General features: G+C 41.1%; 5 protein-coding genes and 1 long non-coding RNA gene across 8 annotated transcripts; 1 reads left to right on the top strand and 5 right to left on the bottom strand.

Moving 5' to 3' along the window:
* Positions 1 to 38,926: 38,926 nt before the first annotated feature.
* On the bottom strand, positions 38,927 to 39,878 carry LOC148844076 (uncharacterized). The gene has a single exon (XM_088959492.1). It carries the CDS (start codon positions 39,848 to 39,850, stop codon positions 38,927 to 38,929), a length of 924 nt encoding a protein of 307 aa, XP_088815618.1. The 5' UTR covers positions 39,851 to 39,878.
* A 2,116-nt stretch (positions 39,879 to 41,994) lies between these two features.
* Positions 41,995 to 42,597, bottom strand: LOC148844075 (uncharacterized). The gene has a single exon (XM_088959491.1). It carries the CDS (start codon positions 42,595 to 42,597, stop codon positions 41,995 to 41,997), a length of 603 nt encoding a protein of 200 aa, XP_088815617.1.
* Positions 42,598 to 60,776: 18,179 nt separating this feature from the next.
* LOC148844074 (uncharacterized) lies at positions 60,777 to 66,252 on the top strand. 3 transcript variants are annotated; one of them, XR_016103499.1, is made up of 10 exons: positions 60,777 to 61,084; positions 62,921 to 62,948; positions 63,177 to 63,259; positions 63,409 to 63,619; positions 63,726 to 63,862; positions 64,007 to 64,180; positions 64,405 to 64,485; positions 64,683 to 64,856; positions 64,987 to 65,082; positions 66,020 to 66,252. It is a non-coding gene; the product is annotated as an uncharacterized LOC148844074 (long non-coding RNA). The 3 variants fall into 3 exon arrangements; XR_016103501.1 differs by lacking the exon at positions 66,020 to 66,252 and adding an exon at positions 65,375 to 65,502; XR_016103500.1 differs by having other exon boundaries at positions 60,881 to 61,084; positions 62,773 to 62,948.
* A 22,343-nt stretch (positions 66,253 to 88,595) lies between these two features.
* Positions 88,596 to 89,519, bottom strand: LOC148844073 (uncharacterized). Its single transcript, XM_088959489.1, has one exon. The coding sequence runs from the start codon at positions 89,517 to 89,519 to the stop codon at positions 88,596 to 88,598; it is 924 nt and encodes a 307-aa protein (XP_088815615.1).
* A 33,070-nt stretch (positions 89,520 to 122,589) lies between these two features.
* Positions 122,590 to 123,841, bottom strand: LOC148844072 (uncharacterized). Its single transcript, XM_088956708.1, has one exon. The coding sequence runs from the start codon at positions 123,538 to 123,540 to the stop codon at positions 122,614 to 122,616; it is 927 nt and encodes a 308-aa protein (XP_088812834.1). The 5' UTR covers positions 123,541 to 123,841; the 3' UTR covers positions 122,590 to 122,613.
* A 12,864-nt stretch (positions 123,842 to 136,705) lies between these two features.
* SKIP4 (SKP1 interacting partner 4) lies at positions 136,706 to 139,609 on the bottom strand. Its single transcript, XM_088956862.1, has 3 exons — positions 139,547 to 139,609; positions 137,927 to 138,431; positions 136,706 to 137,378 (listed from the first exon to the last, which is right to left on the bottom strand). Exons 2-3 carry the CDS (start codon positions 138,406 to 138,408, stop codon positions 136,781 to 136,783), a joined length of 1,080 nt encoding a protein of 359 aa, XP_088812988.1. The 5' UTR covers positions 138,409 to 138,431; positions 139,547 to 139,609; the 3' UTR covers positions 136,706 to 136,780.
* Between the last annotated feature and the right edge of the window lie 4,570 nt (positions 139,610 to 144,179).

Genomic DNA, 144,179 nt, shown 5'->3' with positions numbered 1-144,179 from the left:
CTCTCCACTTATATGGATCCCGGGATCTAAAACCTTTTTGCAAACATTTTAGAAACCATATATATATACTTTTATATCTCATATAAAATATACTTTGCAAAACAAATCTCAACAGTTGAAATCGGCTGCCGGAAGTCTTGGTTTCCAACAGTGAGAGTGCATCCCCGATTATTACCTTTGTCCGACAAAGGGGCTGATCCTGTCACTATGATCACCCACTCAGATGAATTCTCGGATTGTCCCAACATACACAGGTTTTGACCCCCGCTAAGGATCTCACTGATTGGTACATCAAAGACAGTCCGATCTGACACCTAGTGCAGTATCATAATCGAGTCTAGGGGTCGGGTGTAACTTTTCAGTTTTGCCCATCAATCTCCAAGGTCTAGGGCAATACTGGAAATCTGGTCCAGTTCAATGATTCAATTAATCCCACACTGTATGTGCCTAGGGTCTCACCCCGGTAGGTGAGACAAGCCACCCCAACCGACTTGGTGGCACCACAGTGTCAGCCTTGTCCGGATAGGTCTCCCTAGACCGACCCACTGGCTGTGAACATTCTAAACTGACACGAGTCTCAATAAGTATCCAGTTTAAGGGTATTACACAGAAACATACTAAGGGAACATGAATCAAATATGCACTTTTATTCATTTACAATAAACTCATAATGTACATCAATTTTGATTGAAGCTAAGGGCATACAAAACTGTCTAACAGCTCCCATTTGCACTTAGGTCTAATCAGGTACTAGCCGGTGTCCCATGCTTTCCACGTGTTTCTCAAACACTTTCTGTGATAGTGGCTTTGTCAATGGATCTGCTACATTTTCCGCTAACACTACCTTTTGAATCAGGACGTCCCCTCTACCAACAATCTCCCGCAGTACGTGGTACTTCCTCTCGATGTGCTTCGACTTCGAGTGGGCTCGTGGCTCCTTAGCCTGAGCAATGACTCCATTATTGTCACACAACAATGGGATGGGTGATGTGTCGGACGGAACTACTCCCAACTCATGAAGGAATTTCTTCATCCACACAGCTTCTTTGGCAGCCTCACTTGCGGCAATGTACTTGGCCTCAGTCGTGGAGTCTGCAGTGGACCCCTGTTTGCTGCTTTTCCAGCAAACAACACACGATCCTATCCTGAAAACATATCCAGATGTAGACTTTCTATCATCTGGGTCTGACTGAAAATCAGCATCTGTATACCCTTGGATCTGTAGTGAGCTACTGTCGAATACTAGACAAAACTCTTTTGTCCTTCGAAGGTACTTAAGTATGTTTTTCACAGCAGTCCAATGCTCCTGCCCTGGGTTGGCCTGAAATCTGTTTACTACACTCACTGCCTGAGCTATGTCAGGACGAGTGCACAGCATGGCATACATGATGCTCCCTACGGCAGAGGCATAGGGAACGCCTTTCATGCCATCAATCTCCTCAAAAGTCTTAGGAGACATCTTCTTGGAGAGAGTGACTCCGTACCTAAAAGAAACATTTCCTTTCTTGGAGTTTTCCATGTTGTATCTTTTGACTATTTTGTCAATGTAGGCAGATTGGGATAATCCTATTATCCGCTTCGATCTATCTCTATAGAGTCGAAGACCTAGTATATAGAAGGCTTCTCCAAGATCTTTCATGGAAAATTGCTGTGATAGCCATATTTTCACCGTATTTAACATACCTACATCATTCCCAATGAGTAGAATGTCATCTACATACAGAACCAAGAAGGTAACCTTATCTCCACTGTACTTCCTATAGACACAGGGTTCATCCGGATTCTGCTCGAAGTCAAACGATTTGACGGCAGAGTCAAAATAGATGTTCCAACTTCTAGAAGCTTGCTTAAGTCCATAAATGGATCTATTAAGTTTACATACCATGTTTTCTTGACCTGCAGCAATGAAGCCTTGCGGCTATTGCATATAGATATCTTCAGTAAGATCTCCATTCAGGAATGCAGTTTTGACATCATTTACCAAATCTCATAATCATGGTATGCTGTTACAGTTAGCAGGATCCTAATGGATTTAAGCATGGCCACAGGCGAAAAGGTTTCCTTATAATCGATGCCCTCTTTCTGAGTGTACCCTTTCGCCACCAGACAAGCCTTGAAGGTCTCAACCTTACCATTGGGGCCCTTCTTCCTCTTGTAAATCCATTTGCAACCGATTGCTTTTACCCCGGAGGGCGGATCTACTAGAGTCCAGACTCCATTGGTTTCCATTGAGTCCATCTTTGCTCTCATGGCCTCCACCCACTTCTGAGAATCTATGTCCAACATAGCTTCCGTGTAAGTCACGGGATCCTCCTCACTAGTCAAGGTTTCCACCAGGTAACTATCCTGGTCATAACCATAATGGACTGGTGGCTTGGATACCCGAGTGGTTCTTCTAGGTTGGTCACTACCTGGAACTTGTGGGACATCTCCCACTGCTCCTGAGCTCTCCTCATCAAGAACAACTTCCTGACGATGGGTGTCCAGGATATAGTTGGTTTCCAAGAATTGCGCATTACGACTTCAGAACACTTTCTACTCACTTGGGTAATAGAATAGGTAACCTACAGAGCCTTTTGGGTAGCCTACAAATAGGCAATGGCTGGTCTTGGATTCCAACTTGTCTGCACTCATTCTTTTAACGTGTGCTGGACAACCCCAAATCTTCAAGTGTCTGACACTTGGTTTCTTTCCGGTCCAAAATTCATATGGAGTATTCGGAACCGATTTGGTTGGAACCCGATTCAGCACATAAATCGCAGTCTCTAATGAGTAACCCCAAAAGGATGTGGGTAACTCTGAGTGTATGAGAAGCGACCGGACCATATCTAATAAGGTCCTATTCCTCCTCTCCGAAACACCGTTAAGTTGTGGTGTAGCAGGAGGAGCTAATTGTGATACTATCCCATTGTCCTTTAAGTAGTCTCTGAATTTGTCAAAGAGATACTTGCCACCTCGATCTGATCGAAGGGCCTTAATTTCTCTCCCTAACTGTTTCTCGACCTCTTGTCTAAACTCTTTGAACTTTTCAAAGGATTCAGACTTGTGTCTCATTAGGTACACGTAACCGTATCGTGAAATATCATCTGTGAAGGTGATGAAATACACGTGTTGATTTCGTGTCCTAACACTCCGGGGACCACATACATCAGTATGTATTAGGTCAAGTGTGCTTGTACATCTTTCAGGCTTACCGTTAAATGGTCATTTCGTCATCTTGCCTTGTAGGCAAGGCTCACAAGTGGGAAGATCTTCTACAGTTAGAAAATCCAAAGGACCATCCTTTACCAACCTTGTGATTCGGTCAACACCGATGTGGCCAAGTCGATAATGCCATAGACACGTGGGATTAATTGTATCACGGGCTCTCTTCTTGGGGATTTCAGCCGACGTAGTTTCGGTTATGTTAGTTTCTAGAGAAGGATGTAGAACATAGAGACCGTTCTCCAGTTCCCCGTATGCGATGAATCTGTTGTTTCTTTTAATAGTAATCGTATTACTAAAGTAGACAGAATAACCATCTGCACACAGTTTTGAGACAGAAATCAAATTTCTCCTTAAAATTTGCATATAAAGACAGTCTTTCAGTACAATTGTTCATTCTCTAAAAATTAACTCCACGGTTCCTATGGTCGTGGCTACAACAGTTGCAGTAGTCCCCAAGTAGAGTGTGACTTCTCCTTCACTCAGCCTTCTGCTTACCTTGAACCCCTACAGTGAGTTACAAGCATGAGTTGAAGCCCTAGAGTCAATACACCAGGACGCAGAAGCTACCAACAAATTGGTTTCTATAACACAAGTTTCGAAGTTACATTTCTTGGATTCCAGGTAGGCAGGACAGTTCCTTTTCCAGTGGCCGGTCTTCTTACAGAAGTGACAGGCATCCGATGCTTTGTCTTTCTTCTGCTTCTTGCTCTCAGTGGCTTTCTTCTAAGGCTTCTTTGCCTTCCTCTTTCTCTTGCTTGTCTTGCCAGCTTCAACAAGCATGGCTACAGGTTCATCCTTTCTAATAAGTTCTTTAGCTCTTTGCAACATATTGCTGAGCTTTTGTAAGCTGACATTCAGCTTGTTCATGTTATAGTTCATGATGAACGGATTAAAGGAAGGAGGCAAAGAGTTAAGGATAGCATCTATCTGGGTTGCAAGGTCCAGCCCGGATCCAAGAGCCTCCAGTTCGTTGATGTATCCCATCATCCGAAGACAATGGTCGTGAACTTGTTGAACCTTGGACATTTGTGCGATCATGAACTGTTTCAAGACCTTTTGTCGAGTAGAACGATTCTGCTCTTCATACATTGTCCTGAGACTGTCCAATATGTCTTTGGCAAGTTCGATCTGATCGAACTGCCTCTGTATCAGGTTGTCCAAGGAGGCAATGAAGTAACACCGGGCAAGGGAGTTTTTCTCCTCCCATTCTTGATAGTCTCTCCTTCGGGCCTCAGAAGCCCTATCACCCGGACGCTCCGGGGCAGGATTCTTTGCCACTTTGTCCAGCTTTTTAGAAGCTAGGACCAGCATAAGGTTCCTGTACCAGTCAGCATAGTTTGGGCCCTTCAACTTGTTGTCATCAAGCAGTTTTGCAAAAGATCCGTTTGCCATTTTCTGATAAAAGAGGAAACATTAGTCCACAACCTAATTTGATTCATGTTCATTTCATAGATATGGATTTTAATCTATGATCCATTTCCATTTATTCATCTCTGAGATTTTCCTTCTTTCTCAGTGACGGAGACTACGGGTTGTCTCTGGAAATGTGGGAAATCACATAGGGTGCATGGAGCCAACTGTTTCAGCTGCATAACCCCACCACCTTTCTATGAAGGATCATATCCACTCATCATATGCGTTTTCCCTTTGGCCTCTGTCAGACAAGGTTCAGAGCTGTTTTCAGGTAAACCTTTCTGTCTAGTGAGTGTTTACCCATCATATTCGTGAACGCCAAGGTACCGTGAGAGAGTTTCCATTTTCTGGTGAAGCCCCTCCCACATCGGTCTATGACGCCCATATCATCTTATGAAACACTCAGACAAGCCCAACAGCAAATGGATAGCCCATTTTCTGGTGCGTTTCCTCATTACTGAAGGACCCATCCTCATGCTAATGATGGAAGGCCTTTAGAGAGTTCATCATATGAATCTCCCTATCACATGCACTCATATTAGCTGGAGGGAACAAAATTACGCCCTAGTTTGATTTAGGTCAAACCAAAGTGGCTCCCACTGACTTTCATAAAGCCAGATTTCGGTGGGCCTTGAATCGACTAGGGTTCCGCACGTAATCTCTTGATGAGGTGTGGGGCCCACCACTGAGGGAAATCATCCAATGACCAAAAGGGACACCATGGCAATGATGTGCATTCAGCCATGGTGTGTGCAAGAGCCACTGTCGAATGAGCATGGGCCAAGTACTTATGGCCCATGTACGTAGCACATCACACATCCATACATCACATGCAGGGATAAATTGGTCCAATCAATTAATTATCTGTAAGGCCCATTGGAAGCCCGTTAAAATTCCATAATATTAACCATTAATATTATATAGGTATATGGGCTGAATTAGGGTTACCTAGTTCGGCCCATATAGCTTTATCCTTTAAAATGGGCTTTTGCAGTTTTAACTATTTAAAACTGGGCCTTTACAGGCTGGGCCGAATTAACCATTTAATTAAATATCAATCCTTAGGCCCATTAGGGGGAAATTAGGGCTGACTTTCAACCTTGATTAAACCCTAGAATTGGTCAAAACAGTTTGAACCAATCTCGGTTCGAATGGGTCTAGGGTTTGATTTTTAATTAAATCCTTAATTCAAGAAAATAATATGAAATTAAATACTGATAAAAGGAAAAACAAGAATCAGTCAATCAGGGCTGTTCACACAATCCATCCTGCAAAACAGAGGTTAGATCACAGAATGCAGTTTTACAAACTGTAAATCGCAGATAGCGTTTCTCCCATCTGCGAAATCTCCTTTTTTGTGCCGCCATCTTCGATCCAAAATAAAAATAAATAGAAATCCTATTTCTATTAATAATTACATCAGATCGAATACCCATACATTGAGTCTTGAAAATAAAAAAAAAATATTTACAGACCCAAAAATAATTCAAGAACTGCAAAATCGCAGGTTCCCTGTGCAAACCAAGAATTTGATCTCCTCTTGTACGAACAGTCCATAAATCAAGAAAATTATAAAGAACAATTCCAAATAATAATCAGATTTATTTAAAATTAATTTCAGATTATTTGCTCATCTGTTTTGGGAACAAATTTCCCAAAAACCATATCTGCGCAAATTGGGTAGAACGCCTTCTCCCTAATTGCGCAGGTTCAGATCTGAAACAAAATGGTTCAAGATTTGAACCATGGCTCTGATTCCACTAAAGGGATGAGAGATCCATCCCATGGACGCCCAAAGATTGCGGAATAAGGGGGCAAATTTCAAAAATTTTTCTCTCCCTTCAATTGGGAATCACATTCCCTATTTAGAAAATCATATTTTCAATGATCATTCTTGAACCTTAAACTGAACTAGATCTGAACCAAAAGGAATAGGAGAGAATTATACCTGATACGGAGAAGTAATATCTCCCAATGAAGGTGTTCACACCCAAGGAAGGATCCAAAGACTGCTCCCACTGAAGATGGCGTAGTGCAGGATGGAGCAGAATCAGCAGTGTTCTTCCCCAAGAACTTTGTCCTTCGCAAGAATTAGTAGAATGGTATGTGAGCTCAGCTTCCTTTTCAATCCTTTCTCAAAGAACTGATGTCAAGATCCAATCTTGACTTCTCCCACAAATGGAGATCGAACTGGCAAACAGGGCGGTAAGAACAGGGAGGCGGCAAGAGAGTATTCGCAGGGTGCAGAATTCTCTCTTCTTGATTTCAGCACTAAAGAGGATCTGATGTATGTATGTTAAAGGCTGTCGCCCCCTCCTTCCTTCTGTTAACATAAAAGATCAGCTCCTCATCTCATTAGGAGCTGCTTATCCAAATCATATTTGGATCAGCCTTCTCTTCTAGTGATAAGGATAAACCCTTATCTTATCTGCAGATTATATTAGCTTTCTCCTAATCCTATTAGGAGGTTTCTAGATCTGAATCACATTTAGATCTGGACTCTCTAAGTGGATAGGATTAAGACCCTATCCTATCTGCTAATCCATCTCAGAATTCGCCCCTTTAATTAACTAAATAAATAGCCCTGTTCGAAATGGGCTTTAGGCCCATTAAGCTTATGTGCTCACTTAACCTTCCTAACTGCTGCCCAGTTGGGCTTCCTTGTATGGCATGGGACCCAAGCATTGATCTACACATCAGCCACATGGGTTCGGCCTAGCCTTTGTTACAAGGCCTGGTCGAATACACTATTAAAGACAGTGCACCCCCTGAAACCCATTGAATGGGCTCTATGGGCCCAACACTTACCCTAAGTGGTCCCTGGGCCAAGCCACCTTGTAACACCCAGGGACTGTGGGCAGATGCAAGATTAGCCCATCATGTATTATCCTCAATGGTCTTACACTTAACCTCTCAGCCCTTAATTATCATACACTGTCTGACAAGAGAGGACCTCTCCCTCGGCTGCAAGGAACAATGTTGCACTCTCCACTTATATGGATCCCGGGAATTAAAACCTTTTTGCAAACATTTTAGAAACCATAATATATATACTTTTATATCTCATATAAAATATATTTTGCAAAACAAATCTCAACGGTTGAAATCGGTTGCCGGCAGTCTTGGTTTCCAACAGTGAGAGTGCATCCCCGATCATTACTTTTGTCCGACAAAGGGGCTGATCCTGTCACTATGATCACCCACTCAAATGAATTCTCGGATTGTCCCAACATACCCAGGTTTTGACCCCCGCTAAGGATCTCATTGATTGGTACATCAAAGACAGCCCGATCCGACACCTAGTGCAGTATCATAATCGAGTCTAGGGGTCAGGTGTAACTTTCCAGTTTTTCCCATCAATCTCCATGGTCCAGGGCAATACTAGAAATCTGGTCCAGTTCAAAGATTCAATTAATCCCACACTGTATGTGCCTAGGGTCTCACCCCGGTAGCTGAGACAAGCCACCCCAACCGACTTGGTGGCACCACAGTGTCAGCCTTGTCAGGATAGGTTTCCCCAGACCGACCCACTGGCTGTGAACATTCTAAACTAACACGAGTCTCAATAAGTGTCCAGTTTAAGGGTATAACACAGAAATATACCAAGGGAACATGAATCAAATATGCATTTTTATTCATTTACAATAAACTCATAAAGTACATCAATTTTGATTGAAGTTAAGGGCATACAAAACTGTCTAACAAACTCGCCACTAGGTAGCTCGCCACTAGGCAGCTCGCCATCATGTAGCCTGGCACCTTACAGACAGCTCAACACTTCTCAAGCAGTTTGCCACTAGGCAGCTCGCCATCATGTAGCCTGGGACCTTACACATAGCTCGCCACTTTACAGGCATCTCGCCACTAGGCAGCTTGCCATCGAGTAGCCTGGCACCTTACAGACAGCTCGACACTTCACAGGCAGCTTGCCACTAGGCATCTCGCGATCATGTAGCCTGGTGTCTTACAGACAGCTCGACACTTTACAGGCAGCTCACCACTAGGCAGCTCGCCACCAAGCAGCTTGGCACTTACAAACAGCTCGACACCTCACAGGCAGCTCGCCACCAAGCAGCCTGGCACTTACAGATAGCTCGGCACCTCACAGACAGCTCGCCACCAGGCAGCTCACTTCCTAGTCAGACCGGCCACTGCATGACAACCCCGAGGAGCTCACCACCATACCCTGCATTTTACAGGATTATGACTTGTAACGGTTAGATTAGCTCACCCACTCCTCAATTCTGGCAGAACTGGGCAACCTTACCGGTTGGTGGTGTTATCCCCAACTAACATGGAAACAGATCCCAACACAACGGGAATCCAGGAACTACTCGACCAAACCCACAAGGACTCTAGTATATAAAGGCCTCATCCCCCAGGGGCGAGGGAGGATGTGTAATCTTTGCCCTCTAGCTCTCTAATTCTCTAATATCATTTTTAGCTCACTACTAAGTGCTAACTTAGTCATCGGAGTGACCTTGCCCGGCAAACACCCCCGGGTTCTCTGGTTCAGTTCTTGTAGATCAACCAGGTCTGCCGTTTACAAGGATGAGCAGATCATCTCCTGTAGGGAGCAGCCGGGTTACGTTACACTAGCGAGCTCCGCTTCAACCTCTGAGTCATCGGCCACTTGGGAGCAGACCAAGTGACGAGGTACTTAGCCAAGAAAACTGATACGTGACCAGGAATCGTTACATCATTTGGCGCCATCTGTGGGAAAAATCGTTACATCATTTGGCGCCGTCTATAAGAAAAATTGTTACATCAATTCTTCTTTAAAGTTTTAGGAACAACCAGTATTGTTGTAGCCATGGTAATCATCTATCTAAACCCACTTTGATTCTCTTGTAACATAGAGATCATACAAATGAGAATACATTTAATTCTTTACCTATTGTAGTAATTGTTACAAACAAAAAGCAGTCATTTTATTTTCAACTGTTAAGGCCATCACATGGTACAGTTCTCCTTGATATTATCTTCAGGAAGCAATTTCATTATGGAAAAAAGGAGGGCTCCAGGACAGGATTCCAATGTTCTAACTGAGTGGCTCTTTTTATGAACAGTCAGTTGCACGGTTAACTTATCTTGGTTGTCTGCAGCTGTAGTAGTTATCTCGGAAGTGGCCTATGAACTCCTTAAGTAAGTTTAGATTTAAATAAATGAAATCCTTTTTCCAACTCTTTCTAGGCTGAACTCCTCTCCATATCAGCATAATGAATCCTTCTAATGGCTTCTATGTGAAAACTGCTATAAAAATCGGTGAAATTGTATATATTTTAGTTGTAAAGATGTAGCCCAAATTTTCTAGTATATTGTTTATTAATGACATAGGAAAGGTAAAGATCCCACCCTGGTTGATAATAGAGTTCATGCATACTTTCAATATATTGTTGGAGTGTTTGTTAATTCTTCTTCCTTTCCTATCTGGCTTGGCAAGAGCTTGGCTAGATTAAAAGTTGGTGGAACAAAGGGCGGGGCTGCTCAATTGGATCAGGGGATAGATTCTAGTATAGTTAACACGAACTCTTACAAATGAATGAAATGTATATGTTGGACTTGAGCACTTGGTGGATTCTTGAATGACACTTTCTATGAGACATTTTTCTTTTTCTCCTTAGGCTGTGTTTGGTTAAATTTGCACTGATATGAAGAGATAATGTACACAATGAGTGCCATTTTTCTTATAAAATGCCAAAGCAACCATCAGGTGGTGTTTCAGATGATTTATGTGATCAGCGAATTATGTGGCAATGAGTGATTCATTTTCCATTAGACATCCCAGGCCACTGCTGCTTTCCGCATGTGAATCATAGTACATTTCCAAGCCCAAGCTCTGGAAGATCATTTTCCTGATTAGTAGCCCCAGTTCCTGCATCTTTGAGCTTTTCACTGCCCAAAAGAGAATAATTCCAATCAATCTTCAGTTGCATTCTTGGAAAAGAATGTAAAATTCTATGGGAATTCAGCCATGAATGTTTCTTTTTTTTTCTCTCTCTCTCTTTTCAGGTGATGTTCACGAAAGGATTTAAGGATCAAAGTATCCTCAATTAGTTTGAGTACAGAGATATAACTTGTTCAGAGATTGATTTGAATGCGGAGATGACAACCATCCAGCTGCATCTTGTAGAACACAACATATACTGTGGACCTGGCATGTTGACTAGTCACTAATCCATGTTTATAGAATTGATAATTTTCCGAACATGATGATGATGATGATGATGTAATTCTTGTCTACCTATGAGAACTGATATTCGTCACTGTTTCTGTAATTCTTGTACTCTCGCAACACTTAAATCAGGCTGTCAGATATGGACCCTTTACCACAAAAGATTGATTTACCCAAAAAGAAAAAACCAAATCTAGACCTAATTAAAGATTAATAAAACAATAGAATTTGATGTAACCAATAATCAATGAATAAATAGATAAATAAAAGATTCATTAATCCATCTCTATCATTTCTCTGTTGTGAGGGACCACTTCGTACATAAAATGCCAAAAGTTTGGTCCATGTCCAATCTACCCCTCCCAAGCCCATGAATGGCTGGAGCCATCATTAGTTAGAACCTTAGATTTGAGTCGTGGTTGATAGAAGGGAGGAGAGAGAAAGAGTGCTGATGAGAGAGATAAGAGATGACCGGCAAGCATAATGCATTTCCTAGAAAAACTTAGTCTTATATTTCTTTATTTATTTTTTGTGTCATGGAGTGAGGTTTCCTAAATAATTTTGTTTGTCGTCATGTTTTTTATTACTGTTGATAATGACTGAAGTGGTTGAAATAATTTTGTTTATCTTATAGTGGGTAAAATAATTAAGGAGCTCACAATCTCCTTGATCACTTATTCACCAAAAAAAAAAAAAAAACAATTAGTGATTCACCTCAGCCACTCCACAATCTTCCATCAGCATAATTATTACTGTTCTAGCATGTACTACCTAACTTATTCCTTTGTGGGTTTTGTTCTTATGGAAATGTTTAATGCTTGGTTGTTTCTGTTTAAATTAATGTAGAAACTATTTACTGTTGAGTTAGTCAAATAATAACTTATTCCTTTTAGTTGGGCTGTATTTGTTATTTTTTAGGAGTCATATCAGGGGTGTTTGGTACTAGAATCTTTGATAGTTTGTTATGTTTTCTTACTATTTAAATGTTGGTTATAAAGTGAATAAAGATATGCCCTTTCTACTAATTTCGTTGTCTTGTTACTGTTCTTTTCATTGTGTTAACCATCATTTATTTTTTAACATCTGGTATCAGAGCTATTTCAATCTAGATGGCCAATAATCACATTAGAGTGAACCCATCACAACCTTCAATTCCGATTTTCCAAGGGAGTAATTATGATGTGTGGAGTACCAAGATGAAGACCTTGTTTTTATCCCAAGAACTATGGGATTTAGTGGAGAAGGGCTATACTGAAGATGGAGTGGCAGCTGATACTCTTAGAGACCTCCAAAAGAAAGATGCCAAAGCTTTATTCTTCATCCAACAGGCTGTGGATGACATGATTTTCTGATGCATATCTTCTGCAATAAGGTCTAAAGAAGCCTGGGATGGATTGTATACAGCGTATCAAGGCACTGCAAAAGTGGTAACTGTTAAACTTCAAACTCTTCGTAGAAAATTTGAAAGTTTGCTTATTAAAGATGGAGATGTTCTGTCTGATTATATTTCCAACGTGGTTGATGGTGTGAATCAAATTAGAAAGTATGGTGAAGATTTGAGTGAGCAAAAAGTGGTTGAGAAAATTCTTAGGAGTTTGCCTAAGAAATATGATCATGTTGTGGCTGCAATAGACGAATCAAAAGACTAGAGTATTTTAACTCTTGATGAGTTGTAGGGTTCTCTTTTCTCTCAAGAAGATAGGATGAAGAGATATTGATGAAGGAAGATTTGGCCCGACCTCGTAACCACTCAACACATGGAAAGGCAGTAGCTCGGCATAATAGTATGCCCAAGGCACGAGCTCCGAAAAGAGGAACCCATGGTCCAAACCCCCCACAAGGAACCCGAGCTCTCCCTTAGACCCCGAGCCTTACAAGCACAAAAGGCAACAACCCAAACTGGCCTGCCCCATGGCAGTTTGGGCCACATCTCTATCTGAACTCAAGACTTCACCTCGCACACCACTCCAACACTTCACCTCCGGGATGCCGAACTGAATAACCATACCATACCTAACACCGAAGGAGTCCGTATCTAGAGGCGGCGCACCTAATTGATTTGGGATCTGATGCTTGATAGCCGCACTCCAACGGCTACCCACCACCGCCACCTGCCACCGCCATCTCCAGTTATAGAGACGGCTTTGACAAAGAGAGCAGTGGTGGTTCTACCCCAGTAGAGGTGAGGACACCCAAACTAGCAGAAGTGTAGGTAATCATAACCGACCTGACAGAAGCTTAGGAGTGAGTGTGCGAAGTGGTTATAAAAGGCTCTCTACCCCCCAAGAACGAAGTATGTGAATTTTGCACCATCTGGTTTATCATCTTGCCTTTGAGGATATTAACTTGATCTTCAGAGCACTCTCACCAGGTCCCTCCCCGGAGATACTTGTTTTCTTCCCCGTTTCAGGAACCTTCTACTCCAGCCAGAGGCGAGATCATTGATAGTTAGGACTAGCTGGATTGTGCACCATCAATTGGTGCCATTTGTGGGAAAGCTTCTAAAAGCCTCCCTCTAAAACCCTTATAATCTCTTTTTTCCAAGAAACCCCAACACTCATGGCTTCTTCCAGCAATGTCAGACATAGCACGGAGATGAACGCCCCTGGAGAACTACTTCAAGTCCCCGTGGTGTGCATCCGACAATTCACCATCCCCCTCCCGGTGGATGGGATCCCCAGCCTGAATGCGCCACGAACAGTGGCGCCAGTGAACCTAACCACCGTGAATGTCCCCCTTCCTCTCCCTGTCGAAACAACCTCTACGGAACCAACTACTGTCCCCCTGGCTACTAGCCAGAGCCAATTTGACAACCCGATGCAGTGCATGCGGGCAATGCAAGCCCAAATGCAGCAATTCCAGCAGCATCAACTCCAGCAGCACCAAGTACTGCACCACCTCTCTCAGTATCACTATTAGCAGCAGTTCCCCCAACTGCCTCTGAACCAACCCCAGCTTCCACCTCGGCACCCTGCTCCAAAGCCAATCAAGCCCTCCCCTCATGGTGGGCACCTTCACCAAGGAGAAAAATCCCAACTTCAGAACCCCTCCAAGAGCCAGGCCTCATCCCCGCGCCGAAGGGAAAGAAGGATCTCCCCCACCTCGCAGCTCGCCGGAGGGAAAGAAGGCCTCATCCTAGGCCTCATCCAAGCCTGAGCTCCCACCCACAAAGAACCGTTTCAGCATCCTAGCGGCCGACTACCAACATTTTGGGCCTATCGAGCTCGGCAACACAGAGGCCAGCAATGCCAGTACCAGGTCCACTTAGCAAAGAAGACACCGGCGAAGTCGCCGAACTGTGACCTGTGTCCTGCCCGAGCTCAGAGGTAAAGAAGAGACAAGTTCGGACAAGGTAAAAGCTGCCCCTATTCTCTCTGTCCCTCCCCCCCTCTCATCAGAACTCCTTGCAGTCCCCATGCCCAGAGACTTCAAACTCCCCCCTTTAGACAAGTATGATGGGCCCTTCGACCCCAACGACCATGTTGATGCCTTCCAGTCCCAGATGCACCTAGCAAGGGCCAATGAATCGTGCATGTGCATGGCCTTCACCACCACCTTCAAGGGGATGGCCCGCACTTGGTACAGGATCCTGGCCCCTGGGTCAATAACAAACTAGACCCAGTTCGTGTAGGTCTTCACCGCACACTTCGTTACCAGCAAGCGGTGCCCCAGAACCGAGGAAAGCATCTCCGGAGTAGTCTAGAGGGAAGGAGAATCCATCTGGGGCTACATCAAGCGGTTCAATGACGCGTACTTGCAGATACCATGACTGGACCCCGCGGTGCAACTCACGGTGGCCAAGAGAGGAGTTACACACAAGGAGTTCAAATGGCACATGGTATCTAGCCAACCCGCGACCGTAGCCGAATTCCTCAAGCTCACGGATAAGTTCATGAGAACAGAGGAAGAGATCAACCAAAGGACCGAAAGCGGGATCGAGAAAAGGAAGAGGGAAGGCGAGCCCTCCAACCCAGTTGACAGAAGAAAAACCCCGACTCGGGAGACGAAGCCGAGCTAGCAGTTTTGAGCTCCCTTAGCAGCTCGGACGGACTACACACCCTTGAACACGAGGCGGACCAAGGTCTTGATGACGATCAAAGACGCCCCATACGTGAAATGGCCACCTCGCCTAAAAGGGAACCCAAATGAGAGAGATAAAAACTTGTACTACAGTTTCCATAGAGATCACGGTCATAGTACCGAACAGTGTAATAATCTCTGGGACGAGATAGAGGGACTTATCCATTACGGGTACTTGAGAAATTTTGTACAGCATAGCAATAATTATAATAATAATAAGACAGGTTGGCAAGGAGAGCACGGTAAGGATGCTCCCGAGTCCAGCGGTAGGCCGGCTAAACCGTCACCAAAACAACCTCTGGAGGAGATGCCAATTTGGGGAACCATCCACGTAATAGTGAGAGGTTCGATAGTCACGGGTTGCACTTCAGCAACAGCCCGGGCATCAGTTTGCGAAGCTGCCTGAAAAGAGCAGAACCCTCCAAAGAGGCCGAAGACGGAGGAACCAATTTTCTTCACGAAAGACGATGCACAAGGGGTCCACTACCCCCATGATGATGCCCTTGTCATAAAACTAAGGATCAGCGACTTCGAAGTCAGGCATGTGCTTGTTGATTTAGGCAGCTCGGCGGACATTCTCTTCAAGTCAGCGATTGACCAACTTCAGTTATAGAGAAGCGAGCTGAAACCCACAAACACTCCTCTGGTAGGCTTCAGCAGAGAGGAAGTCTGGCCCCTCGGGAAAATAACAGTACCAGTGGAAGTCGGCACATGGCCCTGTGCGGTCAGACTCGACCACGATTTCCTGGTGGTTGCAACCCCCTTCCCATACAATGCCATAATAGGGCGACCAATCACTCATGTCCTATGGGCAGTGGTCTCCACCTATTACTTGGCAATGAAGTTTCCTACAGACTTCGGGGTAGCGCGGGGCGACCAGCTCGAGTCCCGCAAGTGCTATGTTGCCGCCCTGAAGGAAAAACCAAGGTGGTCGATGTCCTCGAACTGGAGTGACCTACGGAGCAAGGCGAGGAATGACCTATGCCCACAAAAGAAATAGTTGCAATCCCAACTTCAGCTATGGACCTAGCTCGGACGCTACAGATCTATGCTTCCGTCTAGGAACCTCTACTAACTGAACTGGTGAGTGTCTTACTTCAAAATTTAGATATTTTTGCATGGTCTATTTCTGATATGGCCGGCATTGACCCCAGCCTTATAACTCACAAACTTAATACTGACCCTGTAGTTAGACCATTAGACAGAAGAAACACAACTTAGCCCTAGAGCGCTGGAGGGCAGTCGACGAAAAGGTTGAAAAGCTCCTTGCAGCAAACTTCATAAAGGAAGTTCAATACCTGAGCTGGGTAGCCAACCCAGTGCTAGTAAAAAAGACAAACAACAAGTGGTGCATGTGCGTCGACTACACTGACCTGAACCGAGCTTGCCCGAAAGATTGCTTCCCCCTCCCCAGAATTGACCGCCTAGTGGACGCGACCTTAGAGGGCATGGGCAAACTTGGACTGAATTGGGAAGGGCCCAACCGAGTAAAGAGAGTGCTCAGGGGGGCATATGAGCTCGAAACCTTAGAGGGCAAACAAGTACCCTAATCTTGGAATGTCGTTAACTTGAGACGATACTACCTATAGATCACCAAGCGAAGTGGACCAAGTCGCTACCAGAGCCTAAGGGCTAGGATGCCAAGCTAACAAGGACCTCGACATGGGCAAGCAAAAGCAAAAAATGCCAACTAAAAGCTCAGGCAAAGTGCCAACACGAACTAACAGGGGCATCGGCATATGGTCAGCTTGGCAATATGGTCAGTTCAGAAGAAAGAGTGACAACAACACTTAACCAAAAGAAGTACATTCCATTGCAAGATACTTTGTTTACATTCCAAAAAAAAAAAAAAAACGAAAAGCGAGCTCACAGGCCCGGAGGTACTTCTTCATCATCAGAAGGCACTTCAACGACACCCGAAGGTCCTACCTCATCCTCAAAATTCAGCTCATCGTCGGCAGCGTTGGCCATCTCCTAAGTAATGTGCAAAGTGGTTATGGAGCTAATATCGAGCTCGGGGTACGTATTCCGGATCATCCACCAACTCAGTTTAAAGCCCCTTCTGTACGAGCCCACCATCAGACCGTCAAAGCGCGACGAGGCGATATATTCATTGACGGCCTTCTTCTTGGCATCCTTGATGCCCTGAGAAAAGATCTTTGTCCTCTCCCTAATATCCTCTTGAAGGTATTCAACTTGATGCTACAAGTCCAGCCTCAGGTCTGCCATGTGCTTCACCACAATTCCCATGGCTTCAGTATCTCTCCGATATCTCACCAGCCTGGCCTGTGCAATGCGGGAAGCCGCCTCAGCAGCTCGGGAAGCCGCCTCTGCAGCGCGGGAAGCCTCTTCGGCAGCTCGCGCCTGCCTCAAGCTCTTTTTCACTTAGGCCGCCAAGGCATGGATAAAAGAATTCACCTACCAAAAGGAAAAATAACAAATGATCAAAAGAACGATAGCAAGAAAGACAAAAGCAAAGAGCTCGACAAGAAATCGTTGACTTACCACCATTGCATGAGTGGCAGCACGAGAAGCTACCTGGTTCAAAGGGAGCTCGGTCCATGCCGCGACCTCCTCAGGATAAATGGCCTCTCTACTCTTCTAAAGAGCGTGGTTCGGTGACAACACACTCCTGAACTTGCCTTGGGCTCCCGAGCCTGAAGGCCCAACTTGCGTATAAGTAGACTCAGAGTAAGCAGGAGCCCCCATGTAAGTAGCCTCGGCATATGGGGCCCCTGCCGCTTCTTGCACTGGAGGGGCCATCTCGAGCTCCCTGGGCGGATCCACTGACGGGTAGTCTGGTACCTCGGGCTCCACATCCCAGGGTAGTTTGGCATGAGTTCATTTGGCGACTCGCTTCCTCCTTTTCATGGCATGAAATAGGTTCCCATCATGAGTCTTCTCTGAGTCCATCACACCTGCATAAAGAGCTCGGCATCAGGAAAACGAAAGAACAGAGCAAAACAAAAGGTAAGCCTCTGAGTAAGGAACCTACCCGAACTCAGACTGGCCTCGATGAGCTTGACCTCCATCAGATAATGGTGGCATTTTAGTCCAAGCCATGCCCATTCCCGAAGGCCCTTCGCCGTCTCCCTATCAAGCGTAACACCGGCATCAGGAGCAGCCATCCCCCACCCGGTTTGGAATGGCCACCACAATCCACTTCACACCTCGAAGTAGTCTCGTTTCCACATCGGGACCTTGTTGGGAAGATCATGTAAAAGCTTAAACCCCAGGCGAGGAGACAGGTAATACGCCCGCCTATGCCCAGGAAGGTGACCCGCTTGCTTCTTAAGCATTAGAATGGAAGAAAAGATCTTTAGGTCTAAAGGCAAGACCTGCTCGCAAAACAGGGAGATTGTCCCCACCAAGTTACGATTAGAATTCGGGTGGAGCTGGCTGACAGTAACGCTGAAGTGGTTCATAACCTCGACAACGAGGGCGCGGAAAGGCAGGCGCAACCCAGCCACGAGTTGCTCCCGAAATATAATGATCTCATCAGGACCATGTTCCCAAGGGAAACAGCCCAAGGGTATGAAGTAGGTGTACTCCCTAGGCAAGTTGAACTGGGTAATAAGGGATTGAAGCCCCTCAGGCGTCATAGTCGAGGGCCCAAACTTGTCTAACGTTCGACCTCGACGGGAGGAGGACGCCAAACTACCAGAGGCGACTTGGCCTACAGGTTCATGCTCCTCCTTGAGCTCTACCTCGGGTTCACTAAGGCTATCAAGGGATGCAGCTCGATTCGTAAAACCTGCATCTAAACCCCTTGAAGAATTGTCTGAGCTGTCCAAGCTAGACATCAGGAGGAAAAGGATACCAGGAAGAAAGAAGACTCACCCAGAAAGGCAAACGAACTACGGAAACTTGGACGCGAGCTGAAAAACTTGGACGCGAGCTCAAGAAGCAAAACGCAGGAGAAAGGCAATGAAAAGCGACTAGGGTCCCCCAATATTTATACCCACAGTAACCAAAAATCAATGGCTCTGATCAAAGCCAATCCAACGGACCGCAGTAGTGCTGACCGCACATCTCCTGAGACCGAGACATGACTGGCCGCACGTCATTCAAAACTAAAAGAGCGTCGACACACGTCTCCTCGCGTTAAAGACAGCAACGACGCGTTTATTAAATTTTGGAATAATGCCCACTGACACGTCTCCCAGTGGCGCATTTTTTAAATTTTGAAATAAGCGTACTCTGTGCGTCTCCTAACTTTTTGACGCTCAAGAAACCTTGAAGAACCCTAACGAATGCATACTCCACACCATCAGTCAAACCCGTTTGAAGTACGGGTCAAATCCACCCGCGACCTCGCGAACTCCCCACACCAGGGCAAGTCCCTTTGCACGAGGAGTGGGGGGCAATTGATGAAGGAAGATTTGGCCCAACCTCGTAACCACTCAACACGTGGAAAGGCAGCAGCTCAGCACAACAGTACGCCCAAGGCGCGAGCTCTGAAAAGAGGAACCCGCGGTCCGAACCCCCCACAAGGAACCCGAGCTCTCCCTTAGACTCTGAGCCTTACAAGCACAAAAGGCAACAACCCGAACTGGCCCGTCCCATGGTAGTTCGGACCACATCTCTATCTGAACTCAAGACTTCACCTCGCACACCACTCCAGCACTTCGCCTCCAGGACACCAAACTGAACAACCACACCGTACCTGACACCGAAGGAGTCCATATCTAGAGGTGGCGCACCTGACTGACTTGGGATCTGACGCTTGACAGCCGCACTCCAACGGCCACCTACCACCGCCACCTGCCACTGCCATCTCTAGTTATAGAGACGGCTCTGACAAAGAGAGCAGTGTCGGTTCTACCCCAGCAGAGGTGAGGACACCCAAACTGGCAGAAGCGCAGGTAATCATACCCGACCTAACAGAAGCTTAGGAGTGAGTGCGCGAAGTGATTATAAAAGGCTCTCTACCCCCCAAGAACGAGGTATGTGAATTTTGCACCATCTGGTTTATCATCTTGCCTTTGAGGATACTAACTTGAGCTTCAGAGCACTCTCACTGTGTCCCTCCCCGGAGATACTTATTTTCTTCTCCGCTTCAGGCACCTTCTGCTCCAGCTAGAGGCGAGATCGTTGATAGTTAGGACCGGCCGGATTGCGCACCATCAGATATGGTGATGTTTCTATTGAGAATGCTTTTTACAGTAAGATGCATCTCTCACAATGTGAACCAAGAAGTCAAAGCAACTCCAAGTCGCATGGTGGTTCTTCGTCATGAGGAAGAAGAGGAGACAGAAGTAGTGGTCGTTCCAATGAGTATGATCAAGGTTCAAGAAACTATGATAAAGGTGAGAATCAAAGCCCTAAACAGTGTTACTACTATAAGAGATATGGCCATATAGAGAAATTTTGCTGGCGTAAGGAGCAGCATGCCAATCTAGCCTAGGAGAAAGGGGAAGATGATACCGAAAGTCTGTTTCTTGCATGTTTCTCTGCCAAAGAATGTTCTCCAAAAGCTTGGTACATCGACAGCGACTACAGCAATCACATGACAAGTGATTTGCATCTTTTCACCGATTTAGATGAATTTGTGACTAGTCAGATCATAATGGGTGATGGAACGGTATGTGAGGCACAAGGAAAAGGTATTGTGATGTTGAACTCTCTTGGATTGAAATATATTCAGAAAGTTCTGTATGTTCCTCATCTGAATTCAAATTTGTTGAGTGTTGGGCAATTTATGTTGGATGGGTATTGTCTTGTCTTTGAAGATTCCATTTGGTTTGTGTATAAAGAAAAATCAAAAACACAGTTGACAGTTGAAGTACCCATGTCAAAAAACAAAATTTTTCCCTACATTCTCATCTCTACCGATCAGCATGCTTTGAAAGCAACTGTGAGTGACAAAACCTGGGTTTGGCATTATAGATATGGGCATCTTAATTTCAGAAGTTTGGCTCTTATGTATGAACAGAATTTTGGTGATGGTTTGCCTGTAATTATAAATGTTGATGATGTCTGTGAGAGTTGTGTAGTTGGAAAGTAGCATCGTGATTCATTCCCGACAGGCAAAGCAAGAAGAGCTTCCAAACCTACAGAACTGATTCATGCGGATGTTTATGGGCCCATGACAACATATTCCCTCAACAACAGCAGGTATTTTCTAGTCTTTGTTGATGATTTTAGCCGAATGACGTGGGTTTATTTTCTGAAAGAAAAATCAGAAGCCTTTTCGGTGTTCAAGAAGTTTAAGGCCTATATCGAAAAGCAAAGTGAGCAACAACTAAAAGTCTTGAGGACAGATCGTGGTCGAGAATTTCTATTAGGAGAATTTGATAGTTTTTGTGAAGAGTTCGGCATCGAGAGACAGTTAATAGCTAGTTACACTCCACAGCAAAATGGAGTAGTTGAGCGGAAGAATTGGAGTCTTATAGCAATGGCAAAAAGCATGCTGAAAGCTAAAAGTCTTCCAAAAAATTTTTGGGCAGAAGCAATCCATACAGTAGCCTACCTTCTCAATAGATCTTTAACAGCAGCTTTGAGTCAAAAGACACCATTTGAAGCATGGCATGGGTGGAAGCCAAAGGTAACTCATCTCAGAATCTTTGGATGTATTGCACATGTGCATGTTCCATTTCAAAAGAGAGGAAAGTTAGATGACAATAGTATTAAATGCATATTTCTTGGCTATAGTACTGAAACTAAAGGGTATCATATAACCCTATCACAAAAAAGTTACTAATAAGTCGTGATGTTGTATTTGATGAAAAGAGTGCATGGAATTGGGAGATTTGCAATCAAGTCCAATATTATAAAATGGCAAGTTCCTTAACTCTCCTACAAGGCAAGAAAATGAGAATGGAGGTTCTGGTTCCTCTACACCAGTAAACAGTCAATCACCGGTCTCAAGCTCACACTCACCAAGCTCGTCTTCATCAGAGACACCTCCAAGAAAATGGAGATCATTGCAAGAAATTTATGACAACACAAAATGATGTCAAATTGCCAAGATTGATGAACCAACTGTCTTTAAAGAAGCCATCAAGTCCAAAGAATGGCGTACAATAATGGATGAGAAAATGGAAGCCTTAGAAAGAAATAAGACATGGGAGCTACTTGACATTCCAGATGGAAAGGAGGTCGTTGGGCTGAAATGGGTCTATAAGATCAAGTACCAGGCTGATGGTTCTGTTCAAAAGTATAAGGCAAGGCTTGTTGCACTTGGGTACATGCAGCGAGAGGGGTTAGACTTCGAAGAAACCTTCTCTCCAGTAGCAAGGTTTGATACTATATGAACTATTTTATCCATTGCTGATCATTTTCATTGCAAAGTTTATCAGTTTGATGTGGAGTCAGCATTCTTAAATGGAATCTTAGAAGAAGAAGTGTATGTACGACAACCAAAAGGCTATGAGATTGCAAGTCATGAAGATAAAGTGTACCGTTTGAGAAAAGCCCTTTATGGCTTAAAACAAGCATGACGTACTTGGTATTGGAGAATTGATGGACATTTCAGTAAGAATGGATTTCAAAGAAGCCTAAGTGAACCAATCTTGTATGTCAAAGCCAGAGGTACATGTAATACTCTCATTATTTGTCTTTATGTTGATGACCTGATTTATACAAGCAATTATGATGCATTATTGAATGAGTTTAAGCAACTGATGATAGATGAGTTTGACATGACTGATTTAGGGGTGATGAATTTCTTTTTGGGGCTGAAAGTTAAGTAGTGTGATAATGGGATTTTTATGACACAAGAAAAATATGTCAATGATCTTCTTACAAGGTTTAGCTTAAAAGATTTCAATCCTGTGAGTACTCCCATGTGCACTAATCAAAAGTTCAGCTTGGATGATGGCGGAGAAAAAGTTGATGTTTAGCTTTATCGAAGCCTTGTTGGCAGTCTATTATATCTCACGAATAGTAGGCCGGATATTTCACAAGCAACAAGTCTCTTGTCCATGTTTATGCAAAGTCCAAGTAAGTATCACTTGGGGGCTGCCAAACGAATTATCAGATACTTGAAAGGGACAAGTTCATTTGGGATATGGTACAAGCACAATAACAACTTCAAGCTGTATGGTTTTTCTGACAGTGATTGGGGAGGCCGCATTGATGATTGGAAGAGTACTACAAGTTATATTTTCACTATGGGCAATGGAGCTATTTCTTGGAGCTCAAAGAAACAACCAACTACAACTTTATCATCCTCAGAAGCTGAATATATGGTAGTAACAGTAGCATCTTGTCAAGGAGTTTGGTTGGGAAGAATCCTAGATGATATAAAGAAAACTCAAGTGGAGGCGACTACTATTTATTGTGACAATCAATCCACAAATTCTATGACCAAGAATCCAGTCTATCATAGTAGAACAAGGCATATTGAGACACGTCATCATTTCATAAGAGAGCTAGTTGCAAAAGGAGACATCAAGATGGAATATTGCAGTACCAATGATCAAGTTGCAGATGTATTCACCAAGCCACTTCCACTAAAGAAATTCATGGATTTGAGAGATCTTTTAGGTGTTGTTAAATTTCTACATTAAGGGAGGGTGTTAAAGATTAATGTAGAAACTATTTACTGTTGAGTTAGTCAAATAATGACTTTGTCTTTTTAGTTGGGCTGTATTTGCTATTTTTTAGGAGTCATATCAGGGGTGTTTGGTACTAGAATCTCTGATAGTTTGTTATGTTTTCTTGCTATTTAAATGCTAGTTATGCAGTGAATAAAGATATACCCTTTCTTCTAATTTTGTTGTCTTGTTACTGTTCTTTTCATTGTGTTAATCATCCTTTATTTTTTAACAGTTTATTTGGAAAAAATTGCAGATCATGTAATGTCAGAGAGCAGCATACCTTTGTCTCCACAATGGTAAGGGAATATGTTGTCATGGGCCCTCATGAGCGAGATACCAGCAACCAAATGAGGACTAAAAGTAATAAGGATTTTTTTTTTGCATAGAATGCACAATACATGCAGAAAATTTTCTCCATATTTGTCTCTCTCAATCCAAACTATTGTTGTCTCATAGAAGATTTCTTGGAGGTTATTAGAGTATATCCTATATACCCAATTGTTTATATCCTTAGGATAACAATTATCCTTAGAGGGTTAGGGTAATTGTTATCCTAATGAGATTAGACCTGTTTGTTAACTTTGTTTATTGTTATCTAGGACTCTATCTAAGATAGAGTTTCCTCTTTGTAGAACTCTTCTATTATAAATATAGTTCAAGGCCAATGGCCATTTCACTATGCCCAAACATTATTTGTGTTCTTTGATTTTAACTTAGTATCAGAGCTCTATCGATTACATGGCTTCCAGAGGCTTCAGTTCTGTGTTACAACAATCAACAGGCGCGTCAGCATCCAGCAACACAGTAGGTTCAAATTCAGTTCCCCATACTGGGATTCATTATCTTCCTATCAAGCTCACCAACGACAAGTACCTGCTCCGGAAGGCGTAGTTGCTACTAGTTCTCTACACCAATAGACTGATGGGGTACATAGATGATTCTATCGTTGCACCTCCTTAGTATATACTAGATCCAATAGATGGAAATCGGATGATTCTCAATCCAATAGATATTGAGTGGTTTGAGAAAGATCAACTGGTTTTATCCTGGATCATTACATCGCTCACGGAGAATGTGTTCACTCAAGTTGTAGGACATTGATCTTTCGGTGACGTTTGGAATGCTCTGGCGAAATCCTTTACAAATTACTCACGGTCCAGGTTGATGCAATACAGAAGACAACTTCAGAGTCTCAAAAAAGGAGGTATGTCTCTATTTCTGAAAATGTTCGAAAAGCTAAATCCATAGCCGATAGCCTTGCAGCTGCAGAACCGGTAAAGATGAGTGATTTGATTCTTTATATATTGGCTGGATTAGGATCCGAATAAGAATTTGTTGTTACTGCCATTACTAATACGTCCGATATAGAGGACCTCGATATTGATGATGTTTTAGACATTCTTCTTGGCCATGAGAGCTGGTTAGAATAGAATGCTACCACAGTTGATTCACCCCCTGTGGCCAATATGGCTAATTTTAAAAATAATAAAAATCAAAATAATAATCAGTACTCCCCTTCTACGAACACCCACAAGAGAGGCAGGGGGCATGGTTCTTCAGAAAACCGCATGATTAATGGTAGTAGAGGACGTGGAAATACAATTATCTATTAGCTGTGTAATAAGCCGTGGCATGGGGTGATTAAATGTCATTGACGATATGATCTCAACTACAAGAATGAGGAGGTAGAACCCGTAGCCTACAACAACAATACTGTTCCCTCTCAATCTGCGTTTGATCCAACCTGGTACCTGGACAGTGTTGCAACACATCACATGATGCCTGATGTCGACAATCTGCAAACTCGATCTGAATATGGTGGGTCAGATCAGGACAAAGTTGGTAACAGTTCAGGTTTGGAAATTAAGAATATTGGTTCTTCAATTCTGTGTACAACTACTCGTCAGTTTTCTTTAAATAATATTTTTCATGTACCGGAGCTCTCCAAAAATCTATTATCTATTCAGAAATTTGCTCGAGATAACAAATTATTTTTTGAGTTTCATGGTGATTATTTTCTTGTGAAGGATTATACGGGGAACATCCTACTATGAGGAACCAATAGAGACGAGTTGTATCAGTTTCTGGGCGAGGTGATCAATACAAATCAGTCTTCTCCATTGATCAACAAAAATGCTTCTGTTGATGATTGGCACAAATGTCATGGGCATCCAGCCATGCGAATTGTGAAGCAAGTTGTCACTCATTTCGGTCTACCTTATGATGGTCAATTTTGTTTCAGCTCTAATTTATTTTGTGAGTCATGTCAAGTCAGTAAGAGTCATAGGTTACCTCTTCCCTTGTCTTCTTCAGTTGTTTCTCGTCCACTAGATTTGATGTTTTCAGATGTATGGGGACTAGCCCCAATTTTATCTAATACAAGGTTTCAATATTATGTATTTTTCATCGATGCTTATAGTAGATTTCCTTGGTTATTTCTATTGCAATGGAAATCAGATGTTTTTGATGTATTTTATTCCTTTAAGCATCATGTTGAAAATTTATTTAATCCCAAAATCAAGGCTCTGCGATGATTGAGGTGGAGAATATCATAATGTTTCTTCTTACCTGGACTCCATTGGCATTGCTCCTCGACTCTCCTGTCCTCACACACATGAACAGAATGGTTGTGCTAAACAGAAACATTGTCATATCATTGCTCCCCTTCTCCTTCTGGGTAGATGCTACCCTTATAGCAGTTTACCTAATTAATCGGCTTTGTACTGCTACTCTCCGAAACAAGTCTGCATATGAAGTTTTGTTCGACTCCCCTCCAAATTACAGGTTCCTCAAAATTTTTGAGTGTGCTTGCTATCCACTACTTTTTTCGTACAATCGGCACAAGTTTGATTGTTGTTCCCCGAAATGCTCTTTCTTGGCTATAGCGACAAACACAAAGGGTATCGTTGTTTGCACCTTGAAACCGGGAAAGAATACATCTCCAAACATGTTATCTTTGATGAGCATCATTTCCTGGAATACTTAGTGACTGCTCCCACTGAATCGGTTCAGCCAACTGGGGTTTATCTACAACCATCGCCTGCACCTCCAGCTACGCCTCCGGCTTCCATTACAGATTTCCTAGCTTCCGCCTCCCTGATACAAGATAATTCAAATCTTCCACCATTGACTGACAACCCTCACCATTCGGCAGCTTCCTCCACAAGTATGTCTTCTCCTAAAGTTGGACCTCGTGGGACATGTCCTATGTAGGACATTCTTGCTATAAGAGTCCTAGTTGCTTTTCAGCATTCTCGCCGGCATCCGATGGTCACTCGTTCCATGGATGGATCTCTTCCTCCCCGTTCTCATCTCACGACCAGGTATCCCTTACCACATTCACTATTAGTTCAGTCTTGAGGTGATACTACAGAACCCTTCAGTTATTCACAAGCAGTAAAATCTGCTCATTGGCATGATGCCATGACTAAGGAGTTTAATGCACTTGTTTCTAATGGTACTTGGAGTCTTGCTCCCTACTTGTCTGACATGAATGTGGTAGGGAGCAAATGGGTCTATAAGGTAAAATGAAAGGCAAATGGTACTATTGACAAATATAAGGATGATTGGTAGCACATGGTTTTACTTAAATCCCTGGGATTGACTTTATAGCTACTTTTAGCCTGGTTGTAAAACCTATAACCATCCGTACCATTCTCTCTCTTTTTGTGATGAACTAGTGGTGTACACATCAAATTGATTTTTATAATGCTTTCTTGAATGGGGTACTTTGTGAGGATATATATATCAAACAACCCAAGGGGTTTAAAGATCCCTCCAGGCCAACCCATGTGTGCAAATTGCACAAAGCTCTTTATGGACTTCGACAAGCACCACGGACTTGGTATGCTCGTCTCACTCACTAGTTAGCACAAATGGGTTTTAGAGCCTCTACAATTGGTACTTCTCTCTTTGTGTTCTGTTTCAAGAACGTTACTCTTTATCTGCTTATTTATGTGGATGATGTCTTACTTATTGGGAACTCCCAAAGTGCTATCCATAGCAGCATTTAGGAGCTCTCTCGCCATTTCTCTCTTAAGGATCTAGGTCCTGCTGCCTTCTTCCTTGGTATTCAGCTTATTCGGCATTCTAATGGGGTTCTTCTCAGTCAACGCCAATACATCACTGATTTGCTGCATTGGCCTCACATGGATGCTGCAAAACCTATTTCCTCTCCTATGGCAGATCATCCCAAGCTCACTGGACATGATGGTTCTCCTCTTGCTGATCCTACTGAGTATCGGAGTATTGTTGGGGCTCTTCAGTATTTGGCGATCACCCATCTAGACATCTCATTTGCAGTAAGCAAAGTTTCTCAGTTCCTGCAGGCTCCTACTGATGATCACTGGGCAGCTGTGAAACACATATTGCGTAACCTTAAACATACCATTATGCATGGTCTCAACCTCTCATGGACATCCTCTACCATTCTTACTCTTCATGCTTTTTCCGATGTGGACTGGGCAGGGTGTCTAGATGATGGCAAATCCACTAGAGGCTTTGTTATCTATTTAGACCCTAATTTAATTTCTTGGAGCTCCCATAAACAAGCAATGGTTGCATGTTCTAGCACTAAGTCTAAATTTTGTGATTGTGCCACATCCACCACTGAGGTGCTTTGGATTTCATCTCTCCTTCGAGATCTTGTAGTTACACTCTCTGAGATACCTACTACTTGGTGTGATCAATACAAATCAGTCTTCTGCATTGATCAACAAAAATGCTTCTGTTGATGATTGGCACAAATGTCATGGGCATCCAGCCATGCGAATTGTGAAGCAAGTTGTCACTCATTTCGGTCTACCTTATGATGGTCAATTTTGTTTCAGCTCTAATTTATTTTGTGAGTCATGTCAAGTCAGTAAGAGTCATAGGTTACCTCTTCCCTTGTCTTCTTCAGTTGTTTCTCGTCCACTAGATTTGATGTTTTCAGATGTATGGGGACTAGCCCCAATTTTATCTAATACAAGGTTTCAATATTATGTATTTTTCATCGATGCTTATAGTAGATTTCCTTGGTTATTTCTATTGCAATGGAAATCAGATGTTTTTGATGTATTTTATTCCTTTAAGCATCATGTTGAAAATTTATTTAATCCCAAAATCAAGGCTCTGCGATGATTGAGGTGGAGAATATCATAATGTTTCTTCTTACCTGGACTCCATTGGCATTGCTCCTCGACTCGCTTGTCCTCATACACATGAACAGAATGGTTGTGCTAAACAGAAACATTGTCATATCATTGCTCCCCTTCTCCTTCTGGGTAGATGCTACCCTTATAGCAGTTTACCTAATTAATCGGCTTTGTACTGCTACTCTCCGAAACAAGTCTGCATATGAAGTTTTGTTCGACTCCCCTCCAAATTACAGGTTCCTCAAAATTTTTGAGTGTGCTTGCTTTCCACTACTTTTTTCGTACAATCGGCACAAGTTCGATTGTTGTTCCCCGAAATGCTCTTTCTTGGCTATAGCGACAAACACAAAGGGTATCGTTGTTTGCACCTTGAAACCGGGAAAGAATACATCTCCAAACATGTTATCTTTGATGAGCATCATTTCCTGGAATACTTAGTGACTGCTCCCACTGAATCGGTTCAGCCAACTGGGGTTTATCTACAACCATCGCCTGCACCTCCAGCTACGCCTCCGGCTTCCATTACAGATTTCCTAGCTTCCGCCTCCCTGAAACAAGATAATTCAAATCTTCCACCATTGACTGACAACCCTCACCATTCGGCAGCTTCCTCCACAAGTATGTCTTCTCCTAAAGTTGGACCTCGTGGGACATGTCCTATGTAGGACATTCTTGCTATAAGAGTCCTAGTTGCTTTTCAGCATTCTCGCCGGCATCCGATGGTCACTCGTTCCATGGATGGATCTCTTCCTCCCCGTTCTCATCTCACGACCAGGTATCCCTTACCACATTCACTATTAGTTCAATCTTGAGGTGATACTACAGAACCCTTCAGTTATTCACAAGCAGTAAAATCTGCTCATTGGCATGATGCCATGACTAAGGAGTTTAATGCACTTGTTTCTAATGGTACTTGGAGTCTTGCTCCCTACTTGGTGTGACAATGTTGGTGCCACCTATCTTGTTGCCAATCATATGTTCCGTGCTCGGACTCGGCATGTTGAGGTTGACTTCCATTTTCTCTGGGATCTGGTTCTTGCATGATGACTTACTGTCTATTTTATCTCTTCCAAAGATCAGGTTGCTGACATTCTCACCAAGCCTCTCACTGGTGATCACTTTCACTTCTTGAGAGACAAACTCCATGTTCATGATGAGCATGGAGCATGGAGCTTGAGAGACAAGCCTCTCACTGACATTCTTCGTCCTTTTCTTAAAGGAAGTGTATGAGGCAACCATGTTACCCAACACCTTCTCTTCAAATTTTCTTCTGCCAAGTGCTGACTGAAGATGTTTTACATTTTCCTTCATCTGCAACAAGATGTCCCTTGCAGTCCCACCTATATCTAACAATGTCATTGACCCCTCTATCAACTCAACAACCCAACCCTCTGGTTGATGGTGGACCTGGTTCTGCTGTGCTTGTGGCATCTAAAGAAAATTCTCTACACATTTGTACAACTCAACAAGACCCAACAAAGCAACACAGATTGATTATGCCTTCAATGAGGATCCTGGTACTATTGACAACTCTAAGGCTCTAAGCCTGCTCAGCTCTTCTTCAATAGTAGTAGTAGTAGGATGAGAATTTGAGGGCATGCTAATGGATCGAACATGATAACGATTCTCATTAATTGCACTTGAATCTGCCATCTTTTCCTCCAGATTAGATGATAACGACTCTTTGGAGAGGAACACTCCAAATTAGAGGAAGGATGGTTCTCTACAAACCCTTAATTTGGTTGATCGATCTTATTTATAGAAACACATAGGAGGTCAATAAGAGAGGGACAAGGCGAATCTTGTTGGCTTTGAATCAACATGTATACATAACAATCATGTGATATCAGTGTCGTTGGCCCTATATTCAATGATATTTTTGGCTTACAAATTAATTCTCAAGTCCAAATTAAACTTATTTTATTTCATTCATTCATGTGCCTATGTGATGAACACTTCTGTATGATCATCATGTATATAGTGGCTTATTCATTATTTACGGGTATTCCATCCCCTTGTCTCCCAACACACCTCCGTTCCAGCTACTTTGCTGTTCTTGGTGTTGGAAACTAATCCAATTTTCCAATCTAATAAAATGTTGATTATTTCCATATTTTGTCTCAATCCAGAGGACCCATTAACCCACCAACCATACAAAATAAACAAATTTTAACCAATTTTGGCCAGATACATGATCAAAGGGAACAAGATCTAGATATTTTGGTATAGATGGGGATCAAGATATCATGTGTGAGATTTCTCTTCGTGTTTTTCTAAAAAATGCAAATATTTGTTGTGATAATAAGTGAAAGAAACTATTGTCTAAGATGAAAAAGAGATCTGGCTGGTTAAAGGTGATGAGATGACATCCCACAATACGCTACTTGCAAATCCCCTAAGAGAACCGAAATCAAATTCATCCACAACTACATAAGGAAGAACAGGCATTTTCAAAAAGGTTTGTCAATGTCCCTTATGAGTTATTCAGATTTTTACAAAAATCTAACAAAATTCTTTGCAGGTTCTCTAAGTTGATCAACTTTTATTACATGTGCTGTCCAATAACTAAGCCAAACTAGATTGGAGATTAGCCCACATTTTCAGAAAGTCAATCGACCGGAGCCATTCTTATCTTCTTTTCCGTATATTGATTATCTATACCGGTTTCATGAGCCTGTGGATATACCAGTTTAAATTGTAACTAGCACTAGAACTTGAGCCTCAAAATGATCTAACTAAAAAGGAGGTTATACAAATTATATAGTAGAGTTTCTTATAACCTAGAGAAAAGAGAATGGTCTGAAATTGTATTCCTTAATTGCTTTGTCAATGCGCATAAGTAATACAATACGGATTGCATAGCTTGCTCCCAAATTGCTTGCCCCACTCAAACCAATGGCTTGCTCATGATGGGGAAAATTACCGATCTAGCCAAGTTTAAGGTAAAGATGCAAAGTTTAAGGTAAAGATGCAGGCAGAGACAAACCATGAGAAGAAATTCTTTTCATGCAGTTGGCCCAATGAGACTAAAAGATGGATAACCAGCTACAACATCAAGTACGTGATCTTGCAGGTTCCCTGATACAGTACAGGAGAAGGCCAATACGTTCCATGCAAGTTGGGACCGTTCCAAGACACATAAGAAGCAGAAATGATGCCACTAGCCAACCTTAATAAAAATTTACCGATATAGCATCATCATGGGAATTCTATCTTAGTACGTTTTTTACCAAGTTGGCGCCATCTTAGAGTTTCCATCTTAGTTCGTTTTTACCAAAATAGCATTACATCGAATTTATATTCAATTAGGACTTTCCTTTTGAAGGGTTTTAGTAGGATTTTATTTTGGAGTGTTTTTATAGATTAGGATTTTATTTTTTAAGGAATTTGAGTAGGATTCTATTATAAATTTTTTCTAGATTAGGATCTAGTAGGATTCTATTATGGAGTGTTTCTAGGTTTGGAGTAGGAGACATAAGGGTGTATGCCTAGATAAAGAGTAGTTAGGGGAACAACTAAGGCAATTCTCTTGTTATCAATTTTCTCTTAATTGTTTAGTGAAGAACTCTTCTTCCTAAAATTCGACTTCTACTCTTTCCTTTGAAGTTTTTCTCACATATTTCTTTTCCATCCTGCGTTAGTTGGTATCAGAGATCAAGTTGATCATTCTTCGGATTATGGCTCCTAAGAAGAAACCAATAGCTCATATCATGGAGCAAGAACTCAACAACAAAATGCAAGAAGAGATGGCTAAGCTGAGAAGACAAGTTGACGCACTTGCTCAGGAGGTGAAATCGTTGCATTCCTAGTTGGAAACAGGGGACAGTGACTCCGACGCAAGTATCTCCACACGTTCCCTTTCACCATTAAGGCAAGCAACCAGATCGACTATAGTTGCGGGTAGTGACCAGAGACGGTGGCAACCAGATCTCAAGGATGAGATCCCAGAATTCCAAGGAGGCATGAGTCTAAAAAAATTAATGGATTGGTTGTTCATAGTAGAAGAAATCCTTGAATTCAAAGAAGTTCCAGAAAACAAGATTGTGTCCTTAATAACCACTCGGTTTAGAGGACGAGCAGCAGCATGATGGCATCAATTGAAGGTTATGCGATAGAGAAGAGCCAAAAAAAAGATTAAGACATGGGAGAAACTCAAGACAAAGATGAGGTTAGAATTTCTACCCCATAATTATATTCATTTACTTTATCAGGAATTACAAAATCTAAAGAAAGAAACTAATACAGTAAATGAATATACAAAGAACTTTCATCTATTAGTGGCCCAGAATGAATTAGCTGAAATTGAAGACCATTTAGCGGCTAGGTATATAGGTGACGAGATATAATAAACCTATTTGACTACTATGATGTTTCCGTTGCACATCAACATGCTCTAACCATAGAAAAACAAAGCAGCCGACCTAACCAATTGGGCCAAACCCAAACTAATGTGGTCAAACCACCACCATGTGATAATCCTAACCCGCCTTCAAAACCAAGGATGTGGACCTAATTCAAGCCAAGTGGGTCCACATGGACTGAAGTTTTTTAAATGTGGTAAACCAGGCCATAAAAATATTGAATGCGTGAAGGGTGATAAAAGAAAGGGGCGATGCTTGTAGAATACAAAATTGAAACCCAAATAGAAGCATTTGACTGTTCAGCCCCACCTGTGCTTGACTCTTCTAATGATGAAACCTTAGATGGAGAAATGGTGTATGGGGATATGGGAGAGGCCTTGGTGATGCAGCGATCATTCCTAAATCCTAGGGATGAATCACCGGATTGGCTAAGAAATAATATTTTCCACATTGTGTACTATGGGTGGAAAAGCTGCAAGCCTTGTAATTAATAGTGGGAGTTGTGAGAATGTTATAGCGGAAGTAGTCATGCACAACCTGAGCCTAAAAACTCAACGACACCCTCACCCCTACAAGCATGCATGACTAAAAAGAAAGAATGAAGTTTCAGTCACACAACGATTTCTAGTGAGCATATTGGCAACAAATATAATGATCGTGTGTGGTGTGAGGTTGTCTGCATGGATGCCTATCATTTGCTACTTGGATGCTCGTGGAAATTTAACTGCTACGTAGTCCATGATGGATGAAAGAATACCTACTCTTTTGAGTTTAAAGGAAAAAGGCTGACCTCATGTCCATCACAAGAGACTAAACCAAAACCTGGGAAGGGTTCTAGCCTTTTTCCCATGACTGAATTCACTAGTGCCCTAAAAGAAATTGGTGTTGTGTATGCTTCAATTGACAAGGGGCTTGACCTAAATGGTGTGGAGGCTTAAAAGGAGGTGAGGCTTTTGCTTGATGAATTTAGTGATGTGTTTCCCGAAAATTTACCGATAGTATTACCACCATTAAGGGATATCCAAGAATATTCATTTATATTGAAACAAGAGTCAGGTGTGCACAATCAAGTTAAGGATGTGCTCAGCCGAAGGAGAGCCATGTTATCCATGTTCCGAGCATAGGTACTAGGGTTTATTACTTTTCGTGAATTATTTTTCACTAACCCTTATTTTGTTGGTATCATAGAGGAAGTGTAAGTAGGTAGTAGGACAGACTTTGTGATATATGATGGCTTCCTATTCAAGGAGACTCGCCTATGTATACCTGATTGTTCATGGCAGCTGAGAATCGTCAAAGAGCTTCACAATGAAGGACATTTTGGGCGAGACGAAACAATTCATGTCATCTCAACAAGTTACATATTGCCCAAGATGATGAGAGACATCACAAGGTTTGTAGTGCATTGTCACATATGCCAAGTTTCTAAGGGAGCGGTAACCAATGCTGGATTATGCATGCCCCTCCCAATTTCTAAAGTGCCTTGGGTAGATATATCTATGGACTTCATTCATCGGTTGCCATGTGCCCAATGACAAGTAGATTCTATAATGGTGGTCGTAGACCGATTTTCAAAAATGTCTCACTTCTTGGCATGTAGGAAAACAATGGATGCCTCACTTATTGCCGGTTTATTCCTCAAGGAAATTGTCAAACCCCATGGCTTACCATTTTCGATTACTCCAGATAGAGACTCCAACTTCATATCACACTTTTGAAGAAGTCTTTGGAGGCTAATGGGTACCTCATTACAATTCAGCAGTTCATATCATCCCCAACGACAAGTAGATTCTATAATGGTGGTCGTAGACCGATTTTCAAAAACGTCTCACTTCGTGGCATGTAGGAAAACAATGGATGCCTCACTTATTGCCGGTTTATTCCTCAAGGAGATTGTCAAACCCCATGGCTTACCATTTTCGATTACTCCAGATAGAGACTCCAACTTCATATCACACTTTTGAAGAAGTCTTTGGAGGCTAATGGGTACCTCATTACAATTCAGCAGTTCATATCATCCTCAAACGGATGGCCAAACTAAAGTAGTCAATAGGAGTTTGGGGAATCTTTTGAGAACACTTGTAGCTAGCCATGAACGACAATGGGACCTCTTATTAGTACAAGCTGAGTTCACCTTTAATAGGTCAAAAAACAGGAATACCGGATACAACCCAATTGAGGTAGTATATGGACCGAACCCTCGTAGCATCCTTGGCCTTGCTACTTGTACTTGAACAGGCTTAATTCATAACAAGGCTGATGATTTGGTACAAAAGCTTAAGAACCTCCAAGAAGAAGTCCACAACAAGTTGGAGGTAGCCAATGCTATGTAGAAAAAATATGTTGATGGAAAAAGGAGGAAAGTATTATTTGATACAGGAAACTATGTTTGGGCCATTTGAACAGAGGTCCGCCTACTGATTTGGCAATGTAGAAAGCTAGTACCAAGGAAGGTTGCACCATGTGAGATAGTCAAACTCATCAATGAGAATGCATATACACTAAAGCTACCCAACCATATATATACCCATGATATTTTCAATGTCAAACACTTGATACCTTATGTTGGCGGTCAGTTAGATGATGATTTGAATCCGATGACAGATTCTCTCATACCCAGGAGGATGATGTAGTACAGGAGAAGGCTGATACATTCTATGCAAGTTGGGACCGTTCCAAGACACATAAGAAGTAGAAATGACGCCAATGGCCCATCTTAGTAAAACTTTACCGATATAGCATCATCATGGGACTTCTATCTTAGTACGTTTTTACCAAGTTGGCGCCATCTCAGAGTTTCCATCTTAGTTCGTTTTTACTAAGATAGCATTATTTTGAATTTATATTCAATTAGGACTTTCCTTTTGAAGGGTTTTAGTAGGATTCTATTTTGGAGTGTTTTCTTATATTAGGATTTTATTTTTTAAGGAGTTTTAGTAGGATTCTATTATGAAGTGTTTCTAGATTAAGATTTAGTAGGATTCTATTATGGAGTGTTTCTAGATTAGGAGTAAGAGACATAAAGGTGTATGCATATATTAAGAGTAGCTAGGGGAAGGGCTAAGGCAATTCTCTTGTTATCAATTTTCTCTTAATTGTTTAGTGAAGAATTCTTCTTCCTAAAATTTGACTTTTGCTATTTCTTTGAAGCTTTTCTCACATGTTTCATTTCTCTTCTACGTCATTCCCCAACAATCCTCTATGGTACTTACAACTCCACCATAAACTTTGTTGCTTATTTCCATCTGGTTTTATTTGTAAGCTATGTTAAGTAAGCTTTCTCGAACCAGAATTATGAATAGACCTGTTGTCTTGCCTGTGAATTCTAGATCTGTGGCTGCTTTCTAGATATTGGAGCACCTGGAGAGAATGGAGCCACACTTTTGCCCAATGATGTACATCTTGGTGAGGACACAAATGGCTATTGTCACCAGGCTATACTGTTGTCTCAACCAAATATGGGTGGATTCAAATGTATTAGAGAATGGATGATGAAATTTGTATTAGAGAATGTATCAATTTGAAACTAAGATGTATTAAATTGTGATTCAAATGTATTATTTCTTTTGGTAGAAAAAACTTTGAATGGAAAATATTTTGTGACTCAAATGTATTTCATTTTAATTTAGATGAATGTAGACAAAATAGGTGATTTGAAGCAAAGCAAGAGTAATTTAAAAAGAAATTATGGGTTGTATGAATATAGAAAGATTTAGTGGCACTCACAACTGCCGCTAAAACAAAAGCGCACCAAACTTATAGAGGCAATGGTTTCAGTTTTAGCAACAGTCGCAACTGCCACTAAAAAAATTTTTAGCGGCAATTTTACATTTGTACCAATAGCTGAGAAAACTGCTACTAGAACGTCTAACGACTGTTCTTTTAGCGACAAATTGTCGGTTGTTGGTAAAGTCACTTGCGATAGTTTTAGGGACCTTTAGCGGCACTTTTAACTACCACTAAAAGTCATTTTTCTTGTAGTGTACCAAAGTCTCTTCCTATGGTTAAGTTCAAGCATTTCTTGGACTTAAATGGTGTTTGCAGCATTTGAGTTTTCCCATTGGAGATTTTGTTGTAAAAGATGGAGGGAGATTTCCATTTTTTAACGCTTGAGAGAATTTAAGCCAAGGCAGAGATTTGTTATGGTTCCACCATGAATTCTTTGTTGCAATCGGCTTCATGAACCCATTTTTGATTAAGTTGAGAAAAACACAAAGGCAACATTTTATAGTAATTATTGGTGGAAGCATAGGGCATGGGCCACTTGACCCAAGCCCTACACTTCCACCACATATCAACATTGGGGGTGCAGGGGCAGAACCCCCACGATGGTATGGACCTGATCCATATTCAATTTATGGGTCCTAATTGAATACAAAGAGTTAGGTTTTTTGGAGGTTTTCTTCTTGTATACTTAGTCTTTATTTTGTGAGAGAAGAGTGAGACTTTTGGTGTATTTGCGGTTTAAGATTTTCTATGAGTGAGGTAGTTGTGAGTGCACAGCTCTATATTCCTTTCCATTACAGATTACATAGTTTATTTCTGCTCCTTCGCCCATGGAGGTAGGTTATATAAGTCGAACCAAAAAATTTGTGTATCCTCTTTGCTTGCTTCTCTTTATCTCTATTTTTCTTTCATTTTTGGGTGCCATTCGTATCTATATTTCTGGGTTTTGAACAACACAAACTTCTACCATGTAAAAGAATGCATCCAAGAATGAAACTTGTGTCCACCACAATGAGGTCTGATATGTGGGAGTATTGGCAAATATTTGCATTGTCTTCGCTAAAGGATTAGATCAATTGCAATAGACCTATTTATCAAGAGAATCAATAACCCATAACTTAGATGATAAAGAATAACAAGAAAAACGTGAATAAAATTATTATCCAGTTTATCATGTATAAAATTGTGATCTGTACACAATTTTAGGCACCTTTAGCAACAATTTTGACTGCCACTAAAAGCCATTTTTCTTGTAATGTACCAAAGTCTCTTCCTATGGCTAAGTTCAAGTATTGCTTGGAGTTGAATGGTGTTTGCATCATTTGAGTTTTCCCATTGGGGATTTTGTTGTAGAAGATGGAGGGAGATTTCAATTTTGTGATGCTTGAGAGAATTTAGGTCAAGGTGGAGATTTGTTATGGTTCCGCCTAGAATTCTTTGTTGCGATCGGCTTCAAGTACCCATTTTGGATTAAGATAAGAAAAACGCAAAGGCAAAACTTCATAGTGATTTATGGTGGAAGCATAGGCCACTTGGCCCAAACCCTACACTTCCACCGCAAATCAACATTGAGGGTGCAAGGGCAGAACCCCCATGGTGGTATGGACCTGATCCATATTCAATTTATGGGTCCTAATTGAATACAAAGAGTTATATATTTTGGGGGTTTTCTTCTTGTATACTTTCTCTTTGTTTTGTGAGAAAAGAGTGAGACTTTGGGTATATTTGCAGTTTAACGTTTTCTCTGAGTGAGGTAGTTGTGAGTACAAGGCTTTATATTCCTTTCCATTATAGATTACATTGTGGATTTCTGCTCCTTCGTCCATGGACGTAGGCTATAAAACAAACCACATAAATTTGTGTGTTGCCTTTGCTTGCTTCTCTTTATCTCTATTTTTCTTTCATTTTTTGGTGTCATTCGTATCTGTAATTCTGGGTTTTGAATAACATAAACTTCTGCCATGCAAAAGGAATGCATCCAATAATAAATGAAACTTGTATCCACCAAAATGAGGTCTGATTTGTGTGAGTATTGGCGAATATTTGCATTGTCTTTGCTAAAGGATTAGATCAATTGTAATAAACCTATTTCTCAAGAGAATCAATAACCCAAAATTTGGACGGTAAAGAATAACAAGAAAAATGTGAATAAAACTATTATCCTCTTTATCATGTATAAAATTGTAATCTGTACATTTCCATTCTTGTATACTGTAATTACATAAGCAAATCCTAAAAATGTGGTTGCCCATATTAATTTTGAGTGGTCAAAACAGTTAAAAATCTTCAGTTGGTGAGGATGTTGAGCAGAGAAACTCTGGTCTGTATCAGACGCCTAAAAAGGAAGTCCAATCCTTCTTCGAGGCTTTCAAGGCTAACTTCCAGATCCTTCAACCTTTTCTCTGCCATTTGTGAACTTTCAACCTCGGAATCTTTGCTTGGATTGCAGCGAGCCAAGGCGAAGAGTGCAACATCAACAGATTCCACCTCATTCATGCTCTCCTCATGTCTGTCACAAGCTACTACTCCTCTGTGTATCAGCTTTGACACCAAATGCCATCTACCGAACTTTGGCTTTGATGCCGGCATTGACAAGAATGACAAGATATCCCGGAAGACCGAAATTGCAACATTGTTTACTTCTCTTAAGACCCTAACCACCACTGCTGAGTCATGATCAAGATCTAAGAGAGGACAGGCTACACACTTCTCTTCCAAACGTTTCAACATTTTAAGGCTTCTGTTAACATCCTTCTTCACCCTTCTCTTGAAGGAAATGTATGTTGCAATCTTGTTACCCAGCATCTCCTCAAATTTTCTTCTGCGAAGTGCTGAGTGAAGATCAAGGACATTTTCCTTCAATTCAAGCAAAATGTCCTTTGTAGTGCCGCCTATATCCAGCAATGTGACTGATCCCTCTATCAACTCATCCACCAATGCTTCCAGTTGGTGTTGGACTAAGGTCTGCTGTGTTTGGGGCATCTGAAGAAAAGACTCCACACATTTGTACAACTCAACAAGACCCAATAGTGCAACATTGATAGTCTCTTCCTTCAATGGAGATCCTGATTGTGCTGTTGACAAAGACTCTAAGGCTCTAAGCCTGTTAAGCACTTCTTCAATATTGGTAGCAGTAGGATGGGATCGGGAGGGCATGCTAATGGAGCGAACATGATAACGACTTTCGGCTATTGCAGTAGCATCAGCCATCTTTTACTTCTTTCTCTGCAACAGATTGACTGCGCAGATATCTTTCAGAGAGAAGCTCTTTAGATTGGAGAAACGATTGATGTTTCTCTCTAGACCCTTTGAACTATTTATAGAAACACATACAAGGATAATAAGAGGAGAGACAAGAAGAATCTTTCTGACTTGGAATCATCATGTCCATATAAAGAGCATGTGATATCAGTACGCATGTCACATTTCTGGCTTACAATTCCGAAGTTTCAACCTTATTTTATTTCATTCATTCATGTAACTACATGATTGAAGGACACTTCTATACGCACAGTAAGCATATTATTAACTGGTAAACCACCCCCTTGTCTCCCAACACTCCACCATTCCCAGCTACTTTATTATTCTTGCTGTTGGGATCGACTTAATGCCATTAATTTCCCAATCTCACAAAATGTGGCTTTCTATATATTTGTCTCAACCTAGAGGACCAGTAGGCCATCAACAACAATGAACAATTAAATTAAACAACTTTGGCCACATGGGAAACAAGATCCGAAAGCTTTGAGATAAATGGAATCAAGATCATGGGTGAGATTGATAGTGCAAGTCTGGCATGTCTTTAGCTTGTCTTGGTCCATATGGTCATTGGCCAAAACATAGAAGAAAACTTCAACATACAATTAGACCCATGATTAATTAGGACCTATATATGCAGTAATGGATGCAAACTATAATAAAATTATGTATAAATTGCGATTCAGAATATATATAATCTATTCAACTAAATATCTACTCATTTGTAATGATCTTTGGACATACATGTATTGTCATTTTGTAAGTTAGTCAAAATTTGAAGGGTTGAAGTCACCATTTCGTAGTTTAAGAAGAAGGTCAGCTGAAGTAATCTCTTTATTACAAAATGTCCATTTGCAATGCGACCGGATCATTCAACCTGGAAAGACCAAGTAGGTAGGCCAACCACATGACTCATATCATGAATTGCCATCCCTCAACTCAGTTTCATCCCTTTTGTAGTGATAGACCTCCTTATTGAAAAGCCAAAATAAATTGAAGGCTCAGTTTGGAAGGAGTATAATACAAATATGTACAGTATAAATATATAAAAATAATACAAAATACGTGGTTTTGCGCTCTATATATTTGTATTTTTGCTCTTTCCAAATAGAGCCTAAATTGCAAACATTGAAGAATCGCAAACATTTACCAACTGGCCCAACCCTATCCCATGCTTCCGTAGGCTCGAGCGGGCTCAATTGGGGGTTTTCTTCTTGTATACTTTGTCTTTGTTTTGTGAGAAAAGAGTGAGACTTTTGGTATATTTGCAGTTTAACGTTTTCTCTGAGTGAGGTAGTTGTGAGTACAAGGCTTTATATTCCTTTCCATTATAGATTACATTGTGGATTTCTGCTCCTTCGTCCATGGACGTAGGCTATAAAACGAACCACATAAATTTGTGTGTTGCCTTTGCTTGCTTCTCTTTATCTCTATTTTTCTTTCATTTTTGGGTTCCATTCGTAACTGTACTTCTGGGATTTGAATAACACAAACTTCTACCATGCAAAAGGATTGCATCCAATAAGAAATGAAACTTGTATCCACCACAATGAGGTCTGATTTGTGTGAGTATTGGCGAATATTTGTATTGCCTTTGCTAAAGGATTAGATCAATTGTAATAAACCTATTTCTCAAGAGAATCAATAACCCAAAATTTGGACGGTAAAGAATAACAAGAAAAATGTGAGTAAAACTATTATCCTCTTTATCATGTATAAAATTGTAATCTGTACAGTTCCATTCTTGTATACTGTAATTACATAAGCAAATCCTAAAAATGTGGTTGCCCATATTAATTTTGAGTGGTCAAAACAGTTAAAAGTCTTTAGCTGGTGAGGATGTTGAGTAGAGAAACTCTGGTCTGTATCAGACGCCTAAAAAGGAAGTCCAATCCTTCTTCAAGGCTTTCAAGGCTAACTTCCAGATCCTTCAACCTTTTCTCTGCCATTTGTGAACCTTCAACCTCAGCATCTTTGCTTGGATTGCAACGAGACAAGGTGAAGAGTACAACATCAACAGATTCCACCTCATTCATGCTCTCCTAATGTCTGTCACAAGCTACTACTCCTCTGTGCATCAGCTTTGACACCAAATGTCACCTACCGACCTTTGGTTTTGACATGGGCGTTGACAAGAATGACAAGATATCCCGGAAGACAGGAATTGCAATACTGCTGACTTCTCTTAAGATCCTAACCACCATTGCTGAGTCATGATCAAGATCTAAGAGAGGCCAGGCTACACACTTCTCTTCCAGACGTTTCAGCATTTTAAGGCAGCTGCTAACATCCTTCTCCACCCTTTTCTTGAGGGAAATATATTTTGCGATCTTGCTCCCCAGCATCTCCTCAAATTTTCTTCTGCGAAGTGCCGAGTGAAGATCAAGGACATTTTCCTTCATTACAAGCAAAATGTCCTTTGTAGTGCCCCCTATATCCAGCAATGTGACAGATCCCTCTATCAACTCATCCACCAATCCTTCCAGTTGATGGTGGACCAAGGTCTGCTGTGTTTGGGGCATCTGAAGAAAAGCCTCCACACATTTGTACAACTCAACAAGACCCAATAGTGCAACACTGATCGACTCTTCCTTCAATGGAGATCCTGATTGTGCTGTTGATGACAAAGACTCTAAGGCTCTAAGCCTGTTAAGCTCTTCTTCAATGTTGATTGCAGTAGGATGGGACCGGGAGGGCATGCTAATGGAGCGAACATGGCAACGACTTTCAGTTGTTGCAAAGAATCAGCCATCTTTTACTTCTTTCTCGGCAACAGATCGACTTGCGTAGAAGTTCTTTAGAGAGAAGCTCCTTAGATTGGGGAAAGGATTGATGTTTCTCTCTAGACCCTTTGAACTATTTATAGAAACACATACAAGGATTATAAGAGGAGAGACAAGGAGAATCATTCTGAATTGGAATCATAATGTCCATATAACGAGCATGTGATATCAGTACGCATGTCATATTTCTGGCTAACAATTCCCAAGTTTCAACCTTATTTTATTTCATTCATTCATGTGGGTACGTGATTGAAGGACAGTTCTATATGCACAGTAGGCTTATTATTAACTTGTATACCATCCCCTTGTCTCCCAACACTCCACCGTTCCTAGCTACTTTATTATTTTTGCTGTTTATATCGACTTAATGCCATTAATTTCCCAATCTCACAAAATGTCGCTTTCTATATTTGTCTCAACCAAGAGGACCAGTCGACCATCAACAACAATGAAAAATTAAATTAAGCAATTTTGGCCAAATGGGAAACAAGATCCGAAAGCATTGAGATAAATGGAATCAAGATCATGGGTTTGATTGTGCAAGTCTGGCATGTGTTTAGCTTGTCTTGGTTCATATGGTCATTGACCAAAACATAAAAGAAAACTTCAACATACAATTAGACCCATGATCAGTTAGGACCTATATATGCAGTAATGGATGCTAGCTACAACAAAATTATGTATAAATTGCGATTCAGAATATATATAATCTATTCAACTAAATAACTACTCATTTGTAATGATCTTCGGACATACATGTATTGTCATTTTGTAAGTCAGTCAAAATTTTAAGGGTTGAAGTCTCCATTTCGTAGTTTAAGAAGGAAGGTCAGCTGAAGTAATTTCTTTATGATAAAATAACCATTTCCAATGCGACCGGACCATTCAACCTGGAAAAACCAAGTAGGTAGGCCAACCACATGGCTCAAATCATGAATTGCCATCCCTCAACTCAGTTTCATCTTTTTTGTAGTGATAGACCTCCTTATTCAAAAGCCGAACAAATTTTAAGGCTGAGTTTGAGTGGAGTATAAATACAAATATGTACAGTATAAATACATATAAAATAATAAAAATTATATGATTTTGCACTCTGCATATTTGTATTTTTTCTCTTTCCAAATGGAGCCTAAATCGCAAATATTGTAGAATGCGAATTTTGTGTTGCAAATTAAAATTGCCCAAGTAACTTTTTGGTGCCAGCGTTCAGTCGCGCTTCTACTTATCCAGCTAAAGACAGAAGCAGGAGAAGTTTAATATTTTCAGGTGGGTAAGTTGCTTAACCACCCTTCAAGAGGGTATCAGGTGGGTAACCGATACTCTCCAAAAAAAAATATGTCTTCCATGAGACCTAGGGGTGAGCATAATTCGGTTAAAACCAAAAAACAGAACTGAAATTTCAGTTTCGGTTTAATCAGTTTGGTCTAATTAGTTTTTCAGTCGGTTTCTGTTTTATTATTCGGTTATTTTGTATTTTGATTTTTGGTTTTGGTTATTACAGTTGATAAATGAGTTAATCAAAAAAACCGATTTAATTTTATAACTATATATTTTTAATATTATTTATATTAAAATTTATAATTTTATATTAATTTTTTATATATCATGCAATATACATCATTACTTCATTTAATGCCAAGTTTCTAAAAAAAGTAAAACTGAAAAGAGTGATAGACAAGTAAAGAAAGCAAAAGTCGAAAGACTAAAAGACAACTAAAGACTCCTCTCTCTATTGGGCATTGGATGGTGTGGGAGTCTAGTTTCTCTCTAAAGAGTGAAAGACAAGCAAAATTCAATTGTCTCTCTCTCTTTGTCTTTTTTACTCTCTCAGTCTCTCTAGTTTCTCTCTAAACTCTAAAGACTAAGCTCTCAGTCTCTCCAACTCTCTCAGCCTCTCATTTTCCCTCCCTTAGAACTCCCAACTAATGCTGATTTGATTCTCTCACTTCTTCACAGTCATCACTAGTGGAGTAGAGAAGTATCGGCGGCAACAAACGATCCCCGACATCTCTTCCTCTCTCTCTCTCTTTCCTCTTTCCTTTTTTCTTTCTTCCTTTTCATCCCCTTCTTCCACCTTCCCTTGTTCCTGGTCAACTGAGATCACTACCGCCGCTGCTTCGACTTCCAGCTGCGATGGTGGATCTCCTTTCTCCCTCTCTCTCTCTCTCTCTCTCTCTCTCTCTCTCTCTTCTCTTCTTCTTCTTCTTCTTCTTCTTCTTCTTCTTCTTCTTCTCTGTTTTTAATAGAACATGAAAGGCTTGACTTAATTTTGGTTTTTACCGAAATATCCAAAATAACCGAAAAAAATTTGGTTCGGTTTAATCGGTTTTTACATATTTCAGTTTTGATTCGGTTTTGAACCAAAAAAACCGAATGCTCACCCCTAATGAGACCCATTATAGTGGCATGACAATAGGGAGAAGTTGGTTAATTACCCAGTTGACCAATTTAACCCCCATGAGCGATATACCAGCAAGCAAATGATGACTAAAAGTAATAAGGATTTTCTTTTTTTTTTTTTTTTTTTTTTGCATAGAATGCACATTACATGCAAAAAAAATATGCTCCATATTTGTCTCTCTCAATCCAATTTACTGTTGTCTCATAGAAGATTTCTTGGAGGTTCATCAACTTAGCTAGTTACAATTTCTCATTGAGGCATTGTTTTATCATAGAAATAAAATTACCTACAACCCAACAGAAAATAGACATCTATAGCCAACAAAAATTTACTAGAAATCCAACAAATTTACTTGGCATTAAACAGAAATAAAGAATGGTTTGAGTGGACCGAATGCTAGCTAGATTTTTCTCCTCTTAGCTCTATTAATTAATGATTCAACTTTAACTGTATTGGTCTAGATTTAGGACCAAACCCGGCCCAACCCTTAGATAGGGTCTTTGGACTTGTCCTACCCTTAATTTTAGATCAAAGAACCGACTTTGCCAACTGGCCCAACCCAAGCCCATGCTTCCGTAGGCTCGAGTGGGCTCAATTGGGGCTAGGCAGGTTGGTTAAGTTTAAAGTCCCCTTACTCATATTATGCACTTCCATCTTTCATTTGGTTTTTATAGTCCAATTTACATAAAATAAAAAGAAAGTGTAAATTTTTTAAACTACCTTTATGATTTAGGTAATTGATTAAATGTACCCTTACTGTTTGAAAATTGACTAATGCTACCTCTATTGTTTTTGACAATTGACTAACACTTTCCTTACCATTAGCACCCCTTAATATTCGTTAACAAAAGGACAAAAAAAGACTATTTTCCCATTTTCAAGCCAAAAAAAAGGAGAGCAAAGGGAAGTCGAAGATTACAACAAAAAAAAGTCAAACTATCTATTTAACCTTTTAAACTCTCAGACACTTTGCTTCACGGATTTAGCTGGAATCCCGTATTTAAGATCAAGATGAGACAAGATCCTTCACCAGATATCGACACCCTGCCAAAACCCAGAAGCTTTTTTCTTTCTTTTTCTGTTTTCCAAGCTCCAAAATATGTTGCTTCTAAAGCATCACAACAAACGCTACTACGCGTCTGCCTATGGTGCACCTACGGTGTAGTAAGGGATAGATACTGTTAACCACCGACATGCCAAATCCCTCTATCCCTTGTCTCTGCCCTAACAAATTTCTTTTTCTACCTTTTTTATGTTTACTTGAAAATGTTAAGAGATTGCAGGGAAATGAAAGATGGGTTTGAGAGAATCAACGCATTTTACTTCATATTACTGGTTTCCACCCTCTACTTTCGACATGGCGAGCGGGTGGTGCTCATTGCTGCTCATTGCTAATCATCCTTGACGGTGCTCATTGCTAATCATCCTCTTCTAGCACCAGATCCTCACCTTGTCAAGGCGGGGATAGGGTCAATATGAGTGATCTTCCACAAATGGAAAATGAGTGGTGGTGGTTCGATCAGAGCTCTCTAAAATCGGAGCTCATGAAAAATGAGTGGCAATGTTTCGCCACCACGAATTTGGTACTTCCCTTTTTGCCACCTTTCGTCTCCCTCTTTCGTTAGTTCCTCATATGTGGAAGGCTTTGAAAGGTGATGGTTTCAAAAATGTTGGTGTCGGTGCTAGAATTTATAACAAGAGTAAATTGGGTATTTTTAGAAGTTATAACAGTCACGTAATGCTCATTTGAATGGTTTATGATGAAACATTAACGATAATAGAAGTATTAGTCAATTGTCAAAAACAATAAGGGTAACATTAGTCAATTTTCAAATAGTAAGGGTTCACTTAGTCAATTAACTAAATCATAAGGGTAGTTTAAGAAATTCACCCTAAAAGAAATCATTGTGAAACAGACATATTGATGCAGTATGGGATTCGGACCAACTGATTAAACATTTACAAAGTTGGTTTTCAAAGACCCATCTTAGGGAGGAAAGTAGTATTTGATGCGAGAGACTATGTTTGAGCTATTTTAACAGAGGAACACCTACTGGTTGGGAAACATGGAAAGTTGGCACCAAGAAAGGTTGGACTATGAAAGATAGTCGAAGTCATCAATGAAAATGCTTATAGACTAAAGCTATCCAACCATATACATACCCACACGATGTATATGGGTATGATGTCAAACACTTGGTACCTTATGTTGGCGATCAGTCAAATGATGATTTGAATCCAGTGGCAGATTATCTCCAGCCCGGGGAAGATGATGTAGTATAGGAGAAGGCCAATAAGTTCTATGCAAGTTGGGACTATTCCAAGACACATAAGAAGCAGAGATGACGCCACTGGCCCAGCTTAGTAAATATTTACCAAAATAGCATCGTTATAGAATTTCTATCTTAGTTCGTTTTTCCCAAGTTGACACCATCGTAGAGTTTCTACTTTAGTTCATTTTTACCAAGTTAGCATTATATTGAGATTTTGAATTTATGTTCAATTAGGACTTTCCTTTTAAAGGGTTTTTAGTGGATTCTATTATGGAGTGTTTTTCTTAAATTAGGATTGCTCAATTAAGACTTTCTTTTTGATGAATTTTAGTAGGATTCTATTATCAAATGTTTTCATATTAGGAATAAGAGTTATAAGGGTGTATGCCTATATAAAGAGTATTTAGGGGAAGGCTAAGACAGTTTTTGATATTGAATTTTCTCTTAATTATCAAGTTAATAATTCATCTTCCTGATAGTTCAACTTTTGCTCTTTTCTTTGAAGTTTTTCTCAACGTGTTTCATTTCCATACTATGCCACATATGAATCCAAATGAAACTGGTATCAGTTTAATGATGAGCTCTGATAAGTGGGACTTTGGTAAATATTTGCATATTCTTTGTTAAAGGACTAGTATACTATTCTAATAAACTTTTTAGTCAAGGGAACCGATATCCAATAATTTTGGATAAATAATTATAAGAACGTCAGTTGATTGATTCATTATCAATTTCATCTTGTATAAAATTACAATCTATACATTTGGATTCATGTATAATGTACAAACGTACACTACAAATTTGTGATCACCCATGTTGGGTTTGATTAATCAAAACTGTTGGAGATTCTTCAATTGGTGAGGGTGTTAAGTAAAGAAACTCTGCTCTGAATCAGGCTCCTAAAAAGGGAGCTCAATCTTTCTTCAAGGGTTTCAAGGCTAACCTCCAGATCCTTCAACTCTTTTGTGCTAGTTGTGAACTATCAACCTCAGCGTCTTTGCTTGGATTGCAACGAGACAAGGAGAAAAGTGCAACATCAACAGATTCCACCTCATTCATACTCACATCTACTTGGTTTTCAGAAGCTACTACTCCCCCCCTCTGCATCAACTTGGGCACCAAACTCCATCTACCGACCTTTGGCTTTGACACGGTGTGGACAAGAACAACAGAGCCTTGATGGTGGACCTGGATCTACTGTGTTTGTGGCATCTAAAGAAAATTCTCTACACATTTGTACAACTCAACAAGACCCAACAAAGCAATACAGATTGATTCTGCCTTCAATGGGGATCCTAGTACTGTCGACAACTCTAAGGCTCTAATCCTTCTCAGCTCTTCTTCAATACTTGTAGCAGTTGGATGAGATCGGGAGGGCATGCTAATGGAGCGAACATTATAACGATTCTCATGAATTGAGATAGAATCTGTCATCTTTTTCTTCAGATTAGATGATAACGATTCTTTAGAGAGGAACACTCCAGATTAGAGGAAGGATGGTTCTCTACAGACCCTTATTTTGGTTGATCGATCTTATTTATAGAAACACATAGGAAGACAATGAGAGAGGGACAAGGAGAATCTTGTTGGCTTGGAATCAACATGTATGCATAACAACTATGTGATATCAGTCTGGTTGCTCCAATGTTCAGTGACATTTTTGGCTTACAAATTAATTCTCAAGTCCCAAACTTATTTATTTCCTTCATTCATGTGCCTATGTGATGAACACTTCTGTATGATCAGTATGTATATAGTAGCTTATTCATTATTTACTGGTATACCATCTCCTTGTCTCCCAACACAACCGTTCCATCTACTTTATATTGTTCTTGGTGTTGGAACCTATTCCAATTTTCTAACCTAATAAAATATTGATTATTTCCGGTAAGTTACTTATCTGGGTAAATACACTTATCCAGGTAATTGTTTCCTAGGAAAGATTTATCCGGATAAGTGCATTTACCCATGTACTTTTATTTCCCACATCGGATTCAAAATCAATTCTGACCACCTGGTTGATATGGTCTCATGCTGATCATGTGGTAGTAGACTTGGGATCAAATCCTGCCTACACATGGGTTAGGGGGCTATGAGTTTGGGGATGGGCTATATACCTTGATTATGTAGCCCTTTCGAACAATTCTAAAAGAAATCACACCCAACCAACATTCACCAAACCCAGAATAATCACAAAAACTTCTTTCAAGAACAAAAAGAAGCCTTACCCTAGCCCGAGCCTCCCATCAAAAACCCCACATGAAACAAATGCAATGGGAGGCTGGATCTGCTTCTCACACCGACCTCATAAGCAAATCCCAACGTGCATTGGGAATATCTCCCATACTTGTATGTTATTATTTACGGAGATGTTCCCAATGCACGATGAAATGTGCCTGTGAGGTCGTTGTGAGGCACCCTAAGTGAGGAGCTGATTCTAATTCATGCAAAGGCATTAAGCTATGGCCCACCCTGTTGGGCCCAGCCCATTATGGGGGATATCGACCCATATTATAGCCCACTCTCCTTCAGCCAACTATTTTTTTTCAAAAAAAAAAAAAAAACAAAAACTAGGGTTAGATTTTCTTTTGCGTGCGGCGTGTTGAAGAGAGTGAGGAAAAGAGAGAAATCGAAATACTGTGCAGATTTCTCAGTGCACAGAGTTCATCAAACGGCCGGAACTTTCCGATCTACCGTCCGATCGAGCATAAATTTCGATAGTAAGTGAATAACTCATGTTTCTTTATTCTGAACGGTCGGATCTTTGATTGGATCTCTGAATCACCGGTTATTTGAGGTCGAACAGAAGCAACTCGTAGTTGTTCGGGAAAAGAAAACATTTTGCGGCAGTCTTCATCAATTATTCTGACCAAGGGTCATTTGTGGATCGATTTGGCTGAAATTTGGTGGGATTGTTCGAAACTCATAGACCTACGATCAGAACGGTGGAGATCTGATTTGGAGTAGTGAAGGTCTCCATATTGTGGCCTGAACAATAGCCGCGTTTGTGAGTTTTTCTGACTGTTTTTTCACCGCTTTTGGTATTCTCGTTTGTATGTTTGAGAATCTGTATTTGCTCTATGTTTGTGAGCATATTGTGGTGTTTGAGTTGCTGTAATTGCTACCTCAAGTTATTAGTGGAGATTTTTGGTTGGGTCTCCTTGGCCCCGTGGTTTTTACCCTTCACATTGGAGGGGTTTTCCATGTTAAATATCGTGTGTGTCTCTCTTTGCTTGGCTTATGATTGTTTTTGTTGATATCTTGTTTGGAATTGTGATAGCTGAATATCTACAAGTTTTTATTTTTGGGAGAGAAATAGTTTGTGGATAAACTTAGTTTCTTCTCAACACACCCTATCATTTTTTTAGGAATAAAAGAAAATTTTATTAAAATAAAAAGAGAAAGAAAACCGGCGGAGGGGGGAAGAGGATAAAACAAATGGATCAAAGCCCAAGGATCACTCAAGGGTCTAGAACAAAAACATTCTACTAGTGAAAAACAAACCATCAATGACAACAATGTCAAGATAGACCAAGAGCACTGCTAAAAACCCCCACAAAATCGGAAGAGGAAACAAAAAGGGCATCAAAGACAGCCAAACTCGAAACTCAAAAGGCTTCAAAAAACCCAAGGCCCAAAATTTGAGTTAGAACGACAGACAGCTTGCCTCTTCCTCCTCTTCTTCTGCCCTGGATTGCCTGCCTTCGAGATCCCCTTGTCTCTCAACACACCTCCATTCCACTACTTCATTGTTCATGCTGTTAGAACCTAATTCCTATTTTCTATTCTAATAAAATGTTAATAATTATTTCCATATTTGTCTCAAGCGAAAGGATCATCAACCCATAAACCATAAATAAACAAATTAACCAATTCTGGCCAGATATGGTCATTGGGAACATGACGTAGAAATTTTGAGATGGATGGGGATCTCAGGATCATGGGTGAGTTTTATTGTGCAACTCTGGCATGTCTGCAGCCTGTCTTGCTCCAGTTGGTCATTGGCCAAAACACAGAATTATATTCTGTTAATTGATACATTAACAGAATTATGTTCGAGTTTTGCTTAACAATAATCTATGTTCAAGTAAGCAACTACAATAATCATTCGATAGGTTAGTCGTTACATAGGCTAATGCTAAAAGTCTCTATTTTGTGGTTTCAGCTTAGTCAATTTCTCTCTGACCAAATCCTATTTCCATTGCTACCCGATCATTCTTTCAAAGTATGTATATCAAGCAAATTACTTTTTTTCGAGAGAGAAAGAAGCCAACCAAATGACTAAATCATGAATTGTCATCCCTAAATATAGGTTCCCTAAATATGTCCAAATTCTCTCTCTCTCTCTCTCTCTCACAAAGTTGCCTCTCTCTCACACTCGCACTTGTGCTCTCTGATGGAGGCCCATCGCTTCATGGAGGCCCATATCACCATATGGGCGGCAGTTCATGGGATAAGAGATCTTGCAGGATAAGGATAATTCAAGAATTCAAGATCCATCAAGAATTCAAGAATTCAAGATAAAGCAAGAATTCAATAATCCAAGATAATTCAAGAATTCAAGATACATCAAGATCCAAGACTCAAGGAAGTTCAAGATCCAAGGTAATTCCAAGAAGACAGGATAATTCATGCACCCAAGGAGATCGGATGGTGGAGATCAAGCCCAAGAGTGTTCGATCCTATCAAGACAAAGATCAAGATCAAGAAGAGTTCGATCCTAGCAAATTAGAGATCTATCACAATTTATCTTTCCTAGTTATTCTACAATTTTCAAATGTATTATAAATATTGTCATTTTCTAAGCTAATAGAAACTTCAATTTTTCGCCACCTTTTCTCTCTCCTCTAGAGATTTACGTTTAGCTTCGCTAGAAGCTGGTGTCGCCCGGTGCTTGCATAGCCAGCCCGATTTTTCATTGCTTCCATGCTGCGTCAGGTGGTATCAGAGCAGGGAGTTCACCCAGTCAAATGGCCAACCAAGACGGTAGCAGTTGCAACCCACCCCGTGACGGAGATCAAGGGTGACAAGCTATTTGGAGAACAATCGAAGAGCAGCGCACGACTACATGTAACATCGAATAGCAGTTGGTAGAGATGGTTGAACAACTGCGGACCTTGTTACGGGAGGTTGTTCCACGGAACTTGGAAAATCCACATCCAATCGAAGGGAACGATCACGACAGACCACCCATCAACACTGCATCCCGGTATCCAGTTTTCGATGATGAAAGTGACGATGAGTTAGAGTTTAGTGTTGCTCCAGTTATTCTCGGCAATGGTAGAAATGGCAGGAATTGGCGCAACCCAGGTAATTTCAATCCTCACCAGAATAATGATGAATTTAAACTCAAAGTAGATTTTCCTACTTTTAGTGGGGATCTTGGTATAGAGGGACTTCTAGATTGGACCACAGAAGTCAATCGTTTCTTCGAGTACTTGGAGATACCAGAAGAACGAAGGGTAAAATTGGTAGCTTTCTGGTTAAAGGGAGGCGCATCTGTTTGGTGGGAATGCATGAGAGAGACCTGAATCAGAGAAGGAAGGGGTCCTGTTCGAAGCTAGAGGCGCAGGAAATAGCTTATAAGAGGTAGATTTTTACCCCTAGATTATGAACAGTATATGTTTGAATCATATCAACAGTGTGCGCAGGGTTCCCAGAGTGTTAATGAATATACATCTGAATTTTTAAAATTATCTTAAAGAAATCAATTATCTAAAAGTGATAACCAGCAGGTAGCCCGTTATCTGAGTGGTTTGAGACCGGCTATCAAAGATAAAATTGGCATCCAATGATTCTTAGTGTGCATGAAGCAAGGAACCTAGCCTTGAAAGCTGAATTAATGTTCTAGAAAAAGGCCTGTAGTGATAATTATCACCGGTTCAGCGGGAGCGACAACAAACCGGCAACTGTCGACAGGAACAAATCAGCCTCGGTAGTACAACCTTCTCACTCGGAAAGTATAGCTAAGGCCATTACGGGAGGAACTACTCGAGGTAACCCTTCCAACCCTCCTAAACCCAGTAATCTATATGCAAAGCCTACTCCTTTTAAATGCTTTATATGTAATGGTTGGGCATAGATCTAGTGACTATCCTAGAAGAAAGGCAGTTAATATGATAGAGAGGGAGGAAAAAGAAGATATTGAAGAAGAAGTATATTGTGGACCTGATGGGGAAGATGAAGAAGGTCTATACAAACATGAAGAATATACATGTGTTGTGAGAAAATTAATATTGTCCCAAAGAAATAAGGATACCTCTCAAAGGCACAGATTGTTCCATACTAGATGTCCTATCCAGGGTAAATTATTTGATTTAATTATTGATAGTGGCAATCAAGAAAATATTATTTGAAAGGATGCCATACAAAAATTACAATTACTTCCTGAAAAACATCCCAACCCATAAACAATTGGGTAGATCAAGGAAGGTGGCGGCGTATGGGTGGAGGAGCACTGCAAGGTACCATTTTCTATTGGTAAGTATAATGATGAAGATTATTGTGATATTGTAAACATGGATGCTTGCCATATTTTGTTAGGTAGGCCTTGGAAATTTGATACAGATACAAGACACATGGGTAGGAAGAATACCTATCAACTTGAAAAATAGGGTATACGCTACACTTTGTTACCCATGGCTGAAAAGAATGTTCCAAAGGCCCCAAAAACAAATGAGAAAAATTTCCTTACTATTACACATCATCATGCTGAATTTGTAAAAGATATGAATGAGACCCTGGAGGGGAATAAAATTCTAGTGGAAGTGCAGGGATTACTTGATGAATTCCATGATATAGTTCTAGATGAATTACCAAATGAACTCCCACCCATGAGAGACATACAACATCATATTGATTTTGTTCCAAGAGCTAGTGTACCTAACCTCCCACATTACAAGATAAGTTCTAAAAATAATGAAATTTTACGGGAAAAGATAGAAGAATTATTGAAAAAGTGACACATTCAAGTCAGTATGAGTCCTTGTGCAGTACTATTGGCTACAAATTCCCCATTCCTAGGCTGGACGACATGCTAGATCAACTTAACAAAGCTGTAGTTTTCTCAAAAATCGATCTCAAGAATGGATACCATTAGATCAGAATCCGCCCCGAAGATGAATGGAAGACAGCCTTCAAGACTAGAGATGGCCTATTCGAATGGTTAGTCAAGCCCTTTGGGCTAACCAACGCACCCAGCACATTCATGAATTTGATGAACCAGGTACTGCATCCCTTTACTGGTAAATTTATTGTGGTATATTTTGATGATATTTTAATTTACAGCAAATCTATCACTGAGCACATTGGACATATTAAGGAGGTCCTAAAAGCACTAAGGGAAAATAAATTATAAGCTAATTTGAAGAAATGCACTTTCATGAGTGATAATTTGTTATTCTTGGGGTTCATTGTGAGCAAGGATGGAATTAAAGTAAATGAAGAAAAGGTGAAAGCTATTAAGGAGTGGCCGACCCCATCCAATGTCACAGATGTAAGACGTTTCCTTGGGTTAGCAACTTTCTACAGGCGATTTATTAAACATTTTAGCAGTATTGTAGCTTTCATCACTGAATGTTTGAAAAAGGAAAAATTTCAATGGGGGGAAGAACAAGAGCAAAGTTTTGCTCTCATAAAAGAAAAGTTATGCACTACTCTTGTCCTTGCTTTACCAAATTTTGATAAATTATTTGAAGTTGCCAGTGAAGTTGGCATAGGGGCTGTATTGTCCCAAGAAAAGGGACCCATTGCTTTCTTCAGCAAAAAGTTATGTAAATCCAGGAGAAAGTGGTCCACTTATGACAAAGAGTTCTATGTTGTGATGAGAGCCTTGAAAACATGGGAACACTATTTAATTGCAAAATAATTTGTTCTTTACACTAACCACCAGGCCCTAAAGTATCTCAGTGGGCAGAAACAATTAAGAAGCGACTTGCATGCAAGATGGTCTGCTTTCCTAGACAAATTCCCATACAAAATTGTGTATAAGGCTGGACAACAAAATAAAGTAGCCGATGCTCTTAGTAGACGTGTAGCCCTCATCAAGACCCTCAGTATTGAGATTGTGGGTTTTGAGTGCCTAAAAGACCTATATGCCCAGGATGAGGACATCCAACAGGTATGGGAGAGATGTGTGAAGCGACAACCAACAGATGATTTTTACATTTATGATGGTTTCCTTATGAAGGGGGGACAGCTGTGCATCCTTGCACCTCCCTCTGCGAAAAGATCTTCAAGGATCTGTATGGGGGTGGATTAGCAGGACAATTGGGAAGGGACAAAACAATTGAAGTAGTTAAGGGGTGATACTACTGGCCAAAATTGAGAAGGGATGTGTCCACCATTGTGAGTAGATGTTATATTTGTCAGACAGCTAAGGGACAAACCCAAAATACTGGTCTCTACATACCTCTACCCGTTCCTACTGCTATTTGGGAAGACTTGTCCATGGATTTTGTGCTAGGCTTGCCAAAAACCCAAAGAAATATGGACTCCGTCTTCGTAGTGGTTGACAGGTTCTCTAAGATGGCTCACTTCCTTCCATGCAAGAAAACAGCAGATGCATTAGCGACAGCCAAATTATTTTTCAAGGAGGTTGTCCGTTTACATGGGGTACCCAATACTATTACATCAGATCGAGATACAAGGTTCTTAAGTCACTTTTGGAATACCATGTGGAGGTTATTTGACTCATCACTAAATTTCAGCAGTACAGCCCATCCGCAGAAGGACGGACAAACAGAAGTGGTGAATCGAACCCTTGGTAACTTGATTCGTAATATCTGTCGGGAGAGACCAAAACAATGGGATTTCGCCATAGCACAGGCCGAGTTCGCATATAATAATGCAGTCCACAGCTCTACAGGTAGGTCTCCGTTCTCCATTGTCTACATAAAAGTTCCTAATCATGCACAAGACTTAGTGAAGCTACCCAGAATGCCCGGTGTTAGTAACTCTACAGAATAGATGGCAGACCAGATCCAATCCGTCCAAGAAGCCGTGAAGCAAAAACTGGAACAAACCAACGGCAAGTACAAGTTGGCAGCAGACAAGCATCACTGGCACCAAGTATTTGACGTCGGTGATGAAGTTATGGTATTCTTTAGGAAGGAAAGGATTCCCGTGGGAAAGTACAACAAGTTGCAGCCTCGAAAGTATGGTCCCTACAAGATCATAAAGAAGATAAAAAACAATGCCTATGTCGTGGACCTACCAGATCATATGGGTATCTCTATGACATTTAACGTGGCTGACCTTCATCGCTACCTACCTGAGATGACACTTGCATATCCTAGCCACGACTTGGGGTCGAGTTCTTCCCAAGTGGGGGAGAATGATGGAGGCCCATCTCACCATATGGGCGGCAGTTCATAGGATAAGGGATCTTGTAGGATAAGGATAATTCAAGAATTCAAGATCCATCAAGAATTCAAGAATTCAAGACAAAGCAATAATTCAAGAATCTAAGATAATTCAAGAATTCAAGATACATCCAGATCCAAGACTCAAGGAAGTTCAAGATCCAATGTAATTTCAAGAAGACAAGATAACTCATGCACCCAGGTAGATCAGACGGTGGAGATCAAGCCCAAGAGTGTTCGATCCTATCAAGATCAAGAAGAGTTTGATCCTAGAAGATTAGAGATCTATCACATTTTTTCTTTCCTAGTTATTCTACAATTTCCAAATGTATTATAAATATTGTTATTTTCCAAGCTAATAGACACTTCAGTTTTTTGCAACCTTTTCTCTCTCCTCTAGAGATTTATGTTTAGCTTCGCTAGAAACTGGTGTCGCCCGGTGCTTGCATAGCCAGCCCGGTTTTTCATTCTTCCACGCTGCGTCACTCTCTCTATCGCTATATCTCTCACACACGGTTGCACATCAACATCAGCAATTCTCTCTAGCTCTCACGATCTCTCTCAGACACATCCACAGCATTTGATTCATAGGTAAATATCTCTCTCTTTCCTTGTCTTCTTTCTCTATTTGTTAGGGTTTCTTCATTATTGTGAGAGTTTGTTTCTATAAATGTCAAATTGGTATTTCTTGCTCCACATAATGAAGTCTGGTTTCTAAATTATGTTTCAATTCCGATTTCTAAAAAATTGCTGACTAACATGTTACTTAGGGTTCAGGAGAACCCATCTCTATTTGTAGAATTTAAACAGAGTATTTTACAATCAATCTCAAAGTGCAATTTCTACTTCCATGTTTTGATTTCAGTTGGATAATAATATGGCCGGAAAAGTGTAAATCTCTACCATTTGAAATTTGTATGCAGATGGCTCAGTCACTCTAATACAAAATCTTCTGGGGTTTTGTTCTACGTTACAAGAAGTGTTGGATTTTAATCTCATAAGAGATTAGATCCAATGGGTTTGATTGGTCAATTACATGAGAAATTGCACCTGCACACTTGGTTGAAAAATCAGTTTTTCTCTTACAAAAAAAAAAAAAAAACCCAGTTTTGAACTTGTCCCTCTTTGGATAATTACAAGGTTTGTTTTCAGTATTTCAATAGGAGCTGATTTACACTCCTTAGAATTAGTAGAAGAGAGTATGGGGATTCGATACCGCGCAACACGCTCGCACGCGTGTGCATGCCTGTGTGTGGCGCACTTTGCTCGCACTTCGCGCGCACCTGCATGGCTCACGATGGGCAGCTCTGGTTTTGGTGCGTTGATGACCGTTGATGAGATCAATGGTCACGATTTGATCGGGTGTGATCAAGAGGCACAATTCAAAGTTAACAGTCACCAACTGTTAACAACTTTTTAAATAGTCATATTGTGACTGTTCAAGGTGCCTTCTCTAAACCAGCACTTACCTTTTCCTCATACCTCTTCACAAATTATTTAAGGAGCATGAATCAGACTCCAAAACACACAATTTCGAAATTCACTATCTATCTCTCTCTCAGTCCGGTCTGCTACAATCTCACAGAAGGTTTCTTTGGAGACTCTTCAACTTTGCTGGTTGCAGATTCTCACCCAAGGCTCTGTTGTATCCCGGGAACGAATTTGCCTGTAACCCAACAGCAAACTCAGTAAAACTGAGTGGGGACAAATAACATTCTAAAGACAGTGTCGTCAGACGCGTCTCAGAGCTTCTCCTCCAAAGTTACAGTGACTCCATCTTCCCCAACAGGAAGAGTTGTACATGTATGTATGAATTGCAGATAGAGAAGAAGATGTTTAATTTCAGTAGAGAAACTAATTAAAGAACATAACCAGAAACAGTTCAAGCTATCTTATATGCCTGGTCTTACTTCTGCCAAGCTTCTTGACTTTTTAGTATGTAAAAATACAAATTAAATCCAAATCAACTTTATTAATAGATAAACACTAATTTTAGGTAGGTGTATATCAGCATAAATTTAAATGTTTAAATATTATGATATTGATTCATTATCAGAACGGATTGAGATAGATCCATATTTTATCCACCAGTTATATATGAATGGATCAAATTTCAATGACCTTAATCAGATCGGGTTTGAATTTGAATTAGGACAAATGGACATCAATTTATAGCCATAGCTCCAACTTTTCTGTGACAAATGGTTCAGCCTGGAATTAGAATTCTGTTCTAATGTTAGAGGGGAACCCATTGACCCCTCTAACAGGGTGCATTCTGAAGTTTGGACTGAACATTAGACAAATCTGAGTCATGTGATTTAGATTCAGAAAAAGAAAAAGGAAAAAAAAAAAATGTAGATACATATTGATAGGTCCCAGTCAAAGCTAAAGAGATAGAGTGTTCTGCTTAGGGTGAGAATAAGACCACAAGAGTTTATTAACTTCCAACTGCCCCATTCATGTGGTGGGGTGGTGTTTAAATACAAAAACTTCTAACTTCCTACCACTGAGATAGCCTCAAAGTAAGGGATTAGCCTTCTAACTACATGGCCGATCCTATGCCTTCTCATACTAACAACTTAACAGAAATAACAACTAACTTATTTGGCCAATTCTTATGCTTAAGACCAGCTAACAATCAACAACTAACTTCTTGACCGATTCTTGTGGCTTAACCGATTCCTGCTCTACTGGGCCGTTGCATGGGCCATGCATGCTGGGCTGGTTTTGCATGGGCCACGCATGAAGGTTTTCAGTCCACGTACTTTGGGTTGGGCGTAGGTACCCTGTTCGACCTTCGCGGCCCATCACATATTTCAAGTGAGTGGTTCTGTGTAAGTTAATCCTAGAGGAGTTCATTCGATAAAAAATCTTGCTTGGAGCTTTCCTTTTTTATTTTTTTCGTATCAGGCCGATGTCAACATAGGAAAAGGAACATTAAGTTACAAGTTATAACTCAATAATTTGTCAATTGAAGTTATCTGATGTTGTTAGTTTTGTAATCTAGGTGGCTGATCGAAAAAAAGTTGTATAATCTAGGTTTCTATTGTCTTTGCATCATCATATCCATTCTGAGCGAGGAAATTCACCGAATAGCATTACTCATATGACATTTGACTTTTCAAATACATTTAAACTAGTCTCACTGTTTCAATGATTGGACATGGTTCATCTGAATTATGTATTATGAACCTTTGCTTATGGATCAATGTCCTTGTGAAGCTTGTCATAGTTACCCTGACAGAGGGATCATGTTATTGTTTTTAAATTGAAACAGGGAGGAATCATCATGTCTTCCATTTATGGTAGTGACTGCCTTAACTAGCAGGAAATTGAAGGATAAATATTAAAAATATTTATGAGCTCCATTTGGGGAAATTTTTTCTAAGAAAATTTCCAATCCTTTTTATTATTGTTCTCCTTATGATTTGTTTTTAAGTTTTAATTCTTGTTTGTTGATGTTTTTTGGTCTGCTACCCTAATATAATTTTCTTGAATACGGTACTTGAATGTTTCAAAAGTCTTGAACCCTGAATCTCTGGCATGATACTGAGTCCGTAATTGCACAACTAAAATTCTGCAGCTTCTGAAAGTACTGCTGATTATAATTGACATAGCAATCAAATCTCAAAATGCAGAAAAGCTAAACTGACATCATGTATAACTTAAAAGAGAAAGGGAGACTGACTTGAAGAATTTATATAGTGTGTGGGGTGTGTCTAAATATGAAGCCCAAATTAGGGGTGTAAGTTGGTTTTCTGACTTGAAGAACTTATATAGCATTGGGCTTGGTTGGATGAGCCGAGGCCCATTCAAATTTTAACAAATGCTCAACCCAAGCCCACCCAAGTTGCAGCTCTGGCCTCAAATGAATGGTGGGAGGACCAAATATTCGCAAGGAAACCTTCAAAGTTCAAACCCAATCAACCTGCCTAATCCAAAGCTCTGAGCAACTTCTGTTAGGTGTAACAAGGCTGGTCTCGCATTGATTAAATTGAGTCTAGATCTCAGGGATGAGCCTCAATTAACCCTAAACCTGGTTCAACCTGCCCAAATTGCAATCTTATTCTTTTTCTGACTTCACAAACTCAGATCCAGAATTTCCTGGGGATCAAGATGATCAGATTATGGCTGTAAATGTGTTGTTCCTGGTCTGAGGCACTGCAGGAATTCTGAAGTAAATCAAGCCAAAGGCCTCAGCCAAATGTAATTTAAATGAATAAATTTAGGTCTGAGATGCTAATGGCAGGCCTGAGCTTACACCCTTACACCAGATCAGATTGCCTAAAGCTTCCAAATAAGGACAAGCCCAGTACTGGAAGGACAGAACAGCTCCGCACTAACTGCCACGAGGAAAAGATCAAAAGGTGAGTAATTTTTTTTTAGAGTGTGGGAGATTAGTCCTCCAACATTGAAAGAGGATTGCAGAAGCGCACCCACCAGCTCATCCTGTCTCAAGACACCCACAAAAAAATTACATACTTCAATCGGACATACTTCGGATTCATCAGTTTAAAAGGAATGATAATATCTCACTTCCCTTGACAGAACTGATAAAAATAAATCTTCTTTTCTGTAGCAAACACACCTCAGTGTTGGCTTAACTGTATACAGAATAAGAAAATGGTTCTTTTGGACTCCTTTTCCTTGCAATTTTTCTCTATTTTTTCTTTTATGGCTTTCCTGGCTTCCCATTTATCTAAACAAAGGCTTCTACTCCTCATGTTACCATGATAAGTATTTAGGAACAAAGGAGGTTGGGCTTGTATGGGTTTATCCAACCATGGATTTGAGAAAGATCTAATAGTGATGTGATGTGTTTAGTTAAAGACAAAGAACAATTTGAAGGGTTACATGGGGATGCCCATTTTTGATGAATCCATCTAATTGTAGGCCTGTAGATGACCCAGTTGTTTGGATGGTAATTTGGCATCCATTGAAAAGAGGAGGCACAGGATCAAACCCACATAACCACAGGCTCTCCATGGTAAGATCAGTGGACCTCCTTATACACCCTGCTCTGACCCAATGGAATTGTAGGGTGGATTGGTTTTGTTTAGACCTGTTCATGGGCCGGGTGGCCCAACGGGCCGGCCTGGCCCGGCTCGACCCCCGAACGGGCTTGAACAGGCTTTTTGGCCCACGGGCTTAACCTCGGGCCAAAAAGCCCAGCCCGCATAAAATTCGAGTCGGGTTCGGGCTTTGCCAAAATAGTCCGGCCCAAGCCCGGCCCGGCCCGACCTATAGTTAAACCTAAGTAAACCCGGCCTGACCTATAGTTAAACCTAAGTAAAAATCCTATGTGATGCCCATTTGAATAAATTTTTTGATTTGAGAAGGTTGTTGATTCACTTGTAGGCCCATTGTTCATTTAAATTGGGGAAAAAGACATCTGAATTAAAATAGATAATGTCTATTTGAATAGGGAAAATTTTGAATTTCCTTTATTAGGTCGGGCTTCGGGCTCGGGCTCGGGCTTCAGGCTTTTTATCAGGGCCAGGCTTGGGCCCAAGTTGTAGGCCCGTTGGTCGGGCCGCGCTTGGGCTCGGGCCTAACATTTTTCTATTAATAAAGAGTCAAAGCCCGACCTGAGCCCGGCCCGGCCCGGCCCATGAACAAGTCTAGTTTTATTCCTTGCAAAGGTAATTGATTCTGTGTATTGTGCACGGCTTCTATTGTCATCATCATAGAATAGTGTATTTTATTCTCTCTCAAATATATTCTTCTTTTCTTGTATTTCCAAGTTTTGCAACTGAAGTTTCAGTTTCAGAACAATTCGATATGTTAAAGTGGAAATAACAAAGAGATGTTTAAAAGGCACCTCAAAAAATAGTGTTCCAAAGCCTTAACCCATCCCCTTCTCCTATAACCATGAGAATTGCTTGACAAGTGGTTGATTTTCCAAAATACCACATGCTCTGCAGCTATAGATCATGATGCAGTAATATTTGATCAGTCTGGGCAAATCCAATGGGTGTCGATGACTGCTTGACTACATCATGCAGAATTAAGTCAAATATATATATATATATATGTGTGTGTGTGTTAAATTCAGATAAGTGAGGTGGTGTTACTGATCAAAAAAGGAAAAGTGAGATGGTGCTGGATGGATGATACTGTAGAGATTTCTTCCTCCTCTTCTTCATTGATGTTGTCTACGGAATTGGGCCCAGCTCATTGATCTCCTCCTTCCATTGTTTCAGGGTCCAGCGGTATTAAGGCAGGCTTCAGGTATATGTCAGTCTCTGTTACTAGGAAGCCTTTTATGTGTTTACTTGCAAATGAAATTTAGGGAGGTGAAAAGACTAACTTCTTATCTGAATATTCTTATCTAAAATAAAGTCTAGATGACAGGTTTCTGGTTTCTTATTTCAGGGTTCTTTCATGGATTAATTTTGATATATCCATATAAGATTGTGACGTTAGCCCGATAACATCCATTATCTTATTTATTTTCAGGATTTTGTCTCCAACAACTTACATATTCTTTGCTTCAGCTATCCCAGTTATGTCATTTGGTGAACAGTTGGACAGGAATACAGGTAACACTGATAAATTATACTGTGGTTCGAATTCTGTTTTCTAGTTAGGTTGGTAATGTCATGAAGTCCAGCTAGAGTTTCAAATGGTATTGATAAGATTTCCTTTGCATTGCAAGCTATTAATAGAAGCATTTCGTTCTGTTTTCTAGAAAGCATTTCTGTTTTCTAGATGGGATTCTAACAACAGTTCAGACATTGGCATCTACTGCTTTGTGTGGGATTATACACTATTATTGGAGGTCAGCCTTTGCTGATTCTTGAAGTGGCAGAACCTACTGTGCTTATGTACACGTTCATGTTTAACTTTTCCAAAGACAGACCTGATTTGGGACCAAAACTCTTCCTATCATGGACTGGATGGTAAGATATTTTTCTGCCTCTGCCTCTGTTTTGCACATTAATGTATGTATGTGTATGAACTGCACATAGATTTCTTTGTAGTAGAACTTACATGATCTTTTGGCAGGGTATGTGTATGAACTGCAATCTTGCTGTTCTTGCTGGCTATTTTAGGAGCTTGTTCTATTATCAAGGTTTACCCGATTGGCAGGGGAACTGTTTGGCCTGCTAATTGCAATGCTCTTCATGCAGCAAGCTATTAAAGTAAGATTATAGTGCTTAGTTTTTTTAATTGATTATTTTTCTTGGGTTAATGTAAAATTAAGAAAAGATAAAGGAATACTTTGTCATAAATGATCAATTGGATGCAACTTGGTAGATTGATTCCAATTTCAACTCATGTGTTAGATTTTTAGGGCATTGTGGATGAGTTTCGCATACCCCAAAGAGAAAATCCAAACTTAATGGAGTTTTTACCTTCATGGAGGTTTGCAAATGGGATGTTTGCTTTAGTTTTGTCATTTGGCCTTCTGCGTACTGCACTGAGAAGTCGGAAAGCATGATCGTGGCGATATGGATCTGGTAAGCATGTTTTTGGATTTAGTTTATGCTTGCTCTGACTTGTTCTAGAGAAACTTTAGCAGTACTTGTTCTTAATTAACTGAAAAGAAGAGAGGCATCTTATCCATCCATTCCAGCAATAAGTCAAGGTTCTTAACAAAATTGTGAATTAGAACTGGTGGTCCTCCTCTTGCAGACATGTTTTTATCCACTTTACAGAAAATCTGAAACTAAATCTTTTGCAGGCTCACTACGAGGCTTCATAGCAGACTATGGTGTGCCATTGATGGTTCTAGTGTGGACTGCTGTTTCCTACATATCATCTAGTAGTGTTCTTAACACAATTTCAGGCTCACCCTTGCATTTCCTGATGTTTTTTTTTTTTTTAATGTTGATAAAGGAACAGTTTGTTCTTGTTTTTATTGCTTGCTGTTTTTTTATTGATTTTCTATTTGTGCAGACCATACAGATCTTAGTCCATTAGGAAGAACTAGTACTGATAATTTATTCTTAAAATTGACAGGAGATGCTAGATGTGCCCATTCTCTATATAGTTGGAGCTTTTATTCCAGCAACAATGATTGCAGTTCTTTACTATTTTGACCACAGTGTAGCATCTCAGCTTGCTTAGCAGAAAGAGTTCAATTTGAGAAAACCACCGTCTTTCCATTATGATTTACTTCTCTTGGGTTTCCTGGTAGGCAAACCTTCTTTCATACTTTTCTTTATCCAATTACTGAAATCTCTTACTTAATTATTTTTACTTTGATCCATAGTACATATTAACCCTTGTAGTAGACCTCTAAATTCTTCTGTTCAAATTTCAGGTCATATTGTGTGGTCTTCTTGGTATACCACCATCAAATGGTGTCATCCCACAATCTCCAATGCATACAAAGAGTTTGGCTACTCTTAAGCACCAAGTAAGGCATCCCAAAGCACTGTTTTTTTTTTTTTTTAATTTATGAGTAGTCACTCTAAACTGTTCTATGAGACTCAACCATCATGGTGCAAGAGCATACCTACTCCTGGTAGCTGAACCATCAGCTGAACTAAGGTATTGTATGTTGAGCTATGAGGTTCTTGGTTCATTTCAATCACACTTTCCTTCTATACCCCATCTTGTCAAGGAAAATTAGGAATATGTGTGTTTTGAGATGTATTTTAATAAATTGTTGTTCTAAGTGGACCTGGTTAAAGTTCTATTTTTGTCAGACTCAATGCTTTTATTTTTCCACTACCAACAACTACATTTTTCAAGCTTGGGACAATTATATGGAAATATGCAAGAGGCCTACCAACAGATGCAGACTCCATTGATCTATCAGGAGGCTTCAGTTTGAGTATGATATCTAATGTCTAGAATTTGAATTACAAAACATAAAAAAAATCTACTTTCTTCTCTCTATCTAGAGTGGGGAAAACTAGCACCCTTGACCTGGCTAGGTCAAATCACTTTATTAGGTTCACCAAAAACTCCATTTATGGGCCATGTTCTCCTTAGTTATTTGCCTGAGGTGGTGTCCTGGCAGAGTTGACAGAGCATTACCATGATCAAGGCCTTTTCATTTGTCGAAGGGATAATGGTTCCTAAGCTAGTTCATATATATAATTACTTTAGAGTCTATGATAGTGAAAAGGCATAATACCTAGAGAACTGAGAACCAATCAACTGGTATTCGTCAATGTTCACTGGAAGTTCTGATTGGTCAAAGTTCTTCCTTTATCATATCATTCTGAATCATAGAAGTTTCCTTACTTTCAAATATATTAATCATTTTGGTTATTATGCAATTGTGGCTCTGGCTATCTAGAAAATTGAGAACCAATCGACTGATATTCGTCAATGTTCACTTGCAGATCAAATCCGGGCTGCCAAAAGCAAAAGAGTAGAATGTGTAGCAGTCACAAACTCTTTGGTTCATGTTATATCTTCTTCAAGTTCTGGGAATTCTATAAGAGGATCAGGGATGGTTCCTACACTATTACCTCTACTATAGGATGTAAATGTTACTCATATGCACCTTGTATGTTCTGTAAAAACTCTACAAAAGCTCATGGATTACAGTAATGCAGTTGTTTCCCTGTTCAAAGATCTTGGTGGTGCGGAACTCCTATCTCAGAGATTACAAACAGAAGTGCATAGGGTCATAGGTCTGAGTGGTGCAGACCAGCATCACCTAGGCATTTATACCGGCAGCCATTATAACTGCCGCTAGAACGTTTTAGCGACAGTGCTTTTAGCGGCAATTTGCCGACTGCCGGTAAAATCTCTAGCGGCAGTTTTAGGGACTTTTAGCGGCAATTTTGACTACCACAATATTCAACGGTAGTTGAGAGTTTCACCACATGAAGGATCACAAGTAACATAATATTCAACCACAATAAGGATCTCCAAATCAACACAAACACTTGTGAGTTCAATTAAGCTATTATGAAACCTTTTAGGTGCAGTAGAACTATTGAGTTTCTATTGAACTGGGTACTTGAGATCAATGGCTGAACATGTGGTCTTTGTGAACCTTTCATACTAAATCTTACCCACAGAAATGGGTAGCTGGTGTTATTCCATAGCATTTGGGATTAAGGATTTTTTTGTTACATAAAGGTTGTACGTGTTGTACAGAAAGTAAATTGCCAAATCAATAATTTATCTTCATAAACCATGTTTTTTTCACTGACAACACACATTTGAAATCCATCCAAGTAAATATACTATGCTGAAATTTGGTACCATGGCTGTTTCTACTTGAAATGCTGCAACACCAGCATCACCAAGGCATTTTGAACTTAAATATCAATTTATGTTTGGTTAATACTGTTTGAGTTACAACAGTGATAAAACATTTCTACTAGAAACATAAACTTAGGGCTGTTGGGGGAAACACTGATGTTTCCTCCATCAGCTGACCATTTGAAGAAACAGTCCAATGACCTAGCTCTTAGGTGGCATCCTAAGTGGCAGTGTGGAAATATATTATGGTGCATCACATACTAGAAAAGATGGATATATACCATCGAATACCCATAAAGTCTGCCTCCAAAACAAAGTTTTTTTTTGGTGGTGGTGGGGGTGGGGGGGTGGGGGGGTATAAGCTTCTAGAACCATTAGATCTGATATAGAGATTAATCTGTGTAATATTAAGCAACTCATCAGAAAGCATTTATTTTTAAATTTGACCATATGGATGAGAGTCAGTATAGTAGGATGGTGTCACATTGAATATAATCATGTCATTTAAACATTTTAAGTAGCAATGCCCATACAAAACACAATACTGCTCAAAATGAGCTCGGATCTTCTAACCACAAACTCTTCCCACATCCCTACCCACAAGACACTGCAGCTGTTCATGGGGAGATGTTTGCAATACAAGCTGGTGGTGTCTTGTGAGTTGGAGATCCGGAGTGACTCAAAACTTGTTTAATGCCTAGTCAGTAAAAGTACCAACCAAATAAGCTTCATGTCAAAATGCCTGAAATGGTAATGGTACCAAACACAACCTATGAAAGGCAATTTAAGAAGGTAATTCCATATGTGATTTTCAAAACCCCAAGTTGGATGAGAATGGTGTTTCAAGGATTGGTTCAATCTTTAGATCTTGATCTGTTTGCATTATTTACATGTATGAGAGCATTTGCATGGTTGTCATTGCCATGAGCCAATCTGTTGATGATATTGATATATTGCCTTGTAAATGGGATTCATACTTTGTTTCTTATCTGTTTAAACATTAATTCCTGATGGTATTACTTGCAACAAGAGGGTTATTACCTGACTCATAGGGTATGTGTATTTTGCTTATGCCAGTAGTCGTTTGTGAATTGTAAGTAGGCTTCTTATGTGGGCCAGTTGTGCTTTAGCCTTTAGGTCATGGACATTTTTCATTGTTATGGTTTGAGTTTGTGAAGGGGATATAAAATTCATATAGTATGTATGGTGCAATATCTGCATGGTGTTGGCTTCTGCTGCTAAACAAGTAAATTGATGAAGGAAGATTTGGCCTGACCTCATAGTTACATAACACGTGGCAAAGGCAATAGCTCCGCACAAAAGCACGCCTAAGGCGCGAGCACCAAGGGGAGAAACCAGCGGACCGAACTCCCTTACCAGCGGTCCGAACACCCTACTAGGAGCCCGAACTCTCCCTTAGGCCCCAAGCCACTCAGACAGTAACCCGAACTGTCCCGCCGTATAGCAGTTCGGGACACACCTCGCCGAACTGGCCCGCTTGCAGTTCAGGACACACCTCACCAAACTGGCCTGCCTTGTAGCAGTTCGGGACACACCTCGACGGACTAGCCTGCCTTATAGCAGCTCGGGACTCACCTCACCAAACTAGTCTGCACTATGGCAATACAGGACATACCTCCGAATTCAAGTCTTCACCTCGCTCACCACTCCAGCACTTTGCCTCCAAGATGCCAAACCGAACAAACCGTACCATGCCTGACACCGAGGGAGTTCATACCCAGGGGCGGCGCACCTAACTGACTTGGGATCTGATGCTTGACGGCCACACTTCAAACGGCCACCTGCCACCGCCACCTGACACTGCCATCTCTAGTTATAGAGATGGCTCCGACAAGGAGCAGTGACGGTTCTGTCCCAGCAGAAAGGATGACACCCGAACTGGCAGAAACAAAGGTAATCATACCTGACCTGACGAGGGCTTCGGAGTGATTGCGCAAAGTGGTTATAAAAGGCCCCTACCCCCAACAACAAGGTATGTGAACTTTGCGCCATCTAGTCTTTTACTCTGCCTTTGAGAGAATACTAACTTGAGCTTCGGAGTTATCTCACTGGGTTCTCCCTAGAGTTCCCTCATCTTCTCCATTTTAGGCTCCCCGTCGCTCCAGTCAGAGGCGAAATCGTTGACAACTAAGACCGGCCGGATTGCGCTCCATCAATTGGCGCCATCTGTGGGAACGCTTCTAAAAGCCTCCCTTTAAATCTCTCTTATCTCTCTTACCTCTCTTACCTACCCTTCTTTAGAAAACTCCAACACCCATGGCCTCCTCCAACAGTGCCAAACGTGGAACAGAAACGGCCACCACGGAGAGCAACTCCAAGTTCTCGTGGTGTGCATTGGGCAGTTCACCATCCCTCTTTCAGTGGATGGGATCCCCAGTTTGAATGTGCCACAAGCAATGGCGCCCCTGAACCCTCCTTCGTTGAACACCCCTCTTCCACTCCCTAATGAAACAAACTTCGCTGAACCAACTGCTGTCCCATTGGCAACCCGCCAGAACCAGCTGGACGACCTAATGCAATGCATGCGGGCAATGCAAGCCCAAATTCAACAATTCCAGCAGCACCAACTCCAGCAACACCAGGTACTGCACCACCTCTCCCAACACCATTATAAGTAGCAATTCGCTCAGCTACCCTTAAACCAGTCACTGCTCCCCTCCCGGCACCCTGTTTCGAAGCCGATTAAGGCCTCCCCTCAAGGTGGACGACCTCACCTAGGAGAAACTTCCCAACCCCAGAACCCCCCTAATAGCCAGGCCTCATCCCAGGCCGAAAGCAAAGAAAAATCACCTCCGCCTAGCAACTCGCAGGTGGGTCAGGAACCTTGCACACAAAGTCACCTTGGCGCTCCAAGCCCAAGTTCCCACTCACGGAGAACCGGTTCAATGCCCTAGCAGCAGGCCAACATTTCGGGCCCATCGAGCTCGGCAGCATGGAGGCCAGCAGCGCTAGCACCAGGCCTGCTCAAAAAGGCGCCGGCGAAGTCATCGAACTGCTACCCATGTCCTACCCGAGCTCAGAGGCAAGGAAGAGACGAGCTCGGACGAGGTAAAAATTGTCCCAATTCTCTCAGTTCCTTCCCCTCTTTCAGTAGAACTTTTGGCAGTCCCCATGCCAAGAGACTTCAAACTTCCATCTCTGGACAAGTATGATGGGTCCTTTGACACCAACGACCACGTCGACACATTCCAGTCACAAATGCACCTCGCTAGGGCCAGTGAGTCATGCATGTGTGTGGCCTTCATCACCACCTTCAAGGGGGTGGCTCGCACCTGGTTCCGGAACCTAGCTCCCGGGTCAATAAGAAGCTAGGCCTAGTTCGTGCAGATCTTCACCGCACACTTTGTTACCAGTAAGCAGTGCCCCAGAACCGAGGAAAGCATCTTTGGGGTAATCCATAGGGAAGGAAAACCCATCTGGAGCTACATCAAGCGGTTCAATGAAGCATGCTTGCAAATACCACGGTTAGACCCCGAGGTACAGCTCGCAGCGGCCAAAAGAGGGGTAACGCACAAAAAATTCAAATGGCACATGGTGGCCAGCCAGCCAGCAACCGTGGCCGATTTCCTCAAGCTCGTAGGCAAGTTCATGAGAACAAAGGAAGAAATCAACCAAAGAACCGAAGGCGGGATCAAAAAAAGAAGAAGAGAAGGTGAGCCCTCCAACCCAGGCGACAGAAGATGCCAGGCCCGAGAGGCGAAGCCAAGCCAGCCGTCCCAAGCTCCCTTAGCAGTTAAAACGGATTACACGCCATTGAACACAAGGCGGACGGAGATCTTGATGATGATCAAGGATCCCCCCTACATAAAGTGGCCACCTTGCCTAAAGAGTAATCCAAATGATAGAAATAAAAATTTATACTGTAGTTTTCATAAAGATCACGGTCATAGTACTGAACAATGTAATAATCTCTGGGACGAGATAGAGGGCCTCATCCGTCCCGGATACTTGAAAAATTTTGTACATAATGACAATAATAATAAAGCAGGTCGGCAAGGGGAACACGGAAAGGATGCCCCCGAGACCGGCCGAAGCCTTGCAGCGACCTCCCCCAGAAGAGAGGCTAGTTCGGGGAACCATCCCCGTGATAGTGGGCGGTTTGGTGGTAGCAGGTTGCACATCAGCAGCAATATAGACGTCAGTTTGCGAGGTGGCCCAAGAGGAGCAGAACCCTCCAAAGAGGCCGAAGACGGAAGAACCGATCTTTTTCACAGAAGATGACATGCGAGGTGTTCACTATCCCCATGACGATGCGCTCGTCATAAAACTAAGGATCAGCAACTTTGAAGTCCGGCGCGTACTTGTGGACTCAGGCAGTTCGACGCACATCCTCTTCAAATCGGCGTTCAACCAATTACAGTTGCAGAGAAGCGAGTTGAAGTCCCGCAAATGCTATGTTGCCGCCCTAAAGGGAAAAACCAAGGCAGCAATGACCTCGAATTAGAGCGGCCTACGGAGTAGGGTGAGGAATGAGCTTTGCCCATGGAGGAAATAGTCGCAGTCCCGACCTCAGCTACAGATCCGGCGCAAACACTATAGATCGGTGCTTCCGTCAAGGAGCCTCTACGAACTGAATTGGTGAATTTCTTACTTCAAAATTTAGATATTTTTGCATGGTCCGCGGCGGATATGCCCGGTATTGACCCTGGCCTTACAACTCACAAACTTAACACTGACCCTATAGTCAGACCCATTAGACAGAAGAAATGCAACTTATCCCCGGAGTGCTGGAGGGCGGTCAATGAAGAAGTCGAAAAGCTCCTTGCAGCGGACTTCATAAGGGAAGCTCATTACCTGAGCTGGGTAGCCAACCCAGTGCTGGTGAAAAAAGCAAATGGCAAGTGGCGCAGGTGCGTCAACTACACCGACCTGAATCGAGCTTGCCCTAAAGACTACTTCCCCTATCCCGAATTGACCGCCTAGTGGACGCGACCTTGGGACATGAGCTGCTAAGCTTCTTGGACGCCTACTCAGGCTACAACCAAATCAAGATGGACCAGTCTGACGAGGAAAAAACCAACTTCATAACCGAGTTCAGCTTGTACTGTTACAAGGTCATGCCCTTCGGACTAAAGAATGGTAGGGCGACCTTCCAAAGACTTGTAAATAATCTTTTTTGGCCCTTAATTGACACGAAAATAGAATGTTATGTAGATGACATGGTCATCAAAACACAGTTCTCACAGGAATTAATAATAGACTTAAATTCTGTCTTCCAAATTCTGCGTCAATATAAAATGAGATTGAACCCAAACAAGTGTGTCTTCGGTGTCACCTCGGGTAAGTTCCTAGGGTACATTGTCAACCGGCACGGTATTGAGGCCAACCCGGACAAAATAAAGGTCATCCTAGATATGAGACCACCCCGAAAAGTAAAAGAGGTTCAGAGGCTAAACGGCCGCATAGCTGCTTTGAGCCGCTTCATGTCCAAATCGGCAGACCGCTGCCTGCCTTTCTTTAAGGCAATCAAAGGCAAAGGGTTCGAATGGATCCGAGATTGCCAGCTCGCATTCGACGAGGTAAAAACCTACCTCACCATTGTGCCAACCTTAGCCAAACCCGAGGAGGGTGAGGTCTTAGAACTATACATCTCGGTGAGCGACGAGGTGGTCAGTTCGGTACTAAGAAAGGAAGAAGATCGGGTCCAGCGGCCTGTCTATTACGTTAGTAAAATTCTATAGGGAGCAGAGACGAGATACCCGTAGATAGAAAAAATAGCGTATGCACTGGTGATTTCAGCTCGAAAACTCCGCTCGTACTTCCAAGCTCACACCATCATCGTCGTAACTGACAAACCTTTGAGACAAGTCTTGCTCAAGCCCAAGGTTTCCGATCGGCTAACGAAGTGGGCCATCGAACTCAGTGAGTACGATCTCCATTACAAACCATGAACCGCCATTAAGTCCCGAGCCTTAGCAGATTTTATCACCGAGTGCACATTCAGCCTCAAAGCCCCTGAGTAGGTTGAGTCCGAGATCCCTAGTTCGGGTGAACCCGGAGCTCCTAGGCCAATAGAGTCTGAAACCCGTGAAGTAGCAGCCAGTGTGGCATCTCTCCTGGTCAGGCCAAGCGCGAACTGGATAAGGAGCCCTAGATCCTTCACGTAGATGGTTCCTCGAACTAGCAGGGCAATGGGGCTGGAATAGTTTTATGCGGCACGGGTGGCACAAAATTGGAATATGCACTACGCTTTGAGTTCGCGGCATCCAACAATGAGGCAGAGTACGAAGCACTGATAGCCGGGCTGAACCTAGCTTAAAAGGTAAGAGCAAAGCACATAGTCATCTATAGCGATTCCCAGCTCGTGGTCAACCAGGTTACGAGCGAGTACGAAGCACGCAAGCTCTCCATGATCGCATACTTAGCGAAAGTAAAAGAGGCCCTGCTCAACTTCCAGTCACACTTCATCAGGAAAATCCCGAGGTCAGAGAACACTAAGGCTGACACTTTGTCCCAGTTAGCCAACACGAGTCACAACAAGATGAGAACCGTGTACATAGAGGACTTACCTCGGCCTAGTATTCTCGGTGGGGCAGAGGAGGTCACTCCCATCCTTGAAGCAGAGTTGAGCTTGATTGACCCACTCGCGAGCTTCTTGCTAGATGAAACCCTCCCTACAGACCGCAATGCGGCCAAGAGGGTGCAGCGCCAGGCAGTCAAATATGTCATAATTGACGAATGGTTGTACCGATGGTCCTACATGCTCCCCTACTTGCGTTGCCTACGACCTGCCGAAGCCGAGCTCGTACTCCGCGTCACTCATGAAGGTCTGTGCGGCGGACACCTGGGGGGCAGAGCACTCGCTCAAAAAGCACTTCGACAAGGATACTACTGGCAACGATGAAGGCAGAAGCCGTCGAGCTCGTCAGAAAATGCGAAAGGTGTTAGAAGCACGCCAATATCCACCATCAACCCGCTTCCGACCTCAAATACCTCGTCAGCCCATGGCCCTTTGCACAATGGGGCATCGACCTCCTAGGGCCATTTCCGCCAGCAACAGGTGGGAGAAAGTTCCTAGTAGTGGCAGTAGATTACTTTACAAAGCGGATAGAAGCCAAACCTCTAGCAACAGTTACAACTCGAAACATATAGAACTTCTTTTGGAAGAACATAGTATGTCGCTTCAGGTTAGCTCGGGTACTGATCTCCGACAATGGCAAGCAGTTCAAGGATATCAAGTTCCATGAATGGTGCCAGAGTATGGGAATTTGGCAGAACTTCACATCGGTCGCGCACCCGCAGGCAAACGGTAAGACAGAAGTAATGAACAGAGCCGTCTTACATGGACTGAAAGAACGTCTAGACCGAGCTAAAAGGTTGTGGGCGGAAGACCTCCCAAGTGTTCTATGGGATCACCGAACTACAAAAAAAACCACCACGGGAGACCCTTCAACCTCACCTACGGCACTGAAGCGGTAATCTTAGCGGAAATCAAAGTACCTACACTACGACTAGAAACATATGACGATCAGACGAACGAAGATGGGTTACGTACCAACCTCGACCTACTGGACAAGGTAAGAGACCTCGCGCACATCCGGACAATGGCCTATCAGCAGTAGGTAGCTCGGTACTACAATGCCAGAGTAAAGAAGTGAAGCTTCCGAGTCGGTGACCTAGTTCTCCGTAAGATTACGGTGCCAGAACCCGGCGTGGGCAAACTTGGACCAAATTGGGAAGGGCCCTATAGAGTAAAGAGAGCGCTCGGGGGGCATACGAGCTCGAAACCTTAGAAGGCAAACAAGTACCCCAAGCGTGGAATATCGTTAACTTAAGGCGATACTACCTATAAACCACCAAGCGAAGTGGATGAAATCTCTATGAGAACCTAAGGGCCAGGATGCCGAGCTAACAAGAGGAACCTCGGCATAGGCAAGCAAAGAAAAGTCGAGCATATTATCAGTTCGACAAAATATCAGTCAAAAGACTAAAGCAAAGTAGAGACTAAGTATTAAACACTGAAACAAGTCGCGCGAGTGCAATTACCCGGGCAAGAAAAAAATCAGGCATATTATCAGTTCAGAAAAAAGAACAACACTTAACCAAAAAGATTGTCTATTTCATTGCAAGAAAAGGAAGAGTACAAAAAAAAATTCTACAAGCCCAGAACTACTTCTTCCCCATCAGAAGGCACTTCAACGACTCCCGAAGGCCCTACCTCGCCCTCAAAATCCAGCTCGCCATCAGCAGCGTTGGCCATTTCCTAGGTTATACGCGAAGTGGATATGGCACTAATATCAAGGTCGGGTAAGTGTTTTGGATCATCCACTGGCTCAGTTTGAATCCCCTTCTATAAGAATCCACCATCAGGTCGTCAAAACGAGGCGAAGCGATATAGTCCTCAACGGCCTTCTTCTTGGCATCTTCGATACCTTGGGAAAAGATCTACGTTTTCTCCCTGATGTCCTCTTGAAGATATTCGACCCGATGCTGCAGGTTCAACCTCAGATCTATCATATGCTTCACAACTACCCCCATGGCCTCGGCATCCCACTGAGACATCGCCTGCCTGGCCATAGCAACGCGAGTAGCCTCTTTGGTAGCATGAGCGGCCGCCTCGGCAGCTCGGGTAATCGCCTCGGCAGCACGAAAGGCCTCTTCGGCAGCTCGCACCTACCTCGAGCTCCTCTCCACCTAGGCCGCTAAGGCATGAATAGAAGAGTTCACCTACCAAAAGGAGCAAAGGATAGGATTAACGACAGTAAGAAGGATAGAAAACAAAGAGGGCAGACGAAATTTGACTCACCACCATAGCATGAGTTACAGCACGGCAGGCAATCTAGTTCAAGGGAAGATCGGTCCACGCCACGATCTCCTCGGGGAAGGTGGCCTCCCTACTCTTTTGAAGAGCATAGTTCGGTGACAACACGCTCCTGAACTCCCCTTGAGCTCCCAAGCCCAAGGGCCCAGTTCGCATATGAGCGAACCCAGGATAAGCAGGATCACTAGAATAGGCGGGAGCACCTGTGTGAGTGGTCTCGGCGTAAGGGGCCCCTGCTGCTTCTTGCATTGAAGGAGCCACCTCGGGCTCCCTGGGCAGATCCTCCAGCGTGTGGTCTGGAACTTGTGGCTCCTCCTGGGGCAGCTCGGTACGAGTTCTTTTGGTGACCCGCTTCCTCCTCTTCATGCCTTGGAATAGGCGCCCCCCACGAGTCCTCTCTGAGTCCATCACACCTGCAGAAAAGAGTTCGGCATCAGAAAAAATGAAGGAACAAAGTGAACAAGAAACCTCTGAGCAAGAAACCTACACGAACTCAGGCCGGCCGCAATAAGCCTGGCCTCTGTTAGGTAATGATGGAATTTTAACCCTTGCCATGCCCATTGCCGGAGGCCCTTCACTGTCTCTTTATTGAGAGTGACACCAGAATCAAGAGCGGCCTCCCCCCACCCGGTCTAAAAAGGCCACCCTTGTCTACTTCGCACCTCGAAGTAGTCCCGCTTCCATGCCGGGACCTTGTTGGGAAGTTCGTGCAGAAGCTTAAAACTAGGGCGAGGAGACAAGTAATATGCCCGTCTTCCCCCGGGAAAAAAACCCGCTTGTTTCTTGAGCATTAAAATAGAGGAAAATATCTCCAAGTCTAAAGGGAAGCCCTGTTCGCAAAAAAGGGAGGTTGTCCCCACCAAGTTCCAAATAGAGGTCGAATGAAACTGGACAACGGTAACGCCGAAGTGGTTTATGACCTCGACAAGAAGGGGTGGAAAGACAATCACAGCCTCGCAGCAAGCTGCTCCCGAAATATCACGATCTCATCAGGACCGTGTTCCCAAGGAAAGCTACCCGAAGGAATGAAATAGGCGTACCCGCCAGGCAAATGGTAAGAAATAATAAGAGATTGGAGCTCCTTCGGCATCATGGTAGAAGGATCAAACCTATCTAACATCCGACCTCGACGAGAGGTAGACGCCAAATTGCCCAAAGCGGCTCGGCCTACGGGTTCGAAGTCATCCTCAAGTTCCACCTCAGGATCACTAAGGCCATCGGGGGATGAGACTCGGTTCATAGAACCTACATCAGACCTACTCGAAGAATCGTCTGAGCTATCCAAGCTAGACATCAAGGAGAAAAGGTGGATTCAAGAAAGTACTCACCCAAAAAATGTTTCGAAGGCTCCGGAAACTGAAACAAGCAAGAAGACCTTGGAGGCGAAATAACAAGCCTAGAGGCAAACTGAAAGGCCTGGGCGCGAGCTGAAAAATTGGACGCGAGCTCAAGAAGCAAACCGCAGAAGTGAGAAATCGACTGGGGTCCCCTACTATTTATAGCTATAGTAACCAAGAACCAACAGTGCAGATCAAAGTCAATCTGACGGCCCACATTTGTGTTGACTGCACGTCCCCTGAGACCGAGACGTGATTGGCGCACGTCTCTCTAAAATGGATGAAACATCAATGCACGTTTCTCTGAAACCGACGATGTGCCGGTGCACGTCTTTCTGAAACTGACAGTGCGCCACACACGTCTTTCTACAACTGACAACTAACAGCGCACGTCTCCTCAAAACGGTAGTGGCGCACTTTTGTCAAAATCAAAAGACCCGCTGTCACGTTCCCAACGGCGTGATTTTTTGAAATTTAAAATAAACGCACGCTGCCACGTCTGTCAACATTTGTAAGCATGTAGGCACATCTCCCACCTTTTTGGACACTCTAGAAAACCGAAGAACCCTGACAAAGTACCTCGCGCTATCAAGATTCGAAGAACGGGACAAATCCACCTACCACCTCGCGAACTCCTCGCGCTAGGGCAAGACCCTTGGTGTGAGGAGTGGGGGACAATTGATGAAGGAAGATTTGGCCCGACCTCATAGTTACGTAACACGTAGCAAAGGCAACAGCTCGGCACTAAAACATGCCTAAGGCGCGAGCACCAAGGGGAGAAATCAGCGGACCGAACTCCCCTACCAACGGTCCGAACTCCCTACTAGGAGCCCGAACTCTCCCTTAGGCCCCAAGCCACTCAGACAGTAACCCGAACTGTCCCGCCATATAGTAGTTCGAGACACACCTCGCCGAACTGGCCCGCCTGCAGTTCGGGACACACCTCACCGAACTGGCCTGCCTTATAGCAATTCAGGACACACCTCGCCGGACTGGCCTGTCTTATAGTAGCTCGGGACTCACCTCACTGAACTACTCTGCACTATGGCAATACAGGACATACCTCCGAACTCAAGACTTCACCTCGCTCACCACTCCAACACTTTGCCTCCAGGATGCCAAACTGAACAAACCGTACCATGCCTGACACCGAGGAAGTTCGTACCCAGGGGTGGCGCTCCTGACTGACTTGGGATCTGATGCTTGACGGCCGCACTTCAAACGGCCACCTGCCATAGCCACCTGACACCGCCATCTCTAGTTACAGAGATGGCTCCAACAAGGAGCAGTGGCGGTTCTGTCCCAGCAGAATAGACGACACCCGACCTGACAGGGGCTTCGGAGTGAGTGCGCGAAGTGGTTATAAAAGTTCCCCTACCCCCGACAACAAGGTATGTGAACTTTGCGCCATCTGGTCTTTTACTTTGCCTTTGAGAGAATACTAACTTGAGCTTTGAAGTTATCTCACTGGGTTCCCCCCAGAGTTCCTTCTACTTTCTCTACATTCCAATTGTTATCTTATTGTTGGGTTTCTAAGAACTTTAACAATAATAAACTTATACAAGTAAGGAACAAACCAACATCTAAGCTAAAAAATCATTATTCACCAAGCACACAACGTTAGACAATGTATGCCCTTAGCTCTAATCAACATGATGTACATTATGACATATATTGTAAATGAATAAAGTACATATTTGATTCATGTTATTGTGGTATGTTTCTGTGTAACACCCTTAAATTGGACATATATGAGACTCGTGTTAGTTTAGAATCTTCACAACTGTTGGATATATCTGGGGAGATTTTTCCTGCCAAGGCTGACATTGATGTATTGCTAATTTGGTTGGGGTGGCTTGTCTCAGTTGCCAAGGTGAGACCTGAGGTACATGTAGTGTGGGTTTTTTTGAAACCTTGAACCAGACCAAAATTCCAGTACTGCCTTGGACCTTGGAGATAGATGGGCAAAACTAGAATGTTACACCTAACCTTTAGAGGGGTGTCTTTGATATGTCAATCAGTGAGATCCTTAGAGGGGGTCAAAACTTGGGTATGTTGGGACAGTCCAAGAATTCATCTGAGTGGATGATCATAGTGACAGAATCAACCCCTTTGTCAGACAAAGTGAATGATCGGGGATGCACTCTCTCTGATGGAAACCTAAACTGCCGGTAGTTGATTTCAACCATTGAAATTTGTTTTGCAAAATATATTTATATAGAGATATACATATATATATATATATATATATATATATATATATATATATATATATATATATATATATTATGGTTTCAAAATGTTTGCAAAAAGTTTTAATTCCTGGGATCCATGTGAGTAGAGAGTGCAGCACTACACCTTGCAGCTGAGGGAGAGGTCATCTCTTATCGGGCAGTGTTTGATCATTATGAGCTAAGAAGTTAAGTGTAAGACCATTGAGGATTATACCTGATGGGCTAATCTATCATCTGCCCATAGTCCTTGGGCATTCATAAGATGGCTGGACCCAATGACCATTTAGTGTAAATGTTGGGCCCATTAAAAGTCCATGGTTATGGACTCAAGGGTTCATTGCATTCAGTAGTGAATTCGGCTAGGCATTGTAACTGAGACTAAGTTGAACCCATGTGGCTGGTGTGTAGATCATGATAGGGCCCCACACCATACAAAGAGAGCCAAGCTAGCTAGCATTAAAGTGGAAGTGAGCCTAAAAGCTTAATGGGCCTAAAAGCCCATTTCGAACTGGGTTAATTAGATTAATTAAATAGGGGCAAATCTGGGATTTGGATCAGAAGATAAGATAAGGGATTATCCTTATCCACTTAAAGAGTCTAGATCCAAATAAAGATTTGGATCAAAGGAACTTCTAATTTGATTAGGAATGATGATCTTTATCTACAGATAAGATAAGGAATTATCCTTATCACTTAAAAAGTTCAGATTCAAATAAAATATTTGGATTAGGAAACTCCTAATGGGATTAGGAAATTTTCTCTTTAAGGCTATAAATAAGAGAGCAGGGCAAACGTCCAAAAACACATTCATTGAATACAGAGAGAAGACAACTCAGTTAGACTGCTCTTGCCTTCTGCTCTTTTTCTTCCTGCTCTTGCTACCCCACCCTGTTCGATCTCCAGTTCTTGGATTGGATCATGATTTGATCTTGATATTGTTTCTTGCCAGAAGAAAAAACTTAGAAGTTTTGCTCACTGTCCCATTCGATTCTTGTTGAAGAAAAACTAATTCTTGGTGAAGAATTGCCAACTGATCCTACCTCACCCTAAACTGTGTCATCTTTAGTGAAGGAAGGATTTATTACTCTCTTTGGGCGTGAACACTTATGTTAGGAAGAACATTCTTGTGTGGATTCTGTATCAGGTGTATCCCTTCCTTATTTTGGTTTTAGATTTGGTCCGGTTTGGTTACATGAACGAACCTTGAAAATGCAGTTTTCTAAATTGGGAATAGGATTCCCGAATGGGAGTAAAGAAATTTTTGAAAACTTTCCAAACATTTCTACAGGGTTCAGCCATCCATATGATGGACCTCCCATCCCTTCACACAATACATACAGAAAATTTTCTCCGTACTTGTCTCTCTCAATCCAAATGACTTGTCTCATGGAAGGTTTCTTCATAGGCTCTTCAACTTTGCTAATTACAATTCCCTACTAAGGCTTCTTTTTTATCATAGAAACAAATTTGCATGCAAACCAACAATAATTCCTCACTACACTACATATATATTAAAACATAGCCCTTAGAGTAGAGAGCTTCTCCCACATACAAGTGGCATCTTATTTTCTCATGAAAGTGCATTCAAAGTAGTTATCCCACTCTCAAGCAAAAGTTTTCTTTCTGAGATGTGTCTATCTACTCTCAAAAAGAGTAAGAGTAGTTACTTGATTCTATGAAAAAAGTGCCAACTTTAAACACAACTACCTAAAAAATGTATCCACTCCAAGCTAATTTTAGACATATGGGTACTTATAAAAAAGTATCCACTCTAGAAGATCATATTAAAGGAAGGCTTTCAGGCTATAGCCCCACCATTCAGACACGTGGCTTTTTCAAATTTAGGTAATGGCATTTTCTGAGAAGTTGTTGTTAAAGCCCATAATCTACCATCACCATTTAGACAAGTGGCCTTCTCATTTTATAGAAAGCTAGACACGTGGCAATTTCTGAGAAATTCTTGCTAAAGCCCACAACCCACTACCAAGCTACAACCCCTCACCATTCAGACACATGGCCTTCTCATTTTTCTAGAAAGCTTGACACGTGGCATTTTCTGAGAAGTTGTTGTTAAAGCCCACAATCCACTACCACCATTTTCAATGCATTCCTAAAAAATGCAGAAAATGCAAAAGTGGTTATCCACAACCACTTCTACCTACAATCTATCAATCTCATTTTATCATTAACCCTCTACTTATCATAACAAAAGAAAACTATTCATATTCTAATAATTATATTGAAAAGCTATATTTTGAAATAAATATTAATAAATATAAATTTAACATTATTGATTTCATAATGTAAATATAACATTACTGATTTTTGTACTTAGTACGGGGTCATTCACTAGTATATTTTAAAACAGAGCCCTTAGAGTAGAGAGCTTCTCCCACATACAAGTGACATGTTATTTTCTTGCAAAAAGCATTCAAAGTAATTATCCCATTCTCAAACAAAACTTTTCTTCCTGAGACCTATCTATCCACTCTCAAAAAAAGTAAGAGTAGTTACTTGATTCTATGAAAAAAGTGCTAACTTTAAACACAACTACCTAAAAAAAATTTATCCACTCCAAGCTAATTTTAGACATATGGGTACTTAAAAAAAGTATCCACTTCAGAGGATCAAGTTAGTCCTTGTAATTCAATTTCCAAATTCAAATATATAAAAAGTCACTATAAAGACTTCTAAATTACAAAGTAAACCTAAATTATTTATTTAAATTACATATAAAATCAAATTAGATATAATTATTAATAACTATATAAATTATGAATTTCAAATAAAATGATATTATGACTAAAAAAGGTATACATATGTATTCTCTAATCACACTTCAATACAAACATGTGTCTCACTAATCATAGACCATTTCAATTGATCATCCAGCCTATACCAGACCAAATTGTCTAATCACCATTGATGGAGTGCTAGCTCGTGACCAGTCAGCGCCAGATCAGTCTTAGGGAGGAATTCCTATGCTAGATATCCATCGTTGGATGAGGGGCATCGAAGACTTCTACTTAGTATCAGAGATTGTTATTTTACTTATTCTACAATTTGTCCTTAGACACGTTATAAATACTTCTTATGTTTTAAGTTTTAGGAACAACAATAATATTTTCTTTATCAATCCATTCTACTGTCCTATCAAAGTCATACATTGAGTATCCTTCGTGAGTGAGGTCGGTCTCTCGACCAACATTCGACAGGAGGGTTTGCTTGTGCAACCATCGCTTTTCAAGCAACTCACGCTGCGCCAGGTGGTATTAGAGCGGGAGTTTGCCCAATCAGATGGCCAACCAAGATGGTAGCAGTCACAACCAACCCTGTGATGGAGATCAGGGGTTACAAGCAATTGAACATTGAGCAACAGTTGGCAGAGATCGCTGGACAACAACGGACTGTGTTGCGAGAGGATGCTCCAAGGAATGGGAATAATGCATTGAATCAAGCTGGAGAAGACAACCACGGTAGGCCGATCATTGATCCTATACCTCAGTTACCCAGGAACCCTATTATTGATGATGATAGCGATGATGAGCTAGAGTTCGGCATTGCTCCAGTTAATCCCGGGGATGGTAGGACTGATAGGAATTGGCGGTATCATGGCAATTTTAATCGACACCGGTATAATGACGAGTTTAAACTAAAAGTGGATATCCCTACTTTTAGTGGAGAGCTGGATATAGAAGGTCTTCTAGATTGGATTACCGAGGTAGATCGTTTCTTTGAGTACATGGAGATCCCAGAAGAAAGAAGGGTGAAACTAGTAGCTTTTCGATTGAAGGGAGGAGCATCTGTCTGGTGGGAACGAATGAGGGAGACTCGGATTAGAGAAGGAAGAGGTCCAGTTCAAACATGGAGACGCATGAAACAATTAATAAGAGGTAGGTTTTTGCCTCCTGATTACCAACAATACATGTTTGAATCATATCAAAGATATGCGCATGGAATGAGGAGTGTGAATGAGTACACCTCAGAGTTTCTGAGACTGGCCGAGAGGAACCAACTGTCAGAAAGTGACAATCAACAAGCAACTCGTTATTTGAGTGGTTTGAGGCCCGCTATTCGAGACAAGATTGGAGTCTAGATGGTTATGAGTGTACAGGAAACAAGGAACTTAGCTTTGAAAGTTGAGTTGATGTCTCAAGAGAGGACCTGGGCTGATAAGGGCAAGCCAACTCAAGGGGTGCAACCCCCCAACCCGCCTAATGTAGCTAACACCAATAAGGCTGCAATGGGAAGAAGCACTAGAGGTAACACTTCAAACCCTCCTAAAAACATTAATCCTTATGCAAGACCTGCTCCTTTTAAGTGTTTCAAGTGTAATGAGGTTGGACATAGGTCTAGTGATTGTCCTACAAGGAAAGCAGTTAACATGGTAGAAAGGGAGGAGGAAGAAGTTTGTGGGGATGAAGTGTATTGTGGGCCCAATGGAGAGGACGAAGGAGATGTTTATGAACACGAAGAGTACATATGTGTTGTAAGGAAGCTTATGTTCTCTCAAAAAAATGGGGATGACACACAATGACACCAGTTGTTTCGCACCAGGTGTACGGTGCAAGGACAACTGTTTGAATTGATTATTGATAGTGGCATCCAGGAGAACATTATTGGCAGAGATGTGGTGAAGAAGTTGCAACTAAGTCCTAAGAAACACCCGGACCCTTACACGATTGGTTGGATCAAGGAAGTTGGTGGTGTACATGTGGAGGAACGCTGCAAGGTTCCATTCTCTATTGGTAAGTATACTGATGAGGCTTATTGTGATATTGTGGATATGGATGCTTGCCATATTTTGCTTGGTAGGCCTTGGCAATTTGATGTAGATGCTAAACACTTGGGTAGGAAGAACACATACCAGCTTGAGAAAGAGGGTGTGCGCTATACATTGTTGCGTATGGCAGAAAAGAACCAAACCAAAGCTTCCAAAGTGGAGGGGAGGAACTTTCTTACCATAACGCATCACCACTCTGAGTTTGTAAGGGAGTGTAAAGATACCCGCGAGGTCCACTTACTGGTTATAAAAGGGGAGAGTGTGAGTGAGCCACTAGGAGTGAACAAAATTCCAGTGGAAGTGCAAGGATTGCTCGACGAGTTTCATGATGTAGTTCCTGAAGATTTACCTAATGAGCTACCACCCATGTGAGACATTCAACACCACATTGATTTTATTCCTGGTGCTAGCCTACCTAATCTGCCACACTCTAGGATGAGTCCTAAGGAGAATGAGATCTTACGGGAGAAGGTAGAGAAGTTGTTGAAAAAAGGGCACATCCAAGTTAGCATGAGTCCTTGTGCGGTGCCGGCATTATTGACACCGCAGAAAGATGGGAGTTGGAGGATGTGTGTTGACAGCAGAGCAATCAACAAAATCACTATTGGCTACAAGTTTCTCATTCCTAGGCTAGATGACATGCTTGATCAACTTGATGGGGCTGTGGTCTTTACCAAGATTGATCTCAGAAGTTGTTATCATCAGATTAGAATCCATTCCGGAGACAAATGGAAGACAACTTTCAAGACAAGGGATGGATTGTTTGAATGGTTAATCATGCCTTTTGGACTAACCAATGCACCAAGCACCTTCATGAGATTGATGAATCAGGTACTACATCCTTTCATTGGTAAATTTGTTATGGTGTATTTTGATGATATTTTCATTTATAGTAAATCTATTGATGAGCACATGAGACATATCCAAGGGGTATTGAGTGCGCTGAGAGAAAATAAACTATATGCTAATTTGAAAAAATTTACTTTTATGAGTGATAGTTTATTGTTCTTGGGTTTCATTATAAGTATGGGATTAAAGTAGATGAGGAGAAAGTGCGAACCATTAGAGTGTGGCCAACTCCAAAGAATGTGAGTGGTGTGAGGCGTTTCCATGGGCTAGCAACTTTCTACAGGTGGTTTATTAGACACTTTAGTAGTATAGTAGCTCCTATTAATGAGTGTTTGAAGAAAGGTAAGTTCCAGTGGGGAGAGGAACAAGAGCAAAGTTTTGCTTTAATAAAGGAGAAGTTATGTACCGCTCTTGTCTTAGCTCTGTCAAGCTTTGACAAGTTATTTGAGGTTGAGTGTGATGCTAGTGGAGTGGGTATAGGGGTTGTATTATCACAAGAGAAGAGACAAATCACTTTCTTTAGTGAGAAGCTATGTGAGGCTAGAAAGAAGTGGTCTACTTGTGATAAAGAGTTTTATGTTGTTGTGAAGGCATTGAAGACATGGGAACACTATTTGATTGCTAAAGAGCTTGTCCTTTACACCGATCATCAAGCCCTTAAGTATCTAAGTAATCAAAAACAATTGAGGAGTGATCTACATGCTAGGTGGCCTGTTTTTGTTGATAAATTCCCATACAAGATTGTGTATAAGACGGGACAGCAGAATATGGTGGCAGATGCTTTGAGTAGACGTGTGGCCCTAATTAAGACCCTTAGCATTGAGATTGTGGGTTTTGAGTGTTTGAGAGATCTGTACGCTCAAGATGAAGACTTCAAGTAGGTTTGGGAGAAGTGCATGCATGGCCAGGCAACCATCAGGTGACTTTTACGTGCATGATGGGTTTCCTATGAAGGGAGACCAATTGTGTATTTCATGCACATCCCTTCACGAGAAAGTCATTAGGGATTTGCATGGTGGTGGCTTAGCAGGACACCTTGGGAGGGACAAGACGATTGAGGCTGTCAAGTGGTGTTACTACTGACCTAAGCTGAGGAGAGATGTGGCTACTATCATGAGTAGGTGTTATATATGTCAGACAGATAAGGGACAGGCTCAGAATATTGGTCTTTACATGCCTTTACTAGTTCCTACTACTATCTGGGAAGATTTTTCGATGGATTTCGTGTTGGGTTTGCCAAAAACTCCATAAAACATGGACTCCGTGTTCGTGGTTGTTGGCAGGTTTTCCAAGATGGCACACTTCCTTCCATGTAAGAAGACTGCGGATGCAACAGCAACAACCAAACTATTCTTTAGGGAGGTTGTTTGTTTGCATGGAGGGAGGTTGTTCGTTTGCATGGGGTGCCTAAGACCATTACATCAGACAGAGATACAAGGTTCTTGAGTCACTTCTAGATTACTTTGTGGAAGTTATTTGACTCGTCTTTGAATTTCAATAGTACAGCTCATCCAAAGACTGATGGATAGACAGAAGTGGTGAATCAAACTCTGGGTAACCTGATTCGTAGTATTTGCAGAAAGAGGCCGAAGTAGTGGGACTTTGCTGTAGCTCAAGCAGAGTTTGCCTACAACAATGCAGTTCATAGCTCTACAAGTAGATCACCATTTTCTATTGTTTATATTAAAGTACCTAACCATGCTTTGGATTTGGTGAAGCTACCCAAGGTACTAGGTCTTAGTACTACAGCTGAGCAGTTGGCAGGTCAGATTCAGTCAGTACAAGAGGAAGTAGAGCAAAAACTTCAAAGAGCCAATGAGAAGTATAAACTGGCAGCTGACAAGCATCGAAAGTACAAGGTGTTCGAAGTCGGTGATGAAGTCATGGTGTTCTTAAGGAAGGAGCGCATACCTGTTGGGAAGCATAGCAAGCTAAATCCTAGGAAGTATGGCCCGTACAAGATTATTTAGAAGATCAATGACAATGCTTACGTAGTGTACTTGCCAAATCATATGGGTAATTCCAAAATGTTTAATGTTGCTGATCTTCATCGTTATTTGCCTGAGGTGATGCTTGCATATCCTGATCATGACTCGAGGTCGAGTCCTTTCCAAGTGGAGGTGAATGATGGAGTGCCAGCTCATGACCAATCGGCGCCAGATCCGTCTTAGGGAGGAATTCCTATGCTAGATATCCATTGTCGGATGAGGGGCATCGAAGACTTCTACTTAGTATCGAAGATTGTTATTTTACTTATTCTACAATTTGTCCTTAGACACGTTATAAATACTTCTTTTGTTTTAAGTTTTAGGAACAACAATAATATTTTCTTTATCAATTCATTCTATTGTATTATCGAAGTCGTACGTTGAGTATCCTTCATGAGTGAGGTCGGTCTCTCGACCAACATTCGGTCGGAGGGTTTGCTCGTGCAACCATCGTTGTTCGAGCAACTCACGCTGCGCCAACCATTGACCTAGAGAGCACTAGAATGGATCCTATGAGATGCAAAGAACAGTTTTTCCTGTGAATGAGAATAAAACTTGCATTGTATAAGAAAAAAGGAAAATATTATAAAAAATACAATAGTATTATAGATAAAAATAAAATGTGAATGTGTGTGAGCATTAGGTGTATCGCAGGGATAACTCTTGTCTATCAATAATGTATGGTTACTCACATGGCTGCTAGACTATCAAAAAATGAGGGCCTATAGTCTGGCCATCGGAGGGTTAAGTACAGTCCTCGATAATGGTTGGAAGGGGATCAATTAGGAGGAAAAGGAAAAGTATCATGATAAGGAAATAGGGGTGGTGGTAAAGTTTAGATCATCTTTATTTATTTTAATTTTAGTATAAAATTATTCAAGAACAAATGGCAAAACAGGATTCATGTAGTTGACCCCATCAGCTTGCATGATCGTAATCGTCATTGATGATAGAAAAGAGCCCATAAGCTTGGATGATGATGATGAATCATCGTCATTGAAGATGGAAAAAGACCTCTCTCTTCAGAACCAAACCAGGCCAACTCTTAGACATGGACTTTGGGCCTTGTCTCACCCCAATCTTAGATGGAAGACCGACTTTCCTGACATAAGCCCAGCTAGAAGCTAAACCCAATATGCCGTCGGCGAGGCTCATGCTTCTGTCATTCTGTAATCTGGATGTAGGCTCGAGAATTTTTCAATTGGGCCTAAGAAGTTTGGTCGAGTTTAAAAGTTCCCCTACTCACCTTTTGCAATTCCATATTTCATTTGGTTTTCATAGTCTCATTTAGATAGAATTAAAGAAACGGGATTAAAAGAGCAGAATACAAATGAAACTACTGGTGGCAACAACAATAAGGTGTGATAAGTGGAATTTTGGTAAATCTAAGAAAAGAGTAGGGAAAGGAAGGATAACTTTGCAAACCTTGTATTGGTATCCCTATCTTTCCCTTCCTTTCCCTACCTTTTCCTTCAAACCAAACATAGCCTAAAGGATTACTATTCTAATAAACATTTTTAGTCATCAAGAGAACCAATACCCAATTGTAGATAAATAAAGATAAGAACGCCAATTAATTGATTCAATGTCAACTTCATTTTGTATAGAACTGAAATATATATGTACATTTGAATTGATGTATAATCAGTGTACAAACCCCCTACAAAATTGTTGTTGCCCATATCGGGTTTGAGTGATCAAATCAAAATTGTGAATTGGAGAATCCTCTTTATTGGGTAAGGATGTTGAGTAAAGAAACTCTGCTCTGGATCAGGCGCCTGAAAAGGAAGTCCAATCCCTCTTCGAGGCTTTCAAGGCTAACCTCCAGATCATTCAACCTCTTTTGTGCCAGTTTTGAACTCTCAACCTCAGCGTCTTTGCTTGGATTGCAGCAAGACAAGGCGAAAAGTGCAATATCAACAGATTCCACCTCATTCATGCTCACATCTGCTTGGTTGTCACAAGCCACTACTCCCCTCTGCATCAACTTTGACATGAAACTCCATCTACCGACCTTTGGCTTTGACTCCGGCGTGGACAAGAACGACAATAGAGCCCGGAAGACAGAAATTGCAACACTGCTGACTTCTCTTAAGACTCTAACCACAACTGTTGAGTCATGATCATGATCTAAGAGAGGATAGGATATATATTTCTCTTCCAGTCGTTTCAATGTTTTAAGGCAGCTGTTGGCATCCTTCTTCACCCTTTTCTTAAAGGAAGTGTATGAGGAAACCATGCTACCCAACACCTCCTCTTCAAATTTTCTTCTACGAAGGGCTGACTGAAGATCTTTTACATTTTCCTTCATCTGCAACAAGATGTCCCTTGCAGTCCCACCTATATCCAGCAATGTGACTGATCCTTCGATCAACTCATCTACCCAACCCTCTGGTTGATGGTGGACCTGGGTCTGCTGTGTTTGTGGCATCTGAAGAAAATTCTCTACACATTTGTACAACTCAACAAGACCCAACAAAGCAACACAGATTGATTCTGCCTTCAATGGGGATCCTGGTACTGTCGACAACTCTAAGGCTCTAAGCCTGCTAAGCTCTTCTTCAATACTAGTAGCAGTAGGATGAGAATTTGAGGGCATGCTAATGGAGCGAACATGATAACGATTCTCATGAATTGCACTAGAATCTGCCATCTTTTTCTGCTTTCACTGCAACTGACTGCTTGGATGTTCTTTCGATCGAGATCGAGAGAGAGTGAGAGAGAGGGACTCTTTAGATTGGAGGAAGGATAGTTCTCTACAGACCCTTTGATAGATCTTATTTATAGAAACACATACAAGGACAATAAGAGAGGGACCAGGAGAATCATTCTGTCTTGGAATATCATCATGTATACATAACAATCGACCATGTGATATCAGTCTGGTTGCTCCAATGTTCAGCGACATTTTTGGCTTACAAATTAATTCTCAAGTCCCACTTAAACTTATTTTATTTCATTCATTCATGTGCCTATGTGATGAATGCTTCTGCATGATCCTTATGTATATGGTCGCTTATTCATTATTTACAGGTATACCATCCCCTTGTCTCCCAACACACCTCCATTCCACTACTTTATTGTTCTTGCTGTTAGAACCTAATTCCTATTTTCTAACCTAATAAAATGTAAAGAATTATTTCCATATTTGTCTCAAGAGAAAGGATCATCAACCCACAAACCATAATAAACAAATTAACCAATTCTGGCCAGATATGATCATAGGGAACATGATGTAGAAATTTTGAGATGGATGGGGATCTCAGGATCATGGGTGAGTTTTATCGTGCAACTCTGGCATGTCTGCAGCCTGTCTTGCTCCAGTTGGTCATTGGCCAAAACACAGAATTATATTCTGTTAATTGATACATTAACAGAATTATGTTCGAGTTTTGCTTAACAATAATCTATGTTCAAGTAAGCAACTACAATAATCATTCGATAGGTTAGTCGTTACATAGGCTAATGCTAAAAGTCTCTATTTTGTGGTTTCAGCTTAGTCAATTTCTCTCTGACCAAATCCTATTTCCATTGCTACCCGATCATTCTTTTAAGGTATGTATATCAACCAAATGACTTTTTTTCGAGAGAGAAAGAAGCCAACCAAATTCTCTCTCTCTCTCTCGCTCAGTCGTCTCTCTCTTTCTCTCGCTCTCTCTCTCTCAATAAGTTGCCTCTCTCACACTCGCACTCGTGCTCTCTCTATCGCTATAGTGATTTGCAATGGAAGTGGAGGGGAGCGAAGTCCCCAATAGTATTAAACTCTTATGCCAAAGGAATCATATATGAAATTGATATTACACGTCACTTGGACGCACAATAGGTGAGTATCGCATATCACATTGGGCTGATATTGCAGATTGAAGTGGCCTGATTTCACAAATATATATATATATATATATATATATATATATATATATATATATATATATAAGATAAAAAGGGGAGGTAAGGGGTCCTCTCACCACAAAGCTTACATTTGCCTTCTCTTATTCACTATTCCTGCACATGTGCATATTTTTTTCTAATGAAATCATTAAAAATATATAAAGGCAAAATTAAAATCCTCATGGGATTTCATTTTCTCTTGTAAAATCCATAGTTACTGTCTAATAACGCCATTCTTCTCTCTCACCTTAATAGTCAATGTTTATAATATCTCCCTTCTCCATTAAATCCTTCTTTTCCTCTTAAATCACTTTTAATCCCTTTTGGTTCTATCTAATAAAGTAGGGGTATCAATTAGATGGACTAAGTTAGGCTAAGGGTCAACTTAAATATGAACCCTAGATTTGATCCAAACTAATGTCAAAATCCAAATTTTCCTACCAATACATGGGGTGAACCAATTTTCTTCTTATATAATTTAGAGTCCAAATAAAGAAATCATTTCTCCTTTTTATCGATTATTAGGTTTATTTCTATTATTTTATTAATTTAATGTAAATTTGTTTCACAAATTCTTTTGGTTAAACAATAAAAAGCACTTAACACAAGCCTGCCTTTGGTTATCTTCGTCACTTCAATTTTGATTTTTTTTTTTCAATTTGATTATTAATCTCATATTAAACACATTTTTTAATATGAGATTAAAAAAGGAAAAAAAAGGAAAAAAAAACTATTGTTTATATTATTTTATATGTAAAGAATTAGAAATATATACAAATTTTGGTGAACTATTGTTACTTCATTTTTTCCCTTTAAAATATATTTTTTTAAAAAGCTGTCCATGCATCGCACAGTTAGTATCTTACAAACAAAGACATCTGTATCTTGGGGACCAAATAAGAGGGCAAGAGAGGCTGTGAAAAGTAGGGGAGATATAATGGTAAGTGTATTGGCTTATAAGGTTTTGGTGTGGCTATAATTACTGTAATTGTAAATCTCCATTATTTAATAGTGGCTATTATCCTTGCGTGCTCTGTTTTTGCCTTTTCTTTATGCTTTATCATCATATTATTCCTGGGTTTGTAAGAACCTTAACAATAATGAACTTACGCCACTAAGGAATAGACCTACTTCTATGCTAAGATCATTATCCAATGTTATCTTCAGTGTTGGAAAGGGTGTAGACTAGATAAAGTCCCAGTCTTTGGCATTTTTCTTACACAAGATGGAAGCTCTTGGATATGAATTCGCTTTCTCATGCTTTCTAACCCATGATTTTACCATTACACTATGTAATGGAGTAAACCAGCTGCTTCTAAACCGTTTAGTTCAAACTTACATCAAGGTTTTTAAAATTGAATCGAACAATGAACCAGTCAGGGGTTCGGTTCTTAGGTTGAACAGTCCAATCATTCGAACCAAATAGATGGCCCATTTTGATAAAAAAAATTAAAAAATAAAAAATAAATAAATAACAGCCAAACCGTTGGATGGTTTGAATGGTTCAACTGCCCGAGTCAGCAGTTTACTGATTAAATCAACGGTTTTTGGCAAAATAACGATTCTAAAGTAAAACAGAACCGGTCCCAGTTTTTTCTGATTCGACCGTCCGGTCCGGTTCGGTTTTAAAAACCATGACTTAAATTGTTGATGCATTTATATGTATTATATCATTTGAGCCCTATGTGCCCATAGTAAAATAAGATATATTTGTGTAGTAACCTGTCCTTTATAAAGGCACTACAAAAAAAAGTTCATACTTCATTGCAAATTCCTACATGGAAATTTATAAATTGTGCAATGAAATGGTAATGCTAACAGGATTATCATAACGAAAGAAATTCTAAAATACAGAAACACATTTTTAGGACCAATAACTTGAAGGAAATCCACCTTTATCTTTAAGCGTTGCACCCCATGAGTAAATTATCAAAGCATTCAGTTTGTAAGCATTCATTCCACAAACAATAGCTTATCGGTCTGAACAAGCAACTAGCCATTCCCCGTCTCTGGAGAACCAAGAAGTTCCGCAACCTTCAACGGCAGTAGATCCAGTGCAGTTCCGAGCCATGTAGGAAAAGGTTGATAAAATCTTCGAACTCATGCAAACACTAGGGTCTACCGTGACACCCAATCAGGCGGTCCCCCCTCACGCCCCGGCACGCACGAAGGACGATCCTCAGACCGAGGACCCCAAAACGCATCGGTCAGACATAAGGGGAGAGCAGTCCAAGCATATGAGGCAAGACACGACCCAAAGGCCCACCGCCACTACCTATTCTTGAGGACGGGACTACCATAACCAGACATACTAGTCAACGCGCATCCCAGCCAAAGAAAGGCTTGGCAAAAGGATGTCGCCCTTCGTAGTTTCAATCACTGAGTCAAGCTCGGTCAAGGATCACCCTGCACAACCCAAAGGGAGGCCATACACATTGTAGTCCCAAACAATAGAGATGTCGAAATTAAAGAGCTCTGACAATGTCTAGAAGAGTTAGAGCGCACCTCCACCCATAAGAGTGCAATTCCCACCGTAAACCAATCTGTGCAGGCCACCGCGCATATCACCATAGTGGACGAGGTACCCCTTGTCGGATGGTAAGCCCCCCAATTCGACAAATACGACGGGAACTCCAACCCTTTCGACCATGTCGCGACACTCAAAACCCAGATGATGCTACATGCTGCATCAGAGGGATTGATGTGCAAAGCCCTTGTAACCACGCTGCAAGGCCCAACCTTAGCATGGTACTCCTCCCTGCCGCCGAGGTCTATAGCGTCATGGGCCCAATTGGAGAACCAGTTCTTGGCACAGTTCATGACTAGTCAGAAGCATTGGAAAACCTCGGCCATCCTTATGCAAGTCCGACAGAGGAAGACGGAGTCCCTTAGAGATTACCTAGCGAGGTTCAACAAAGAAGCACGTCAAGTCAGGGACTTGAATCAATCAGTTGCGGTGATGGCCAGACAACACAGACTCCACCCTTCCCCATTCAACTTCTCCATCTCCAAGAATCCTCCTCAAACGTTGTTCATGCTAATGATCCACATGCAGAAGTATATCAACGCTCAAGAGGCCCAGGCATAGCTCAGAGATGAGGGTGAGAAGCCCAATAGAAAAAGGAGAGAGAATGACAAACGAAAGTTCAAGAGGTCGGACAAAGACCACAAGAGGCAAGATCGCTGGATTGACCATAGCCCTCACACCCCTCCGCCGAACTATCGGAACTTCACGCCACTTAATGTTCCGCAATCTAAAGTTTTGATGCAAATCCGCGACCGCAACTATGTCAGGTGGCCTGAGAAGATGAAGACGCAAAGTAACAAGAGGAACCGAGACAAATATTGCGAGTTCCACAAGGACCACAGCCACGATACAGAGAACTGTTTTGACCTGCGCAACCATATTGAAGATCTAATTAGGCACGGTTGTCGCAATGGCTTCATAGACAGAACGAAAAAGTCAGCCCAAGAGAAAAGGAGAGCAGATGAAGCTCCGGAGGAGAAAGCAGTTCAGGACGGAAAAGATATGCTTGGCTATGCGAGATCGATGACCAAGGTCATGGGAGAAGGTGCGGCACATCTATTACCTTCACTAACGATGACCTCCGAGGAATCCAGACATTGCACGGCGACACCTTGGTCGTCATAGCCAAAGTGGCCAACTTCGAGCTAAGGTGGATCCTAATCAACACAGGGAGTTCTGTCGACGTACTGTTAGAAGATGCGTTCGAAAAGCTCGGCATTACCAGAGAACGGCTTACACCAGTTAGCACTCCCTTGATGGGATTTTTGAGAGAGTCCCTCTAGCCCACTGGGAGTGAAAGAATGGCAGGATCCATCTAATGGATGCCATAAAGGTTGCGGAATGGGTGGGCGAATTTCAAAAATTTTCCTACTTTCTCCCAACTGGGAATCATATTCCCTCAATTTATAATACAATATTCAAGGATCCTACTTGAACCATAATCAAACCAGATCTGTACCAAAAGACAAATGGGAGGAATATACCTGATCCGGAGAAACACTATCTCCCAAAGTTGGTGTTCACGCCCAAAGAATGCTCCAAGATCCGTTCCTGCTGAAGATGACACAGCAGTGGATGGAAAAAACCAGCAGGGTGCGTCCTACACACAGGATCCTTCGCAAATATCCTCTGGAAGCACTAAACACTGAATCTATTTCAGTCTTTCTTCCAAGACTGATGTCAAAAACAGATTTCTTGACTTTCTTTTCTGCAAAGATCTAATCTTGCAAAGGAGATGGCGGCGGCAGGAGGAGAACTCTAAAGGTGAAAAGGGTGAACTGCCTTTTTTCTTTTTCTGGAGTATGAGATCTGATCTCAATTCGCAGGAACCTTTCTTGCGATTTTTCTTGATTCGAAAACTGTTGTATTTCTCTCCTTTTTTGTTAGGGTTTCTCCTCCTTTCTTCTTGATTAAGAATCCTCCTAATTAGGAGTTATCCCAATCCAAATCAGTATTTGGATAGGGGATAATCTTAATCCTATCTGCAGATAAAGTTAGCTTACTCCTGATCTTATCAGGAGGTTACCAGATTCAAATCTAATTTGAATTTGGTCTCCAAGAGTGGATATGGCTAAAGGCCCAATCCTTTTACTAACATTAATCTCAGATTCACACCAAAGATGGGTGATCATATCAGCCCACCTCGAAATGGGCTTCTGGCCCACTAAGTGTTCAATGTCTAATTACTTTCCAATCTGCTGCCCAATTGGGCTTCTTTGTGTGGCGTGGGACCCAAGCATTGATCTACACACCAGCCACATGGGTTCGACCCAGCCTTTAATACAAGGCCCAGCCGAATTCACTGAAAAACTCAATGAACCCCTTGAGTCCATCATATGGACCCTATGGGCCCAACACTTACATTAAGTGGTCCCTGGGCCAAGCCATCTTATAAAAACCCAGGGATTGTGGGCAGGTGCAAGATTAGCCCATCAGGTATTATCTTCAATGGTCTTACACTTAACTTCTCAGCCCTTAATGATCAAGCACTGCCCGACAAGAGAGGGCCTCTCCCTCGGCTGCAAGGAACAGTGCCGCACTCTCCTCTCACATGGATCCCGGGAATTAAAACCATTTGCAAACAATTTGAAACCGTACATATATATATAAATATATTAATTTTGCAAAACAAATTTCCAACGATTGAAATCAGCTACCGGCAGTTTGGTTTCCATCAGAGAGAGTGCATTCCCGATCATTACCCTTTGTCCGACAAAGTGGCTGATTATGTCACTATGATCACCCACTCAGATGAATTCTCAAACTGCCCCAACATACCCAGGTTTTGATCCCCGCTAAGGATCTCACTGATTGGCATATCAAAGGCAGCCTGATCCAACACCTAGTGAAGTGTCATAATCGAGTCTAGGGGTCAGGTGTAACTTTCCAGTTTTGCCCATCTATATCCAAGGTCCAGGGCAATACTAGAAATCTGGTCCGGTTCAAGGATTCAAATAATCCCATACTGCATGTGCCTCGGGTCTTACCCTGGTAGCTGAGACAGGCCATCCCAACACTTGGTGGCACACCAGTATCAGCCTTGGCAGGATAAATCTCCCCAGACTTATCCAACGGCTGTGAACATTTAAAACTAACACGAGTCTCTATAAATGTCTAGTTTTAGGGTTTTGCACAGAATTAAACCAAACAACATGAATCAAAAATGCACTTTATTTATTTCCACTAAATAACAAAAGTACATCAAATCAGATTGAAGCTAAGGGCATACATAAACTGTCTAACAGCTCCCACTTGCACTTAGGTCCGATCTGGTACAAGCCGGAGTCCCATACTTTCCACGTGTTTCTCAAACACCTTCTGTGTCAGTGGCTTAGTCAATGGGTCTGCCACATTATCCGCTGATGCTACCTTTTGAATCAGGACGTCCCCTTTACCAACGATCTCCCGCAGTACATGGTACTATCTCTCGATGTGCTTTGACTTTGAGTGAGCCCGAGGCTCTTTAGCCTGGGCGATCACTCCATTGTTGTCACACAACAACGGGATGGGTGATGTGCTGGATGGAATCGCTCCCAATTCGTGTATGAACTTCTTCATCCACACGGCTTCCTTGGCAGCTTCACTTGCGGCAATGTACTCGGCCTCGGTTGTGGACTCTGCAGTGGACCCCTGTTTGCTGCTTTTCCAGCAAACAGCACACGATCCTATCATGAAAACATACCCAGATATACACTTTCTATCATCTGGATCTGACTGGAAATCGGCATCGGTATACCCTAGAACTTGCAGTGAACTACCATCGAATACCAGACAAAACTCTTTTGTCCTCCGAAAGTATTTGAGTATGTTCTTCACAGCAGTCCAATGCTCCTGCCCTGGGTTTGCCTGGAATCTGCTTACCACACTCACCGCCTGAGCAATGTCAGGGCGAGTGCACAGCATGGCATACATGATGCTCCCTACGGCTGAGGCATAGGGAACGTCTCTCATGCTCTCAATCTCCTCAGAAGTCTTGGGAGACATCTTCTTGGAGAGAGTGACTCCGTGCCTGAAAGGAACGTTTCCTTTCTTGGAGTTCTCCATGCTGTACCTCTTGACAATTTTGTCAATATAAGTAGCCTGGGATAATCCAATTATCCGCTTCGATCTATCTCTATAGAGTCGAAGACCCAGTATGTATGAAGCTTCTCCAAGATCTTTCATGGAGAACTGCTGTGATAGCCATACCTTGACCGAAGTCAACATTCCTACATCATTCCCAATGAGTAGGATATCGTCCACGTACAACACCAAAAGGGTGATCTTATCCCCACTGGACTTCCTGTAAACACAGGGCTCATCCGGATTCTGCTCAAAGTCAAACGTTTTGACTGCAGAATCAAAACGGATGTTCCAACTCCTAGAAGCTTGCTTAAGTCCATATATGGATCTATTAAGTTTACATACCATGTGTTCCTAACCAGCAGCAATGAAGCCTTGCGGCTGCTGCATGTACATATCTTCACTAAGATCTCCATTCAGGAACGCGGTTTTGACATCCATTTGCCAAATCTCGTAGTCATGGTACGCTGCTACAGCTATCAGGATCCTAATGGATTTAAGCATGGCCACGGGCGAAAAGGTTTCCTCATAGTCGATACCTTCTTTCTGAGTATACCCTTTTGCCACCAAACGAGCTTTAAAGGTCTCAATCCTGCCATCGGGGCCCTTCTTCCTCTTGTAGATCCATTTGCAACCAATTGCTTTTACCCCGGAGGGCGGATCCACTAGAGTCCAGACTCCATTGGTCTCCATTGAGTCCATTTCAATTCTCATGGCCTCCACCCACTTCTGGGAGTCTATGTCTAACATAGCTTCCGCGTAAGTCACGGGATCCTCTTCACTAGTCAAGGTTTCCACTAGGTAACTATCCTGGTCATAACCATATCAGACTGGTGGTTTGGATACCCGGGTGGTTCTTCTAGGTTGGTCATTACCTAGAATTTGTGGGACATCTCCCACTGCTCCTGAGCTCTCCTCATCAAGAACTATTTCCTGACGATGGATGTCCAGGATGTAATCAGATTCTAAGAATTGGGCGTTTCGACTGCAGAACACTTTCTGCTCACTCGGGTCATAGAATAGATAACCCACCGAATCCATTGGGTAGCCTATAAACAGGCAATGGCTGGTTTTAGATTCCAACTTGTCCGCACTTGTTCTTTTAACGTGTGCAAGACAACCCCAAATCTTCAAGTGTCTTACACTTGGCTTCCTTCCAGTCCAAAGTTCATATGGAGTTTTCGGAACTAATTTGGTTGGAACCTGATTCAGCACGTAGATAGCAGTCTCTAATGCGTATCCCCAAAAGGATGTGGGTAATTGTGAGCGTACGAGAAGTGATCGGACCATGTCCAACAAGATCCTATTCCTCCTCTTTGAAACACCGTTGAGTTGAGGTGTAGCAAGAGGAGCTAGTTGTGACACTATCCCATTGTCCCTTAAGTAGTCCCTGAATTCGTCAGAGAGATACTCGCCACCTCGATCTGATCGAAGGGCCTTAATTTCTCTCCCTAACTGTTTCTTGACTTTCTATCTGAACTCTTTGAACTTTTCAAATGATTCAGACTTATGTCTCATTAGGTACACGTAACCATATTGTGAAAAATCATCTGTAAAGGTGATGAAGTACACGTGTTGATTCCGTGTCCTAACATTCAGGGGACCACATACATCAGTATGTATCAGGTCAAGTGTGCCTTCAGATCTTTCAGGCTTACCGTCAAATGGCCGCTTAGACATCTTACCTTGAAGGCAAAGTTCACAAGTGGGAAGATTTTCTACGGTTAGAAAAGCCAAAGGACCATCCTTTACCAGCCTTGTGATTCGGTCAATACCGATATGGCCAAGTCGGTAATGTCAGAGGCACGTGGGACTTACTGTATCACGATTCCTTTTCTTGGGATTTTTGACCGACGTAGTTTCGGTGAAGTTAGTTTCCAGAGAAGGATGTAGAACATAGAGACCGTTCTCTAGTTCCCCGCATGCGATGAATTTATTATTTCGTTTAACAGTAATCATATTACTAAAATAAACAGTATATCCATCAGCACACAGTTTTGAAATAGAAATTAAATTTCTTCTCAAGTTCTGTACATAAAGACAATCTTTAAGTACAAGTATTCCTTCTTTAAAAACTAATTCTACGGTTCCTATTGCCGCCGCTGCAACACTTGCAGTTGTTCCCAAGAATAGTGTCACTTCACCTTCACTCAACTTTCTGCTAACTTTGAACCCCTGCAGTGAGTTACACGCATGAGTTGAAGCCCCGGAGTCAACACACCAGGACACAGAAGTAACTAACATGTTAGTTTCTATGACACAAGTTTCGATGTTACCTTTCTTAGATTCCAGGTAGGCAGGACAATTCCTCTTCCAGTGGCCGGTCTGCTTGCAGAAGTGACAGACATCAGATGCCTTGTTCTTCTTCTGCTTCTTAGGTTTGGTAGTTTTCTTCTGGGCTTCTTTGCCTTTCTCTTTTTCTTGCCCGATTTGTTAGCTTCAGCAAGCATAACCACAAGCTCATCCTTCTTGAGTAGATCCTCGGCTCTCTGCAACATATTGCTGAGTTCCTGGACGCTGACATTCAGCTTATTCATATTGTAGTTCATTGTGAAAGCATTGAAGGAAGAGGGAAAAGAATTGAGGATGGCATCCACTTGCGTGCCAAGATCTAGCCCGGATCCAAGAGCTTCAAGTTCGTTAATGTATCCCATCATCCGAAGACAATGGTCATGAACTTTCTGCCCATTGGTCATTTGCGCGGTCATGAACAATTTCAGGACCTTCTGTCGAGTAGAACGGTTCTACTCTTCATACATTGTTCTTAGACTGTCCAATATGTCCTTGGCTAGTTCGATCTGATCGAACTGCCTCTGTATTGAGTTGTCTAATGAGGCAATGACAAAGCAGCGGGCTAGGGAGTTCTTATCCTCCCACTCTTGGTAGTACCTCCTACGGGCCTCAGAAGCCCTATCACCCGGACGTTCCGGGGCAGGATTTTTCACCACCTTGTCTAACTTTTCGGAAGTTAGGACCAGCATAAGATTATTGTACCAGTCGGCATAGTTTGGGCCCTTAAGCTTGTTATCGTCTAGAAGCTTTGCAAATTGACCGTTTGTCATTTTCTGATAAAATAGCAAAATCATTAGTCCACAACCTTAGTTTGATTCATGTTACCTACATAGATATGGCTTTTAATCTATGTTCCATTCCCATTTGTTCATCTCTGAGATTTCCCTCCTTTCTCAGTGACGGAAACGATGAAATGTCTCTGGAAATGTGGAAAATCACATGGGGTGCGTGAAGCCAACTGTTTCAGCTGCATAACCCCACCACCTTTCTGTGACGGATCATATCCACTCATCAAATGAGTTTCCTTTTGGCCTCTGTCAGACAAGGTTCAGAGCCGTTTTCAGGTAAACCTTTCTGTCCAGTGAGTGCACACCCATCATATTCAGGTTACGCCAAGGTACCGTGAGAGAGTTCCCATTTTTTGGTGAAGCCCCTCCCACATCGGTCTATGACGCCCCTATCATCTTATGAAACACTCTAATAGATCCAACAGCAAATGGATAGCCCAATTTTATGGTGCGCTTCCTCATTACTGAAGGACCCATCATTGTGCTAATGATGGAAGGCCTTTAGAGAGTCCATCATATGGGTCTCCCTATCACATGCATTCATATTTGCTGGAGGGAACAAAAAAACGCCCTAGTTTTAATTTAGGTCAAACCAGAGTGGCTCCCACTGACTTTCATAAAGTCAGATTTCTGGTGGGCCCTAATCGACTAGGGGTTCCATACGCATCCCTGTTCAGGGTTGTGGGGCCCACCAAGCAAAGAGGGGTCATCCAATGACCTTGAAGGACACCATGGCAATGATGTGCATTCAGCCAAGGTGTGCGCAAGAGCCACTAACGAGTCTTCATGGGCCAAGTACTTATGGCCCATGGTCGCAGCACATCAAACATCCAAACATCACATGTAAAGGAGGAATTGATCCAATCAATTAACTGATGTAAAGCCCATTGAATAGCCCATTTAAAATCTAAGTCATTAACAATTAATGACTACTAGGTGTATGGGCTGAATCGCAGATAGCAGTTCGGCCCATACAGCTTATCTCACAGTAATGGGCCTTTTGCAGTTTTAACCCTTTAAAACTGGGCTTTATAGGTGGGTTGAATTAATCCCTATAATTGAACATCAGATTTGGAACAGCAAGTGTGAGAAATACAGACTGAAAAACAGTCCCTATTGAACCCCAGATTCAGTCCAAACAGTTTTGGTCCAATCTAGTCCGAGAGGATCCAAAACTGATTTTCAATTCAAGAATTAATTCATGAAAGATCTGAAATTAATAATTTTGATTTCAAACAATCACAAATCAAACTATGGACTGTTTGCACCACCTGCAAAACAGAGGTTAATCACAAGGGTTGCAGTTTCACAAACTGCAAATCGCAGAAAGCGATTTCTCTAACTGCAAATCTCCAGTGCCTTCTTCTTCTTCCTTCTTCTTTAATCAAGAAAAATAACAGAAATCCTATTTCTATTAATTACATTCTTGATCAAATCCTATACATTCAGTCTAAAAAAAATTTTCAAATTGAATTAAATGAAATAATTAAACAGAAAGAAAATTGGTGCGCAGACTATCTGCACCAAATCTGTATTACGATCTCCAGGTTCGAACAGTCCATTAAATCAAAATAAATAAAGAACAATTCTAAATAAATTTTGGATTTAATAAAAATTAATTTCAGATCAATCGCCCGTAACAAGAAACAGTTTCTTGAAAAAAAGAAAACAATCTACGCAAATCTTGAAAGAACACCTTCTATCCATCTGCGCAGGGTCAAATCTGATTTTCTTTTGGTTCAAGATTCGAACCTGTGGCTCTGATACCACTGAAAGAATGGTAGGATCCATCTAATGGATGCCATAAAGGTTGCGGAATGGGTGGGCGAATTTCAAAAATTTTCCTACCTTCTCCCAACTGGGAATCATATTCCCTAAATTTAGAATACAATATTCAAGGATCCTACTTGAACCATAATCAAACCAGATCTGTACCAAAAGACAAATGGGAGGAATATACCTGATCCGGAGAAACACTATCTCCCAAAGTTGGTGTTCACGCCCAAAGAATGCTCCAAGATCCATTCCTGCTGAAGATGACACAGCTGTGGATGGAACAGAACCAGTAGGGTGCGTCCTACACACTGGATCCTTCGCAAATATCCTCTGGAAGCACTAAACACTGAATCTATTTCAGTCTTTCTTGCAAGACTGATGTCAAGAACAGATTTCTTGACTTTCTTTTCTGCAAAGATCTAATCTTGCAAAGGAGATGGCGGCGGCAGGAGGAGAACTCTAAAGGCGAAAAGGCTGAACTGCCTTTTTTCTTTTTCTGGAGTATGAGATCTGATCTCAATTCGCAGGAACCTTTCTTGCGATTTTTCTTGATTCGAAAACTGTTGTATTTCTCTCCTTTTTGGTTAGGGTTTCTCCTCCTTTCTTCTTGATTAAAAATCCTCCTAATTAGGAGTTATCCCAATCCAAATCAGTATTTGGATAGGGGATAATCTTAATCTTATCTGCAGATAAAGTTAGCTTACTCCTGATCTTATCAAGAGGTTACAAGATTCAAATCTAATTTAAATTTGGTCTCCAAGAGTGGATAAGGCTAAAGGCCCAATCCTTTTACTAACATTAATCTCATATTCGCCCCAAGGATGGGTGATCATATCAGCCCACCTCGAAATGGGCTTCTGGCCCATTAAGTGTTCAATGTCTAATTACTTTCCAATCTACTGCCCAGTTGGGCTTCTTTGTGTGGCGTGGGACCCAAGCATTGATCTACACACCAGCCACATGGGTTCGGCCCAGCCTTTAATACAAGGCCCAGCCGAATTCACTCAAAAACTCAATGAACCCCTTGATTCCATCATATGGACCCTATGGGCCCAACACTTACATTAAGTGGTCCCTGGGCCAAGCCATCTTATAAAAACCCAGGGATTGTGGGCAGGTGCAAGATTAGCCCATCAGGTATTATCTTCAATGGTCTTACACTTAACCTCTCAGCCCTTAATGATCAAGCACTGGCCGACAAGAGAGGACCTCTCCCTCGGCTGCAAAGAACAGTGCCGCACTCTCCTCTCACATGGATCCCAGGAATTAAAACCATTTGCAAACAATTTAAAACCGCACATATATATATAAATATATTAATTTTGCAAAACAAAATTCCAATGATTGAAATCAACTACCGGCCGTTTGGTTTCCATCAGAGAGAGTGCATTCCCGATCATTACCCTTTGTCCGACAAAGTGGCTGATTATGTCACTATGATCACCCACTCAGATGAATTCTCAAACTTCCCCAACATACCCAGGTTTTGATCCCCGCTAAGGATCTCACTGATTGGCATATCAAAGGCAGCCTGATCCAACACCTAGTGAAGTGTCATAATTGAGTCTAGGGGTCAGGTGTAACTTTCCAGTTTTGCCCATCTATCTCCAAGGTCCAGGGAAATACTAAAAATCTGGTTCGGTTCAAGGATTCAAGTAATCCCATACTGCATGTGCCTCGGGTCTTACCCTGGTGGCTGAGACAGGCCATCCCAACACTTGGTGGCACATCAGTATCAGCCTTGGCAGGATAAATCTCCCCAGACTTATCCAACGGCTGTGAACATTTAAAACTAACACGAGTCTCTATAAATGTCCAGTTTTAGGGTTTTGCACAGAATTAAACCAAACAACATGAATCAAACATGCACTTTATTTATTTCCACTAAATAACAAAAGTACATCAAATCAGATTGAAGCTAAGGGCATACATAAACTGTCTAACAGGGAGGATAACTCTTCCCTTCTTGATCGGAGACAGCGACATGGCTGCGACGGCCATGGTAGACTTCATCGTGGTGCACTTCCCCTCCTCTTACAACGTGATTCTCGGCAGGCTGACCTTCAATGCCCTGTAGGTCATAGTCTCAACATACCATGTCGCCATGAAATTTCCAACCAAGTATAGCATCGGGGTGGCATGAGGGGACCAGAAAGCGACATGACATTACTATCAGTTATCCTGCCGAGGACCACGTCCAGTAACCGAGACCTTGATGGTGGAAGCATATGACCTGCATGACGAAGTAAAGGCACAGCACAACCGACCTGAGGAAGACCTCATCCAGGTCCCCCTATTTGAGGAAGACCCCGAAAAGACGGTCCAAGTTGGCTCCCTACTAGGCGACCACCTCCAAGAGGAACTTGTTCAACTACTGAGGAATAATACCGACATGTTTGCTTGGTTGGCAGAGGACATGCCTGGAATCGATCCCAATGTTATCACTCATCAGTTAAACATCAACCCCCATTACCGACCTGGGAAAAGGAAGAAGAGAAACTTCACCACAGAGCGGTGGCAAGTGATCGCCAAGGAAGTACAGAAGTTGTTCGACGCCGACTTCATTAGGGAAGTCAAATACCCCAGTTGGTTGGCCAATGTAGTGATGGTTAAGAAGGCCAACGGAAAGTGGAGGATCTACATCGACTTCACTGACCTAAATAAGGCCTGTCCCAAAGACAGCTTTCCCCTTCCTCGGATCGACCAGCTTGTCGACGCAACAGCAGGACATGAGCTCCTAAGGTTCATGGGCACCTTCTCAAACTACAACCAGATCCAGATGGACCCAGACGACCAAGAACAAACAACCTTTATCACTAACTACAGCCTGTACTGCTCTAAGGTAATGCCCTATGGCCTTAAAAACGTCAGCGCTACCTATCAGCGGCTGGTGAACGAGGTATTCAAAGAGCAGCTCGGTAAGAACATAGAGGAGTATGTCGACGATATGCTCGTGAAAACCAAAAATCTCGAACACCACCTAGCCAACCTCTGCGAAGTCTTCGACACACTTAGAAAGTACAAGATGAAGTTAAACCCGACCAAGTGTGCCTTCGGGTTTGGCTCCGGCAAGTTTTTGGGTTTATGGTAACACAAAGAGGAACCGAATCAAATCCGAAAAAGATAAAATCCATTCTTGACATGCCATCCCCCTGGACCCACAAAGAAGTGCAACGACTCACTGGGAGAATAACCACCCTTGGCAGGTTTATGTCTAAGTCCGCGGACCGGTGCCTCTCCTTTTTCAAAGCTCTTAAACGGCCAAAGGGCTTCAATTGGACAGAAAAGTGTGAGTAGTCTTTCCAGGAACTAAAGCAGTACCTGAGCTCACCGCCCCTCCTAACTAAGCTAAGCCCAGGGGATGAGCTATTTCTCTACCTCTCGGCCGGGGATGAGGTCGTCAGCTCAATATTGGTCAAAGAAGAGGACCGAGTATAAAGGCCGATCTACTACACCAGCAAGGTCTTCAATGGCGCAGAGACCCGATACTCTAATCTCGAAAAGTTGGCTCTGGCCCTCGTCACCGTAGCTAGAAAACTTAGACCCTACTTTCAGGCCTACAGCATGCGAGTACTCACCAGCCAGCCCCTTAAGTAGGTGCAACAGAGATTGGAAGTGTCGGGCCGCCTAGTCAAGTGGAGTGTAGAACTGAGCGAATTCGACATCAAGTATGCTCCCCGGCCAATGGTCAAAGCCCAGGCCTTGGCAGACTTCATCACTGAATGCACATTTACCTTGGAGAAACCGGCCCCACTGCCCCCAACATGGACCCTCAATATTGATGGCTCATCGAACCAGCAGGGCAGCAGCGCCAGCCTTATCCTCCTCAGCCCAGACAACATAGTGTTGGAGCACACCCTCAGGATTGAATTCAAAGCATCCAACAATGAAGCAAAGTATGAGGCCCTGATTGATGGGCTCCACCCTGCTTTAGACCTCGGGGGACGACGGATCAAGGCCTTCAGCGACTCTCAGCTCATGGTCAACCAAATCCACGACCAGTTCGAGGCTTGGACTCCCTCTAGGGCGAGCTACCTGTAGAAGGTAAAGGAGCTCATTCGCAGCTCGAGCACTTCGACATCCAACAGATCCCTTGAACAAAGAATGCTCGAGCCAACACCCTTTCAAAGCTTGCCAGCTCGCCACAGATCGACCTTGACTCAACTATCTGTGTTAGACAGTTTTGTATGCCCTTAGCTTCAATCAAAATTGATGTACTTTATGAGTTTATTGTAAATGAATAAAAGTACATATTTGATTCATGTTCCCTTGGTATGTTTCTGTGTAATACCCTTAAACTGGACACTTATTGAGACTCGTGTTAGTTTAGAATGTTCACAGCCAGTGGGTCGGTCTAGGGAGACCTATCCTGACAAGGCTGACACTGTGGTGCCACCAAGTCGGTTGGGGTGGCTTGTCTCAGCTACCGGGGTGAGACCCTAGGCACATACAGTGTGGGATTAATGGAATCTTTGAACTGGACCAGATTTCCAGTATTGCCCTAGACCTTGGAGATTGATGGGCAAAACTGGAAAGTTACACCCGACCCCTAGACTCGATTATGATACTGCACTAGGTGTCAGATCGGGCTATCTTTGATGTACCAATCAGTGAGATCCTTAGCGGGGGTCAAAACCTGGGTATGTTGGGACAATCCGAGAATTCATCTGAGTGGGTGATCATAATGACAGGATCAGCCCCTTTGTCGGATGATCGGGGATGCACTCTCACTGTTGGAAACCAAGACTGTCGGCAGCTGATTTCAACCGTTGAAATTTGTTTTGCAAAATATATTTTATATGAGATATAAAAGTATATATATTATGGTTTCTAAAATATTTGCAAAAGGGTTTTAATTCCCGGGATCCATATAAGTGGAGAATGCAACACTGTTCCTTGCAGCCGAGGGAGAGGTCCTCTCTTGTCGGGCAGTGTATGATCATTATGGGCTGAGAGGTTAAGTGTAAGACCATTGAAGATAATACCTGATGGGATAATCTTGCATCTGCCCACAGTCCCTGGGTGTTACAAGGTGGCTTGGCCCAGGGACCACTTAGGATAAGTGTTGGGCCCATAGAGCCCATTTGATGGGTTTCAGGGGGTGCACTATCTTTAACAGTGTATTCGACCAGGCCTTGTAACAAAGGCTGGGCCGAACCCATGTGGCTGATGTGTAGATCAATGCTAGGGTCCCACGCCATATAAGGAAGCCCAACTGGGCAGCAGTTAGGAAGGTTAAGTGAGCACATAAGCTTAATGGGCCTAAAGCCCATTTCGAACTAAGCTATTAATTTAGTTAATTAACGGGGCGAATTCTGAGATGGATTAGCAGTTAGGATAGGGTCTTAATCCTATCCACTCAGAGAGTCCAGATCTGAATGTGATTCAGATCTAGAAACCTCCTAATAAGATTAGGATAAAGCTAATCTAATTTGCAGATAAGATAAGGGTTTATCCTTATCATTAGAAGAGAAGGCTGATCCAAATATGATTTGGATAAGCACCTCCTAATGGGATTAGGAGCTGATCTTTTCAAGTTAACAAAAGGAAGGAGGGGGCGGCAGCCTTGAGAGTGAGACTAAGAAACACATCAGATCCTCTTTAGTGCTGAAATCAAGAAGAGAGAATTCTGCACCCTGCGAATACTCTCTTGCCGCCTCCCTGCTCTTGCCGCCTTGTTTGCCAGTTCGATTTCCAGCTGTGGGAGAAGTCAAGATTGGATCTTGACCTCAATTCTTTGAGAAATGATTGAAAAGGAAGCTGTGCTCACGTTCCATCCTGCTGTTTCTTGCGAAGGACAGAGTTCTTGGGGAAGAACACTGCTGATTCTGCTCCATCTTGCATTGCGCCATCTTCAGTGGGAGCAATCTTTGGATCCTTCCTTGGGAGTGAACACCTTCGTTGGGAGATATTGCTTCTCCGTATCGGGTATCATTCTCTCCCATTCCTTTTGGTTCAGATCTGGTTCAGTTTAAGGTTCAAGATTTATCCTTGAAAATATGATTTTCTAAATAGGGAATGTGATTCCCAGTTAAAGGGAGAGAAAAATTTTTGAAATTTGCCCCTTATTCCGCAATCTTTGGGCATCCATCTAATGGATCTCTCAACCCTTCAGTGGTATCAGAGCCACAGGTTCAAATCTTGAACCATTCTGTTTCAGATCTGAACCTGCGCAATTAGGGAGAAGGCGTTCTACCCAATTTGTGCAGGTTTGGTTTTGGGAAATTTGTTCCCAAAACAGATGGGCAAATAATCTGAAATTATTTTTAAATAAATCTGATTATTATTTAGAATTGTTCTTTATAATTTTCTTGATTTATGGGTTATTCGTACAAGAGGAGATCGAATTCTTGGTTCGCGCAGGGAACCTGCGATTTTGCAGTTCTTGATTTATTTTGGGTCTGTAAATATTTTTTTTATTTCATAGACTCAATGTATAGGTATTCGATCTAATGTAATTATTAATAGAAATAGGATTTCTATTTATTTTATTTTGGATCGAAGATGGCGGCGCAGAGAAGGAGATTTCGCAGATTAGAGAAATGCTATCTGCGATTTGCAGTTTGTGAAACTGCATTCTGTGATCTAACCTTTCTTTTGCAGGAAGGATTGTGCGAACAGCCCTGTTTGACTGATTCTTGTTTTTCCTTTTATCAGTATTTAATTTCAGATTATTTTCTTGAATTAAGGATTTAATTAAAAATCAAACAATAGACCCATTCGAACCAAGATTGGTTCAAAACTGTTTGGACCAATTCTAGGGTTTAATCAAGGCTGAATGTCAGCCCTAATTTCCCACTAATGGGCCTAAGGATTGATTTTTAATTAAATGGTTAATTCGGCCCAGCCTGTAAAGGCCCAGTTTTAAATAGTTAAAACAGCAAAAGCCCATTTCAAAGGATAAAGCTATATGGGCTGAACTGGGTAACCCTAATTCAGCCCATATACCTAGATAATATTAATGGTTAATATTATGGAATTTTAACGGGCTTCCAACGGGCCTTATAGATAATTAATTGATTGGATCAATTTATCCCTGCATGTGATGTATGGATGTGTGATGTGTTGCGTACATGGGCCATAAGTACTTGGCCCATGCTCATTCGACAGTGGCTCTTGCGCACACCATGGCTGAATGCACATCATTGCCATTGTGTCCCTTTTGGTCATTGGATGACTTCCTTCAGTGGTGGGACCCCACACCTCATCAAGAGGTTGCGTGCGGAACCTAGCCGATTTAAGGCCCACCGAAATTTGGCTTTATGAAAGTCAGTGGGAGCCACTTTGGTTTGACCTAAATCAAACTAGGGCGTAATTTTGTTCCCTCCAGCTAATATGAGTGCATGTGATAGAGAGATTCATATGATGAACTCTCTAAAGGCCTTCCATCATTAGCATGAGGATAGGCCCTTCAGTAATGAGGAAACGCACCAGAAAATGGGCTATCCATTTGCTGTTGGGCTTGTCTGAGTGTTTCATAAGATGATAGGGGCGTCATAGACCGAGGTGGGAGGGGCTTCACCAGAAAATGGGAACTCTCTCACGGTACCTTGGCGTTAACGAATATGATGGGTAAGCACTCACTGGACAGAAAGGTTTACCTGAAAATGGCTATGAACCTTGTCTGACAGAGGCCAAAGGGAAAACTCATATGATGAGTGGATGTGATCCTTCACAGAAAGGTGGTGGGGTTATGCAGCTGAAACAATTGGCTCCATGCACCCTATGTGATTTCCCACATTTCCAGAGACAACCCATAGTCTCCGTCACTGAGAAAGGAGGGAAATCTCAGAGACGAATAAATGGAAATGGATCGTAGATTAAAATCCATATCTATGAAATGAACATGAATCAAATTAGGTTGTGGACTGATGTTTGCTCTTTTATCAAAAAATGGCAAACGGATCTTTTGCAAAACTACTTGATGACAACAAGTTGAAGGGCCCAAACTATGCTGATTGGTACAGGAACCTTATGCTGGTCCTAGCTTCTGAAAAGCTGGACAAAGTGGCAAAGAATCCTGCCCTAGAGCGTCCGGGTGATAGGGCTTCTGAGGCCCGAAGGAGAGACTATCAAGAATGGGAGGAGAAAAACTCCCTTGCCCGGTGTTACATTATTGCCTCCTTAGACAACCCGATACAGAGGCAGTTCGATCAGATCGAACTTGCTAAAGACATATTGGATAGTCTCAGGACAATGTATGAAGAGCAGAATCGTTCTACTCGACAAAAGGTCTTGAAACAGTTCATGACCGCACAAATGTCCAAGGGTCAACAAGTTCACGACCATTGTCTTCGGATGATGGGATACATCAACGAACTGGAGGCTCTTGGATCTGGGCTGGACCTTGCTACCCAGATAGATGCTATCCTTAACTCTTTGCCTCCTTCCTTTAATCCGTTCATCATGAACTATAACATGAACAAGCTGAATGTCAGCTTACAAGAGCTCAGCAATATGTTGCAAAGATCTGAGGAACTGATTAGAAAGGATGAGCCTGTAGCCATGCTTGTTGAAGCTGGCAAGACAGGCAAGAGAAAGAGGAAGGCAAAGAAGCCTCAGAAGAAAGCCACTAAGAGCAAGAAGCAGAAGAAAGACAAAGCATCGGATGCCTGTCACTTCTGCAAGAAGACCAGCCACTGGAAAAGGAATTGTCCTGCCTACCTGGAATCCAAGAAAGGTAACTTCGAAACTTGTGTTATAGAAACCAATTTGTTGGTAGCTTCTGCTTCCTGGTGTATTGACTCCGGCGCTTCGACTCATGCTTGTAACTCACTGCAGGGGTTCAAGGTAAGCAGAAGGCTGAGTGAAGGAGAAGCCACACTCTTCTTGGGGACTACTGCAACTGTTGCAGCCACGGCCATAGGAACCGTGGAATTAATTTTTAGAGAAGGAATAATTGTACTGAAAGACTGTCTTTATGTACAAAATTTAAGGAGAAATTTGATTTCTGTCTCAAAACTGTGTGCAGATGGTTATTCTGTCTACTTTAGTAATACGATTACTGTTAAAAGAAACAACAGACTCATCGCATACGGGGAACTGGAGAACGGTCTCTATGTTCTACATCCTTCTCTAGAAACTAACATAACCGAAACTACGTCGACTGAAATCCCTAAGAAGAGAGCTCGTGATACAGTTAATCCCACGTGTCTGTGGCATACTTGGCCACATCGGTGTTGACCGAATCACAAGGTTGGTAAAGGATGGTCCTTTGGATTTTCTAACTGTAGAAGATCTTCCCACTTGTGAGCCTTGCCTACAAGGCAAGATGACGAAACAACCATTTAACGGTAAGCCTGAAAGATGTACGGGTACACTTGACCTAATACATACTGATGTAAGTGGTCCCCTGAGTGTTAGGACACGAAATCAACACGTGTATTTCATCACCTTCACAGATGATTTTTCACGATACGGTTACGTGTACCTAATGAGACACAAGTCTGAATCCTTTGAAAAGTTCAAAGAGTTTAGACAAGAGGTCGAGAAACAGTTAGGGAGAGAAATTAAGGCCCTTCGATCAGATCGACGTGGTGAGTATCTCTCTGACGAATTCAGGGACTACTTAAAGGACAATGGGATAGTATCACAATTAGCCCCTCTTGCTACACCACAACTTAACGGTGTTTCGGAGAGGAGGAATAGGACCTTATTGGATATGGTCCGGTCGCTTCTCATACACTCAGAGTTACCCACATCCTTTTGGGGTTACGCATTAGAGACTGCGATTTATGTGCTGAATCAGGTTCCAACCAAATCGGTTCCGAATACTCCATATGAAGTTTGGACCGGAAAGAAACCAAGTGTCAGACACTTGAAGATTTGGGGTTGTCCAGCACACGTTAAGAGAACGAGTGCAGACAAGTTGGAATCCAAGACCAGCCGTTGCCTATTTGTAGGCTACCCAAAAGGCTCTATAGGTTACCTATTCTATGACCCAAGTGTGCAGAAAGTGTTCTGCAGTCGTAATGCGCAATTCTTGGAAACCGACTATATCCTGGACACCCATCGTCAGGAAGTTGTTCTTGATGAGGAGAGCTCAGGAGCAGTGGGAGATGTCCCACAAGTTCCAGGTAGTGACCAACCTAGAAGATCAACTCGGGTATCCAGGCCAACAGTCCGTTATGGTTATGACCAGGATAGTTACCTGGTGGAAACCTTGACTAGTGAGGAGGATCCCGTGACTTACACGGAAGCTATGTTGGACATAGATTCCCAGAAGTGGGTGGAGGCCATGAGAGCAGAGATGGACTCAATGGAGACCAATGGAGTCTGGACTCTAGTAGATCAGCCCTCTGGGGTAAAAGCAATCGGTTGCAAATGGATTTACAAGAGGAAGAAGGGCCCCGATGGTAAGGTTGAGACCTTCAAGGTTCGTCTGGTGGCGAAAGGGTACACTTAGAAAGAGGGCATCGATTATGAGGAAACCTTTTCGCCTGTGGCCATGCTTAAATCCATTAGGATCCTGCTAGCTGTAGCAGCATACCATGATTATGAGATTTGGCAAATGGATGTCAAAACTGCATTCCTGAATGGAGATCTTATTAAAGATATCTATATGCAGTAGCCGCAAGGCTTCATTGCTGCAAGTCACGAAAACATGGTATGTAAACTTAATAGATCCATTTATGGACTTAAGCAAGCTTCTAGAAGTTGGAACATCCGTTTTGACTCTGCCGTCAAATCGTTTGACTTCGAGCAGAATCCGGATGAACCCTGTGTCTACAGGAAGTATAGTGGAGATAAGGTTACCTTCTTGATTCTGTATGTAGATGACATTCTACTCATTGGGAATGATGTAGGTATGTTAACTACGATGAAAGTATGGTTATCACAGTAATTCTCCATGAAAGATCTTGGAGAAGCCTCCTATATACTGGGTCTTCGACTCTATAGAGATAGATCGAAGCGGATAATAGGATTATCCCAATCTGCCTACATTGACAAAATAGTCAAGAGATACAGCATGGAAAACTCCAAGAAAGGAAATGTTCCTTTCAGGCACGGAGTCACTCTCTCCAAGAAGATGTCTCCCAAGACTTCTGAGGAGATTGATGGCATGAAAGACGTTCCCTATGCCTCTGCCGTAGGGAGCATCATGTATGCCATGCTGTGAACTCGTCCTGACATAGCTCAGGCAGTGAGTGTAGTAAGCAGATTTCAGGCCAACCCAGGGCAGGAGCATTGGACTGCTGTGAAAAACATACTTAAGTACCTTCGAAGGACAAAAGAGTTTTGTCTAGTATTCGACGGTAGCTCACTACAGATCCAAGGGTATACCGATGCCGATTTCCAGTCGGATCCAGATGATAGAAAGTGTACATCTGGGTATGTTTTCATGATAGGATCGTGTGCTTTTTGCTGGAAAAGCAGCAAACAGGGGTCCACTGCAGATTCCACAACCGAGGCCGAGTACATTGCCGCAAGTGAATCTGCCAAGGAAGTCGTGTGGATGAAGAAGTTCATACACGAATTGGGAGCGATTCCATCCAGCACATCACCCATCCCATTGTTGTGTGACAACAATGGAGTGATCGCCTAGGCTAAAGAGCCTCGGGCTCACTAAAAGTCAAAGCACATCGAGAGATAGTACCATGTACTGCGGGAGATCGTTGGTAAAGGGGACGTCCTGATTCAGAAGGTAGCATCAGCGGATAATGTAGCAGACCCATTGACAAAGCCACTATCACAGAAAGTGTTTGACAAACACGTGGAAAGCATGGGACTCCGACTAGTACCTGATTGGACCTAAGTGCAAGTGGGAGCTGTTAGACAGTTTTGTATGCCCTTAGCTTCAATCAAAATTGATGTACTTTATGAGTTTATTGTAAATGAATAAAAGTACATATTTGATTCATGTTCCCTTGGTATGTTTCTGTGTAAAACCCTTAAACTAGACACTTATTGAGACTCGTGTTAGTTTAGAATGTTCCCAGCCAGTGGGTCGGTCTGGGGAGACCTATCCTGACAAGGCTGACACTGTGGTGCCACCAAATCGGTTGGGGTGGCTTGTCTCAGCTACCGGGATGAGACCCTAGGCACATACAGTGTGGGATTAATTGAATCTTTGAACTGGACCAGATTTCCAGTATTGCCCTAGACCTTGGAGATTGATGGGCAAAACTGGAAAGTTACACCCGACCCCTAGACTCGATTATGATACTGCACTAGGTGTCGGATCGGGCTGTCTTTGATGTACCAATCAGTGAGATCCTTAGCGGGGGTCAAAACCTGGGTATGTTGGGACAATCCGAGAATTCATCTGAGTGGGTGATCATAATGACAGGATCAGCCCCTTTGTCGAACAAAGGTAATGATCGGGGATGCACTCTCACTGTTGGAAACCAAGACTGTCGGCAGCCGATTTCAACCGTTGAAATTTGTTTTGCAAAATATATTTTATATGAGATATAAAAGTATATATATTATGGTTTCTAAAATGTTTGCAAAAGAGTTTTAATTCCCGGGATCCATATAAGTGGAGAGTGCAACACTGTTCCTTGCAGCCGAGGGAGAGGTCCTCTCTTGTCGGGCAGTATATGATCATTATGGGCTGAGAGTTTAAGTGTAAGACCATTGAGGATAATACCTAATGGGCTAATCTTGCATCTGCCCACAGTCCCTGGGTGTTACATGGTGGCTTGGCCCAGGGACCACTTAGGATAAGTGTTGGGCCCATAGAGCCCATTTGATGGGTTTCAAGGGGTGCACTGTCTTTAACAGTGTATTCGACTAGGCCTTGTAACAAAGGCTGGGCCGAACCCATGTGGCTGATGTGTAGATCAATGCTAGGGTCCCACGCCATACAAGGAAGCCCAACTGGGCAGCTGTTAGGAAGGTTAAGTGAGCACATAAGCTTAATGGGCCTAAAGCCCATTTCGAACTAGGCTATTAATTTAGTTAATTAAAGGGGCGAATTCTGAGATGGATTAGCAATTAGGATAGGGTCTTAATCCTATCCACTCAGAGAGTCCAGATCTGAATGTGATTCAGATCTAGAAACCTCCTAATAAGATTAGGATAAAGCTAATCTAATCTGCAGATAAGATAAGGGTTTATCCTTATCATTAGAAGAGAAGGTTGATCCAAATATGATTTGGATAAGCACCTCCTAATGGGATTAGGAGCTGATCTTTTCAAGTTAACAAAAGGAAGGAGGGGGCGGCAGCCTTGAGAGTGAGACTAAGAAACACATCAGATCCTCTTTAGTGCTGAAATCAAGAAGAGAGAATTCTGCACCCTGCGAATACTCTCTTGCCGCCTCTCTGCTCTTGCCGCCCTGTTTGCCAGTTCGATCTCCAGCTGTGGGAGAAGTCAAGATTGGATCTTGACCTCAATTCTTTGAGAAAGGATTGAAAAGGAAGTTGTGCTCACGTTCCATCCTGCTGTTTCTTGCGAAGGACAGAGTTCTTGGGGAAGAACACTGCTGATTCTGCTCCATCTTGCACTGCGCCATCTTCAGTGGGAGCAGTCTTTGGATCCTTCCTTGGGCGTGAACACCTTCGTTGGGAGATATTGCTTCTCCGTATCAGGTATCATTCTCTCCCATTCCTTTTGGTTCAGATCTGGTTCAGTTTAAGGTTCAAGATTTATCCTTGAAAATATGATTTTCTAAATAGGGAATGTGATTCCCAATTGAAGGGAGAGAAAAATTTTTGAAATTCGCCCGTTATTCCCCAATCTTTGGGTGTCCATCTGATGGATCTCTCAACCCTTCAGTCTGGATAGACACATTGGCCCAGTCGAGCATTGCACCATCAACCGTCCTCATCCTTCCAGTGCAACATGGCTCATCTTGGATGGACCCCATAATCAGGTATCTTCGAGAGGGCTTCTTCCTAGAAGATCGGGCAAAAGCAAGAAGACTCCAACACAGAGCAGCCAGGTATTGCCTGATACAGGGTCAACTCTATCGTCGTTCCCACACGCTTCCCTACTTGAGGTGCCTCCCCCAGCCGAGGCAGACTACGTCCTTAGGGAAATACATGATGGCATTTGCAAAGATCACCCAGGCACGCACACACTAGCCCATAAGGCGCTCCGACAAGGGTATTTCTGGTGACGATGAAGCAAGATGCCGCCCAGCTAATGCATGTGCACAAGTATAGCAACAACAACAGGCATAGTCAACATAAAGAAGAATTGATATCCAACTTAAGATGGTCCATTACATCATTTAAGGCTCAGCATACCGAGCCAATACAAAAAAAAAAAAAAACATAGGAAATAATGAGCATAGGAGGCCGTTGATCAGTCCTCGGCGGCAGAATCAACAACACCAACACCAGCTTCGGCCTCATCCCCAGCTCCCTCGGTGGACCCTTGTAGAGAATTGAGGTCAAAAAGATCCCAACCTTGCGACTCAACGGCCAACTCCGGGTGACAATGAAGGACCCTTCATCGAAAAAGGTTAAAACTAGCCACAAAGGAGGCCTCAGCATATTCGCCCATGTGCAGCTGCATCTCCTCCAATGCCTTGTACTTGTTGATAGCTTCCTCAGCGGCCTCCTGCCTCATCTTGTCCCGCTCAGTCTTGAGCTTGGCGATCTCCCGCTTCAGCTCCCGGACAAGACCAGTCTACTCAGCTAGTTGCGCCTTTAGCTCGGCCACCTCCCTCTCAGCGCGGCCGACTGCTCTCCAACAGCCTGGAGCTTGGCCAACTAAGCCTTCTGCCGCAGATACTTAGAGTGCTCCCACTCGTATGATGATCAAATGTCCTAGAGACCATCAACCAGCGTGACCGCTGCGTAAGCATTCTGTAGACAAATATGATAAGTACACTCTGAGGAGAGAAAAACATGAGTAAAGAGAAGAGGATTTACCGGGGCAACAGACCGAAGCAGAACACACTCCAAGGCTCTGCTACCAACCTTGACCAATTCCTGAGCTATGGACATGGTCATGATTCCCTGTAGTAACTGCTCGGGAACCCTGGGTGTCTATAAGTTATCGTCCATGCGAACCGACCACCTCAACACATGCAGGTCCGAGCTGCTTCTTGCCTCAATCACCGAGGTACCAGTAGGGCGACGGACCCCTTTGGGGTCAACCATGAAAACACCGTCCTCCTCGACCTCTCATTGCCGAACCCTTCTTCGCTGATGAGCAACCCTGTCTTCGGATCGTGGCTGCTCATCTGCCTCGGGACGAGCCTCTAGTTGCACACCGGCTCGTTCCTGCCTTTGTCGAAGCACCTTCATCCGACGAACAATTTCCTCCTTGCTGGTCATGCTTACACCTGCAACATAAGAGGCCCAAGAAAAGAACAAAGTAGGCAAACTAAAGTCAGTTCGGCAAACAAAAGTAAAAGGAAACAGACCGGCCACCCTTTCCATTAGTCCGGCGAGCATCAGCATCTCTAAGCATGTGTACGCAATAATGTCAATTTCGTGGATCCTGCTCAGGGCCGACCATTGGGGCTGCGGAAGAGACATCCTCGGCCCCTGCAGGTTGGTAGGAAAAGGGAGACCCCTAGGGATTCACACAAAGAAGAACGACTCCTTCTAGTGCTTCACAAAAGAAGGGGCTCTGACCAATAACCGAATGTTCCGTTGGGTGGAGAAGTAATAATACCCTGCTGGTGGTGTTTCAGTTGGAGCATAAAGCTCACTATCCCTAGGGTCAATTCAATATCGTGGATGACACAATAGGACATAAGGCCAAGCAAAAACCTAAAGGAGTTTGTAATCAGCTTCATCGGCAACACCCTATACCAATTTAGCACCTCGGCGAACCCCTTGCTCAATTGGAACCTCAGCCCAGCCTCCAAGCTATGTTCATAAACAAACAGCTCACTAGGTTGAGCATCAGTGGCAATCTCCTCGGGCAGCGGACACCTTATCAGGTACTCCATGGGAATGGCATATATAGCTCGGATCCGAGCCATATCCCCAGGTACCAAGACACTAGGCGTGGTACCAAACCAGCGACCTGCCTGAAGAGGAAGCTCCGTCTCCATCCTAGAGGGACCAACCTCAGTTTCCTCAATTTTGGCAGCCACGAAGTCTCTCAGCTCAGGCTTATAGGTCAAGCCACGAGAAGAGCTAGAACCAAAACTACTGGAGGACCCGGATGAGGAAGAGGACTGACGAGATGAAGAGGACATACAGGCAATTTGCGAAGCTGAACAACGAAAGCTACCGAGCTATCTGCCGAGCTACCCGTCGAGCTATCTACCGAGCTACCCACCGAGCTATCTGTCGAGTTGTCTACTGAGCTATCTGCCGAACTATGTAACCGACAAATCTACTGAGCAGTGAATGCCAAACTCTTGCAAGCGATACTGAGGATAGGGAGGGGGGACCCCTTTTCCCATTTATAGCTATCAAGGGAACAAATCGAGGAGAGATCAACGGTGCAAATGAAGCACCACTAACAACACCTCGGAAGGCTAACTGATGTGATCAATAACGTATGACGGGAAGCCTCGAAAACCGAAGTGGCACCCTCGGCAAGCAGTGGTTGCGCCCATTAATTGCACCGGTTCAGCCACTGTACCGGTCTAACCTTCGACGCAGAGACCCGCCGAACCGGTCCAGCATTCAACGTAAATCCTCGGCTAGGCCACTCAACTCCTCAGACTAGGCAGCTTACAACCACAAGGCCGCACAATAGTCTGGCCGAGCATTCCCCCTCCTCGACAGCAGAACTGGGGGAGTGGTTCGAGAACCAAAATTTCGGTTCTTATTTAATTTCTGCATCCAACGATCGGAGGACCCCTCGAAAACGACCAACACGGCATGGACGATACGCATGCTAGGAAGTTCCTTAGTTGGGCAACGATCCTAGAAAACTCCATTCCTCGACTTCAGAACTGGGGGAGTGGTGTTTGGGTCATGGCTGAGTTGAAAGAATGGTAGGATCCATCTAATAGACACCAAGAAGGGTGCGGAATGGAGGGCGAATTTCAAAAAAAATTCCTACATTCTTCCAACTAGGAATCATATTCCCTAAATTTAGAATACATTATTCAAGGATCCTACTTGAACCATAAACAAACCAGATCTAAACCAAAAAGAAACAGGAAGGATTATACCTAATCCGGAGAAATAATATCTCCCAAAGTTGGTGTTCACACCCAAAGAAGTAACCAAGATCCGCTCCTGCTGAAAATGACACTGTTGTGGATGGAAAGGAACCAGTAGGGTGCGTCCTACACACTGGATTCTTCACAAGAACCCTCTGGAAACCTTGAACACCGAATCCTAGTGTCTTTCTTGCAAGACTATTGTCAAGAACTGCTTTCTTGACTTCCTGTTGTTGCAAAGATCCAATCTTCCAACAGGTAGTGGCGGCGACTGAAGGAGGAGAAGTCCAGGGACGAAGAGGGCAGAACTGTCTCTTCTCTCTGGAGTCTGTGAGAGATTAAATCTCAGATTACAGGAGGTGTTTCTTGCTTTCTCTAACCCCTAGTTTGAAATCTGATATTTCTGCTAGGGTTTTCTCCTCTTTCTTCTTGATTAAGAAACCTCCCAATATTTTGGGGAGTTATCCCAATCCAAATCAGTATTTGGATAAAGGTTAATCTTAATCCTATCTGCAGATTAAGTTAGTTAACTCCTGATCTTATCAGGAGGTTACCAAATTCAAATCTAATTTGAATTTGGTCTCTTAGAGTGGATAAGGTCAAAGACCCAATCCTTTTACTAACACTAATCTCAGATTCGCCCCATGAACTGGTGATCATATCAGCCCAGTTCGAAATGGGCTTTTGGCCCATTAAGTGTTCAGTGTTTAACCTGTTTCCAACCTGCTACCCAGTTGGGCTTCTTTGTATGGCGTGGGACCCAAGCATTGATCTACACACTAGCCACATGGGTTCGGCCCAGCCTTTATTACAAGGCCCATCCGAATTCACTAAAAGACTCAGTGACCCCCTTGAGCCCATCACATGGACCCTATGGGCCCAACACTTACATTAAGTGGTCTCTGGGCCAAGCCATCTTATAAAAATCCAAGGACTATGGGCAGGTGCAAGATTAGCCCATCAGGTATTACACTTAAATGGTCTTACACTTAACCTCTCATCCCTTAATGATCAAGCACTGCCCGACAAGAGAAGACCTCTCCCTCGGCTCCAAGGAACAGTGCCGCACTCTCTACTCACATGGATCCCAGGAATTAAAACCTTTTGCAAATCTTTTTGAAACCGTACAAATACATATATATATATATATATATATATATATATATATATATTAATTTTGCAAAACAAAATTCCAACAGTTGAAATCAACTACCAGTAGTTTGGTTTCCATCAAAGAGATTGCATTACCGATCATTACCATTGTCCGACAAAGGGGCTGATCCTGTCACTATGACCACTCACTCAGATGAATTCTCAAACTGCCCCAACATGTCCAGGTTTTGACCCCCACTAAGGATCTCACTAATTGACACATCAAAGACAGCCCGATTTGACACCTAGTGATGTGTCATAATCGAGTCTAGGGGTCAGGTGTAACTTTCTAGTTTTTCCCATCTGTCTCCAAGGTCTAGGGCAACACTGGAAATCTGGTCCGGTTCAAGGGTTCAAGCAATCCCATACTGCATGTTTCTTGGGTCTTACCCTGATGGCTGAAGCAAGCCATCCCAACACTTGGTGGCACATCAGTATCAGCCTTGGCAGGATAAATCTCCCCAGACTTATCCAATGGCTGTGAACATTTAAAACTAACACAAGTTTCTATAAGTGTCCAGTTTTAGGGTCTTACATAGAATTATACCAAACAACATGAATCAAACATGCACTTTAATTCATTTCCACCAAATAACAAAAGTACATCAAATCCGATTGAAGCTAAGGGCATACAAGACTGTCTAACATGAGCTAGCCCTACAAGACATGTCGCCGCCCAACTATAGCCCTGCCACATCATTCTAACTTAGCCGGATCGGCATAGCTCGGCCACGTCAGCCTAGCCCGGCCACGATGGGCTAGCTCGACCAAGCTACGCTATTACTGTGGAACCCCATCTTATCCTTCTAGCCACGTCAACTACACGTCATATGGATGAGCACAACTACGGGTAAAGAGGAGTAAGGAAGACGACTCCGCTGGGGAATGGGACTCTATCCCGAATACCTCGACAACTAACTTCATCCCAATAACCTCAAAAGCCCAGTCTGACTAGGACACGGATCTTCGGCTATAAAAAGGTTCTCCATGCTCGAGGTAAGGGATTCAACTTCTGAGACCTACACCACTACTTAACTCGGACCGGCATCCTTATAGCTTGGCCTGACTATCCTATCACCTACTACTAACTTGAAAGTCAGAGTTCTAAACCAGGGAGAGCTCCTCAGGCCTTTGACTTTTGTTTCCTTGATCACAAGTCTTGAAGCACGGCCTCGTCCTTGTAGCTCAGCCCCGCCTTGCCAACAAGGACTATCTGATTGCCCTCATCAATTCGTGTACCACCTCGGATTGAGCAGCATCACCTCTTTGGCATAGTTGGGGGGGCCGGGGGGAGCCTTTTTGGTGTTCATATTATGGAAGTTTCGGTATAGGACATTTCTGTTCTTCTTGAGTAATTGGCTAGGTTTAATATTGGACAGATCCCCTTCTGTGTTTTCTTCCTCTTTCCTTTTTTTTTTTTTTGTTTTTTGCTTTTTTCTTCTTTAACTTCCTTACTATCAAAAAAATACATTGGGTTTCTTGTTGGAAGGGGAATAATGTATCATGGTCATGGAAATGAAGATGTATAAATAAAGGGCTTCTTGTTTATGCATTCTTTTTCATTGCAATTGCTTATGAACATTCAGTAGTACATAAACACAAATTGAAAGAGAAATGCTTACCATGTTGGGTCAAAGGTTGCTATGATCAACGAATTGTTGGTTTTATCAATTTAATGATCACGATCGAATTGCACCATAAATGCATTGCAATACTATAATTTTATTTCATATATTTTGTGTAGATTTCTTTTTCTTTTCTTTTTTTTTTTTTTTTTTGGTGGAGGATCTAATGCACTGACCAACAAAGGCTTTTAGTACTTGATTGACATTTACTATATGCAAAGTATCAAATTAAACTATATGGGCAACAATCTCCATAAACCCTTTCACTAAGAATGCTAATAGTTTTGGTGTCCAACAGCCGAATCCAAATGAAACCGGTGTCAACCACAATGCAATCTGAATCTGATAAGTGGGACTTAATTTGGTAAATGTTTGCATCCTCTTTAACTTTGTTGAAGAACTAATGATGCTCAAATAAACTTCTCAGTCATGAAAATCAATAACCCAAAATTTAGATGAATAAAGAAAGTCAATGGATTTATTATCCATTTCATGTATAAAATTGCAACTGTACACTTCAATTCATGTATCTTGTAATCACATAAGAAAATCCTATAAAATGAGGTTGCCCATGTTGGGTTTCAGTGGTCAAAACTGTTGAAGAATCTCTAGTGGGTGAGGATGTTGAGCAAAGAAACTCTGGTCTGTATTAGTCGCCTAAAAAGGAAGTCCAATCCTTCTTCGATGCTTTCAAGTCTAACCACCAGATCCTTCAACCTTTTTGGTGCTGTCTGTGAACTCTCAACCGCAGCATCTTTGCTTGCATTGCAGGGAGACGGGGAGAAAAGTGCAACATCAACAGATTCCACCACATTCATGCTCACATCCACTTCATTGTCACAAGCTACTAATCCCCTCTGCATCAACTTTGACACCAAATTCCATCTACCAACCTTTGGCTTTGACACAGGGGTGGACAAGAATGACAACAGTGCCCGGAAGATAGAAATTGCAATACTGCTGACTTCTCTTAAGGCCCTGATCACCATTGCTGAGTCATGGTCATAATCTAAGAGAGGACAGGCTACATACTTCTCTTCCAATCGCTTCAATGTCTTAAGGCAGCTGCTGACATCCTTCTTCACCCTTTTCTTGAAGGAAATGTATGCTGTAACCTTGTTAAGCAACACCTCCTCCAATTTTCTTCTGCGAAGAGCTGATTGAATATCTTGGACATTTTCCTTCATTTGAATCAAGATGTCCCTTGCAGCACCACCTATGTCCAACAATGTGACTGATCCATCTATCATCTCCTCCACCCATCTCTTGTGTTGATGATGGAGCAAGGCCTGCTGAGTTTGTGGCATCTGAAGAAAGTTCTCAATGCACTTGTGCAACTCAGCAAGGCCCAACAGGGAAACACAGATTGATTCTGCCTTCAATTGGGATCCTGATTGTGCTGTTGACAAAGACTCCAAGGCTCTCAGCTTGCTCAGCTCCTCTTCAATACAAGTAGCAGTAGGATGGGATCGGGTGGGCAAGCTAATAGAGCGAACATGATAACGACTCTCGGGCATTGCAGTACTATCAGCCATCTTCAACTCCTTTCTCTGGCTGATTAGATTTTCTTTGGAGAGAAATTAGCTCTTTAGATCGGAGAAATGGTGGTTCTCTACAGACCCTTTGGTTGATCTATTTATAGAAACACATGGAAGGACAATAAGAGGAGAGAAACAAGGAGAATCCTGAGCGCTGGAAATCACCATTTCTCCACAATGAGCATGTTATCAGTATATGGTTGCTTCTATATTAGATGATGTTGTCACATTTTTGGTGTACAATTCCCCAGTCAGAACCTTATTCTGTTTCCTTTGTCCATGTGCCTATGTATGGCCACTTCTGTATGCTCTTCATATACATTTAGTAGCTTTTTCACTGTCAAGTGGTGTATGATCCCTTTGTCTCCCAACAAACCACTGTTTCTAGCTACCTTATTGTTCTTGGTGTTGGGGACCTAAAAATCAATTTTTCATGAATTAAATTGTCGTTTTTCCATATTTGTTTCAATTCAAAGTTCAAACGATCGACCAGTAGCCCACAACCACAATAAACAAATTAACTAACTTTGGCCATATAGGAAACAAAATCTGGAAATTTTTAGATAGATGGGGATCAAGATCACGGGTTGAAATTAATTGTGCAGTCTGGCATGTCTTTAGTTTGTCTTGTTCCATGTGGCTATTGACCAAAACATAGCATAATACTTCAGTATGCAGACACACGGTTAGTACTGTGCAGTAATACTAACAAAATTCCTTATGAATTGTGCTTAATAATAAATTATTCAACTAAGCAACTATTCATTGTAATTAAAGATCTTTGGAGATGAATTATTATTTGATAAGCTACTCATTAGATGGGTTATTAGTTAAAGTCTTCATTTTCTAGGTTTATTAATGTATATGAGCAAATGCCCATTTCAATAGACCCAATCATGCATTCAACCCGTGCTCTAAAATCGGTGTTTGGATGGGCTCCCTCAGAGCATGCCCCACAGCCCATCCCCTCCGTGCATTGGTAAGATCTCAATGCAGATGTTCCCAATGCATGGAGGGGATGGGCTGTGGGGCGCTTGTAGGGCGTGCTCTGTGGAGAGTCTATCCTGTCTCCTAAAATGGGGGTTCATTATGTCATAGAGAGAGAGAGAGGGAAACATCTATGGAGTTCATTATGCTATAACACCAATCTAATCCATCTTCAAGGCTTTCAAATCTGATCTCCATATCCTTCAATCTCTATAACACCTGTATTCGATTTCTCTGTGCTGTCATACTCTCCCCTTTCATGAACAACAAGAAATCTTGGAAGAAAGAAACCGAAACACCACTAACTTCTCTTGTGATAATGGTAATATTGGTAATAACCATTGTTAAATTATGATGAAGATCAGAGAAAGAACAAGGTTTAACTTTTTCTATCCCTCCGTTTCAATTTTTTTCTACTTCACCTCCTTTTTTAAGTAAAAAACAAAATGTGCAAATCTTTTTACCTGAAACCACTCCTCTCTAAATTTCTCTCTACTAAGAAATTATTTGATGGTCTGGTACATTTCCTTCGTTTTCTGCCACTCATGTCTAACAATGTGATTGATTCGCCCAACATCTCCCCAACCCAAACCTTATGTTGATCCAGGACCTGCCTAGTTCATTGCATCTGAAAAAGATCCTCAAGACATTTCAACACAGACCCACTCAGCCTTCAGTGATGATATGGAGGGTGTAACAATGACTCCACAGCTCTTATCCTGCTCAACCGTTGCTTCAGCTCTAATGTCATTAGGACGGGAGACCGAGAGGGGATAACTAATGAAGCAAACGTTGTGACACTCTCAGATATTGCAGGTGAATGGCCCTCTTATTGCTTTCTTTGTAATGTAATTATGAGCGTTCCTTCAGGAAAACTGTTTAGATTGAGAAAAATATGGTGTTCTATAGTCCTGTAGAACATGAGAGAAGCTAGAGACAGAGAGAATCTTGGGTGTTGATAACCATGTCTATATAATGAGCATGTGATTCCAACATGGGCTGTTGTGTATTGTTCATTTGCATCGTTGGCTTACAAGTCCCAACCATTGTTTTCTTCTTTAATCGGTCACTGTGATGTGAACTATATATGCGTGTATGTGAGTGTATTGTTGCTTATTTATTCATTAAGCTCTGGCCATGTCTGTCTCCCCAAGACTCACTGTCCCACCCTTCTTATTGAAATCCGAAATTCAAGTGGAATTACTGCTACCCAGCTGCTAAATGAACAACAATCATCCGATAAATAAGCTCTGTTGCTTTCCAAGTTTTGTCTCAATCTTAAAAGAGCAGTAGCCCATCAACCACAATAAAGGCATTTATCAAATATTGAATGATAGGAAACAAAATCTGAAACGTTTGAGAAAGATAGGGAACAAGATCAAGACAGGAGGAAAGACTACATGTGCATGACTGGCATGTGAATGGGCTTTTGTTGCTTCACGGGGTGATCACCAAAGCATGGAATTTAATAACTTGGTCTTACTAAAATTTTGGCTAGGAGCTATGAATGAGGTATTGGGATCTGCAAAATGCATGTGTTATTATCTGTAGCTTTCATATATGCACAAATTGTACTAAGGCCCTGTTCGCAGTGAGTTACTTATCCAGGTAAATGCACTTACCTGGGTAGTTGTTTCCCAGGAAAGATTTACCCGGGTAAATGTATTTACCCATGTTCTTTTAATTTATTTCCTATGTAAATAAGAGAATGCCCAGTTTATTCATAAAAATCTATTATTGCAAGGGGCATTTTTGTCCCTTTCAAGTGTTGGCAACTTTCCCCCAAATAGGAAAGTTATTTATGCACCTAGTAAGTGATACCTAGGAAAATAAACTTTCCCTAGTCCCCACATAAATCTGAAAAAAGAACATGGGATTTTTTGTCAATGGGAATCAAAATCTCACTGACCAACTTTCCCCCTCTCAAAATCCAGAAAAAGAACACCCCCTAAGAAGACTCTCCTCCAGTAAGCAATAATCCCGGTTAATAAACAAATGTCCAGGAGATGAATTATCACATTTAAACTAATTAAATCCTACACAATTATAGTTAGTTAGTTTCCTGTGAGCTTCAAGTGTCTAGTAGGTAGGAAGTGAACCAGAAGATTGAAGCCCTATTTTTTAAATTCTACCCATTGCATTTCAAGGTCATCTATTATCATCATCATCATCATCCAAAGCTTATCTCGGCCATATGGGATCGGCTACATGAATCCTGTTTTGCCTCTACTCTATTTAATGCCATTCATAAATAATCCGATATACTTGGCACAAATTTTTCACATTGCTAAGCTTTTGCTGCCCCCAATGCATTAAACCTTTGAATGGTACGTGACGACACAAATTCAAGGGGATCTTATTAGCATATATTCATTGAAAAACAAAAGGCTGTGTTTGGAAACAATGCAAATAAGTATGAATGCAAATGTGTAGAGTGTAAAACAGTCCATATGAATTGCAAAGTTGGGTTAATTTTGCACCAACAAATTTACCTTCTTACCAAACAGACTTCAGCTGTAACGAATGCAAACACAAATTCCAATAAAGCATATCCCTTTTTTATTAAAGGCCCACTTGAATGCAAATTTACTTCTTTTTTATTGATGTACTTTCACATCTTATTATCAATGTAAATATGCATTGGTCTATCATTTGTCAATGCATAAATGTAATGTTGCCAAACACAGGCAAAAGTGAACCAGGGTGCAAATTTACCCTGAACCAGAATTTACATTTTATTTGCATCATTTCCAAACGCAGCAAAAGAGAAGAGAATGTACGTTGTAAAATGAAACAGGTTCATCCAACAGACAGCCCAGGACAATCCAACTGGACCAGAAAAAACTCAAGTCCAGAATACCAAGACTACGACACACATAACTGCTCCACAGTCCACACACGCACACACACAAAAGCTTAGAGAAACAACAAATGTAAGGCTATTTTGGGAGTGCTTAAAAACAAGTGCTTATTTAGGTTGGGACCACAACATAAAGCATTTATTGGTGTTTGGGAAATAAGCCCAAAATAAGTGTTTATTTTAAAAATAAGGGCTTTTTTTAAGCCCAAATTTTTAGTTTTTTTTTAAGTACTTATTCAAATTTTTCTCTCAGAGTTGTCCTTAGTAAATTTTTTAATACTAATTATACCCTTTCAATATTATTACTTTTAGCAACAACATTGTTACTTTTATGAAAACAAAGTACTTTTAATGAAAACACTTTTACGAAAATACTTTTATAAAAGTACTTTTATGAAAGTGTAAAAGCACTACGAAAGTACTTTTTGCTTTTATCAAAGTACTTTACTAAAGCAATTCTATCAAAATACTTTTATTCAATCACTTTCGATTGGATATTTTGAAATTTTGAAAGAAAATGAAGGACAAAGGAGTCACAAGTGCTTATTGGAGAAAAAGACCACCAAATGTTCAATATAAAATATAATTGCTTATTTTTTAAAATAAGCACCTGAAAAAGCTGGGTGCCAAATGTAAATAAACACTTATTCGAATAAGCACTTATTTTTAACATAAGCACTCCCAAACATGGCCTAAGACCCAAAGTACAAATCTAGACCCAAAAATATCCCAGGCCAGCCCCACCCCTACCTGGGCCCAAAGATCAAAACAACAAGAAACACCAACCAAATTCACAACATTTCAGTTTTTGCTATTCAGAAATTGTGGCGGTCCAGAAAAAGCCCAAGAAATGAAACCTCTCCATTTGCTTGATGCTTCAAAGGCATTAATGTAAGTGCCTAACCTATACTAGTTACTACTTCATGGACGTCTCGTGTTTAGAGCAGTTAATGGGTCGGGTCTATCCAACAGAAACCAAACTGAATGAACTGATTATATCGATTACATCTCTGATTCCAATTTTTGGTGTATAAAGGTCTCCTTTTCATATAAGTTTTGTTCTATTTTGTGTATAGGAGAGTACATTTCATAGACAGTATGTAAGATAGTTTTATAAACTATAAAGGTCTTACTGTCATTTTTATCATGAATGGAAGGAGTACAAATACAAATATGTATAAAGGTCTTACTGTACATATTTATATTTGTACAAATATGTATAATGCAAATACATACAAAATGATACAAGATACAAAGCTTTGCGCTATACATATTTGTATTTGTATTCCTTCCAAACTGAGCCTAAGTTATACTATCAAAGATTCAAGTAGTTTTTCACAAGTAATTATTCATGTCTAATAAAATCGGGTCAGAGCTAATTATCCTGATTAATAATTGGTTCAGTTCTGGTCTTTTTATAAATCGGTTCAGAACGGGTCCACCTTGCCTCGAACCAGACCCGACCCATTGACAGCTCTACCCATCTAAAGACTGAAGGAACCAGATTAAAGCTTTTGCAGGCCTTCCTTTGTCATTAATTAACAAAGTGTCACTTTCTGTATGCTTGTACAGATAAATGACATTTTCTGAGTGTTTAAATAACGTGTCTCCATTTCAAGATATAATTTGTCGAAAAAAATATATTTTGGCCAAGAATAATATGAGGCCCAAATTTAGATTAAAACTAGTATAAAAAATAAAGATTATGAAAGTCCTCCAATTCAAAATGTATTTAGAAAAGTATATTCAATTTATGAATCGAACAACCACCTTCAGAATATGATTTAGAGTAGTAAAAACTAAAAAGAGTTACACTACTTGAGGGTGGTCCAACCAAGCATATTCACACATCCTGTTCTCATCTCATATATTGCCTACCCAGTCAGATTGGTATCCCTTTTTTGTGAAATAGGATCTACCAAGGTTATCAAGTTCTTGGAGGGGATTTATACCAAGTCCATACCCTCTGCCTCCAGAAACATATTCTAGAGCTGTTGCTGCTAATTTTCTTTACCTTATTTCTGGAGGATATGCATGTGGTAACTTTGGTATCCAAATATTCCCTCCATATTCTCTTCCATGAAAGGTTGAATTTTCTGCTTCATTTGCAACAAGATGTCCCTGGTGAAACAAGGGTGCTTATTGTGTCAAGACACTTCAATTTGGAGAGTAAATTCTGTATTTGATATTGTCTCGTCATGTCCTTGCCACATCCAAGTAACATAGGTTGATGGTGGACATAACTTGAGCTCTTGCCATCTGGATAAAATCCTCTGTGAATGTGTTCTTTCTGCAGGCACATTATCTATGTATAATAACACAAATAAAGAGAACAAGAAAATGGACAAGTGGAATCTAGGACCTTAGAAATCATGTCCTACTGAAGTGGTATCACTGTGGCTAGTTTTTACATCTGTTCATGTTCTTATATCTAGGGATTACAGGTACCAACCATTACGTCTTTGTTCTTGGGCATTTACCACCATCCCAGCCATCTTATTTTAGTCCACAACAGATTGAATTCTTCATATTGGTGCAGAGAGTTTTCCCATCTCATGAACTTTCCCTCCCCATTTCCTGTCTCATTCCAGAGAACCAGTAGTCCATCGAACAAAAGAGATTAGCTTTATTGTAAAGATGCATGATTCATGTCCTTGTCTGGTGGTACTCCATCTAGCCAATCTTAGAAGAACAAAATAATACTGTGTTTCCTCAACGTTAATGTATTAGGTCCTTGGTTAAGATTTTACAGAGCTAGTGGCTCTTACAAATGCACTTTGTAATAATCTATAGCTCCGATACAAAGTTTTGGAAGTTCAGTCTTGAAACAAATTACACATTCTTAAAACAAATGATTAGTCTCCTTGAACATAAACAATGACTAATACTACTAAACTAGAGGCAAACATCATGTTAATATCAAATTCCAACTATGCCTAGTGAAAAAATAATAATCTCGTTTAGTTTCATTCTATTAGGACTTAATTTTCAGGTTTACCTGTTGTTAGATATTAATAATTACAGGTTTTTCTCTAGAATTTCAATCATTGACTAGGATAGATTCCCAAAACAGAATGCTAGCTGCACTTATAGTCATCCACGCATCAGGATGGCAAGAATTATCTGCCCTCGTTGTTCTTCCATTGACGTCAATGCCTCACAACTTTGCCAGCTCAATTTCACAGGAAGCTATATATGGTAATTAATTTCATAATAGCAAGCTTGGTCATAACAATCCAATTAGATAAACAGAAATGATCTCTTTTTTCCCACAAACACAATTCTATAAATCATTGGCAGATAGAAGCTTTTCAATCGTTTAAAGAACTTGTAATTAGCTTACTGAATGCACAGACGAGAGATTCATAATGTTGTGATTATTGTGCATGACACGCAAGACCCAAAGTATCAAAATTTAGCCAGTTTGGCAGACATCTTCAAACCATCAATGACAAAGCAGTATTAGGTTTTCAAGGAGGTAAAGAGATGAAAATAGAAGAAACAGTGTTCTCGTAAATAGAATATAAGTTTCATCTGTTACATGAAATGATTCATCAAAATAAAGCTTTTGGTCCAGATAATGGCGAATCAGTACTGAATGCAGTAATTTACGGGATGCAGAAAACTATGGAGATGGGGGTAAGAAAGCTAATAGTTGAAGGTGACTCCAAAATAGTAACAAGTTGGCTAAAACAGAATGAGAAGGCTCCTTGCTTTTTTAGAAACAAAATCAAACAATTCAAGAGGTTCTCAAGGGATATGCAACTGATAATTCAATGGACTCCTAGTTCGGCAAATGGTATAGCTGACCAACTAGCAAAGCAAGGGGTAAACAGGGCAGTGTGTTTTTGGGCTCAGTTGGAAGACTGAATATTAAATTGTCTTTGTATTTTCTTGGTGGTAGCCGAGGCTGCCTTTGTCTTGTACATTTCTCTTTATCAAAGTAATAAAATTTGATGTTGATGCTGATCAAAAAAAAAAAAGGCTTTTGGTCCAGATAAACAATGAGCCCAATTTTAAATGGTACTTAGAGACTAATCAACTGATTTCATAAAATTTAAAATGTATTCAGATGCTATTTTCTATTCTTGTTTGCAAAGTGAGTACATAAGCAAATAAATAAACAAATGTTCTAAAATATGTTCACAAATGTTGGATTTGAATGAAAAAAATGATTTGAGGAAATCTAAAGTGGTGACGATGTTAAGCACAAATAAACTCTAGCCTAGATTAGGCACCGAAACAGTCTTTTCCATCCTTAGGAACCTTCAGTATAGCCTCCAATCATAAGCTTTCTACTACTGATGATGAACTTTTGTCTGATAGGGGAGTGTTTTAAAGACTGCTTGGGAAGTTGTTATATCTCTGCATGACTTGGCCAGATATTTCCTATACAATGAGTGTTATTAGTCAATTTATGCAATCTCCCAGAGATACACATTTAGCTGCTGCAGAAAGAGTTTTGTGTTACTTGTAAGGTTCTCCAAGGAAAGGTATTCTGTTTGGCAAGCATGGACACATGAAACTGGAGGCTTACACTAATGCTGATTGGGTTGGATGTATTGATGATAGGAGATCCACATCGGGATATTGTGCTTTGGTGGTAGAGAACATTGTTTCATGGAGGAGTAAGAAACAGTTTGTAGTTGTCAGATCCTCTGCTAAAGCAGAATACAGGGCAATGGCACATGGTGTGTCAAAATTACTATGGCTACAATCACTTTTAGAAGAATTGGGAACTGAATATGAAAAGCCAATGATGCTCTATTGTGACAGCCAAGCAACTATTAATATTGCACATAATCCTATTTGATGTAGGCGCAGATGGTCCTGTTCATTTGTGGGCTCACACGTGTCGGGCAGTGGGGGTCAAAGCGGAACCAATCAGCGAAGGCGCGCTACCGTGCTCGATGGGTTTTGAGGAGCCAATGGCACGAAGTCGCATGGTGACCTTGGATGGCCGCACTCCCCGCATACGGACTCCATCTCGACCTTCTGGTCTCTGCATTCCCCAGGCAACCTCAAGTATAAATAGGAGGTGACCCCCTCTAGGTAAAGGATTGAACACCTGAGCTCTCTCACTAGCACTTGAGATCTCTGACTCTCTTGTGACCTCGTTTGGGTGTTCACAACTCAGACCTCGTCTGCTCACCACCTCGGTACTAATTTGACCGTCGGAGTCCCTGCCTCGAGTCTCCACCCGAGGCCTCTAACGCTCTTCTCCTTGCAGAACTGATCCCCTAGTCCTCATCCGCCTTAGACACACAGCATAGCAGACCTCGGACCTTGGATTTCCATCACCTCAGACGTTACTCCACCGCTACCTCATTCCTTGGACCTCGGGCACCTCATCTAGAGACCTCATCTTAGGGGCGAATTGATAGTGTTGACCTCACCCAATCCAAGCATCAACACTATTCAACATGACAGAACTAAGCACATTGAGGTTCATAAACATTTTATACAGGAAAGATTTCTTCAAGAAAAGTTTGCTTGCCATTTATTGCCTCAGAAGAACAACTAGTTGATGTTTTGACCAAGAGAGTTCCAAGAGGGAAGCTGACAAACTATATAAGCAAGTTGGGCATGATTGACATCTATGCTCAGCTTGAGAGGGAGTGTAGAGAGACTGGGCCGAATGGGCCCTAGTATCTATTCCTTTTATTTTTTGTAGTGTGTTATTTATTTGTTTGTTAAAGCGCCTGTTACTTCTTTTTTATAAGTTTACTTTAACTTCTTCCTTAGCTGGCCGCCCACTTATGGGCATACTTGTAATTAACTTAATGAATGAAGATTAACAAAATGATTATAGAGGGGAGAGAGGAGACTATCGAACTCTTCTTCTTCTCCCTCTTCTTTTCTTCATCTTCTTCCTTATACTGATGTTCTCTACTTTTCTTCTACCTTTCTCTCTACTTTTAATCAAGTTTATATCAGTTTTAGAGGACTGATTTACTTCTATACATAAAAATATCCATCACCTAGCCTTGCCTTGGCACCTTGAAAACTATGGCCGCCCCTTTCATTAGCTTATATATTCACAAATAAAAACTGAATACAAAGACAAGTATGGCCTTAGTAAGTCGGCTACTTGTAAAAACTAAACAAGCACTCTTAACTTAAACATAAACTAATGGACCTTGGACCCAATAACTCCCTAACTATGCTATGTAAATAGCATATTTTTTAGCTATCTATTCTTGTGTGTCATTGAGGTATTTAATTTTTTGATAATAAAATAATTCTTTATTAAAAGGAAAAGGAGAAAACAAGAAAGGTGATCATAAGTCACCCAAGAGAAAAAAGAAACAGAAGTCCACCTTCCAACCAACACCAGACCCTTGAACATACTCTTCAAACTAAAAAACTATAGAGAAAAAACCCACCAAACCCATACAAACAAACACGAAATCAATCCACCAACTTAGGAATAAAGCCTAACTCTAGTAAAAGCATTCCTCATACTGTCAGACTTCCGGTTGGGCCTTTGTTTAGTTGTGTATCACTACTAGAGTACTAGGTTAGGGAATTTTCTGAAAGGTGGACTTTATGAGAAGTTGTGTCTTGGGAAAAAGTGATAAGCCACCATGCCTCCACAAGTACCATCTAGGCAGTTGAAGACTTGTCTTGCCATGGGTAGGAGCCCAAAGTGTAGAAATGAGTGCAATCAAGCTGATTTAACCTTATAATGTGGCATCAGAGTTATTGACCACCATGCTATAGTCTTCAACTTGCCTTGTATGAGAGAAATGTAGATATGAGTGTGATCAAGGTGATTTAACCTTATAATGTGATGTAAAAACTAATTTCCAACATGTTGAAATCTTCAAGTTACCTCGTTTGAAAAAAGAAAAAAAAAAGGCTTTAAAGCATTTTACCAAGATTACCTTATTTCTTTCTAGGCAAGCTAGCTAGTACTAGCTTGAGGGGGAGCATTCAATTATTTTAGTGAGCAAGGGCTATTTTGGGAAGAAAATAAATACTCAAGGACTTTAATGCAATACCAACCCCATTGGGGATTTCATTTTACTTTTGTTAGACCCCAACCATCTCCGTTATTCCTGTTCTCTCTTCTCTTCTACCTTCTCCTTTCTCCCTTTCTTCTTTATTCATTTATCATAATAAAATATACAAATTATAAAGATGATCTGTCATACTATTATACTATTTCAATCACCAATTTGAATGGATTGGCATCTCAAATTTGTGCACTGTACAATAACTACCAGATGATTATTTTTATAATAACAATAAGGAATCTTATAGTGTCACATCCATGATTAAATTATGGACCCTCAATTTATTTTCTTACTTCAATCCATATCCTTTTTGGCCTGCCCTAGCTCTACTAACTCTTCAACTTACAACAAGTCACTTCTCACTGATCCTGTAGAATGTTTCATCTGCACATGACCATCTTGGTCTACTTTCCCAATTTCGTCACCTATTGTGGCCATTCCCGTTATGGATATGTTCATTTCTAATCCTATCTATGCTCATTTGTCAACTATAACACATTTTGTTTTTATTCTTCCAGGCTTATATGCTTTGGGTGGCTGCTCTGGGGAGATGTCTGACCAAGGAAAGACATTTAAGGAGGCGCTTGCAGATCCAAGAGGACCAAGACGGAGCTACTATCTCTGTGGGCAGGAAGTGGGATCAATAGAACATTTGCATTCACTGCCCTATTGCTGTGAGAACTTGGGACCATTTTATTGGAGCAGAAGGTGTATGTTGGACTCTGCCTAGATCCCACAAAAGACCTGTTGCTGGGTTGGTCCCTGCCAGGTATGAATAATACAGGAAAATATATCTGGAAATCCATTCCTGCAGTTGTGACCACAACCATTCGGACTTTAAGAAACAACAGGCTGTTCAGAAGCAAGTCCAAGGATGTGGATGACCTAATCAGTTTTTCAGTCGAAAAAAATGCGTCCTGGATCTCCATTGTAAATGATTTCAGGAATCAGAAGACATTTATGTTATTGAAATCCAAGAGTTTGTGGGAAATTTGATGTTTCCTTTGGTTCCAGCTGGGGCATGTTGTCTTGCTTGGGGGCTGGTTGCCTGTTGTACTGTATTTTTCCTCTGTTCTTTTTTTTTTTTTTTTTTGATAATATGTTTCCTCTAGTAATAAAATTTTTAACTTACCTCTTTAAAAGAAAGGAAAAAAATTATAAATTTTTGTGAGGATCTCCCATCCTCCTTACAGTAATATAATACACCATTATCAAAAAGAATCAATTCCAGCATTCACATTTCTGCTGTGCTCATTATTTTTTGGTATTACATACTACACAGGGATGGGGCAGAGCAGGGTGCACGTGAGGTGAGGCTCACTTCCACTGGCCATACCACAGAGAGACTGCAGATCCGAGGGTGGCAATTAACCATCTGGAGGGGTTCCAATTGACCATCTCAACAATGGGTCATGAGTGCAGCAGTTGTCATGCTTTTAGAATTTTTTCTTGGATGCCCAACACTCAGATCCTTGCAACATTGCTAGCCTTGGGACCATTTTTACAAAATTTTCCTTTCTACCCTTAGTGGTATTCTCCCATCACATTCTTGATGCACCCCCTTCATTTTGTCCACCCCACACTAATTCTATGGGAAATATCTTCCTTAATCTCTCATTATAAATTATTGAACAAAGGTAACAAAAGAGGGCATCTTGAGATATCTCTTGGTCTCCACCTGATTGTACCATAATTCTAGCTCCTGTTTATTCTAAGTATGATAAAAGAATGAAATGCAATATTTGACTTCATACCAAGGATACCTTTTGATAGGCTAGCAATTGCTACCTACCCCACTTATAACACACGTGTAATATGTATATTACAATCCACTCCTTAGGAGACGACTTCCAATACAACTGAGCTCCATTTACCTATTTCCTCACCAAGGCATCAATCATACTGTTATTCTTTGCTCCCTACACAATGATTATGTGTTTTTTCCTCAACCTCCCAACGGAGAACTTGTAATAAACTTGAAATGGTGGCTAGCCGAGGCTAGCTAATCATAAGGGGTGCCTGGTACACTAATGTTCTATACCATTCTTTTAACTTATCTCAATAGAAGTTTTTAATTGTTAATGATCAAAAAAGAGAAAATATATGTTGTCTCTTAGTTGTTAAACTTGTGATTGATCATCTTGAATGGATACAAGAGAAGAATCTAGGCAACACTTGCATGGCATAATACATAAAGCCATCTAGGTGGTGAGAATGCAATCTGGTCGCTACCAGTTACCAAAGGACCTTAAATCATCCAAATTGATGTAACCTCTACTTTGTAGCATCAAGCATGTATAAAAACCCAGCCATTCTTTGATATATAATAATTACAAGAAAGAATGAGTATGTACAATTCAAAGACAATTTTTCATATTGACAGTAGCTTACAGCTGATTACATCAATATCTGAAGTTAATGTGGGGATGGATGTGCTCACCAATGCCCCTCCCACGTTTCTAGCATTGTCTAGATCAATCACTACTGTACTAAGTCCCTTCCCTATAATGAAAATGCTCTTTCCAATTGCAACAAGTCGACAGGGAGGCCTTGTCAGCAGTGGTGACAACCTCCCCACTGGCACCCAATCCCTATTCTCATGCTGCCACATCATCAACCTGGTACCTGAGCTCTGATCCAGCACAAAAAGAGTCTCATCTACTACAACAGCAGGGCCTTTCCAGCCAGATGCCATGTCTGCATCAACATGCTGCCATGTTTCACTTGATGGTTCATATGCAATTGCACTTGCATGTGGCACTGTGGTAAAGGAACAACAGCGGATATAAATTTTTCCTTCAAAGACCACAGAATCTTGAACATCGTGGACAATCTTGGAGTCAGAGTGAGATGACCAACTGTTTGTATGTTGGTCATAAGTGTCCCATGAGTGTGGAGTGCCTGAATTTGACACTACTCCTCCAATGGCATAAAGTTTTTCATGTAAAGCTTCACAAACGCAATAAGACCTGAAATTGTTAACACACTGTTATGATTCCTAAATCCCCAGTACATTCCTGGACATCCTAAAATGTTGAGAAAACATGTTTTATAGGAAAAGGAGAAAAACATGCAATATATCTCTGCAAAACTTGAGTGCATACATAGATCAGGTATTAATAGATGCAGACATGAAACCAGAGGGCCACTCCTTTGGGTGGTCCCCAACAAGCAACAACCATAAGCTGCCTGTTCTAGTAGTAGCATGATGCCATGATCAAAATGGTGCATTTAGTGGTTCAAGAACCTGGATCAGAACCCAACAGAAAAAATTGGAATTAAGGATATGGGATCTTCGACCAGTGCAAAAGGACATACAGAAATCTAGTCTACAGATTTTCTGCAACTAAAAAAACAAAAAGTATTGACAGTGTAACTATAAATAAGAAAAATCCCTTTCACAAACTATAATCAACTAAAAAATGGAAGAGAATAAATTTCTAACTTTGACATGTCATAGACAATAGGAATCCATCATTCAGTGAGTTCAAATAAAGATTTTTAAAGGAAAAGTTACCTGCCAGTTGATAAGGGAGCAGCTTCTTCCCAAGTGTTCTTGGAAGCGTCATAGCAATAAACCTCATCTGCTGCATCTTCAGACCAACTGCAGCCACCCAACAGGTAAAATCTTTTCCCCAAAACCTCACAAGCCATACCTTTTCTCTTCAAGCATTTAGGTGGGGGACCTTGAAGGAGCTTCCAGCATCTCCTTGATGCAGTGGGGTCTAAAACATAACAGCAAATTTGTTCAGATTTGTCTTTGCACAATGCATAAATCCATGATTCTTCCAGATTATGCACTCGACGGTATGAATGGAACTCTTCACTGCATACCAATACCCTCCATCTCTTTGAAACACATTTTAGGAGTGGATGGTACCTACGCGGAACCCTTGACAAGCATATCAGAGCAATGTCATCTGGAAGCCCACTTATCAGTGCTGTATGAGCTGGTTTGGTTTGTCCAGAATCCACTTGGTCATTTTCCAGAGGCTCCATTGCATCACTCTAATTAATGAAAGCTCTAACAACAAATGATTTCAGCATGTAAGACATAAAATACTGAGCCATTGTCCTTAAATTATAATCGACAAAGTACATTCTAAGCTCTTCTCCAACCTTTACTAGAAAGAAAAGCATTACTTAATAGAGTGAAAGGGAATAATTTGCATCTCAAAGATCCGAATTTGATTAAATAGTAATTACAAATAGTCTATAGTATCCTATGAGAATCCACTTTATGATGAACATATGAAGGGGCTGATAATAAAGCATTTCCCTCTTTTAATTCTACTTGCCAATTCTATTGAAGTAGTGCACCCCTTAAGATGAAATATCAAAGTATACAAGGCATAGATTAAAGAGTGTATGGAAATCAACTTACTGTTTATAGCAATGTGGTCATGCAACTCACTTTTTTCTGTTTTTTTTTTTTTTTTTTTTTTGTAATACCATGCAAGTCAATTCAGGGAAACAATGATGGAGCATACAAGAAAAGCCACCAGACCATCCAGAAAGGTCTAGTTGCAGATTAAAGATCCTATTTTGTGGGCAAGACGGACTCCAACAGGTAAGCTCAAAGGTGCAATATGGTTTGGAAGTAGGAACCAAGAACGTAGATAAACAAATGAAACACTGAATTTAAAAACCAAAGCCCTTAGCAAGAAAGCAGCATTGCCAAAAGCCAACATGTCCTGGAACTAATATCATTCTGAAACAAAAGAATCCCATTACAGTTAATTATCAAAAACATGGTGTTCCGAAAAACGATTGTTCGTTCTCTTCCCTTCTTGTAGATGGATAATTAGAATGCAAGTCTTTTTTTTCGATAAGGAATTAAAATGCACGCATGATCCATTTGTAAGGTCCCCATTAAGATAAAATTTTCCCACAAATATTTGACAACAGAGAAAGAAATCAAACCCTGACTCAAAGGAACCCCAAATCGATGCAGAAGAAATGTTAACTAGAAATTGAATCCCTAATTTCAACTACGTACCGTGATGAAAAGCAAAAAAGAAGGACAAGAAAAATGATAAATCTTACCAATTCAAAATACGAATTTCATGGAAATTACTGAAATATATTCATGCAAACTAAATGGGAAGTTGAAATGAGCTTAGAGTTACAAACTTACTATAGAATTCCTTGCGCTCGATGTCTCGATCTGATCTTCCTTCGAAAACGAAAATGAAAAAGCGGAACGACTCTAGTTTCTTACATATAAATTAGGGTAAATTACAGAAACCCCCTATACTGTGGGGTCAGTAACAATTACCCATAACTTTTATTTGCATCACAACTACCCCTGACCGTTAAGTCAGACTAACAGAAGATGTTAAGTTACCAAAATGCCCTCTTAATAACATCAAAAGTATAATTTTAAAATGACAAAAATAGATACTCTATCATCTCACCATTCAAACTTTATACTAGCGTGGACTCATAAGATGCACATGGATTAAAAATCTACCCCATGGATTTATTAAAATCTATCTTATAGTTAGCATTTTACTAAAAGCACCATTTATAATTTGTAACGGATTTGATCAACCTTCCATTAGATGATGGTGGATTAAAAATCTACCCCATGGATTTACCATAATGTTCATTTGAATAAATTTAATCAAAAGAAAATAAGAATAAAAATATCATTTTTGCCCTTAATTCGAAACAGACAACCACTCTATTGGCAATATTTGGCCAATTTTGTTTTCTATATAAAAAAGTGTTAAGGGTACTTTTGGAAAAAAATTATGGGCCTAATGGCAAAACAAATACTCCTTAATGAAATGTTGATTAAGTAAATAAGTTGTAAAATATATGGGATGTTTTAGTAAAATGAAAACTATAAGGTAAATTTTAGTAAATATGTAAAACTGTAAGGTGTGTTCTATTAAATGACCATAATAGAAACACATAAGATTATACAATTGCTTTATATTTTCAACTTTTTAAATAATTAATAATTATTCATATTTTATATACTACTTTTAATAAATTATTTATAATACAAAAATAACACTAATTAATTTCAATTAGGTTTATTCATCAAACTTATGAAACTAGCCAACCCGATCAACTTGACCTGAGTTGGTCGGTTTTCTACTATTTTATGTTGGATTTGGTTCAAAAGATTTCCAATTCAACCAAGTTTGATCAATTTCACTTTGGCCATTTGTAAACCGACTAAAATTGAACGACCTAACCATGAATATATATTAATATTTTATATTTTATATATGATTTTTAATATGAAAAGTAAGAAATTTCCCATATTTCTTAGTCTAAAATGCTTTATTTCATAAATCTAATTTTTTAATTTATTTTTTATTAATTATACTATAATTTTTAAAATTAAATTTAATTTTTAAGTTGAAATCTTTTGAACCAACTAACCATTTGTGAAAACCAACCCAACCTAACCAAGTCAATTTAGTTGGCCAAGTAACCTACGGCCAGACCGAAACAACTCATGAACACTCATAACTTTAATTAAATTAATAGTCTTATCTTCGATAAATAACAATAGTTTAATCTCCAATAATTATTGAAAATTTATAGCGAAAATACACAATTATTAGAAATATATTGATAATGAAAAAAATACAATAATTACAAAAATACAATAAATATTAAAAATATATTAGCTTAGTCAATAAATAGTACAATCTCAAATAATAGTTTAATCTCTACTAAATATTAATTAATCATTAAGTTATAACAAAAATAAAATAAATACAAATAAGTACAATAAATTAAATTAAAAAAAAATCAATAATAGTAGTTTAATCTCCAATAATTATTGAAATTTTTCTGTTAATTAAAAACAAAATAAACTTATACATAATCATTGAAAACACATTTATCACAAAAAACAATAAATAATTACTGAAATACAATACATATTAATTTTAGTATATATAATTATATATAATTATATAATTATATAATTATACAATTAAAATTATTATTAATAAATATTATTTCTTTTGAAAGTTATTTTCTTGAATTATTACTTGATATAAGTGAAATTAGTTATTTACAATATTATGTAAAAATATAAAATTATTATTAATTTCAATATTATATTATAATTATTTTTTATACTTTTCAGAATTTTTTAAAATTATTACATAATTTATTTACTTTAACTATTTAAAATCTAGTTATGTTAAATATTTTGTTATTTAAAATATATAGTTATTTAAATACTTAAATAATATGTAAAATATTAATTATTTATTGAATTTAATTATCCATAAAATCATGATTTATACTATTATTACATCATTTCATTATTAATTTTGTAATATACTAAATTCTTATTAATTTCAATATTATGTTATAATTATTTTTCTACTTTGAAGAAGTTTTTAAATTTATTGCATAATTCCGTTATTTTAACTATTTAAAATATAGTTATGATAAATATTTAATTAATCTATAAAATATTTAAAATTTTTTGTTATTTGAATTTTATTTACTTAAAGCTATTACATATTATTAAATATTTGAAAAACATTTAAATTGATAATCCATAAAAAAATAATTTAAATTGTTAGTACATAATTTTGTGATATATTTTGTAAAAATATAAAATTATTTTTTGTGTTTTTAACAAATATTTTAATGTTATTATATAATTTTGTTAAAATATTTAAATAATTCTTAAATTCTTTTTAATCCAAACTTTCTTTAGATAGATATAGATAAAAAGTAGGGGAGAGGATAAATAGGAATTAGAGATAATTTTGGAGAAAGTGGGGGGTAGTTTAGTAGAAATTTTAGGAGAAGAGATTATTTATGTAATGACATGGAATAAAAAAATAAAAAAGAGAAAAAAAGAGAAAATTTCTTCGCTACCTTGTATATATATATATATACAGATTTCGAGAAGAAAAAATCTCGGGCAAGAAAAACCTCCTTTGCAACAATTATGCTAATTACTAGAAAAAGAAATAAATTGATGTTGTATGACCATCACCAAAAAACAAAATAACAAACAGAAGCTTTTTTCAATGAGAGGAAAAAAATAGTCATATTAAATCTTGTTCATTTTTTTAAATGCTATTTAGGTATCTAAGGCCCCGATTGGCATATCTTTTCATACGGACTGTCAGCTTTTTAGAAGTTCGGCAGCCCGCGTTTTAGTCATTTCCTGTTTGGTTGGAAAAAGATCTAACCGCCGAAAGCCACAGCTATGAAAAAACATAGGAAGCCCATTTTGTGCTATTTTCAGGAAGTTCCAAATTGAGTTTTTTGCCTTTTTTTAACTCGTCTTCACACGAAAAGACACATGAATAGATACGCCTTAACCAAATGGTCTTCAAACTGTTAAGATTTTAATGCAAAAACTCACATCGTCTTTTAACTACTAGAGCTTCAAGAAAATCTTTCAAAAAAGACTTGCCAAATGGCCCTAAAAAAGAGATAATGGCCCCTCATAAAGATTAAGGAACACCATCGTCTAGGCATGCGGATGAATCATGGTATCATCATATTTATTGGGAAGCTAATCAAGCGACAAATTAGTTAATTCATCAAGTAGTTGGTGATCGATCTTTATCTATTAACAAGCTTCCCACAGACTTAGTTCATTTGTTCTTCTGATGCTTAGAGACATGCTACCCCCTTTGGTTTTGTTATTGACATGCTATCCCCTCTAGAACCGTTTCCAGAGACTTAGTTCATTTGTTAGACCCTTCCTTTTTATCAAAATATAAAGAAATAACTTAAAAAATGGGATCTGCCATTTGTTAATGATTCAATTAGATTGGATATGATATCCATCATTTTCCAAGTGTTTTCAACTTGAAATGAGATCTGAAATAATGAATTGGTGTAAAACACTTGTGGGTTGATGGATGAGCCTTGTACCATTGCAACAGGTGCAGAACAGTTGTTTCACCATTTTTGTTGTCATAAACTTGTGTCCAGGTTTCAATACAGAAAACTGATATTTATGAGAATCACTACATTAAGAAGGGTCAAAGAAATAGAATTTAAAGAAAGAGAAACAAGCTAAGATATTTGTGTCTGTTTTTTAATTATTGTATATTTTATTTCTACAATTTCCTTTTTTTCTTGTATTTTCTATTTTTACATGCTCTCTGAATTTTTCTATACTTTTATAATATTCCATTGTTTTTCTATAATTCTTGTATAAACATGCATGCATTAAAAGTTGAAGTCTTTGAAACTGCATTCAAATGAACATAAACATAGCAAAATCTTCAATATGATGGCATTGATGGCTGAAGGCATGTTTTGAGTTCAAAAGATCAAGATAAGCATCTATTAATGGTTGAAGGACTTCATGGACGAACTGCTTAGACCATTGACAAACTGCATTGTTCATTTTTGTTAGCTTTCTTGAATTGCTCTCTCCTTGTTTTAACAATAGATTTGTTAATTAAGGTGTTCAATAAAAACTGAAAAACCAAATCAAGTCGATAAAACCGAACAAAAAAATCTGATTAACCAAATTGATCATTCGGTACTTTGCAAAAATCGGTGGTACTGGTTTGATTTTCAATTAACCTAAAATAAAAACGAACATATAATTGAACAGATTGTGGGGGGGTTATGGGCACGAGGGATCGGCTACCCCCTATTGCCTAGCCTAGTGAACTAAAAAAAGGAAAAAAGAAAAGAAAATAAATGAGTTGGGCTATAGAGCCCAATAAAAGATGGATATGTTAAAAACATATTCAAGAATCCTTTCACACTTGACGAACTCGTCTAGGCCCAACCAAGCCCAACTAAAC

This window comes from Nelumbo lutea, chromosome 8, assembly GCF_056320005.1.
Source record: "Nelumbo lutea isolate HS-2025 chromosome 8, American lotus-T2T, whole genome shotgun sequence".
NCBI classification, from domain to species: domain Eukaryota; kingdom Viridiplantae; phylum Streptophyta; class Magnoliopsida; order Proteales; family Nelumbonaceae; genus Nelumbo; species Nelumbo lutea.
Note: the sequence above shows the minus strand (reverse complement) of the source record. Positions and strands in the feature narration are given on the sequence as shown.

Bases quoted from the DNA above. Each gene is read 5' to 3' on its own strand.
- SKIP4 (XM_088956862.1), bottom strand. From the start codon at position 138,408: ATGGAGCCTCTGGAAAATGACCAAGTGGATTCTGGACAAACCAAACCA. The intron at 137,379-137,926 runs GTAACTTTTCCT...TAACAATTTCAG, and splicing joins GCTCCCTTATCAACTGGCAG to GTCTTATTGCGTTTGTGAAG.
- LOC148844075 (XM_088959491.1), bottom strand. From the start codon at position 42,597: ATGCCCTCCCGGTCCCATCCTACTGCAATCAACATTGAAGAAGAGCTT.
- LOC148844073 (XM_088959489.1), bottom strand. From the start codon at position 89,519: ATGGCAGATTCTAGTGCAATTCATGAGAATCGTTATCATGTTCGCTCC.
- LOC148844076 (XM_088959492.1), bottom strand. From the start codon at position 39,850: ATGGCTGATGCTACTGCAATAGCCGAAAGTCGTTATCATGTTCGCTCC.
- LOC148844072 (XM_088956708.1), bottom strand. From the start codon at position 123,540: ATGGCTGATAGTACTGCAATGCCCGAGAGTCGTTATCATGTTCGCTCT.